The 142,763-nt window shown below is 44.3% G+C and overlaps 4 protein-coding genes across 17 annotated transcripts in view; 2 read left to right on the top strand and 2 right to left on the bottom strand.

Annotated features, from left to right (window-relative positions):
* STKLD1 (serine/threonine kinase like domain containing 1) overlaps window positions 1–27,025 on the top strand; it is a 38,148-nt gene extending 11,123 nt beyond the window's left edge. For 5 of the 8 annotated variants that reach the window (XM_080990618.1, XM_080990619.1, XM_080990612.1 and 2 more), the window contains 18 exons: window positions 951–995; window positions 4,269–4,343; window positions 5,200–5,304; window positions 6,386–6,456; window positions 6,604–6,719; window positions 9,897–10,009; window positions 12,966–13,117; window positions 13,614–13,744; window positions 14,763–14,846; window positions 15,807–15,926; window positions 16,787–16,927; window positions 19,912–20,040; window positions 21,372–21,500; window positions 22,040–22,168; window positions 22,915–23,055; window positions 23,891–23,970; window positions 26,709–26,757; window positions 26,857–27,025. In XM_080990618.1, coding sequence (XP_080846744.1) covers window positions 951–995; window positions 4,269–4,343; window positions 5,200–5,304; window positions 6,386–6,456; window positions 6,604–6,719; window positions 9,897–10,009; window positions 12,966–13,117; window positions 13,614–13,744; window positions 14,763–14,846; window positions 15,807–15,926; window positions 16,787–16,927; window positions 19,912–20,040; window positions 21,372–21,500; window positions 22,040–22,168; window positions 22,915–23,055; window positions 23,891–23,970; window positions 26,709–26,757; window positions 26,857–26,870 — 1,824 coding nt within the window. In that variant the 3' untranslated portion in view covers window positions 26,871–27,025. Of the gene's footprint in view, window positions 1–950; window positions 996–4,268; window positions 4,420–5,199; window positions 5,305–6,385; window positions 6,457–6,603; window positions 6,720–9,896; window positions 10,010–12,965; window positions 13,118–13,613; window positions 13,745–14,762; window positions 14,847–15,806; window positions 15,927–16,786; window positions 16,928–19,911; window positions 20,041–21,371; window positions 21,501–22,039; window positions 22,169–22,914; window positions 23,056–23,890; window positions 23,971–26,708; window positions 26,758–26,856 lie in introns of those variants that run through there. The other 3 variants (XM_080990615.1, XM_080990617.1, XM_080990616.1) reach the window with 3 other exon arrangements.
* REXO4 (REX4 homolog, 3'-5' exonuclease) lies at window positions 26,769–39,970 on the bottom strand. Its single transcript, XM_080990645.1, has 9 exons — window positions 39,844–39,970; window positions 37,615–37,878; window positions 35,833–36,194; window positions 34,579–34,728; window positions 33,325–33,518; window positions 32,293–32,381; window positions 31,531–31,605; window positions 29,828–29,902; window positions 26,769–28,593 (listed from the first exon to the last, which is right to left on the bottom strand). Exons 2-9 carry the CDS (start codon window positions 37,837–37,839, stop codon window positions 28,501–28,503), a joined length of 1,263 nt encoding a protein of 420 aa, XP_080846771.1. The 5' UTR covers window positions 37,840–37,878; window positions 39,844–39,970; the 3' UTR covers window positions 26,769–28,500.
* A 12,697-nt stretch (window positions 39,971–52,667) lies between these two features.
* On the bottom strand, window positions 52,668–106,745 carry LOC308468420 (putative helicase senataxin). Of its 4 annotated transcripts, XM_080990575.1 has the most exons (25): window positions 106,499–106,734; window positions 101,724–101,901; window positions 92,127–92,325; window positions 91,334–91,443; window positions 88,986–89,205; window positions 87,889–88,008; window positions 83,521–83,692; window positions 81,650–81,740; window positions 77,782–81,192; window positions 75,729–75,831; window positions 74,832–74,987; window positions 74,089–74,312; window positions 72,649–72,816; window positions 69,610–69,754; window positions 68,780–68,881; window positions 67,136–67,251; window positions 65,959–66,030; window positions 64,859–65,011; window positions 62,973–63,080; window positions 61,210–61,397; window positions 59,410–59,502; window positions 58,475–58,645; window positions 56,893–56,991; window positions 55,434–55,521; window positions 52,668–53,387 (listed from the first exon to the last, which is right to left on the bottom strand). In XM_080990575.1, exons 2-25 carry the CDS (start codon window positions 101,898–101,900, stop codon window positions 52,827–52,829), a joined length of 7,047 nt encoding a protein of 2,348 aa, XP_080846701.1. In that variant the 5' UTR covers window position 101,901; window positions 106,499–106,734; the 3' UTR covers window positions 52,668–52,826. The 4 variants fall into 4 exon arrangements, with proteins under 4 accessions (XP_080846701.1, XP_080846702.1, XP_080846703.1 ...); XM_080990576.1 differs by lacking the exons at window positions 56,893–56,991; window positions 58,475–58,645; window positions 59,410–59,502 and having other exon boundaries at window positions 106,499–106,745; XM_080990577.1 differs by lacking the exons at window positions 87,889–88,008; window positions 88,986–89,205; window positions 91,334–91,443; ... (1 more) ...; window positions 101,724–101,901; window positions 106,499–106,734 and adding an exon at window positions 86,667–86,965.
* Window positions 100,712–131,100, top strand: TTF1 (transcription termination factor 1). 4 transcript variants are annotated; one of them, XM_080990600.1, is made up of 12 exons: window positions 107,699–107,843; window positions 108,472–108,511; window positions 111,033–112,633; window positions 113,499–113,731; window positions 116,058–116,243; window positions 117,502–117,580; window positions 119,404–119,534; window positions 119,962–120,184; window positions 122,392–122,481; window positions 124,726–124,791; window positions 125,752–125,837; window positions 130,757–131,100. In XM_080990600.1, exons 3-12 carry the CDS (start codon window positions 111,039–111,041, stop codon window positions 130,954–130,956), a joined length of 2,889 nt encoding a protein of 962 aa, XP_080846726.1. In that variant the 5' UTR covers window positions 107,699–107,843; window positions 108,472–108,511; window positions 111,033–111,038; the 3' UTR covers window positions 130,957–131,100. The 4 variants fall into 4 exon arrangements, with proteins under 4 accessions (XP_080846728.1, XP_080846726.1, XP_080846725.1 ...); XM_080990599.1 differs by lacking the exon at window positions 108,472–108,511 and having other exon boundaries at window positions 107,706–107,843; XM_080990601.1 differs by lacking the exons at window positions 107,699–107,843; window positions 108,472–108,511 and adding an exon at window positions 109,429–109,748.
* The last annotated feature ends 11,663 nt before the right edge of the window (window positions 131,101–142,763 follow it).

Raw genomic sequence — 142,763 nt, 5'->3', positions numbered from 1 at the left:
GATTCTATTACAGTGGTACCTCAGGTTAAGTACTTAATTCGTTCCGGAGGTCCGTTCTTAACCTGAAACTGTTCTTAACCTGAAGCACCACTTTAGCTAATGGGACCTTCTGCTGCCCCCATGCCGCCGGAACATGATTTCTGTTCTCATCCTGAAGCAAAGTTCTTAACCTGAAGCCCTATTTCTGGGTTAGCGGAGTCTGTAACCTGAAGCGTATGTAACCCGAGGTACCACTGTATTTATATCCCACCTATTTCTCCCAGGACTTCATGGTGGCATATATGGTTCTATCCCCCTCTTTATTTAACACAACAACCCTGTGAGGTAGGTTAGGCTGAGAGGCAGGGCTGGCTCAAAGTCATACCCAGTGAGCTTCATGGTCAAGTAGGGGAATTCTGGTTTCCTAAGTCCGAGTCTGACACTCTAACCATTACACCATATTGGCCGCATATTCATCAAGAGCCACTTGGCTTCTGTTACAAAATGTATTATTTTATTAACAATCAGAACATTAGTAGAGTAAAAGGACTTACATATTCTCACCAGCCCATTTTATCTGTTGTGCAATCGCCAGGACTTAATACAAACAAGCATTCAGCAGGGTTTAGCCTGGGAACCTGCTTATATGTGGGTGTGTACTGTATAATATTTATTTTTTATATTTATTCAGAAATGTATGACCTGTTTACTTCTCAGTGGTTTGGACCCTAGCACCACCCACGTCCGAAGACAGGAATGCAAGATAGAAAACTGCTTTATATTGTAGTTTGTTAGGACTGCTGGGTATTACGGCTCTGTGAGAGTGAAACTACATTCCACAGGATTCCTTAGGGGAAACCATGTGCTTTAAATGTGTGTTAAAAGTGTATTGAATGTGTCTTAAGTGTTTGGAGTGGATAATAAGTTGTTCTACTTTTAACAACTTCTTTGTTGTTTGGTGTTTTGTGCAGGTTGAATGCATTGATGAAAAGCAAGCAAATGATGCTCTCCAAGAGGTAGCTTTCTCTTAATCATCCTTTTTTATTTCACACATGGGGTGAAGTAGACAGCAGAGTAGCTAGCCGCTCGGGTGCTCCGGGTGGCACGCGTGCCCTGCAACCGGGGGTGGAGTGAGCTGCCCGTGGGGACAGGGCAAGCTGCCCATGGGGGGCGGGGTGAGCCAAGACAGGGTGCACTGCATGAAGCCTCTCCGCAGCCTCCTCCTCAGCCGTAGGGCGGCTGAGGTGGTGGGCAGACGCAAGCCCCGCGCTGCTCGAAAAAGCGCAGAGCTTGCAGGCAGTTCACCCACCACCTCCCCCTCAGGAGAGACGCTTGGCTCAGGCACACTGCAGGCCCACAGTGTGATGCCCAGTGCCCCCCTCATTACCTAGCTACTCCTCCAGATTAGACAGATTCATGGAGGAGAGGGCTGTTGAAGGCTACTAGCCATAAATGCTGTGCTCTGCCTGCAAAGTTGGAGGCAGCAATGCTTCTGGTTTCTGGAAATCACTCAAGGGGAGAGTGTTTCTGCAGTGGCGTAGGAAGGGGCATGCGGTGGGTGTGGGAGTTGTTTTTTCAAAAACGTATATTTTTGCCATTTTGTCACCCCCCTCAATGATGACACCCAGGGTGACCTGCACCCACCGCACCCCCATTCCTACGCTACTGGAAGTAGGATCTTGCCTATCTGTGGTATAGTGTCAGACCAACCAACCATCTAGCTCAACATTGTCTATGCTGAATGGCAGTGATTCTCCAGGGTTTCAGGCAGGGTACGTTGCCAGCTTGACCTGGGGATTGAACCTGGGAATCTTCTGCATGCAAAACTGATGCTCTACCACTGATCTATGGCCCATTCCTAAACTATGAAAGCATATGGCACAATACATTTATTTGTCTTTAGAACAGCATATTACTATTGGTTCCACAACAACACACTAAGCTACCCTTCTGGACTTCATGTAGGAAACCACAAGGGATTTATCAATGGTTAGTCCTACTCAGAGTAGACCCATTGAAATTGATAGACATGACTTTTTTTAAAAAATAATTTTTATTAACCGACCAATCAAATCCAATCACATCACATAAATTCTGAATTACAAAGCCGAATTTTAAATTTTTTGTTGGGGGGACCCATATTTCAATTTCCGAAGGGGATTCCAATCATCTTCTTGCTGCTGCATTAATATCCACAAATCTGTCCAAATAATGTTCATAATTCTAACCAGTCCTCTCTTGCTGTTCTCACATCTCATCTTGTTCATATATTTTTCTTTTTTTCTTTATGATCTCTTCTGATAATCTCCTTAAGCAGGTAAACACCAGTTGTAATCCTGTGTGAATTTTCCATTCTTCCAATCATCATGTCGAGATGGTTTCCATATATCATCACTTTCGTAAATAAAAGCTCTCTTTCCATCATCAGTCTCGTAAAACTGTCGCCTTCTTTAGTCCCTCTGAGGAGGCCACTCACAATATGAAAACAAATCTACTCCTCCTCTCAGAAATAAGTCTTTCGACAAAGCTTGCCAAAATGGCGACGGTATTTTTTACTGCGTCATTCCAAAGCTCTTATACATTCCACAGTCTCCTTAAAACATGCTTTGGTTAGAAAATTATCTCCACACAGTCTTAAATCCTCAGGGTAAGTCGTTTAAACGGCATTTCTGACTTGTAACTTGTGGGGGGGGGGATTCTTGGTTAATCACATAGAGAAAAGAAAGGAAAGTTTTTTTCCCTCCCCCATCCAGTCCCGTTGCCGAACATACCAAGCCTTGGTGTGTCTTCTCATGATTTATTCCTGTTCCTCCGACCCGTCTTGTTTCTCAGAGATCTCTTCGGTTAGCAGTCTTTACTCCCCATTCATCATTGAAATATGTGCATTAGCTTCCTCCTAATTGTTTCTTTTGAAGTTGCTGCAGCTAGGGGCGCGAACCAGAGACAGCGTCCAGGAGCGCCGAAATCCACACAAGGGCTTTCTGCCTAGGGCCCCCACCCCCTCAAATTCAGGGGTGGTGTAGGGCACAGCAGGCAAGGGCAGTCCCCCCCACACGCTTGGGGGGGCCAGGAGGCTGTTTACTCCCATCACAGCCTCTTAATTACCTCGTGTGGGTCGGAGAGATGTTATTGTCAGCCATCTTCCGATGCGCCCCTAGTGGCCCCCCCGAAATTGATAGACATGACTAAATTGCTGCAGTTTGTGTGTTGTCTGTGGTCAAGAATGGAAACCAGTTATGCAAATTAATGACTGGTACTTGTACACATCATAGTGGTTGGGTTTTTTTAAAGTTTACTAACAATATACAATTAATAAAGGTTGTCTTACCATTCTTCTGATATGTCCTTTACATTGAAATGAATGTAAGTTATGCAAGTTGCATTAAGTAGGGGACAGTGTGATGAATAATGTCATATTTGGTGGAAGCGAAATGGAAGCAGTGCTGATTGTGAGAAATATAGGTTGGAATGGAAACAGCTTTTCTTCTTACACCTCTACTTTCAAAGAAGCTGGGCTATTACCTGTGAATCAGGAACAGGGGTTGATTTCAAAACAAGCCAACTTCAGACCATAGAGCTATGGAACTGGCTTTTTTAACACTCATGGCCTTCTCAAAGCTGCTTCTGATATTATTAGTTTTTATTATTAAGTGCCTAAAGCATCTAGCCACTTGACAAAAATTAGAAACACCAAGCCCCTGCACCAGCCCCATCTGCAGGCTTAAACTTATAATTACATCCCTGATTAGTCAGTGGCGACACACACACACAAAATTCTGGGGATGGCACAGAATAGACTAAGGATATTTCCAGGCTGGCAAGAAAGAAAAATTGCAGCATATGTTAACAATAGTTTAGAAATTGGGGGGGAAGTTGAGGAGCAAGTGCTTTCCTCCCCGCCCGGTGCTGCCTATATGATTAGTTACTCCCCTGTAATTTTAGAATTGCATTTTCCAGATGTGGAAAGGGTGGAATCCCATGGCAAAGTAACTGGAAATCTGTTGCAGAGCTAGGATCCCTCTCTAAATCTAGGTGAGGATTGTTACAAACCTTAGATCTATCTTAGCTTGGAAGGTGGTTGGACTCCTAATCCCTTCCTCCCCTAAAAAAGAAGTTAAGGTGTGATACTAAGCACAGTTTCATGGGAGCATGGTCTGCTGAAATCAGTTGTATAGCATCCAGCAGAATGACTGAATCAAGAGGAGAAATTTGGCAAACTAGGGACCGCACCAGTTTATCTTAAATTGTAATAGTTTACTATAGAACCTTTCTCATCATTTTTCTGGAAGGCCATGGAACTGCTGAAGCTGAATCATCAGAACATCTGCAGCTACAAAGAATTTTTCATCATCTGGGACAACCAGGTGACAATTTCCTAAGGCTACTATGGTATATAAGTTTACTGGAAAGTTTCCTGAATTCAATGAGACTTGCTCCCAGGTAAATTGCAGCAGCTCTAAACTGGTGATCCAGGGATGTGTTGCTTCTGAATCTCTTATCAGTGTAGTCCAGTGGATGACTTTAAATAACAATGATCCATACCATAGAGACCCAGGTTCATATTCCCCATAGTGGGTAGATCTGTGATTTCCCTGTTACTGGATTGTACCACCTTAGGTTGGGGAGGGGAGGATGGGGGGGAGAAAAATATTTGAATGCATCCCCATTTATTTATTTTGTCAAATTACTTGAACTTACAAAAAAAGTGTCACATTAGGGAGAAGCTCTGCGAAATTATCACATGAAGAGGCCGGACCGCACACACCTAGGTAGAGTGCAAGTCCTGGGATTTCTTGCCTGACCCTATATGCAAGATTGGGTTATTAGTTTCACATGGTAAAGCCTGTACAGTGGTACCTCGGGTTAAGTACTTAATTCATTCCAGAGGTCCGTTCTTAAGCTGAAACTGTTCTTAACCTGAAGCACCACTTTAGCTAATGGGGCCTCCTGCTTCTGCCACGCTGCCAGAGCCCGATTTCTGTTCTCATCCTGAAGCAAAGTTCTTAACCCGAGGTACTATTTCTGGGTTAGCGGAGTCTGTTACATGAAGCGTATGTAACCTGAAGCGTATGTAACCCGAGGCACCACTGGAATGTGTTGTTAGCATCCCCCTTCCCCACACTGGGCTGTAGCTGGTGTAGGAAGCCTTACTGTGATAAACTTTGAAACCCCTTGACTAAAGGGGCGCAGTGATTTTCATCCTCATCCTGTTGCATGCAGATTTCCTCCCTCTTTCTTTGTCTGGTGATGCGTTATTCAGATCAAGGGGATCTTTCATCTCTGATCAAGGCCAAGAGGCAAAAACCTGAGAAAATTAAAAAGAAGGTAGAAAAGAATGTTTTTATTTAATAAATATGTATAATACAAATAGTAATAATTGGGGGAGGTTATCAGCCAAACCTAACAAGTGCATATTCTTGCTGGTTAGCATTAGAAGGGGCTAAGTCCACAGAGCTTTGTAGCTAGTAGGCAGATACTCAGGCCATAGAAAAGCAATTGGTAGAGAAGGCTCCGTGTGGTGTCATTTTCTCCTCCTGAAGAGGAAGGAGCATATAGTACTTCTGTTCCTATCTCTCTTCCTTGGACCAGCCACGAGGGTAGGCATTTCCTTTGTTTGCTCCAGTCCCAGGCACATGCCTAAGACTGGTTATACTGAATATATAGTTTGCCTGCATAGTTTTTACAGCTACTGATTATTTCTGCCTGGGTAGTTAAGTACACAAACTCCTTGTGGGCATTAATCACAGGAACTGTTGAGAGAATGTCCACTTCTGGGACCTGGTTCTGGGTGTTGTCACTCGCAGGCTCAGCCTACTCTTGGCATGTCTCATGGCAAAAAATTATGTTGAGGTAAGGCATGATAGCGGGACGCAGGTGGCACTGTGGGTTAAACCACAGAGCCTAGGGCTTGCTGATCAGAAGGTCGGTCGTTTGAATCCCTGCGACGGGGTGAACTCCCATTGCTTGGTCCCTGCTCCTGCCAACCTAGCAGTTCGAAAGCACATCAAAGTGCAAGTAGATAAATAGGTACCGCTCCAGTGGGAAGGTAAACAGCGTTTCCGTGCGCTGCTCTGGTTCGCCAGAAGCGGCTTAGTCATGCTGGCCACATGACCCAGAAGCTGTACGCTGGCTCCCTCAGCCAATAAATGAGTGCCGCAACCCCAGAGTCGGCCATGACTGGACCTAATGGTCAGGGGTCCCTTTACCTAAGGCATGATAGCACAATCAGAAAACAGGAGGTGGGCAAATGTTGCTACGGAAGGAACAGCATTATTCCCATTGTCCACCCTTTCTTTGTCAAGGGCCAACAGGAGGGAGAGAATTTCTCAAGACTTTAACATGGCATAACAGCAAACTTTTCTCCTCTATATTATGTCCTCATCATTTCATATATTTCTTTCCATAGGTGATTAAAATGTTTCTGGGGCAGATGGTGGATGCTTTAGTTTACATCCACAAACAAACCATTTTTCACAGGTGAGGTGTCAGTTTTTCAAAATATTGCTTTGTTATTTATCTGCAGTAGTTTGTAGTGCAAAACCTAAGGTCTTTTAACAAACAAACTCTTAACATGGCTGCAACTTTGTTTCAACATGCTGTAAAAACAACTCTGATGTGTTTCAGAAACCTCAAACCATCCAACATCCTTTTAGATGACAAGTCATCTTTCGTGCTTGGTGATTTCAGCACGGAAACCCTCATGAATGATGAGATGAAATGGAAGATTAGAGTGGAAGAAGGTAGCAATGTGTTGTTATCTTTTCAGCAGCCTTGTTCTTCAGAAAGATTGTGGGGGTTTTGAAAATACAGGGTCAAGGAGAAAATATTTCCTTATGACATGGCATGGTTAGCATCTAGAAGAACGTTAAAGTATATGTAGTTTAGTAATGGTAGTTTGACATGTATGTGGAGTGGGCTGCACCATACATTTAAAGTGCAATACTTCCCCCAATGAACCTTGGGAATTCCAGTTCACAGAACTGCAATTCCCAGCACCTAAATTAGAATTTCCCCAAATTCTTTGGGGGAAGCCATATGCTTTAAATGTGCATTAAATGTATGGTGTAGATGGTTAGTGAGTATCAGTGCAATAGACATGTGCTCATATTGTCAGAACATATTCACATCCAGTACGTTACAATGGGTTGTATCCAGTTTTAATCCTGTTCAGAGGAGAGTCATTGAAATTAACTGAACTGACCAACTTATTACCGTATTTTCGCCCTATAGGATGCACTTTTTCCCCTCCAAAAATGAAGGGGAAATGTGTGTGCGTCCTATGGGGCGAATGCAGGCTTTCGCTGAAGCCTGGAGAGCGAGAGGGGTCAGTGCGCACTGACCCCTCTCCCTCTCCAGGCTTCAGGAAGCTATCTGCAAGCCTTGGGAGCCCGCGGGAGTTCCCCCCGGGCTCCCCCAGCTTGCGCAGAGCTGCCTGCACCCCGAAGCCCCGGCGCGCTGAGCAGTCGCGCCGGGGCTTTGGGTAGCTCTGCGCAAGCCGTGGTAGCCCTCCCCTGGCTTGCGCAAAGCTGCCTCTTATTCCGAAGCCCCGGCGCGCTGAGCAGTCGCACCGGGGCTTCGGGTAGCTCTGCGCAAGCCGCGGGAGGGCTCCCCCGGCTTGCACAGAGCTGCCTCTTATCCCAAAGCCCCGGCGCGCTGAGCAGTTGCGTTGGGGCTTCGGGTAGCTCTGCGCAAGCCGCGGGAGCCCTCCCCCGGCTTGCGCAGAGCTGCCTCTTATCCCGAAGCCCCGGCGTGCTGAGCAGTCACGCCGGGGCTTCGGGTAGCTTTACGCAAGGCGCGGGAGCCCGGCGCCGGGCTCCCGCGGCTTGCGGAGAGTTGCCTGCATGCTGAAGCCTGCGCGCACTGAGCTCAGCGCCCCCAGGCTTGGCGCAGCTCTCCGCAAGACATGGGAGCCCAGCGCTGGGCTCCCGCGGCTTGCGGAGAGTTGCCTGTTCTGGGGGCTGGGGGGGAAATAATTTTTTTCCCGTTTATTTCCCCCCCAAAAAACTAGGTGCGCCTTATGGGACGGTGCGTCCTATAGGGCGAAAAATACGGTAATTTAAATGGGTCTACTCCGAGACTTGATGGAAGTTCCAACAACATATATAGAGGGCCACACTCCCTATCCCTGTTTTAAGCTGTTCTGTCACCTTGTGTGAAGCAACACATTGGGTTGCCATATGTCCTCTTTTTCCAGGACACCTTCTCCTTATCATGGGTATGTAAAATGAGAGTTGTCATAGGGATCCATAGTTAAAGGTCAGCAGATATGTCCTCTTTTTTGCCCTTCAAAATATGGCAACCCTAAGTTACAGTGACGGGACGCGGGTGGCGCTGTGGGTTAAACCACTGAGCCTAGGGCTTGCCGATCAGAAGGTTGGCGGTTCGAATCCCCGCGACGGGGTGAGCTTCTGTTGCTCAGTCCCTGCTCCTGCCAACCTAGCAGTTCGAAAGCACGTCAAAGTGCAAGTAGATAAATAGGTACCGCTCCGGCGGGAAGGTAAACGGCGTTTCCGTGCGCTGCTCTGGTTCGCCAGAAGAGGCTTAGTCATGCTGGCCACATGACCCAGAAGCTGTACGCTGGCTCCCTCGGCCGAGAAAGCGAGATGAGCGCTGCAACCCCAGAGTCGGTCACGACTGGACCTAATGGTCAGGGGCCCCTTTACCTTTACCTTTAAGTTACAGTGACATTATTATTATTACCTGTCCCTTCACAAGCAAGGTTTTAACAATTTAAAGTTCAGCATTAAAGACCATTAAAACATATTGCAGTCACAGGAATAGGGTGGATCCTGAAAATACACATGTTAGCTGTCAAAAGGTCAGAGTACAGAGGATCGTGTTCACCATTCCCTGAAAGCTTTATAATGAGTATGGCAAATTAATCTGTGGGGAGGGAGTTACACAACCTGGGGGACTGCTCTCCTAGGCCAACACCACCCCACATTTATGAGGACTACCAAGAGGGCCCCCGCTTTACTGATCTTAGTACCCAGGAGCAGTGCTTTTTTTCTGGGGGGATGCAGGGGGACGCATACCCCAAAACATTTTGTGAATCTTAAGTTTGGCCTCATTGAGGGGCAGTATTTCAATATGAGTAGGAAAATGAGAGTACCCCTAAACATTTTTTTAGGGGGGGGGGAGCACTGCCCAGGAGGGACTATAGGGAAGGAGGTAGTCTTCCAAATATTTGGGGCCTAAGTCATTCAGGGCTTTAACCACTACCACGGGCACCTTAGATAAGGCCCAGAAACAAACTGACAGACCTCCGCAGTGCCCCTTGCAAACTGAACGGTATCCTTAGAATGTTTTGCGGGTTCTTTTACAGTTAAGGTGTAGAAATGGTTCTCTGAATGTGGAAAGCTTGAAAACCACTATCTTTATTTATTTCATTACATTTATAGGCCATCTTTTTGTCTAAGGAACTCAGCGAGGGGTACATGGTTCTCCCCCTCCTCATTTAATCCCCACAACAACCCTGGAAGGTAGATTAGGCTGAGAGGCAGTGACTGGCCCAGGGTCAGCTGGGAAGCTTTATGGCCGAGTGGGGATTTATCTATCAGCTTCTAGTCTGGCACTCTAACCACCATGCCACACTGGCTCTTCAGTTTATTAAATGTATGAATTGCCTTTTATAAACGTCTCAAGGCGATTTACAAACATATCACAAAAATGGTACAAAGCAGCGATTGAAGATAGGTTTAAAAATTGAACAAAATTAACATTAGCACATAAAGCACAGACCTCCCCCCCCCCATCTAGCTAGAAAACATTTACAAAACAAAAATATGTATTCAGTTGTTGCCTTCTGATGGAATATTGTTCCACCTCCAAAGAGATGTTACTCTTGGTTACAAAGGAAACGTTACAAGGGATAAAAATAAACAAATAAATCACACCCCTGGCTTTTCTTCCCACAGATCCTCCTTTCAAATCCTGGATGGCTCCAGAGGCACTCAAATTTTCTTTCAGTGACAAATCTGACATCTGGTCTCTTGGCTGTATTCTTCTCGACATGATCTCCTGTGTGAAAGTACGGTACATTTCCCCTTTAACAGTACTGTGACGGTGTTCAGAGTTGGCTCTTTTGAGAGATGGTTACATTAAATACACACAGCATGCGGTTTTCAGTGACTGATATTCAGAAACCTACCAACAGTATATATATAAAGGTATCTCCAACTGGTATCCAGAAGCATGCTGCCTCCAACATTGGAGATGCCTACGATAGATATAGATATCGGTTGTACCCCCCTCTGTTATGTATATGATAATAGATCTATTCTGCTAAATAATTAGATTTTGTAAATATTAGGATTTAATTATAACTTGTATGTTATAACTGGGATGTGTTATAAGACTATCTCAGTGTTTATTAGAAGGGGTTAATGTAACAGGTTTGAGGTGCTTAATTAGCATTTATGTATAAACACATAAATATAAGGCCTTGAGAATGCAATCAAGATCCATGTGTATTGGAATATGTGTGTGGACCTACATATGAGCATCATCAATTAGCATGTGAAAATTCAATTAACCTAGGTAAGCATTGTAAGTGTGTACTAGCCATTAATCCTAGTATAGGGACTCAGGTGGTGCTGTAGTCTAAACCACTGAGCCTCTTGGGCTTGCTGATCCAGAAGGTCAGCAGTTCAAATCCCTACGACGGGGTGAGCTCCCGTTGCTCTGTCCCAGCTCCTGACAACCTAGCGGTTCAAAAGCACACCAGTGCAAGTAGATAAATAGGTATCGGTGCAGAGGGAAGATAAATGGCGTTTCCATGTGCTCTGGTTTCCATCAAGATGTCACGTTGTGCCAGAAGCAATTTAGTCATGTTGGCCACATGACCTGGAAAGCTGTCTGTGGACAAATGCCTCAGCCTGAAAGTGAGATAAGCGTTGCAACCCCATAGTTGCCTTTGACCAAACTTAAACCATCCAGGAGTCCTTTACCTTTACCTTTTACCTTAATCCTAGTCAATCAACAAGTGTTGATGAGGTCAAAGCATCAAAAGAACTGAATATTAGAATACAAATGAATAAAGGGGGATTACTTTTGGAAACAGCAGAATTAGGGGAGATAGTATCAGGAAGCAGAGAAGAAAGTATGCTTGTACGTGCCCTGGAGACCAAGATAAGCTGCAGAGCAAAAAAGATGTTGATGATGCTGCCATAAGGATAAGCCAGCACTGCATCTTGGGATGCTCTTGCTGTGCACCCCTCCACTGAAAGCTAAAGGTTACATATATGTGTAAAACACTCACATATCTTAAAACTCTACTGCCTCTGCCATGTCTGAACTTCCAACAGACACATGATCCTGGATGAGTTTCTGGAACCCTTAGAATTTTGCTATCACTCAGCAGATATTGGGGTGATGTGTAACAGTATGTATGTATGTATGTATGTATGTATGTATGGCACTGTCAGGCAGTATGCTTCTGAATGGGGGAGTGGCACTTACTGCAGGGCCTGCGGCGCTCCTGAGCCACACGTCTCTCCTGGGAGTGACACAGTGACTCGGGTGCCTTGCAGGCTCTGCTCTGCCTGAAAATGGCAGTGTGGGGCTTGCATCTGCCCCCTACAGCTGAGGGGGAGGCAGTGGCAAGGCTCCGCGCAGTGCACCCTGCCCTGGCTCACCTTGCCGTCATCGGTGGCTCGCCTCACCCCCGGATGCAAGGCACACGTGCTGCCCTGGGCACCTAAGTGGCTAGCTATGCCGCTGCTTCTGAATACCAGTTGCTGGAAACCACAGGAAGGAAGAGTGTTACACTCATGTCTGGCTTGTAGGCCTCCCATGGGAGCATCTGGTTGGCCACTGAGAGAAGAGGATCCTGGGCTAGATAGGCCACTATCCTGACAGCGCCGATTCTTCTTATCACTCAAGCCTTCACAACATTGTATTGAGCACCTCAGCATGGTGGTTACTCATCTTGGGTGTGGGAAAGGGGAAACCATTGGACATTTTACTACGAACTTAAGTTCTGATAAGCGAAAGTTAACTACTTTTGATTATCGTGGGAGAAACTAAGGCCCTTGTTTCCTTCTCACCTTGAAGCAAATTTTACTTAAAAGTGCTTAGCATGGGCTGGATCATGTCTTTCTGGTGCCAGTGGCATAGCTTCCTGCTAAGTAGCTCTGGCAGCTGTAGTGCTGCAAGCAAATTAAGGTGCTCTTAGGGCAGGCCTGTCCAAAGTCCGTTTGGGGGGCCTAATCTGGCCCGCCATTCAGTTTAATCAGGCCCCTGTGGCAGTTTATTTCCTGGGGTAAAATCCTAAAGAAAGCTCAACAACTTAGGGGTAAAATCATAAAAAAAGCTCAACAAATCTGGCTCTCTTTGAAAAAAGTTTGGACACCACTTAGGGTATGTCTTTACAGGAAGTGTAACCCTCCTGTGGACCTATTTCTTTCTGTACTTTAGTGATAAACCAGAAGTGAAAGAAAGCAGAACCTTTAGAAACAATAAAATTGTTCAAAGGCTTTGCCAGTTGGCAAGGTCACTTCCATCATTTGAATTATGAACAACCCATGCTCACTTTAGATATCCCTCCTTTGGTGTATGAAGAGTTAGGGGGTCTGCGGATAAAGGCTGGTCTATTAAGGCAAGTGGAGCACTGCCCTACCTCCTCACTACCTTCAGCCAACCCCCTTCTACCTGCCTTCCTACTTACAACCAATCCAAAGGACAGCTCTGGCTGCCAGCAGCCTCCTCAAGTCTCAGTTCTGCCATTCTAGGACTCGTGTCATTGGCTCTGGCTCCACTAATAATATAAGTGTGAGTGCCTTCTGCCCTACCAGTCCCAATGGGCACCAACCAGTACTCACACTTATATTATTATTGGTTACATTTTTGTCCCACTGTTCCTCCCAAAGATGCTCAGAACAGCAGCTACACCATAAGCAGCTCTGCTACAATGAGTCTGTAAAGAGAAAACATATGCAGATTTTATTAGGTGCTCCTTTTGTGTATTTGCATGAGTTTCTTTTTAGGTGAAAGATCCAGTTTCATTGCTGTGTAACATTAAGGAGAATAGCAGTCACCTGGAAGAAGCCCTGATAACTATGAAGCAGATGGATACACCTTTGTCTTCTCTTTTGCTAAGGATGCTGACAATTGAGCCAACAATGAGGCCCACATCAGGGTCAGTCCTGGGTTTGTTTTCTCCCTTGCTCCACCCAATAACCCACACAATGCATTTAAAGGACATTTATGCCACTTTAGTAGTCACAGCTCCCCCCCCCCCCGAAGAATCCTTGGAATTGTAGTTTACCCCTCCCACTACAATGCCCTTTACTCTTAACAAACTACAGTTCTCAGGATTATTTGGGAAAGCCATGGGCTTTAAATGGACTTTAAATGTGTGGTGTGGATGTAACTATGGAAGTTACTGTCATTGTTCACTGAAAGAGAGGGTCGTTGGCTAAACTTAATGGTTTATGCCCCCAATCTCAAAGAGAAATCAGGATCCCTCAAAATGAATGCCCAGCTTTAACAATTAAATAATCCTTCCCCTTTATTTTGCTTATTTTACATTTCTGACTCACCTTTCAGCCCAAATTGGACCCTCAACACAATGTACATATTTTAAACTAAACTAATTTATTCCCCACTCCACTCTACTTCTCTTGCTACTTTAGGGAGCTGACTGACAATGCATTTATCAGAGAATGCCTGATTCTTGCTGGGTCACCCTTAGTAAAGGTGAAGAAGACTTTGCCTCCAGGATTACTGGACTTAATACTCAATGGTGGGATCCCAACTATTCTAGGTAATGCTGGAAAAGCAGCTCTGAAACAGAGGCTTGTAGCTTTCTTGGGAATATGAAAGAATGTAATATATGAGGGGTTGTTTGTGGGCTGCATTTGACTCTCAAAGTGATTCAGATGTATCCCCACTTCCAAACAAAGTCCCTGTTTTATTGATGCCTTGAACCCCTTCTCCTTTACACCCAATTACAGAAACATGCAGATAATCTGATCTGAAACCATTAAAACCCCATATAATCCTTTTGTTTTAGGCAGATGGGTTGGTGACAGAAAATGTTCTGCATTTGAGGTACTCACAAGCTGTCTCGTAAGGGCGTGGCTAAACTAAGGCTTAATCCAGGGATTTGCAGTTGATGTTTCATGCCCTTAAATGCAGTGGGTTTGTATCCAGTGTTAGTCATACTCAGAGAGTAGACACACCGAAACTAGGGGCACGTATTCCCAGTAAAGTGTGTGGGAAGGCTGTGGACATATAGTTGCTTCCAACTGTGTTCTACTCAGAGTTGGACCCATGAAATGAATAACCCTAAATTCACGACAAAGGACGAGATGGTTGGACAGTGTTCTCGAAGCTACCAGCATGAGTCTGACCAAACTGCGGGAGGCAGTGGAAGACAGGAGTGCCTGGCGTGCTCTGGTCCATGGGGTCACGAAGAGTCGGACACGACTAAACGACTAAACAACAACAACAAAATTCATTGTGGCATTAATTTTAATGGATCTACTTTGAGTAGGATTAATATTGGACAAGCCACGGGTATTATATGCTGCTATTATCAGAAAACATTAACCTATGCACATTTATAGGCATTTACTAGGGTATTTGAAGAACTATGAACTGTATCCAATGCTAGTGCTACCAGTCATACAGCTAACTTAGGTCCATTAATTTCAGTGATTCTCCTCTGAGTAGGATTAGCACAGAATACAATTCTGTGTATTCCCCCCCCATCTGTGTGTGTGTGTGTGTGTGTGTGTGAAGGATTTCACAGAAAGGTGCTACTATTTTGTCTCCTGCAGAATTCATGCTGTCTTACCAGGACATAGAGGAAGCTCAAGAAAAGTGCATTGAGCGTCTAGCTGTCCTCTTGAAAGAAGGAAAGGGTATGCTTTGACTGTGTTGCTGTCTCTCATTGGATACTTATAAACTGATGCATGGGGTTCCATAAGGAGCATGAGTGGGAAATCCCCCCAAAGAGAGTGCAAATGTGGAGGTTTCTCCTGCCTGCCCCTGCTATACTTGTAATATAGGCATAAACAATGCTATTTTTGTAGAAAAAGGTGCTGGAACTCACCACGAACACCTCCCTCATCTCGTTCCGGTGAGTTCCAGCTGAAAAAAAGGCCTGGGCATGTTACTTCTGTTTGGAGGGGGGTGTTGTTCAGAGCCAAACTGGATGGGAAAGGCTTATCTTGGTCATAAGAGTGGGGCATCGTGCTAGTTGCATGTTCCATAGCTCCTACCAGTGGGGTTGAGATTTACTGCATTTCCAGCAACATTTCAAGGATTGGCAGAAACCATGAGTGATTAAGGAGATCAGCTATATTAGAGGTGGGGAACTTTTGACTTTTGGCCACTTCCCTCCCAAACCACACCCACTTGCCCCATACCTGATGCCATATGTTACATGGGGGGCAGGAAAAGATGCGGCTGGATTGGCTGTGTGATCAAGAACTTCATTGTACAGCCAATCTATGCAGAAAACAGATTTGAAGTCACCATTCTGGTTATACTTGGCTGGATTGGCTGTGCATCTATGTTTCCCACGGGGTAACTCAATCGTACGGTCAGTTCCTGCAGAAAGCAGCTTTGCCAGCCTTATGCAGCTGCTATGCGATACCTTGTAAGTTCTGCAGCCACGCTGATAGTCACTGCTCCCAGATCACACGGCAAAGTGGCAACCCCTAAAGAAGAAGTGCTGTAGGCCATCATCCTCTGTCCACATCCATATATCTGCATTTCCCAGCATCCATGCAAAGAAAATTAAAAAATTTAAAACTATAAGGGAAGAGCAGTAACAGATTAAAATAATAATAATGATAGCTTCTGTTTCTTCCCCACAGCCAGTCTAAAAGTCTTCTTTGGATTAACGGAGCTTGTTACCTCTGCAATGAAGAATCACATTGATTCTCCTGAGGTACAGTTAGCTGGATATTCTCTGCTGATTGAAATCACTAGCAAAGGTAAGGGTGATGAGCAATGTTTGAGTTCCATACCAATTTTATGAAATTTATTTATTTATTGAATTTATATACTACCCTATACTCGGAGGTCTCAAATTATTGGCAGAGTGTCTTGCTGTTCTTATCGTCTTCTTTCACCTAAGTTGAACTTGCTTTAATCAACTTCTTACCATGCTCTTTGACCTCTTTTTTTAACTGTTAGATGTTGACTTGCCCCAAAGCTACAAAGTGGCTCTTCTGATTTGTGTCTCTTTAAAAGCGGGAGGGGCACAGGCAATGTAATAAACCAAGTTTAAGTGCTCATCTGCCAGACACCTCAGCTTTCACTATGGTTAACATTGGCTATTGTTTAGTATTATGTGTGAACCAGGCCAGAGACTGTTCCTGAATCCAGTCTTGTGTCTATGTAACAAGAGATGTTCTCTTTGCAGTGGAGGCTGGCCCACTGTGACAAATGGAGCACTGCATCACCAACTTCAATCTGCCTTCAGCTAGACCCCACCTGCCTTTCTTCTTTCTTCTGATATGTCCCAGGGGGTGGCCCTGTCTGCCAGCAAGTTCCTTCAAAGTCTGAGTGTTGCCCTTTTCTTTATTTAACAAAACATATAGACTGCTTGATTATAGTAAAACCTCTAAGTGGTTTATAAGAAATTACCAAATTCAGCATGGAGGCAGATGGGATGTGTTGACTCTGCTTGTCATTGGCCGTGGCTCCCCCTATTGTTGGCCTCCCTGGCTTACACCCTGTCCTAATAGGCACCAGTCACCATCACTTTTTTATTGGCACCTTTGTGATAAGATGCTGGAATGAGCATCTAAAGCATCTAATGCCTCCTTGCTTTATGTTCTGCTTTTGGCAGCCATGAGGCAGAACCTGAATATTGAATTTCTAGCCTCCGAAAACATACTTGATTGCCTGCTAGCCTCCATGAGAATTCATTTCAACAACAAAGAGTTGATCTGGATGATTTGCACATTGTTCATGATGATGTCGACTAATGGTGGGTACAATAGACCAGATGCTGCCCTAGTTCAAAGCGGTATCCTGTTTAGCACTGTAACTCTGCCTTTACTCCAGAAAGCAGTGGTGAGCTTGGACCTGGAGCCTGGTAAGTAATGGAATAATGGTTTCACTCACACTATATATTTAAAGCACATTTACAGGACTTTAACAGTCATGGCTTCCCCCCAAGGAATCCTGGGAATTTTAGTTTGCCCCTCATGGAGCTATAATTTCTAGCACCCATGTTGGGCAAAATATTCCTGCAACGCAGGGGTTTGAACTAAATGATCCTTGTGGTCCCTTCCAACTCTACAATTCTGTGATTTTGTAAAGAGTTATACTTCCCAGGATCCTTTTTGGGAAGTCCTGTGCTTTAAATATATGGTGTGTACATGATCAGTGTTTGCTGACAAACCCCGGGATAGTAATGTGTTATTTCACTCATTACAAAATGTAGACACAGCCAGCCCTGCTATGTTTGGGGACCCTCTTTCTCAGGGGACCTGAGCTGCTCCCTCAAAGTCTGCTTTGATGGTAAGTGAGAAGGCAGCTTTTTTTGTTTTAGGGATGAACAGCTAGTGGCTTGAGGGTTCTCTAACTAGACTCTCACTTGAGCCAAGAAAGATGCAAAGGGCATTTGAAAGTACTCCACACCCCTGTGTAAACAGCAACAGATGCTTAGGGCTTGCACATGCTTCTGCTTTTCTCACCACTTTCTACTGGTAAAATCCACTCTTTACTGCTGAATTGGAGCAAACATCAATCAACTGGCTTTTCTGTAGATTGATGTTTGCTCTGATTCAGCAGTAAAGAGTGGGTTTTCCTGGTGAAAGTGGTGGGGCAAATGGAAAACCACTTGGACCCATGCCTAGAAAGCATGGGACAAGCGGAACACTGCTCTGACCTGTGCTTTCTAGGCACATGACAAATGGAAGTATGAACAGGCCCTTAGCTGGAAATCTCAGCTGCACACACGATATGTCTAGAGTGAGGAACCTTTTTTTAGCCTGAGGGCTGCTTTCCCTTCTGGGGGCCATATACTGGTGGCAGATGCTGTGAACAGGGGGAGCATTTCTACACACACACACACACGTTTCTCCAGCTTTCATCCAAGCATGCTAGAAGCATTATCAGAGTTCCAAGGGCACATTCCAGCCAGACAAAAACACTCAGGGAGGGAGGGTGCAAAGCAGGGCTGATAAGGGGTGTGGCCTGGGGAGAACCCCAGGGGCCAAATAAATATGTTTGGAGGGCTGCATCTGGACCACAGGCCAAATAACTCTTAACTTGCCTGGGTAATGGACTGGCTGAGAGCCAACAAGCTGACTCTCAATCCAGATAAGACCGAGGCATAGTTAGTGGATGGTTTGCTAGATCAGATGGATGAGAGGTTGCCTGCTCTTGATCAGGTTACATTGCCTCTGAATGAACTGGTACACAGCTTGGGAGTACTTCTGAATCTGTTGGATGAGGCTCAGGTGGTCTCGATGGTGCAGAATTCCCTCCATTAGCTTTGGCAGGTGACCCAGCTGTGCCCCAGTCTAGACAAGGATAGCTTAACTTCTGTTGCCTGTGTCTGGTAACCTTTAGGTTAGATTACGGCAATGTGTTGTATGTAGGGCTGCCTCTGAAGACGGTTCAGAAAGTTTAGCTGGTGCAGAATTCAGCAGCCAGCTTGCTCACCAGGGCAAGACAGTTTGAGCCAATCCTGACCTACCTGCCCTGTCTGCTATTCAGTTTCCAGATCCAATTTACAGCATTGGCTTCACCTATAAAGCCTCAAATGACTTAGAATTGCAATTATCTCAAGGACCACCTCTCCCCATATGAACTGACCCAGAACCTGTGATTATCATCTATGGTGCTTCTTCATGTGCCCCTTTGTGTGCCCCTACAAGAGGTATTGTTATGTACTGGGTTGAATAGGATCCAAAATGCAGCAGTCTGATTGGTCCTATGGAGGGAGGCAACATGAAAACAGGCTTTTTCTGTGATAGCTCATCATTTGTGGAATGCTCTCCACTGGGAGGCTCATCTGGTGCCTTTGTTATATAACTTTAGATGCCAGGCAAAAACATTCCTCCCCCCCCCCCCCCAGGTTTTTTAAAATGTGGCCATCTAAACCAGGGAAGGTTATTGGTTTTGTTTGTTAATATATTATGTATTTTTGTGTTTTATATTGTAAACTGCCCTATGATCCTCAGATGAACAGCGGTATAGAAATTTAAATTTTTAAAAAAAATATACATTAACTGGCATTTTCGCTTCCATGGAACTGAGTCAATGGATAGAGATATTACTTGGCCTTGAACCTTCCTCTATTCAAATTCCAGTCTCAGAAAAAAAGGTGTGTGTGTAAAGTTTTTGGGTGTTAGCAATTAAAAAATATAACTAGGTCAGGCACTCTGAAGCTATGGCCAACGATCTGCTGTTCATTCAGATAGTCCTCCATATGCGTGTGGATTTGTGGTTGAAGGCAGAAGAGGGCACATCCATCACATTCAGTATTCGTGTTGATTTTTAATTGCATTTTAATTGCCTTTTTTATTTCTTAGCACTGTGTTTTATTGTATTGCAATTTGAATTTTATGGTACACAATTAAAGGCAATAGATAATAAATTAAAGGAAGTAATAAACACCATACAGCATCTAGCATGTACAGCGGCATTATAGTGGCCACTATAGACAGAAATTCATTAAGTAATCCACTAAGCCGCTGCACAATTTTCAAGTGTTCTATGGGGATAAAGAAAGGTTTGGGAACTGCTGAAGTACCAGTAGATAGAACAGGAAAAGGCGGAAAGCCTTATGTTATTGTCAAATAACATTGGGATCCCTATCTTTCGTTATGTTTTTAAAACTCTTACATTTCATGCTGTCATCAATTTGCTGAGTGCAAAAAAGAACTAGTGCAGTTATCCAAGTGCCTTCGTGCAATTACAGCCACTGTCCATTAAAATGCTTTCCCCTTTGCTTCTCAGAAGTTGCAGCTCAGACCCTGAGGAAAGTTGGTGTCTTCACAGACATCCTGACCATTCTGGGTAACTTTGCCCAGGACAAAGAGATCTGCCTTGCTTGCTGTGGGGTTATTTGGAGTCTGGTAGTACATGGTAGGTATGTGTATGTGCAACACGTGTTGGCTTCTGCAGTTGGGAAAAATGCTTCCTAAATTTGTTGACTTGCTCAGATCTCTCTGGCAGAAAATGTTGGTGGTCATAACTTGTGTGCCCTGAGTAAAAGCAGAAGCAAGGGAGCAGATCTGCTTAAAGGGCTTTTCTTGGGCCTTTGTTACACCTGACTCTTTCATTTTCAAGGCTCCCCCCCCCCCTTGTAATAAAAAAAACCTGCTCTGTTTTTCATCTGCTCATTGTAATCCATTGGCTAAATTGCATTGGGTTTTCAAGTCAATATGGAAAGATAGTGTGCAAGTGTTTAAACATATTTTACTTATTATTTATTTATTGGGTTTATATATTTTTATTTATACAAATATTTGTATGCCACCGTGTCATAAAAAAGTGCATTACAGCAATAAAATTATAAAACTATACAATAAGAACCATAAAAAGTTAAGAACAGACATCAGTTAACCATTGTAGAAGGATATATTCTTAATTGCCTGCCTTGGCCTGGTGTACTACAAACATTGTCAGCGGGTATTTAAGAATTGAAACAGAAGGTGCCTGCTGAATCTTTATTGTCAGAGACTATTCTACAGGATACTTTGGCCACCTCATGAGAAGAGAAGACTCCCTGGAAAAGACCCTGATGTTGGGAAAGATGGAGGGCACAAGGAGAAGGGGACGACAGAGGACGAGATGGTTGGACAGTGTTCTCGAAGCTACAAACATGAGCCTGACCAAACTGCGGGAGGCGGTGGAAGACAGGAGTGCCTGGCGTACTCTGGTCCATGGGGTCACGAAGAGTCGGACACGACTAAACGACTAAACAACAACATTCTACAGGATTGGCCCAATGACACTATAGGCTTGGTTTCTTGTTGTCCCCCTAGTTGTTGAGGCTCATTTGGCAATCATTGATGCCCCTGCAGATCATTTCATTGATCAAGCTGAGATAGAAGGGTTCAGGTGACCCCTGAGGTACCGTAGGCCTAATTTGTTCAGGTCTTTGTAAATTAATACAAGAACATTGAACCTGGCTCAGTATTAAGTGGCCGAGTTTAAACACTAAACATTATAGATAAAGAAGACCGATGGTATCCATTCACGCCAGCTGAGAGCTGATGGCATGTGTGCTCCCTTGGCCTGGGTTCCCTTGGTTCTGCCTTCCCTCGGTGCACACAGATCTTTAGCAGCCCCAAGCTTACGTATTCGCTTCATTTTACCGTTGCCCACCCAAGAGCTTTAGGGAAGGAGCAGGCTGTAAAAGCCAGTCATCTATTTGCTACCTCATACGGTATTGCCTTCTTCTGTTGATGCAGCAACCAATGTGGCTGAAAGCCCCCTGAAGTATGCTATTGAGGTTGTCTCTATAATCCTTCACATGCACCTTGAGGATGTGGAAGTGGCTGAGGCGGCATGCTGCGCTTTCTGGGCTCTTTCTCTCCATGGTGAGCTTTCAAGATCTGCTTCATCCATAGTAGTGGGACAGAGGAGCTTAACTTCCCCCATCTGGGGACGGTGGGTATTATTTCAAAGTACAGCTTACAAGCACGCTTCTCAACCAAGATTGGCAATGGTGGGCAACTTGCTCCGCATGATTGATCTTCCCCCAGTGCCCATCTCCAAGGTAGTGCTAATTAGCTAGACCCAAAAAAGGCCTCCCTAGACACACACACACCCATACAAAACTGAGCTGTGCGTTCTAAAGCACACTCCAGAAGAGTCTCCAATGTGGAGTAATTCCACAATGATTGCTTAAATATTCGTCAGCAGATGATCAGTCGAGAAAGAATTGTCTCCTGCTGCTAGAAGCTTTAAAATTTAAAGAGAAAAGCCATATTGCACATTCCCATTCTCTGATTATTTCATGTAGACCAGGAACAACAAACCCTAACAGTTCTTCACCCATCTTTGGAGCAAAGTTAGGGGTGGGAAGTCATCAAAATGGCATTTGCTTAACCGGATTCCTCCCCCCTTTCCTCGCCAGGTTGCATAGATGAAGTTAATTACGAACCCTATTCCTTGCTTATCCTGGAGGCTCTCCGGAAACATCCTGAAAGGCCAGTGCTGGCAAAGAACGCCTGTCTGGCATTGGCAAGCCTCTTGAGGACATCTGGTAATAGCCTATATAATGGGTTGGGCAACATTTGTGGCCAGCACTACTTGGCACATTAACTGTGGAATCCTACGAGCTGCTGTGCAAGTCGCTGCACCAGTGCAGTGATTCAGAATAATGCAATTGAACTATACAGGACTTTCTGAGTGAGATGTGGATAGGGCTGACAGACTAGTTGTTGTTGCCAGTAGATGTTTTGGAAAGATTTGGAGATGGCTTAAAGGGGTTTGGCATTCTGTCCTGAGATGTTGACAAAGAACATACAACTATGTAAAAGACAGAGGTGCAAAGGCTCATTTACAGATGACTGGTTAGTTTTATTGATTACATGAAGATAAACAATCCCAAACTTTTGCAGGCATCCAAACTTTTTGGGTTGGTCTAGGTTAAATTATATTTTACACATCAGATTGCTGGCTGTGTTTATGCTATATTTTTAATATATACCTAGATATTTATTTATTGCTATGGAGGGGTGTAATTTTAAAACAACCAATTAATGAAAATAATGTGGTCCCACACAATCATTGCCAAGCCATGAGATGCTACCAGTAACTATTTCTTAAGGCACCCAGAGGAACACAAGCCAGTTCTAATAGAAACAGAGCATGGCAAGGTTGTGCCTGAGCACTCACAAGTCAGAGTGGTTCAGCTTTCACCACATTGCAGGTGGGCAACAGATTGTTTGCAGAGGAAGACTGGTGGTCAGGAACCTTCTGATTAACAAACTGTCTCCCTTTTTCCAGAGTTGTGTGGTTTCCGGTTCATAGTAACCGATGAGAAGGGCAACGGGATTGTCCTGCTCAAAGACTGCTATGAGCTCCACCGTGAGGATCCTGAAGTTGTGGAAAACATTTGCATCTTGATTAATGAGATGTTTAAATATGGCAAGTCTGTCTTCTTTGGAATCCCAGCCTGTGTGCTCTGCAAACCAATAGGGGGTGGGGAGAAGGATCTGGGCCTTGGGTTCCAATCCATGTTTAAACAAGGACTTTCAAGGTAGCCTTGAGCAAGTGGAAATGGTTAATGAATTACCAACCTCCCTCACAAGCAAACCCAATCAGAAGGAATTTTTACTCCAAGCCTTGAGGGATGGAGTGCACTAGAAATCTAAAACACTAAGGGTTGTATCAAATGTAGCAACCAGTTAAAAGTCTCTGGGTTGTATTCAACTAAGTTTTACTTAGTGAGTAGACTCTCTGAAATCAATGGACCCAAGTCATTCATGTTTATTACTTTCCATGGGCCTACTCTGAGCAGGACTAGCATTGGATACAACCCAGTTAGTGGTATATGTGTTCCACAGGCAAAATGTTTTGTGCCAGTGGAACATTGTTGGGCAAGATTGCACAAGGCTACAGCAACCTGCTTACACAATTTGCTGCATAACAAGCTTCCGCTAGCGCAATTGTTGCAGCTTCCAGTCAGGCTACTGGGGTCTATATAAGTTCTGTATTGTCCACACTGACTGTCAGAGGCACTCTATGACTTCAGACAGCAGTTTCTCCCAGTCCTACCGGGAGATGCCAGTAAGGACTGAATTTGGGATGTTCTGCATGCAAAGCAGATTCTCTATCACTTAGCTATGGCCCTTTACCCACTACACATCTGATATCATAGGATGCCACCATTGTTGAGGAAGGTCAGACAGAAGGCAGGGAAATGAATTAGTAATGCTCACTCCATAACAAGGGTTGATTCTTCCCTTTCTTTGAAATGCAGAGGAAATAGTTTTGGAGATGGTTTCCCAGCACATTACTGAGATGCTGACTGAAATGAAGAACCGGTTTACATCTAGTCTGGTAAGCAAGGATGCTAGAGATTAGTGGACAACCTTGACACTTCAGTAAGAAGCCCTGTCTTTTCTATAGCTACCTAGAAGGGATAATACAAATGATAGCATCTGGCCTACAATAAAGCCACTGGGCTAAAAATAATAAACTAAAAAGATTGGAAGTTGCCTTCTGTTCCTCAGCTGTTTAAAGTCAGCATCTTATAGGACTGGCTCCAGGGCTTGGTCTTGTTGTGCACCTAAGGCTCACATCCCTTCAGGAGGGCCTACCTTTTTAGCTGCAAAGCCTACTGAATGGTGTATTTTGCTTATTTTTGAAAACTGCCCTGGGGGACTTAGGAAACACAGGAAGCTACAGTTAATACCATTGGTATTCATCTAAACTCTGTATTGTCCACACTGATTTGGCAGTGGCTCTTCAGGTTTCAGGCAGGAAGCTCTCTCTCAGTCCCACCTGGAAATGCCGGGACTGAACCTGGGGCCCTCTGCATTCAAAGCAAGGTGGTCTACTTACCGTATTTTTCGTTCTATAGGGCGCACCGGCCCATAGGACGCACCTCGTTTTTTTGGGGGGGGGGAATGAATAAAAAAAATTATTCCCCCCCCGCCGCGGCTGCCGCCCCAAGCCTCGCTTGCTTCGGGCTGCAGGCTACCGCCCCAAGCCTCGCGCGCTCGGCGGGACCTCCCACCGGGCGCGCGAGGCTTGCAGACACTCGCCTAAAGCACGGGGAGCCCTCCGGAGGGCTCCCCGTGCTTCGGGCGACAGGCTGCCGCCCCAAGCCTCGCGCCCTCGGCGGGACCTTCTGCCGGGCGCGCAAGGCTTGCGGACACTCGCCCGAAGCACGGGGAGCCCTCCGGAGGGCTCCCCGTGCTTCGGGCGACAGGCTGCTGCCCCAAGCCTCGCGCGCTCGGCGGGACCTCCTGCCGGGCGCGCAAGGCTTGCGGACACTCGCCGGGGCTGCAGGCTGCTGCCTGCAAGCCTTGTGAGCCCGCGGGAACTCCCACCGGGCTTGCAAGGCTTGCGGATAGCTTCCTGAAGCCTGGAGAGCGAGAGGGGTCGGTGCGCACCGATGCCTCTCGCTCTCCAGGCTTCAGCGAAAGCCTGCATTCGCTCCATAGGACGCACACACATTTCCCCTTCATTTTTGGAGGGGAAAAAGTGCGTCCTATGGAGCGAAAAATACGGTATATGGCTTTGGCCCAGTACCTGACAGATATTAACCCCCCTTATGAACCTGCCTAGGTGCTAAGATCCTCAGGTGAGCACCTTCTCTTTGTCTCATCAACATCAGGAGGATGGCTAGTGGTGACATGAGATTCACACATTGTGGAATTCCCTCCCAAGAGGTTAGAGTGGCTCCCTTTTTTTATCCCTCCACTAGCAAGATAAAGAATTTCTATTCAAACAGACCTTTGGAAACACAGGCGCAGACGATGCTGATTGCTGGGCTGCTGTCTGGGCAAACCTAATTTAATTGCTGCTTCTACACGTTTTGATGTATTTTACCTATGGTTTTTAAGTAGTTTGTTTTTATTAACTTTGCATTTTATAATGGTGATTTAAATGTTGGAAGCTACCTTAAATCCCAACTTGGGAGAAAGTTGGGAGATAAAAACATTAAATCAATAAACACCACTGAAGCATGGCTCCATCCCTAAATGGTCAAAGAGCTGTGTAGAAATGTAACAAAACAGTAGTAAGCCCAGGGAGTTCTTCACTTGCCCTCTCTAGGTATGTCAAGTAGCAAGAGAAAAGAAAGGAGACACAGCAGCATCTTGCCTTATGCTACATCACTTAATGGCTGCATGGATTGGGTCCAGGAGAAAACAAGTGAAGGAATTAGAGTGTGTCAGGAACAAACAAACAGGGTACCACCGAGGGCATTTTGCAGGGCTGTCTTAAGCCTATCTGGCACCGTGGTGCAAAACTCCCTCCGGCGCCTCCCTCCCCGTTTTTTAGGGAGGACGGCGCTGCCGGCGGGGCTGGAGGAGGCAGGCAGTGGCTGGAGGACGGCTCCCCCAATGGGGAAGAGGCGGAGGCTGGACGCGGCACCTCCCAGCTCAGCTGGACGCTTTGTGCCACGGTGGCCACAGCAGATGGAGGTTCCGGGCACAGCTTTGGCGCAGCATGGCGGAGTCGGGTGAGGGCAGCGAGCTGATACCAGGAGGCGCCGCGTCCAGCCTCCACCTCTTCCCTGGTGCCCTCCAGAACTTGGCACCCTGCACCACTAGCCTCTATGGGTAGGACACCCCTGGCATCTTGTTTAAAAAACAATATGTATTTAAAAACACCCTGTATTTAAAGCATTACAATGCCACTTTAAACAGCCATGGCTTCTCCCAAAGAATCCTGGCGACTGTAGCTGGTTAAGTTTGCTGAGAGTTGTTAGGATATTCCTATTGCCCTTTCAGAGGGACTGACTGTTGAACCACTGTGAGAGAGGAAAAGGGGACTCCTAACAACTTGCAGCACCCTTAACTAACTGCATTTGCCAGGATTCTTTGGGGGAAGCCATGACTATTTAAAGTGGCACCGTTGTGCTTTAAATGCAGGGTACGAATGTGGCCTTTGACTCAGTACTTCAATCTTGCATTCATTAGTTTTAATTGTCAAGCTTTAAAGGGACATAGCATACATCTGAAAGAGTCATAGGAGGATTGGCATAAAAAAGGAGCTACCTTAATGAAAAGAAGTTTTAAAAACAAAACAAAAACTGGCATCTGACACTTGCTTATTTCCCCAACCAGGAAATAGTTGCTCTAGCAGAAAAGGCACTCTCTAAACTGCAGAAAAAAGGTAAATGATAACAAAACACAAACATCAGCTCTTTATTTTGAAAGCTCTGAATCTTCAGAAGTATTCTTTAAAGCATGTATCTTTTACCCCTACCTGCAGGGCTCCTTGCCTGAAATGAGACAAGTCTCGCTCTAGAAGATTGCTTCTTTGCACTATTTGTAAGTCAGCAACAGCATTCAAGGAACCTGCCATATTTCAGGGAAATCTTAAACCTTCTATACACTTTTGTTTTACAAAACAGTCAATAAATATGAATACCAGATGAGAATATGTGGTCCTTCAGTTTGGTAGTCAATGCTATTTTAAAAATTGGGAAATCCAATCAAGGCATCTACTTTGTCATTTGTCTGTGGTGTTGCCGAGGTATTCAGCTTCAGATGCAGATATTTAACTAATCCAATGAATTTTGGGGATTTTTGCTGCTCCATATACTTTATTTTTACTTGCTCTTGAAACTTCCCCCTTTCAAAAGCAGCTTGCCATACACAGTGCTATTTGAAGAGTGAGAAATCATGCCTAAAGCTCCCCTTTCTGCCTGCAGAACTAGTTCTCTGGATGCTAGTGAGAGAAAGCAGCTGGTGACCTGAAAGGAATTGTAAGCCAACTGATTATCAGTGTTTACAAGCAGTTGTCACCAGAATCATGAAGTGCCTCTATTTTCATGGCTTATTATGCTTCCAGCTTACAAATATACAAGTTTGCATAGATTTTGAAGTTTATGTGGATTTCCTCTGGCACTCAGGCCAATGGCTCCGAGCTCCTCTCTTAACTTCTGACAGCTTTGTATGTTCACCAAACTGATGCCAGAGGTGTACTTGCTACAGCTGTTCACCTTTCAAACGATTCATTCATTGTCCAGCAACAAAGCCCTGGGCCCTGCTGGTTCCCATCTGCTGGTACATAAGCCATATCAACATTTTGGCTGGCTCATGTTTCACTTTAGGGGGGGAACAAGTTGTCTAATTTCAACAGCCTATTTGAAAGCAGGAACCTGATTTATCTCAACAGGAGCTCAATGGTATGCAGAGTTGGCGAAATGTTCATATATTTTCAATATGATAGTAGAGTCAGCTCAATGTGCAAAAGTGGGGTTATGGGTAAAGGCAGCTGTTTCTTTCTTTTCAGAGCATTTATGGAGAGAAATCATAGACTTCCTTGGAGTGGCAGGTGAAGCACTAGTTTGGTTATTGGGCTTGTGCTATCCTTGAATGGTATATCAAATAGCAAATCTGAAGGCAACCAGAGTCACTGTGGTGTAATGGTTAAGAGAGGTGGACTTGTCATCTGGCGAACCGGGTTCAATTCCCCGCTCCTCCACATGCAGCTGCTGGGTGACCTTGGGCTAGTCACACTTCTTCGAAGTCTCTCAGCCCCACTCACCTCACAGAGTGTTTGTTGTGGGGGAGGAAGGGAAAGGAGATTGTTAGCCGCTTTGAGACTCCTTAAAGGGAGTGAAAGGTGGGATATCAAGTCTAAACTCTTCTTCTTCTTCTAGAGTTAAGGAAATAATTGTATTTCACTGTGTCTCAAGCTTATGAGAGAGAGGCTCCAGGAAGCTGTCAGTTGCAGAAGCAAATAGAAGAGTTTCATAACTGAATAACTTGGGAGTATTTTTTGTATGGTAGCTGACCAAGGGCAAACAAAAGGGTCCAAGGGGAAAGGCCAGTAGGACAACTGATATTTTTACTCAGTCAGTGCTGGGCAGTACAGCAAGCAGGACATATCCAGAGATACTCAGATTTTTTATTTCTTGGTCTTTGATTTTTCTTTGAGCGAGGCTTCCCACTGCTTCCTCGCCATCATGTACAGCCTCATGGCTGCTTGGGCATCCTGAATCTGAGAGAGGGAGAAAGGGAGAGAGGGAGAGAGAGAGAGAGAGAGAGAGAGAGAGAGAGAGAAATGAGCAACAAGTTTAGGATACAATGAATTAGTTGACTTTGTGTCAAGTGATGGAATCAACAGGATGAAATCTTGCCAAGTGACCTGACTGCAGGAATGATGTAACTCCTGGTTGTTCCCCAATTACTCTCACATTTCTACAAACAACAATGGGCAGCTTAAATGACAAAATTATAACCCTTCCCCTGATTTGGAAAGCTGGTACATTGCACATTCTACCAGCAAACAGCCACATCACATGAGGAGGACAAAAAGCATTTCATAAGGCTTGCATTAACTACTTTGGTTTTCATTTGAAAAAGGAAGGTGGGACAGAGATATAAAAACTTAATAGGAACATAAGAAGCCGCCTTATACTGAGTCAGGCCATTGGCCCATCTAGCTCAGTATTGTCTCAGCTAACAGGCAGTGGCTCTCCAGGGTTTCAGACAAAGAACATTTTCTTAGTCCTGCATGGGATTATACCTGGGCCCTTCTACATTCAAATGAGATGCTCTACCACTGAGCTATGGTCCTCCCCATTAAAAAGCATAGTCTTTGAGATCATATAAAAGCTCTCTCTGAGACATTTGTTTTTTGATGGCTGTGTTATATATGCAAATTATCAGTCGATACGTGACAAGGACATGTGTGAACTCATCTTTATTTTAAGATTCAAGCACATCATTTATGGAAATGGCATAGAAAACTGTTGGGACACTTAAGTTGCAATCCTATATGCAATTTCCTGGGTGTAAGATATATTGAACCCAATCAGCCTTACATCTGAGTGGACATGGGCGTTTACTGCTGAGTATACATGCCTGGTACTGTACCGTAATGTCTCTTTGACATTATTAAGGAAGAAAAAAAGGAACATGATCAGTTTTCGCATTTTAGCAAAAAAATAAGCTAGAAACATAAGATGTTCATTTCGGTAAAGCTTATGTAAAGTGGGTTAGATATAGGGCGGGGGGAGTTAGCAGTGTTAAGAAGTGATGGCCAGTGTACCAGTAAGAATTTATTAAAAGTTGTAATTTCTTAGAAAAGGAAATATAACCAATTAGGAGATAGCCCAGGGTTAAACAAGAGCCAGCTCCCCAGTAAAATAGAATACATTTCCCTATTATTTCCTTTCTGAGCCCGGAATAATATGTCACTTGCAACCAGAACCTAATTAAATAATACCTACTGAACTGTGTTCCAAAGCTTGCACCTTCACATTCAGCAGTTTCTCACAGAGCAGCTTCAAAGATGGCCTCCCACTCTATATGAAAGGAGAAATCATGGTTTGAAGAGAAGGTACTGTGCTTGATTTCTTGTGTTGCTGTGAGGCCACCAACAATTTGGCCGACAATAACAAATCCTGACAGGTTTAACTGTTGAGAAAGCTCAAGGGATCCAAGATTGCCAAAAAGTCAATCTGCTTTGGTCTTGACAATTTGCATTAATGGATGATGCACAAATCTCCCTTATGTCTGTTAAATAAAACCTAAAAAGCACACAGCTGGACAATGCCTTTTTACTTGCTACCCTGAAATGCAGGAATCCACTTCTGGCCTTTGTAAATGAAACAAAGCTCCACCCTTCTCCTACAAAGTATATTTGTGCTTTTTTCCTCTTGCCTATCTTTAATTCTGTCCATTTGTCAATTACCATACTTTTCCATGTATAAGACAAGGTTTTTTTACTCTAAATTTTGTTTAAAAACGTGCCTCGTCTTATACATGGATAGTGAATGGGGTGGATGGGTGATTGGCTGCAGCTGTGAGCAGGAGCTTGTCAGTGACAATTGTTGGCTGCTAGAAGGGTTGCTTTGGATTGGCTGCTGCTTCTCTAATTGGGTTGGTGATTGGTTTCTGCAGCAAACACTGCTGTGGATTGGCAGTCGCTGCCGCGATTGGCGGCTGCTGTTCTGGGACGCGTACAATTGCCAGCGGACAGCTTTTCTCAGTCGGGTAAGAGATTTTTTGCTGAGGAAGAGTCTGTTTGCGATTGGCTGTCGCTGTGGCAAGTGGGCGATTGACAGCTGCCGGCAATGGTCAGCATGGATGCTGCATATGAGCGATTTTTGGCAATCCCTCCCCCCAGCTGTAAAACCTTGGGCAATCCTCCACAAAAAAAGCAGAGCCATCTTTTCCCCTTTTTCTGAAATTTGAGTCCCCCAAAATAGGGGGCGTCTTATCCATGGGGGCATCTTATAGACAGAAAGGTACAGTAATAAGTCAATTTTTCCCATAAGTCCAATATGCTATAATCTTTTGTACCAAGCGTTCTAATTTGCACCTTTCAAGTCCTTCCTGAATGTGGCTATAACCACATGCTGCCCCTAAGAAAAATCCAATTAGTGGTTTATCTTCCAAGTCCTGATTCTCTCTCTCTCTCTCTCTCTCTTTTGTAAATAATTTTTATTCATTTTCAATAGAATCCTCCAATTAATGACAAATCCAATCAAATCATTCAAAATTGCAATAATAATAAAAATACCACCAATTATATATTCCAATATAAAAGTGACGTAACAGCCGACACTTGGACCAGAAGATTTGCATAAGTAGAGCTGCCAGACCAATGAAACTTGTCCAGAAGGAAAATGGCAGTGGAATGATCAACGGCCCCAAGTTCTAGTAGCCTCCATACTTTTCAATTTAAAGGAGAGGGGAACCTTTTTTGGCCCAGTGGGCCAGATCTTTATCTCACCCCCCACACTGAAAGCCTGCTTTTGACAGGAAGCAGCACTCAGCAAGATTGAGCCCTCCCTCCTCCCCCACTCATCAGGATTTACAGTTGAAACCCCCTATTGGGCCAAGACCAGCCCATAGGGCAGAGGTTCCCAACCCCAATGTAGAGTCTGTTGATTTGAGATGGGAGAGGGGGATGTCTCTCAGTTCCTACCTGGACCTCTTGTTTGAAAGGCTTGTATCTTTGTGTATCCCGGATTCTCTTCTTGGGGTGGTCAAGGAACAAGATCTGAAAACAGTCAAAAGGTTTCCACTGTGAACATTGCTCACGGTGTAATCGAGACATCAGAGTAGCACGCACAGTTGAAACGTGAACAGGTAACCTGAGTGAGAAGCAACTGGGCTTGCAAATTGCTATTCAAATTTCAGCTAACAAGAGAACAATCACAGCCCAGCATAGGACACCTCAGAGTGGGAGACCTCAAGAGGAGAGGAAGCGTGGCCTCTCTGGTTGAGTTCGGGGTGGGAGAGGCAGATGAAAAACCAGACTGGTTGCAAGTCTCTGAATACCAACAATGAAAGGCAAGGGTTGAAAGACAATGAGCCACTGTGGTGCAGTGGTAGCATGTCAGACTATGACCTGGGATAATACCAGGGTTCAAATCCCCAGGCGGCCATGAAGCTCATGGCTGTGATCTTGGGCTAGTTGCTGCCTCTCTCAGCCTAACCTACTTCACAGGGTTGTTGTAGGGATTAAATGAGGAAAACCACGTAACACCACCTTGAGCTTTTGGGAGAAAAAGGTGGGATATAAAATATTGTGGAGGAGGGATTATTTTTGTTTTTTACTATGCTATATATTTTTTGTAATTTTTTTTATTGTAAACTGCCCTGTGACCTTCTGATGAAGGGCAGCATAGAAATAGATATATAAAAAATTCAATACAGAAAAATAATAAAGTTAAGGGCTCTGTACCTTTAAGTCATTGTGAAGAGCATGACCAACAAGGATCCTTCCTTTTAGGATGCTGGCCACTTCCTCCTGAACGATTTTAAAATCCTCACCTGAACAACCAAAGAAACACAGAGAAAAATGTTCTCAGCAAAAGCACAACAGGAGTCCACAGAAACACACCACACAAGGGCCTTTTTTTCTTTTAATATATGTGTATTGATTTTTGAGAACATAGCTGTAAAGTCAGCATGATGTACAAATCAGTCAGAAGAAAAACCCATAACTAACCATAACTATGACTGAGTGAAGTATAAAGATTGTTTACATCATGGGTAGACAAACTAAGGCCCAGGGGCCGGATCCGGCCTAATCACCTTCTAAATCTGGCCCATGGACGGTCCGGTAATCAGCGTGTTTTTACATGAGTAGAACGTGTCCTTTTACTTAAAATGCATCTCTGGGTTATTTGTGGGGCATAGGAATTCGTTCATTTTTTCCTCCAAAATATAGCCCAAAATATAGTCCGGCCCCCCACAAGGTCTGAGGGACAGTGGACCAGCCCCCTCCTGAAAAAGTTTGCTGACCCCTGGTTTACATCATCATCATCTTCAATATTAATAAATATGGAGCAATGGGTCAGAGTTTACACCAGAATGAAATCTGATCAGAACCCATCATCAACAGCAACAACAATTGCTAGCGAGGGGGACAATCTGGGCCTTTTTGAAAATAACAGGCATTTCATGGTCCCTTCCAACTCTACAATTCTCTTATTCTGATTCCCTCGCAGAACTACAATTCCCAAAGTGGTTTAAACAATCCCTCTTCCCAGGGAACTCTGGGAATTGCAATTCTGGGAGGGGAACAGGGACTCTCCTAACAATTGTCAGTGGCTTGCACAAACTGCACTTCCCAAGATATTTTTTTTTGGGGGGGGAGCCATGACTGTCATAGAATGGTTCTTTAAATGTATAGTACAGATATGGCTTGACTCAACAAAATACAGCTCCTTACAGTCATAATATGAAATCAGTACACCCACAGAGCACCAACCTGTCTTTAGGTTTTCAGGCCGAATCCCACTGACGGCCGTCCTGTAGTCTGTCACTTTTTCCATTGCCTTGACATACTTGTCGTAAACACACTTGCCAAAGAGGTTCACAATGGACACACGGGCCACAATGCTGTCTTTGCCTGTGGGTCCCACGCCCACCATTTCACAGTCCATGGCCACAGCTTTGGTTAGGCTGCCGAAAAGGAGAGAGCCTTATTATTATATTAACCAGCTGCTCACCAGCTGCCTCCACAGGACGTCAATGTTTCTGGGGAAAGGATTTAAAGAGCTCTTTGCCCAGAACTTGGCCCTAACTGGAGAGAGCTTATTCCCAACATAAAACAGGCTGCAGAGTTAAGCAGCTGCAGTGTTAAATCTGTCTGACTGGAAAATTGATTAACGAAAGCTTTAATTGGGGGGAGTCAATTAATTTAGTGGGTGCATCTTCAAAAAATTAGGTTACAACATATAACAACATCGTACACACATTAAATATCCCACGCTACACAGAAGACATTACATCTAAAATAATATCCAGATAATGTAGTAAATTCCTGTACCAGACAACCATTTGTATAGAAGGCAATACACGGTTTATGTTTTACCAAAATGTTTTATGGGGGTGGGTGTTCCCTCTGTTTTCATTTTAAGCCGTATGCATGATAAAGCTGAAGAGAGAGTTGCAAGAGTCTTTATGCTTCAAACCTTGTGGAAATCTTATTTTGTTAGTGAATTTTCCTATGTGTTATTTGCCATATTTGCTTTGCCAATCTTTTCATGGGAATCAATACTAACTTAAACTTCTTAATAAATCCTCTTTTACTAGTGGCCAGGCTTGTAATAATGGGATACTGAAAGAATTTGTGAGGTGCTTCTTCAACAAACTGACACGGACAAATTTTCAAATGGTGGTGCTGTGTGTTAAGAGCATGCTGGTGTTTCTGTGCGCGTGCATTTTCACTCCCAGGCTATTTTAGTTCCAGCATATTAACTGTTAACAGGCACAAAGCAGAAAATATTGAAGATGTTGGTTTTTTTCTTTTAACAGTGAGAATCAGAATTTCCCCCATTAAACTATAAGCTCTTAATGTCTCATACTGCTCCTCTGTTGAATTTTCTTTTAATAAAATGAAGATGTAGTTAATGAATCTATTTATCCATCAATTCAAAGGCAGTTTAATGTTCAATTAATATTGCTGCAACAGTTCAAAGCCATGTGCTATTAAGTATTAGCTTTACTGAGAAACATTTACCCTTCAAAAGCCTTTTCTTTAACCAGTGTTACTTCTGCTAACTGCTGGGGTCTGACTTCTGGGATGCCCAGATTTTTCCGGGCAATTTTTGCTGCTTCTGGACCCATGGCTGCCTCGATATCATCAGGATCAACATCATCAAACCAGATACTAGAAGGGAAAGCAAAAGACAGGTGACCAAAAAATGCACAAAGTATTAACCAGGCAGAAGAGTCAAACAGCTGCAATGGAGATGGGTGATTTCATGTCTCCATGTAGCCAAGGAGCTCATTTGGGCCACTCTTTATCACTTAGCCTTGCCCACCTTATAAGGTTGTTGTGAGAATAAGAATGGCATAATCCTTTGTATACCTCCCTAAGTGTAAGCTATAAACGTGATGCATCTTCTTCAAGTAACTCAGATTTAATAAGACAACTTCCTTATAGGGATAGGTTACAACATTTGGGGCTTTTTAAATTTAGAGATGAGGCAAGTAAGAAGCAACATGATAGAAGTGTATAAAATTATTTGTGGTATGGAAAACGAGGGCAGGGAATGCATCATATCTGAATGGGGTGTCCATAGTGCCTGTAAAAAGTGTGACTGGTAATAGAATCGGTCCGTGCAGCACAGTTTCTATGTAAACATGTTTGATGAACATGCCCATAAAATTTTCAACGCTGCAAATCAGATGTTGATCTCAGTGGGACTGCTCTGTCTTAAAGAGTTGCTACCCAACTGATCTGCAAATTTAAACACACACCCAACCTCCACCTGAAATACGCAGCAGGTAGTTTCACAAGTGGCTACAAGTGAAATTATTTTGGTTCTGCCTGTTGCTAAGCTCCTACACAGGAAGATAAGAAGACCAATGGCTCATCTAGCTCAGGATCCTGTTCCCACAGTGGCTAACCAGAAGCCTGTGGGACTTCCTGCAAACAGGAACTGAGCACAAGGGCATCTCTCCCCTTCTGTGATTTCCAGCAACCTGTATTTGGAAGCATTACTGCCTCCAAATGTGGAGACAAGAGCATAGCCATCCTGACTAGCAGCCATTGATAGACAAATTCATGGAGAAGGAGAAGGCTAATCCTCTCTTAATGTCATTAAGTTGGTGGCCATCACTGCCTCCTGTGGAATGGAGTTCCACAGTTTAACTGTGTGCTGCATGAAGGAACTAGGGGCCTAAACATCTGCAGCTGGTGCTGAGAAACCTGAGCTCTTTTGCCAGCTCTGCCTAAAAATCATTAAGCACAAGGCTGAAAAAGACTTACTCTGCTGGCTTTGGTTCCACTTCTTCTTCTGCTTTCCTTCTTTTCTCTTTAATGTCCCCATAGTTCCTCTCAACATTGCCCCTTCTAGGGCCTCCCTTGGGCCCTTTTCCATCCTCCTGGGCCTGGTGCGAGTTCTTTCCATGTACAGGCTTTTCAGAGCTTGCACAAACTGGATGAGCAAAATGTTCAGCCTGATTCTTCTTGGCCTTTTCTGGAGGCTTGGATGCCAGCATCCTCTCACTTCCGTTTACCTTTGGCATTTTGAGGGCAGCTCCTCCCTCTATGGCCTTGTTTTTGCCCTTGGAATGTGTGCTGGGGGCAGTAAGAGCGGAATCCAGAATGGCAGCCTTTGGTTTCAGAAGCTGAAAAACAAACCAAGAAACGCAAATCAGTGCAATTCCAATTTGGTGTCGGCAAACAGAGACTCCAGCCCAAGCAGATTCCTATCTGGTCCCCATAACACTCTCACCCCTCAACAACCACATTGTCATCTCCACCAGGAAGGCTAACAATAACTACAGAAGACCAAGTGAGGGTTTAACATAGGACTTTCACAACCAAGACACGCAACTCTTGTCATATCCTCTGGAACAGGGTGGTGCAACGTCTAACACCAAATGGGCCGCAAGCATACTTCAACACAGAATCTGGGGGCTGCACAATGAATTAAATTTCCATAATGTAAATTAATGTGTTTGCAATATAGTCAATATTATTTAATATATTTAATTAAATATGCAATTAGCGGATTTAAGATATTTATTTATTAAACTAATCTAATGCACAAAGGGGATGCGGGTGGCGCTGTGGTCTAAACCACAGAGCCTAGGGATTGCCAATTGGAAGGTCGGCAGTTCGAATCCCTGCAATGGGGTGAGCTCCCGTTGTTCGATCCCAGCTCCTGCCCATCTAGCAGTTCGAAAGCACGTCAACATGCAAGTAGATAAATAGGTACTACTCCGGTGGGAAGGTAAAAGGAATTTCCGTGCGCTGCTCTGGTTCGCCAGAAGTGGCTTAGTCATGCTGGCCACATAACCCAGAAGCTGTACACTGGCTCCCTTGGACTATAGAGCGAGATGAGCACGCAACCCCTGAGTCGTCCGTGACTAGACCTAACGGTCAGGGGTACCTTTACCTAATGCACAAACATATGCATGCACGTTTGTTAACAATGCAAACATCAAATGGATGTCTGGGGTATAGAATTCATCACAATTCGGATTGATGTCTGCCTTGAGGTTGGTTGTTGGCATCCGCAGGCAATTCTGCTAAGTTGTTTCAAGTTTTGGACTTTATGACGTTCATGTCCAAAAATGCTTGTTCACAGACACCCACCCAGCCCACACTTCTCTGCACCAAAATTCTTTTCCTTCCCCCACCAACTGGTGCATTCGAAAGCTTGAACTTCTCTGTATTGCAAAAAAAGAAAGCAAAGTATTCCATACTGAAACACAGTATTCCACACACTGAAATACAGAGACAAGATACACAAACACACACCCCACCCCCCACTTCTCTGGGGACGCAGCCACGCTCCAAGCAGGTCCAGGTGGTGGCCTGTGTTCACCACACAGAGCACCTGCAGCAGCAGCAGGAGGAGGAAGAGAAACAGCACACACATTCGCCACCATGTCTGCGCTGCTCCAGCTGAGGTAGAGGATGGGGAGCTGAAAGACCACCAAAAATAGCCTCTGGGGCCGCATGTGGCTGCATATTGGACCATCCTGCTCTAGAAGATAAAGGCTCACAGATAGAAAACAGAGAACCATTGTCCAGTCATACCTCCTGCAAGGCCTTCCAGTTGCACGAAACTTCCTGAGGATTTTTCGGAGGCATATCTGCCATGGCTTTGGAATCCTTTTGTGCTTTCTTCCTTGCCCCTTTGATTTTCTTTTTCCAAAACAATGTTTTCTTCTTCTCCTTCCTGTGTTGTTTTTTTAAATTTTCTGATATACTTGTGGAGTTGCCTGCTGGGGCTTTTGATTCTTTGGTTCTAATTTTTGCCATCCTGACATGACAGTCACTGACCTCTCGCCACAACCATTTCTGAAACAAAAAGGCGAACTTTATAACCCATGTAGTACAAATTTAGGCACTCCACAATAATAACAACATAATCTTATGTATTTAGTTAATTCATTTCCCCCCCATGGTCCAAAAGGCACTCTACGTGGTCATATAATCACTAAAAAACCAAAAAACCTGATACCCCTTTGCTCATCAATTACACGTTTCAAAACAATGTAAGATCTGTCTTTAAAAAGGACTGCCAGAGCAATAAGACAGTGATGTACAGTGGTACCTCATGTTGCGTAACCTCCAGGTTACGGAATCTCCAGTTTACAGCCACGGCAAACCTGGAAGTACCAGAACGTCTCAGCGGCATGCGCAGAAGCAGTCTACCGCCGCGCATGCCCCTAGTTGCATAAATTTCGGGTTGAGAATGGACCCCCAAAACGTATTACTTCCATAACCCGAGGTACCACTGTATGTCAACTGGGAGTGAAACATTGCTAAAATATTTCTTAGGCTATACGTACCTAAGAAGCCTAAGAATTTTTAAAAGGATTTTTAAATTACATTTTTCTCTGAAAAGCCTGTGGGGAAAGGCTAAGATTTGTCTTCATAGGCTACAAATTCCAGTACTCTGAGGCCATAACCCTAACCGTCCTGCTTGGATTCCCTCAAACCAATTTTTGGAACCAAAAGGAGACAAAGCAGACCCAACCCTCTACAAATGTCAAATGATATGCTCATATGACACATCGCACATTTGGGTTCTGAAAAACATTTGAAAACAGAAGCATTTACTTGCAGGTTTTTGGCATTTGAGAACAGCAGAGGCGTTCGGGAACCAAGGTTCCACTGTATATGAAACTTGGCATCTGGAATATGAATATAAGAGTCCTGCTAGATCAAGCCGAATGCCCACCTATATTGTTTGTTTGTTTGTTTGTTTGTTTGTTTATACCCTGTCCTTTTCTCTGATGGGACTCAAGGTGGCTTACAGATAAAAACATGAACCACTAAAAACATAGGGAAGGGGATCTAGTCTCACAGTGACCAGCCATACGCCCTAATGGAAAGCCCACAAGCAGGAGCACCCTCTCATCCTGCGGTTCCAGCAATTGCTATTCAGAAGCGTTACTGCCTCCAAGCTGTACTCCCTGTAATCTGCAAAACTGTACACCTAGTTCACTTGGCGGCAGGGGCAGGGGGGAGAGAGCATTTCTCAATAGTTCTGCTAGATCCTGGTTGGTTGTAAGTTTCTTTTGGCTGCCCTGGGCCAGATAAAGGTAAAGGTCGGATCCCTGACCATTAGGTCCAGTCATGGACGACTCTGGGGTTGCGGAGCTCATCTCTCTTTATTGGCCGAGGGAGCAGGCGTACAGCTTCTGGGTCATGTGGCCAGCATGACTAAGCCGCTTCTGGCGAATGAGAGCAGCGCACGGAAACGCCATTTACCTTTCCGCTGGAACGGTACCTATCTATCTACTTGCACTTTGACGGGCTTTCGAACTGCTAGGTGGGCAGGAGCTGGGACCGAGCAACAGGAGCTCACCCCGTCCCAAATAAAGTGACTAACAAATTCAATTAATAATAGATTCTGTGGCACAGCACTAAAAAGATTGCACATGGGAGCTGCTTTTGCACATGAAATGCATGCATTAGAAGAGGTATCCCACCTTGGATCAGGCTGAAAGCCACCTAGTGGGTCCCGACCCAACAGCTGAAGACCAGAGCATTTAGGATATTGAGAAGCCAACCAGCATCACTTAGGGGGCGTCCTACATATATATATACTGTATACACTATAAATACAGTAGTGCGTATATATAGTACGTACTAGTTTTTAAAGGAACAGCCCCTCCCTGCCCAAATCGTCCTGCCTCTTACAACTTCAGTTCTCCCAGATGACTCATAATAATGATAATTATGATGATGATCTTTCAGGTAAGGCAGCGTGCACAAAGATCGCTTAACTCCACGGTGCTTCCACCCTTCACTTACCCAGCGCTCGGGCTCCGGCTCTGAAGCTCGCGGGGCTCAGCACGTGGTAACGACGCGCTCCGGCTCCTGCAACACGCCTCCTGCCGAGGAAGCAACGAGTTTCCAAACCTGACGCCAACCGGAAGTGGGTCCGCTCCCAGGAAGGTGCCGGTGGGAAACGCAAGCTCTGTCGAGTTGGTTCCTGCGGAAAGGGACGGGACAGAAAGGAAGGGATGCGGGACAGCACCCTCTAGTGGGAGCGGCGTGGAATAACAGGGGTTGCTGAGCGGGATATTAATGCGGGATGCTTGGGTAACGGTAAACAGAGGCTGTAATCGAGGAAGGGAGGGGGAACCTTCAGCCTTCTGGCAGCTGATTGAACTACAGCGGCCAGCAAGCAGGGACAGGTGATCATGGGAGTTGTAGTTCATCAGCATCTGGAGGACCAAAGGGTCCCCACGCTTGCAATAGCTGGCCCATAAAGAAGGCTGATCGCCGAAGAATTGATGCTTTTGAATTATGGTGCTGGAGGAGACTCTTGAGAGTCCCATGGACTGCAAGAAGATCAAACCTATCCATTCTGAAGGAAATCAGCCCTGAGTGCTCACTGGAAGGACAGATCGTGAAGCTGAGGCTCCAATACTTTGGCCACCTCATGAGAAGAGAAGACTCCCTGGAAAAGACCCTGATGTTGGGAAAGATTGAGGGCACAAGGAGAAGGGGACAACAGAGGATGAGATGGTTGGACATTGTTCTTGAAGCTACCAGCATGAGTTTGACTAAACTGCGGGAGGCAGTGGAAGACAGGAGTGCCTGGCGTGCTCTGGTCCATGGGGTCACTAAACAACTAAACAACAACAACAACAAAAAGGGACCCCTGACCATTAGGTCCAGTCGTGGCCGACTCTGGGGTTGCGGCGCTCATCTTGCTTTATTGGCCGAGGGAGCCGGCGTACAGCTTCCAGGTCATGTCACCAGCATGACTAAGCCGCTTCTGGTGAACCAGAGCAGCGCACAGAAACGCCGTTTACCTTCCCGCTGGAGTGGTTCCTATTTATCTACTTGCACTTTGACGCGCTTTCAAACTGGTAGGTTGGCAGGAGCAGGGACCGAACAACGGGAGCTCACCCCGTCGCGGGGATTCGAACAGCCGACCTTCTGATCAGCAAGTCCTAGGCTCTGTGGTTTAACCCACAGCGCCACTCGCGTCCCTCTCCTGCAATATATTTACCACCAAACTCAGACGGGGTCTACTTCAGAATTTGTTTGCTTTATTTATTAATTGGTCGCTTTTTCCTTTTTATCAAGAAAACGGACAGTAAGAGCTGTTTCTGTTGTTATAGAAAAATAGGTGGGTTGGCTTTTGCTGCCCAACTCCCCAAGGTCCATGATTGGTCAGAGATGAGTGGATGGAGGCAGGACGCACTGAAAGCAAGGGAGATCCTTATTTATTTGTTGCAGCAGAGTTCCCTCTCCTTGCAAGGAGGCAAGAGAGACCTACAACAAAGGTGTGCAAACTCCTATAAAGACTTTGAAAATTGCCCACCCTGTAGTCCACGACCACCCCAAAAAGCATACATACATCACAGGAGGAGGCAGTCTTCCACAGAAGTTTGAGAGTGTTGCTTCTCTCCTGTCTGCCAGGATACCTGATAATGCCTTACTGATTGCATTTTTTGGGTAGCCTGGCCATTCCTTTGAGATGGCGTTACCAGGAAATTGGAAGGGGGCTGAAAGACGCCCCCCCCCCACACACCATGAGAAGAGCCTCTGCTGCACATTACCAAACTATTCACTCACGGACATTTCCCAGCCTTTCTTTTTTTCTTTTTTCTTTTTTTTATATAAGATATTTATTGAAGTTTTCAAGATATTACAAAACACACACAAAAAAAGAAAGTACAAAGTAAAAATATTTAAAAACAATTCATTCCTTCCATTACTTAACCTTCATTTGCTTAGTTCCAGGACCTCCTCACACCTCCCTTTTTTGTATTCCAGTTCAATTATTTCGTTCAGCAAATCCCTCCCCTCTTTATGTATCCTAGTCATTAATCATAAAGTATTGTAATTTTGGATTTTTACATATTAATAATCCATTTTTTCATATTCCTTGTAACCTTTCAGCTAAAGTTCACTTAGTTTCTATCCAACATCATTCTAGCATTCATTAACTTTCACCTGTCAAACGAAATCCTCTGGTGTCAAGAGAAAATAACAGCAACATATCTGCGAAGACATTGCAATGGCAAGGGAAGCTCAGCTCAGGAGTCTCTGACTCCCCGCTGAGTCCCAGGTCTCCAACAAAGGAGTACAAGGCAAAGTGTCAATACCAAATGTAGCGATTCACAGATAAATGTATTTATGCGCTGGCTCAATGGGAAAACTTTAGAAAATCATAATAAATCACTCATTGTATCAATCTTCTCAGTTCCAGTGGCATTTAGGACCCAGGGAAGTGAGGTATAAGGGGAGGGGTGAGTGAGCCCACCATAATCCCCGAGGTATACAGTCACATCTGCAGGGCCTTCCCAAGGAGTCATGGCCAGTGATATCCTGCCCCAAGAGTGTCAGATAGATAACCATCTCAATCACAATGCCTACCTGCCCCATAGTGGGATGAAGCTGTTATAAGAATTTTAAGGTCATATAGATATGAAAAAATGTTCAGAACTGTATATATAAACCACATGTCTGAAAACCCGCAGATTAGGTCCTGAACAAATTGACCTCAAATAGTTCTCTGCAAGGTCAAAGTGGGAAACCTCCCCATTTTCTCTTTCCTTACAAATCCTGTCCTCACCAATCCCATCTTAAGGGCACATTCAAGATATGAACAGGGTGTGAGCCTGTGACTTAGATTCAGGAATTAAGTAGTTATAATAACAAAAGAGTGGCCAAAATTCAGATAATGCAATTAGGTAACTTGCCAGACAGGAGATAAACAACACACTCAGATTTCTGTTGTAGTTCACCTGCCCCTTCTCTGATGTACGTATGATGTTTTGGGGGTGGTCTTGGGATACACCCCTTCTGTGGTGTATGTATGATGTTTCTGGGGGTGGTCTTGGACTCCAGGGCAGGCAACTTAAAATGTCTATATAAGGACTTGCACGCATGGCTCGGGGTTCTCCTCCTCTCTCCTGCGTGTGGGTGAGCACCCTGTTGCAACAGTTAATAAAGATCAGGCTTACTAGCTGCTTTGCTTCTCAATATTCTCTGGTTGGTCTCTGTTATTTTATCCTACCGATAGAGAACCTACAAAAGGACTTTATATGGGCTGTTGGGTACCCCATAAGGGAAAAGGAGCAGGTTTTTTTTCTTATATCAAAGCCCAGTCAAGACAAAGGGGTGTATTTGACTTGACTCAGGGACTTGGAAACTATAAATACTTTCCTTTGTACTGTGAGTACAAAGTATGTATGTAAGTATGAAATACTATATTTGAGTGACGGGCATGCCTGGATCTCAGGTTCTACCTGAGACCACACCTTTTCTGTGACATCTATGATGTCTTGATGATGCATCCTGAGATGTATTGTGGGAAACTTTGAAATATGGATGTAACCCATTGATTCTCTCGGCTTCTCCTGTGTTGTCGTTTGGAGTCTTGTTGCAACAAAAAAGATTGGGCCTCCTGGCCACTGGTTTGCTTCAGTTTCTTGACTGTAGTCTTGTTTGACCTTCCAACCTAAGCCTGCGGGACTCACTACTGCAATAGTAAATACTTTAGTTCCTGAATCTCCTTTTTACAAATTTACACCTTATTGCTAGTCTGCTCAGCTTAGCAGAAACTTGCCAGGCTGAATCTGCAGGGAGGATTTGCAAGTGAAAAGACAATTGGAAAGTTTCTCCCATCCTCCTGCTGCAGAGAAATATTTGAGGGCCTTTGGGGAGAGTCAAAATGGTTTCAGGATTGCTCTCCTGTACTATTTTAGACATGTAGTTTATGTATGTGTGTTTGCTCAGAATTCCTATAACATTCTGCTTATGAATCAGTTACTTAACCAACTCTTCAGCCTGGCTTACATACAATGGATTGAAACCAGTCCCTACGCACAGGGTTGCAATGTAAAATACACAGCACACAAGGCAAGATGGATGGGGAGGAAAGAGGAAACATTCCTCCCAAAGGAACCAATTCTCAGAGAGCCGTTCTTATAAGTTAGGGAAACATTTTGGCCATAGGAGGTGCTTGAGGGAAGGGCCCTGCTTCCCATCATTCCTGCTGAGGTAGCCTGATAGAATGGCTGTTTCTGGGTGGCATTTGAAGACCTGGTTGTTATAAGAATCTTAAGGTCTTATATATAATAGATGTCCATAAATGTACCAAGCAAACACATATATAAATATATGAACCACATGTCTGAAATCCACACAAAAAACTCCTAAAGCCATTTTGACTCTTTCAGTCACCTCAAATATTTCTCTACAAGGTGGAAGGAAATTCAGAAGCCTCCCTATTGTCTCATTTGTTCACAAATAATGTCTTAAGGGTGTGTTTGTGTATGAATAGGAGCCTGTGACCTGGATTCAGGATTAAGTAGTTTTCTTTTTGTAATGATAACTACTTAATCCTGAATCCAGGTCACAGGCTCTCCAGGTAAACCCATCAACAGGTTTCCTGCCCGCCCCTTCTCTGATGTATGGATGATGTATTGGAGGGTGGTCTTAGGCTACACCCCTTCTGTAATGTATGTATGATGTACTGGGGGGTGGGAATTTCAAAGGTCTATACAGTGGTACCTTGGGTTACAGATGCTTCAGGTTACAGACACTTCAGGTTACAGACTCTGCTAACCCAGAAATATTACCTCGGGTTAAGAACTTTGGTTCAGGGTGAGAACCAAAATCGCGCGGCAGCAGTAGCAGGCCCCATTAGCTAAAGTGGTACCTCAGGTTAAGAACGGTTTCAGGTTAAGAATGGACCTCCAGAATGAATTACCATATTTTTCGCTCTATAAGACGCACTTTTTCCCTCCTAAAAAGTAAGGGGAAATGTGTATGCTTCTTATGGAGTGAATGCAGGCTGCGCAGCTATCCCAGAAGCCAGAACAGCGAGAGGGATCGCTGCGCAGCGCTCCCTCCCGCTGTTCTAGCTTCTGGCTTAGCCGCGCTCTGTCCCTTCCCCCACCTCTCGCAAAAGCCAGCAAGAGCCGTGCTCCCTTTAAAGAGCCGCGTGGAGCGTGTGTGTGGCTCTTAGGGGCTTTTCCCTGAGGAGGGAGAAGGGCAACACATCAGTGATGGGCTGCCCTTCTCCCTCCTCGGGGAAAAGCCTGCAAGCGCTGCACACACGCTCCACACGACTCGTGAAAGGGAGCGCTGAGCAGAGCCTGGAATACAGGCTCTGCTCAGCGCTCCCTTTAAATAATTTTTTTTCTTGCATTCCCCCTCTAAAAACTAGGTGCGTCTTATGGTCAGGTGCGTCTTATGGAGCGAAAACTACGGTACGTTCTTAACCCAAGGTACAACTGTATAGGAGTTTGCACACTATTGATCTTGGTCCTCTTCCTCTCTCCTGCGTGTGGGGGGAGCACCCTGTTGCAACAGTTTAATAAAGATCAGGCTTACTAGCTGCTTTGCTTCTCAATATTCTCGGGTTTGCCTCTGTTATTTTCTCTGTCGGAGCCCGCCGTTACAAATGGTGCTTTTTAGCATAAAATAAAGACCCAGAGGCTAGCAATATTTCCATAGACGGAGGGCAGCTCAAATCATGCTTCTTCCCCTTCCTCCAGTCCGTTTATTACTCTTTGTTCCTCTCCAGCCGCATGGCTGCATTCCAATGTCTCACGTTACCTACATCCGGTCAAGGCTTTAACCCACCCACAAACGATATAGGGTTACACTGCCCAGAGGGGGGGGGAACATAACTCCATATGAGGTCATGCATTCCATTGTAAAGCTCAGAGTGCTGGTCAGCCGAGGTCAGGGAGCACCCTGCAATATTACAAGCCTTTACCATGGCTATCTCTCCCACATGCCCTCTTTCTTTATTTAATTAATCAGTACCAATACGGTTATATCGAGAGCGATAAGCGGCTCATGTGAGACCGGAAGCGGGCCGCGGACTGGAGAACCATGCAGTACATATAGAGATTATAGAAAGAATACATTGTATACAGCAACACAAAATAACGCAAATAACTACTATAATGATCACTAAAATCAATAAATGTCGAAGCCAACTTCCATCCGGAAGCCAAGAATATAAGAATTCTGATTCCAAGCTGCATGGTAGCTTCCTTTCTAGTTTATTAGCCATGCACTGGTGTCACTTCTATAGCACTGAAATTGGTCACTTTATGTTCCTGTAAGAGAACAAGAGCTATTAAAAGTGAAATTCAATGTATATTGACAGTTTGGATATATGCCCCATGATTCTTTCCCCTCCTTAATTTGAAAATAAATGGGTGCAGGCTCATGGAGGGTCAAGTGCACTGGGGGCCAAAAAGATTGCTTAGGGGATATAATATTTGTAAATTGAAAAGATCCATTGACAGGCACATCATGAAGCATTATGCCTGAATGACTGGCAAAGGGCGGCATGTGCATACATAACCAACATTTAGAAGCATGCAATAAACTGGTAAACATAATCATATCTTGTACAAAAATATTATTCCTCCATATCTTATGATAATTTTCTACCCTAAAAGTCTTATTCAACAATGCTGTTCTTATAGTTCGAGAGTGGCTGAGCCGTAGATGCTGCCAGCCAGAGTAGGAAGCTGACAACTGCTTGCCAGCCGATGAGGTGAAATATGGTGGCTGCAACTGGACTGGGTCGTCTGCTTCTCTTCCTTGTATAATGGTGCAGCAAAGGATGGCAAGGCAAATGGTTAGGAAGGCGCATCCGCGGTTAAAGACTCGCCATGGCCGCACGCATCGAGCTGGAACCCACAAAGGCTTGTCCTCGACGTCCACTGCCACGTCCCCACATGATCAGCGGGACAGGTCCATGCCACGCAGGATCAGGCAAGCGTCGGCACACCACCAAGAGGCGGGGGAGTGCCTCCTCCTTCCTAAAATGCAAGTCAGCGGGGTTATGGGTCCTAAGATATGGATATAAAGGGATGGTTAAGTACAAAAAGAACTTGGTGAACAGCCGAAGGGATATCCGCTGTTGGTATGCTTCGGCCGCCAAGCTGTTTAAGCAATAGTGTTTTGAACGTCAGGTGTGCTCTTTCCACCTGTGGAGTTAAAGGGTATGCCATGAGTTAATTTCACATTCCACAACATACAAAATCCTGAAAATGTTTTAGAGATATATGCTGGACCATTATCAGTTTTGATACGCGCAGGTTTACCCATGACTGAGAAACAGCGGATAGTGTGCTGAATGACATGCCAAGCTGTTTCCCTCCTCATGGGCGTAGCCCATATGAATCCAGAGTGGGTGTCCACCATGAGGTGAACCTTGGAGAGTGGAGCCAACACAGGTGTGTGTGTGACATCCATCTGCCAACACGCCAATGCAGATGTGCCCCTAGGATTGACAGCATCAAAAGGAATGGCCAGCTGAGATTTAGAACAAGAAGCACATTGGGAAACTATATCCCTTGCTTGGGCCAAGGGAATAGAAAAATGATTTGCCAATGCTTTCGCAGGAAGGTGAAAGGTGTTATGACCTAGTATAGGATCAGAAAAGAGAGAAAAGGCAGAAATGTCCCTCAAAGCCGCATCTGCTCTTGCATTGCCTCTGCTAAATACCCTGGGTGCGATGTGTGGGAGCGAAGATGTGCAACATAATAAAGGAACTCTCTGTGCTGAAGTAAGCTTGCAGGGAAAGAAACAAGGAAAACAAGTCAGAATCCAAGGAAGGAGTTATATAAGATATTGGTAAAATAGCAAAAAGGCGATATACATACTGAGTATCCACAATAAGATTGAAAGGTTGAGTAGAAAAGGATTGAAAGGCAAGAATCACAGCCGCTAGCTCTGCTCGCTGGGCAGAAGACTGTGAAGGGGTAAATAACCATTTCCATTTTCCTCCCTCCTCCCACGTCACTACTCCCCTACTTCTTGTTCCATCCGTGAAAAGGGGTCAATGCAGAGGGGAGAGGTGTGAGAGATAAGGGGGTAGCCAAACATAGGTGACCTGTGTCAGAAATGTCAAACGGTCATCCTTTGGAGGGTTAAAAATGATGACACCTATAAAATCATCTAAAGCAATTTGCACGGCAGCATTTGTTATCAATAAATGCTGCTGTTCAGTCTGTGAGAAAAGTAAATAAATTGAGGTAACATCATAACCGCTTAAAGCTTTGCTCATGAACGTCCTTTGATAACAATGTCTGATGTGGATTCAATTACGGAATAAATGTTTTTTGGTGGGGTGTGCGGTAGATGTAACCATTCTATAATGCAGATAGTCTTCTTCTTGTTCCGCCTGAGCATATAAAATTCCTGTTGGCACAATGGTGTAGCAAATACTGCCAGATGCAGCTTGTGTGCAGCACCTCTAGGTGGCACATGCAGAAAGGTTTCAATGCTTCACTCACAAAATGTTGACAAAGTGTAGGGGAGTTCCGCATGCCTTGAGCATCCACTGACATCGCTGGGTGGGCTGCGAATTGTGATATACTGGCAATATAAAGGCAAACTGTTCCTTGTCTGCTGGAGCCAGTGGGATGAAGATGGTTCAATGTGGCCGAAAGTCAATTGTTCAGAAATAAGCTGTTCAGAAACAAGATGGTGCCATTGCTGCGGATTTTCCTTTTGGTGGAGGCCACCGTTCTACCCACACTGAGGTATCGGTGATCCTGGTTTGCCACGCTGGAAACGTTGTATCGGTGGCTACAGGCTGGTTTTTATTTTGCGCTGCCACCAGCAGATGAGCTGCTGTACCTACAGACTGACAAATGCGAAGCATGGCTGCTGTGTCTGTGGCAGGATTGTGTATTATCGGTTGTAACGCAACCTTACAATCCTCATTGGCATTTCCAAAGGCCAATTGTTTGATAATTATTTGTTTGGCTTCAGGATTTTCAATTTGGCTACTCACTGCTGTAATCAGCCTGTCCATAAAGGAAGAATATGATTCTCTTGCCTCTTGCCTGATTGAACTCCACCTTGACTGAATACTGGTGGGTTCTGGGATTTTTCTCATTGCTTGTTTAGCAGCAAGAGCAGTATCCCTCAATAAGATCTGCAGCAGTGTGGCTTGTGCTGAAGCCTGAGCGAAAGGCTCACACCCCATCATGGCATCCATGACGTCTGCAAGGGTAATATTTGGATTATTTCCCCTGATTTGTTGTAACAAAGCTGGAGCACGGCAGGCAGTTTCCCATTCGTGGTCAAACAAAACACCAGCTGATGGGGGTAAAACTGTACGTGCCAAAAGCTTGATGTCATCTGGCACCAACAGCTGGGCTAATGTGGCTTCCAAAAGCGCCTGTGTGAATGGTGCTTGAAGTCCATTTGTCCTGACTGACAATTGGAGCTCTTTCAAGATTTTAAAGTCAAAAGGTTGGTGCTGGGCTTGAGTTCCTGCTGGAGCACCAGCAGGGGGCACAATGACAGGGAATGCCACAGTATCCTGAATTAAGGAACAGGCAAGGACTGCACGTTGAAAAGTGGTAGCTGGTCCTGCCTCTGAAAGATTTGGATTATTGCCAGCCAGACCACGGTATTTTTCTGGAGGTGCTGGCAGGGCAAGTATTGGAACAAACTCTAACAGAGCAGACTCTAACACAGCAGGCTGGATTAAAGAAGCTGGAGGTTGTGTTGGCAATGCAGCCAGGGAGATATTTTTTGGTGATAAGGAGCCCATGGCGTAATGAACCTTGCACCATGCACTTAAAATCCGAACACTTATGTTGGGGAGCTCATGAAAATGTTCACCAATCTTGTCCCAATGTTTTAATTCGCATGTTCCATTCAAAGGGAACCAGGGATAATGTTCATCAATGCACAGAATGAGCTGTATCAAATCACCCTCAGGAACTTCCAATTTGTTGGAGGAGAGGAGAAATTTTAAGTCTTTTAAAAAGTTCTGTTGGGGAGTAGTCAAAGAGCTGCCCATTTTTCAAAAATCAATATAATAGAAGAGAAGGGATCGGACTCACCAGGGATCCTAAGATGCGTCAGCGCTGTGCAACCCTTGCCGGGCGTGGTGATCCGATGATATCCACTGCTTGGATAGAAAAACCTCTCACGGTTTCTTTAAAAATCCTCTTAGTCTGCCTCAGACTGTTTGCTTTAATTTTTGCCTCTTTTCTTTAAGTTGCCTCTTCTTTTAAGTTGGCCTCACACGGGGCACCACTTGTCGGAGCCCGCCGTTACAAATGGTGCTTTTTAGCATAAAATAAAGACCCAGAGGCTAGCAATATTTCCATAGACGGAGGGCAGCTCAAATCATGCTTCTTCCCCTTCCTCCAGTCCGTTTATTACTCTTTGTTCCTCTCCAGCCGCATGGCTGCATTCCAATGTCTCACGTTACCTACATCCGGTCAAGGCTTTAACCCACCCACAAACGATATAGGGTTACACTGCCCAGAGGGGGGGGGGAACATAACTCCATATGAGGTCATGCATTCCATTGTAAAGCTCAGAGTGCTGGTCAGCCGAGGTCAGGGAGCACCCTGCAATATTACAAGCCTTTACCATGGCTATCTCTCCCACATTTCTCCTACCGATAGAGAACCTAAAAGAGGACTCTATATGGGCTCTTGGGTACCCCATAAGGAAAAAGGAGCAGTATATCATGGTCCAATAGGGGTTTGCGCTAAACGGGCAGATGAAGGCACTGGCTTATTTATTCCTTAGGTATGTACTTGCAAAACATACACACCCACCAGTGTTCAAGATTCAGGTAGGTAGCCATGTTGGTGTGATGCAGTTGAAAAAAAATGAAAATAATCGTCCAGTAGCACGCACTTTAGAGACCAGCTAAGTTTGTTCTAGGTGTAAGCTTTCATGTGCATGGACACTTCAGATATCTGAAGAACTGCATTTACACGAAAGCTTATACCCAGGACAAACTTACTTGGTCTCTAAGGTGCTACTCCACCAATGTTCAAATTATGTTTTATTGTGTTGTGCTTCATTTTATGGTGGATTGTATGTGAAATTTTGAAAAACAAAACACCATTATGCATGTCCAGCCAAACATCCCCACTCTCAACAAATAACCCTTGCAGCTGCAACAAAGATTAAACTGCCAAGTGGGCAGATGGGGGAATGATGAGTGCAGATTTGAGGCTGTTTGGGCTAATGGGACTAGTTTCTTCTGGCTACTGGCTGTGTAGCCAGGCACACCAAAAAACCTCTCATCTCTTCTATTTCTCTACTCCTCTTGAGACTGGAAACATGAGAGAGGTTGGTGGTTACTGCCTCTTGCCATTTTTAAAACCCAGGTAGGTGAGAGAGCATCTAGGTGCATTCTCCCTTTCTTGGCCTAGCAAAGTGGGGTTTTTTATATTCCAGGGCCATCTCAGGCTCTAGGCCAGGGGTGTCCAACTCCCAAAAGACAGCGATCTACTCACAGTGTTATAAACTGGCAGTGATCTATCCCCCTTTTTTGGGGTTCAGGTCAAAGTTGAGCTTTTTTTTTCAGGAAGGAGGAAAGCCCTGTTTTGGGGGGGTGCAGGGCAAAAATGTTGAGCTTTTTTTTAGGGAAGCCAGAGTTGTTGAGCTTCTTTGGGGGGAGCCAGTGATCTACCAGTGATCTACCACAGACGTCCACTGATCAGGATGTATCGGTTGGACGTGCCTGCTCTAGGTGATTGAGGAAAATATCCTGATTACTGAAATGAGGCAGCAAGGGCATCACTGCACTTTCCTCATGTTTCTTATGTCAGAGCCATAGCAAGTTCTGTGGATCAGCTGCATAGCATCTGCCTTGCATGCTAAAAGCCCCAGCATCTCCAGGTAGGGCTGAGAGAGACCCATTGCCTGAAACCCTGGTGAGCTGCTGCCTGCCAGGGTAGACAGTACTGAGCTTGATGGACCAAGGCCTGACTCAGTATAAGGCAGACACCTATGTTCCAGAATCATTAATACAAATGTAGGTTATTGCTGGATATTAACGAATCTGATTGTAGTGATGAGCCCGGTACTGCACAGAGCTTCTGCAGAATCTTCAACAGATGACACAAACATTCCCCGCCCCCGTCGTTTTCCTCAGAGATTCCCCAGAGGCCTGCCTTGTCCAGGATTTCCACAGCTGCTTCTGCCAAATCTGGAGAGGATGCTGTGCTCAGGTGGGGCCTCCTCCTAATCCCCATAGCGACATTTTGCCTTGGAACGTGGCAGGTAAATGCAAACGCTGAATCTGAGGGTTGCTCAGTGAAGCCTCTACCCCCACCTCATTGCTTAAAGTTTTATCTTAGATGTAAATTATATAACATTTAAAATAACTTGTCACTTCCTATACTTCCAGTCAGTCATTTCCTACAATATTAAGAATAAGTCCTCTTCAAGACATTGTGTGAATTGCAGGGGGGAACAAACTTTGCTGACTATTAATGAATTCTATAAATGAATGACATAACAAAAGAAATATTTTTTTTGCAGTGCATCTCATGAGTTTGGTATGGTGATTTAGTTTTTCAGATAGGACTACCTGCTGTACTCTTATCTAGCCATTTATTATGTGACAGTCCATTTATGTTCTTCCAGTGGGTCGCTAGTACTGATCTGGCTGCTCTACAATTCTACGTAGAAGGACATAAACTCCACAATTTTATGATTCTCAAAAAAAAAGTTCTCCCCCTTTCCTCCTCCTCTCTTCTCACTTCCTCTTTTCCCTCAATCTCAAATTGCCAATAACAGTAATGTCTCACTCCGGATACAACTGATTTGTTTGAATGGTTTTATGACTTGAAAACAAGAGACTCAATATATTGTATTGGTATCAAAGAAAATAGTTTATTAAAAATATATTAAACAAAAAAAAATACATTATCTTACAGGGAACAGGGAACCAACCAGAAAGCTGATCATACAGGAAAAGGCTGTACATGGTGAAGCCACAATAAGAGTTCTTGCTTATACAGGTAGGGCTACTCTGTTGTCTTCTGTCGCTTGGGATCTGTGGGGCTATGGCTCTCAGTGGGGCTCCTTCTGACTCCTTCCTCTGCCCTCTTGGCCAGCCGCGGATCTCTTGGCCTATTCTGAGATGTAGCCTGTGGGTTTGAGGAACTGGAGTGCCCAGATGCTGTCATCAGAGGTGCCCCACTTGGAGCAGGAGCACCAGAAGATGATGGCTGGGGATGTTGTACAGGGACTTCATTCATCAGGGCCGCCATGGTCACCTGCCCAAATCTGGGTACCACCGGACTCGGCTGGGCTTGTGCAGGAGATTCTATATTGCTTCCTGGAGCAGGAGCACCAGAAGATGATGGCTGGGGATGTTGTGCAGGAGCTTCACCCGATGTGGCCACCGTGGTCACCTGCCCAATTGTGGCTCTCGCCAGTCTCTGCTGGACTGACATGGGCTTCAGGATCATCTTGGCACCAGTTGCATAGCAAGGAATACTGTTGTACATGGTTTTGGAGGTGGTCTTGATGATGCAGCCTCTTTTCTGAGCATCCTGAATCAATGCGTTCCAATCTTTATTTTCCTAGAAAAGGAAATTTTCTTTTTTACAAAACAAATTCTTGTGATTTGGGGGTAGTGGTGGTCTATAAGCTGGGGGAAATTAATCTGATGCCTCAAACTAGAAACTGTTGTAACTTGATCCCAGTTCTCTTTCCTTCTCAGGCAGGGAGGGGAACCTGGCAGTGGTGGAATTAATCTGCCCCCTAGTGTTCCCAACTGGCCTGCCAACCTTCAACTTCTTCTCAACCCCACTGCCTGCTGCTAAGGAGACCATTCTAGCTTCTTGGCTGCGCTGCAGGAAAGTGGGAGTCTGACTGTGTCGGTCTTGAGCTTTTGGAGTGCACCTCTCAACAGCTTTCAGCTTGGGGGAAATGGGGGCCTTGGCCTGAAAAGTGTTCTTCACCCTTTCTCTAAGGCTGGCTGAATTAATCTAAAACACTAGAGACCACTAATAATGGGTGTCAGGAGAAAGGAGGACAAACTTCCTCTGGATTGCACCCACTGGTAAACAGTGGTTTGTGAACACACAACAGAGGATCCCTCCAATATGCCCGTACTCGGGCTATAAGGATCCTTCCCTCCTCACTGTAGTTACAAAACAAGCAGCAGCAGGGAAACGAGTGTTTAACAGGAATCCGTTCACAACTCTGAACTTTACAGGAGCAAACCATCATTGCCAGGCCTTCCAATGGACAAACCTGGATTGGAGGCCCTCTAGTGGCAAAGTCGTTATGGTACAAGGCTGGGGAAAAGGACCATATGAAGACTTTGCGCCCAATATGGGAGTCATTGTGACCTCATGCAGGAAAGTGCCAGGATGGAAAGAGGGGAGTCCCCCATGCCAGCTGCTTTATCCCCCAACTGGGCTCACTCCCAGCCCAAGCGCCTCTCTGGGAGACAACTGGCAGAACAGGAGTCTGATGGGACAGAGGCAACCAGCATGGCAGAGGACGGCATCCCTTTCTATGCTTAGAACCAATGCTCCCCTGCACACAGCTGGCATACTAGCACAGAGGAAGGAGTGGGGAACCTTTGTGGCCCTGCAGAAGTTGCTGAACTCCATCTCTCACCACCCCTGGGTGGGCTGCTGGGCATCGCACATCTGCAGGGCTGCAGGATCCCCGGCCCCTACAGCATCTCACAAACACCTCCCAGAATGCCATGCTTGGCCTTGCATGAAAAACCACAGTGTTCAATGGTCAGGAGTGATGGGAGTTGTAGTCCAGCAGCCCACAGCTTCCTTAGCTCTGGAATACCATACTGCCAGTCTAAGATCAACTGGTGAAAGAGCTAGAGTAACGTGAGTTTTACAATCTATGAAACCCGAGTTTCAGGTTCCTCTGGGCGCCCACAAGCAGGGACAAAACTGAGATGGCACTGACCCCCCCAACAGGACTTTCTCAGTGGTAGCTCCCTCTTTGTGGTGGCCCCCTCCCTGGGGAGCTGCGCCTGTCTCCCTCATTGTTGCCTTTCAGGAGGAGTTTGAAAACCTGTTTGTTTACACAGGTGCCTTCGGTGGCTGAAGGACACTGGATACGGGATGAGAGAATGCCTTTTCCAAAGAGGTTTAGAGCTGTAGCTCTTCTTAGAAGGCTCTTTAAACCATTGTTTTGTGTCTAATACGTTTACCGCCCTGGGCTCTTGAGGGCTGGACCTAAATTCAATAAAGGAATGAATAAATGTGGCCCAACATTTTCCCCAACCCCGCAGATTCAAAAGATTGAATTGTCTACAACACCTCTGGCCAGCCTGGATCCCTCCCGAAGTTTTGAACTGCAATCCTCACCTGCCACAGCCAGAGCAGCAAATCTGTGCCCCCTTTTCAGGGGCAGGCGGAGGGCATCACCTATAGACACAGCGTACTGGGCCTGTTGGCACCCTGCTCCTCCAAACAACCCTATGAAGTAGGCTTGATTTATGGCTTTGGGAGGCGATGGGATGGGGGGCCTTGGGCCAAGCCCCCCCGCACTGCCAGGGCACCACCACTGGCCTTCCAAGTCCCGCTTTTCTCTACAAGGAGAGCTGACGTATATATCCAGAGAGAGACTTTACGCCTTCTTCCACGTACCATGAGCGTCTTCAGGTGTCCCAGGATGAAGAGGCTGTACTTGGCTCGGGTGAGGGTGACATTCAGCCGCTGCAGACTCTTCAGGAACCTGGAGGGGGCAAAACAAGCCACAGGTGAAGCTGGCTCAGGATGGGCAGTGCCCCCCGTGTCCTCCTAGCTGACCACCCACTAAATCCCAGTTGAAGTTTCAAGGGCATTAGAAATCCATTTGTAAGTGCACTACTAAAAGGTTGCAGGCATTCCTACCAAGGTTTCCATGTCTATGTATAATTTCAGTGGGCCTCATCTGAGTAGAGACAACCCCCTGCTGCCATGTTTCTGCTTTACATTTTTTATTGGAGGCCCTGATTTTGATCAATTTCGTTAGTGGTGAATATTTATTAGTGATACTCATTTATACATGGTTTTTTCCCTTGCTTTGCAATATTTTAGCTTCTCTCTGCCTCCCTCATAGGTTCTTTATGAAATACCTTTTAAGATTATAATTTAAAACACTCAAAATGGTTGTTTATCGATAGCTTTAATTATCATTTAATTTAATTGTTCCTTGGGTGCCTCCTTTATTGGACATCATTTGAGAGCAAAGTGAGAAGCTTGGGGCATAAATCGTAGAAGTCAGTCCATGATCTGCTTTTGCAATTTCAGCTACACCCCCCCCCCACCATGTGGCTTCCAAGCACAGAGTGCCCTTCCACCCCCCCAGGTGGAAAGGAAGTGGGCTGGTGGTGGGAACCAGCTTTAGACCTTGGCCACACACACACACACCCCTGCAGCACAAACCATTGGCGGATTAATATTATTTGTTGTGATTCATGTGAAAACTCTCGTTAATATTTCAAAACTGTGCCTGAATATTTTATTCATTCCAAAGATGACTTGCAAAACAGAAAGGCACCATTAGCGCAGCTGTGACCTTTTTCTCCTTCTCAAAAAACCAGGAAAAACCCAAACCTACAAAGGAAAACCAAAAGAAGTGTAGCCCTGTTTGCCTGATTTCACCCCATCAGCCGTCCGTGGGGCCAACAATTCTGCCGGGTCACATCTAGAGCACCAAACCCCTTGCCTGCCAGGGACGACAGGGGTTTGGGACTCCATTTCTCCTCTCCCCCAGTGAGACACAGCGGAAGCTCCCTCAGAGAAGCCATTTTGCCAGCGTCAGGAATGGGAAGTTCATTGCAGTAAGAGAGCTGCAGTGATGAAACTCACATGGCCTAGGCCTGCCCTCACCCCCTGCAAAGACTATTGTGGGACCACAAACCTCTCCTCTCCTGAATTCCCTTATGGGCATCGCAGGTGGCTGCAAGAATGCGGCCAGAGACCAACGGGGGCTCTAACAGACAACTGTGACTTGTGGACAATGGCCCACACACTTGACCACCCCAAGGATTGCACCCGAGCCCTAGAATTTCCAGCAGAGGCACCCCAGTTGACACATCACAAAACAACAGCAAAGCCTTACCCTATTGACCCTTGCGTGCTTTGCGCTCTGACACAGCTGACAATGATGCAGTCCTTCTCACGGCCCTGGAACCCATCCACAGTGTCGACTTCTGCAACGCTGAAAAAGGAAGGAATGTACAGAGCCATTCAACACATTTCTTTTTACTAGTACTGCCTCTCAAAAGCAGAGGTGAAACTAAGAAGGAAACAAGCCACACTGTTATGACATTAGAAGAAAACTCTGCACTTATTGTCTGTGTGTGTGGAAAAAGAGGGAGGGGCGGAGGGAAGATTACCAGAGTCACTGAATGGGCTGCGGCACATCACTTGTTCCACTTCTAAAATGAGAACATATCCTATATTTCACACACAGCTGCTGCATAAAGAAATGAGTTTTTTTAGGAGGGGAAAATATTTTTGTTTACATACGCTTTCTAGGGTTGCCGTATTTCAAAAAGACCCGGGACAAAAGGCCACCTTCCAGAAATCCCCCCAGATGTCAATTCCGCCTTTGAAATCCTGGTAACATCTGGTAAAATCCAGATGTATGGCAGCCCTAGCTTTACTATCATCTAAGTTGAGAGATCCCTGCCCCAGGGAGCCTACAATGTACATTTTAACAACAGGGAAACAGAGGGAGAGAGGTTTTTATTTTATGAAATAAGTAAGTGCAGGTCCAGCATGGGATGGCTGCCCAAGTGTTCTTCAGCAGCAGGGAAGGCCTCAAATGAAAGGCCTCACCAGAGACATCACTTTTGAAGGAAGATAGGGAGGGTCATGGCGCACTGCAAGTGTTCTTGGAGAGGGAGTTCCAGACACAAAGGGTCAGCAAGGAAGTATCAGGGGAGTTGTTCAAAGGAACAGGAGGCCTTCCGGCCACCGAGGGTGGTAGAGATGAAGGAGTGAAGGTCACTGGTCAGGTGTTCCAGAGAGCAGGGGAGATGGTGAGTGGAGGAGAGGCTTGTCTGCGGCTGCAAGGAGTGCGCAATCTCCACATGCAGAGGCAGTCCACCTCTGAAGACAAGGTGCCCAGCTTGTGGGTTTCCTAGAAGCATCTGGAGGCAGTGAGGTGTAGTGGCTGGAGTGTTGGACTAGGAGCTGGGAGACCAGGCTTCAGATCCCTGCTCAGCCACGAAAGTGGGTGGCCGTGGGCCAGTCACTGCCTCTCAGCCCAGCCTACCTCACAGGGCGGTTGTGGGACTTAAAAGAGGAGAGGGACAACATGTACAGCACCTTGAGCTCCTTGGAGGAAAAGGTGGGATATAAACACAATGAATAAATAAACTGGACCCTTGGCTTCATCCAGCAGGGAGATTATGGACAGACTACTGCACTTTTGTACACCACAGGGATGGGGAAACCCTGGCCCTCCAGGTGGTGCTGGACAGTATCCCCCCCCCAACAGGCCATCCTGACTGGGGCTGTTGGGAGTCCAGCAGCATTGAGAGGGACACAGCAGGTTTCCCAGCTCTGATTTGAGAAGCATCCTCCCTTTCCCCTGAGGGAATGCCTTTTCTCCATAGAGGAATTCTTCCATCTCCTGCTTGAGGGACTCAGATTCCCATAATTCCCTGACCACTCAAGGCTTGCAAAGCTTTTACCCCTTTTCTTCTCTTCCAAATTCTTTCTCCAACTCGAGCAGGATCCTTCTTTTCTGAGCACTGTATGGGGTGATGATCCCAATGTTACGATAGTTGATGCTTTTCTTCGTTTCTGTAATTAATGTCATTAATTCTACGACCAGTTTCACTTCCTGGAGATTGACGAAGGAACTGAACAAGAAAGTAGTAAAAAGAAGGGGGGGAAGAAGAAAAGGATGAGCGGAAGGGCCTTGTAGATGGATGAGTGCCTCAGGTTAAATGTCAGCACAGGCTGTTCGTTTCTCTTGAAGGGGGGTTTGGGGGACATACCCTGCCCCCTCATGGTTCTGGCTAGGTGACCTAAAAGTTGACTTCAAACTTATTGGTTCTCCCCAACTCTGAAAAAAAGGTAGCTCTCAAAACTCTTTGTCAGCAGTGAAGGAGGAGTTGGCTGCCCAAACTGCCACCTGCTCTTGCTGTAGCGGACAGTGGGAAAGATCAGATTAAGACTGCTGCAGGCTTTTCAGTGGGGCATCTGTTTGGCCCCTTTGAGGACAGGATGCTGAACTAAGGGGTCCTTGAGCCAGGCTCAGCAAAGGGCAACCTAAACGATGAAGGGGATGCAACAACTCTCCCTATGAGGAAAGGTTGCAGCCTTTGGGGCTTCTTACTTTAGAGAAATGGCAATGCAGTAGAAGTTTATAAAATTATGCATTTTGTTTTTTTGAAGGTTTTTAGTCTTCTTTGTTTTTTAATCTGTTAAGTTGGTTTGAGACTTGTTTGTGTAAAAAGCAGCTAACAAATATAATAAATTAAAACAAATCAATAATGTTTAATTTGTATTGGTTTTTACTTGAATTTGTTTGTTTTGTATTTTGCTTTTTTATTTCACTGCTGCTAGCTACTGTGAAAAAAGCAGACTACACATTTAACAAGCAAATAAATGAGTATCTTACTCGCTCTCCCGTATCTCATGGGCATCCAAAACATCAAAGAGGAGGTACGGTAGGAAGGGCCAATCCTTAGAGAATCGGTTCTCTTCTGTCCTCCTGTAACGCCATGAAAATAGTCACCATGAAATAGCTTTTAAAAAACAGTGTTGAAAGTCAATTGGCTAAATTCTTTACTCCTGGAGGAGACACTGTCCATTCACACGGTATTCCCCACCTGGAGAAAACTAGCGTGTCAGCGAGCCGTAGCCAGGTGATCTTGTGCCCCTGGCAGAACTAGTCACAGACAAATTAGCTCTTCTTTCTGCCTCTCCTCCAACCGCCCCCCCCATTCAATTCACCTTCTATTTAAAACCATTTCTTATGAGGCAATAATCAATATTTATATTTATTTATAGGCATATTTTTAAGCCAATTTTGCGTCCCTCCCCCATCGCCTATGCCCCTGGCGGGGGCCCACCTTGACACCCCCTAGCTACGGCCCTGCATGTCAGGGAGGCCAGGAAACATTCCAAAAGTATGACAAGCACAGGCAGAGATTAGCCATGGAAGGGTGAAAAAATACAGAGGCTTATACAGATTTTCCCTGGTGAAGGTTCAGAAAGTCTATGGGACTCTGAGAAGTTCTTTCAGCAGTTAGGGTTTGAGAATTTAGCATCCTGGTTCTTCCCCAAGACTCTCATTCCCTGTTTCTACAGTATCCTGTCTTCCTGCCCTTTGAAAAGCATCACCCCCTTTGCCACATAGTCTGGATTGCTTGAAAACAAAAGTTTAAGCAACTGTGCCTCATATGATTGTCTTTGGGGTACACTTAATCCAAAATGTGGTGTCACAGATTCCAACGAATCACCCAGTTCTGCAGAGACAACAGGGCATGAAAGCTGTTTTCAGTGCTGTTGGCATGCTGAGATTCTGCAGAACATGATACTGGGTGTGAAATCCAACTTTTTGATAATTTTAACTTCCATTCAGTAAAAATAAGTTGTTTCGAGCCTTAATGCCTGAAAGCACAAAGGCAATGCCTGCCAAAGCCCCCAGGAGCAAGAATGAAGTCAGAACAAGTTTTCTGGAGTGCTTTTGACTTTCCCAGGAGCAACAGAAAACCCAGCTAAGAAATTGTGCAAAGTAAGATAAATTACAAAAACAATGAGCGAGTCATATGCACAATTCATGCATGTCACTTAAACCAGCATTTCCTGACAGAATTTGAAGTGTAAGGGCACAGAATTTTATTTTATTTTATTTTATTTATTTATTTTTAAAAAGCTCAGCAGCAGCAGCAGCAGCAGCTTGGAATAAATATAGCTACTTGCCACTATACAAAACCAGTCAAGTATCAAAGAGCACATAATTCAAGAGTAACATTTCAGAAATGGTTAGAAAGAAAGATTATTATTTTTTAAGTATCAAATCAGGTTGCCAGAAGGAGTCAGGATGGATGCCTATGATCATGTGCAGAATTTTCACTCACCTGAGTACTCACCTATAGTGCCTGAGCAAGTGTATTCCCCCCCCCCCTAAAACACACACACGCACACAGCCCGGATATGATGTCCAGGTGTTGCCAGACTACAAGTCCCCCCATCCCTGACCACCGGACCTCCTGGCTGGGGCTGCTGGACTCTAGCAACATCTGGAGAGCATAGCCGACCCACCACTGGACTTGGGGGTTCTGAAAAATCCAGGATAAAGTAGAACCTTTGTCCACATTCAGGTTCATTCATCCACATTCATTCGTCTACTTCTTCTCCTTCAATGTCTGTTGACTTGAGGTGAGATAATCAATAACAAAAGATGACTACGCACATGTCAGTTTTCAAGGCACGGTTGTAGACATAGTTAGAAGGGAAGAGGCAGATATCGGGGTGCATCCTGTACTGAGTGGTCAAGCGCAGGACTGGAAGCCTGTCAATGACTTTATTCTGGAGCTGCGCATCCAGCTGTCTGCACAGCCGCTCCATCAGAGACTGCCCGTAGCCGTATTCCTCAGCTTTCTGTCAATGTGGGAAAGAAGCAAGAGAGAGGAGGAGGAATGAGACTTTCAGTGGGTGGGTCAGGTGCAGACAGCAACTAAAGAACAAGAGGCTGCCATGTAAAATTGCTCAGGGTATACAGCTAACTCCACACCCTCTGGGTTTTTTGTCTTTTCCCTCTCCAAGAGTAAGCCAATATTTCATGGGCACACTCAGTTCTCACTGGGATGTTTTTGGAAGAAACAACATTAGGTCCCCCCAACCATATTTTTGTACTTCTGCAAACTGAGAGGCCAAACCAAGTCCACTGATAGCTCCGTCTTGTGCATGGCTGTTGCATTTTCTGCATGGCTGCTGCAAGCTGCATTTTTTTGTGCATAGCTACCACATTTTGGCTACATAAACATGAGGGCTTGGAGATCAGTATTAGTTTACAGTTTAACATTTACAGTGATTTAGAGGGCTCAAGGGACGCGGGTGGCACTGTGGGTAAAACCTCAGTGCCTAGGACTTGCCGAGCATATGGTCGGTGGTTCGAATCCCCGCGGCGGGGTGAGCTCCCATCTTTTGGTCCCAGCTCCTGCCCACCTAGCAGTTCGAAAGCACCCCTAAGTGCAAGTAGATAAATAGGTACCGCTTTATAGCGGGAAGGTAAACGGCGTTTCCGTGTGCTGCGCTGGTGCTGGCTCACCAGAGCAGCTTCGTCACGCTGGCCACGTGACCCGGAAGTGTCTCTGGACAGCACTGGCCCCCGGCCTCTTAAGTGAGATGGGCGCACAACCCTAGAGTCGGACACGACTGGCCCGTACCGACAGGGGTACCTTTACCTTTACCTTAGAGGGCTCAAAGTGTCCCATGTACATTACCTTGTGATAACCCTTACCACCATCCTATAAAGGGAAATCAGTAATATTATGCCCATTTCACAAATTGGGAGGGGAGGGAATGAGGCAGGGGTAGGTTCATGGCAGGGAAGAGATGTTTGAAGTAGAAATTACGAATGAATGAGCCCTCTTGAGCTACATAAAAGGCTTGGGAAATTAACAGTCCCATGAAATAACCCTACTTTTTATATACTGGAATGTGGGGAAGATGGCAGGAGAAAAAGAGTGCAGGAACATCTCCCCTCTTCTGACGTTCTCCCCAGTGCATCAGAACTAAGAGAATTAGTGGTGCTTGAGCAGCAAAAGTCTCTCAAAGGCTCCTGCTATGGGAATATTTCTTAATATACGTTTTTAAAATGCATTTTAAAACACTGGCCCTACCCACTTTTGCCTCTGCCTCACCTGCCACTGGAATGTATCCCAGCGTGCTTGGGTAGATAAATCTTTCACCAAAAGCTCTGTTGTCTACCAAAATGGGAGCCACATGGGCTGATTTCAGAAAAGCCTGCAAAACTGTGTGATTCATTTGATCAGGCAAAGTAATTCAGTCATCGTCACTGGAAACAGCTCATATGCCATTAAGGAGCTGATAGGTGGTCTACTTTATTCATGCCAGTAACAGGGTCATGAGATAAACAGAATGCCAGCTCTTGGCTGCACAACTTCATCTTTCCTGGGATAGAGAAAACACCTTAATTTGTGCCGTACTCACCATAGATCTAACTGTGGGAGGAAGCTGCTTTGGGTCTCCAACCAGGACCAGTTTTTTGCAGCCATGAGTGAGCGGGATGAGACTTTCCATCTCACAAGACTGTGCAGCCTTTTAAGAAGAAAAACACACCAGTGTGAATGGTGTGACAGGAAGAGAGGTATATTCCAGGCAATGACAGAAAAGCCACAGGAATGGATCCTAGGATCTTGCTGCAGGAGCCATCTTGCATCAAATCCTGCTCCCCCTTCCCACCCCCAGCCCCACACCTGCAGCTCATCCACTGCGACCCCCAGGAGCTAGTTTTCAGGAGGAGAGGGAAAGCCAGGGTCTTCAGATAGAGGGGAGGTTCCTGGGGATCTTGCATTAAAAATAATAATCATCCCAAATTCCTAGCCCTCCAACATTTATTTGTCTGCCTCCCATTTCAATGTATTTCTGCTTTCCCTGTATGGTTATTTTGATCTAGTTCAGCTTTCCCTCCCAACCCAGCAAGTGCCCATCAAAGGTCTCAGAACTGCAACTCTAACCAGCCCCAAATGGGAGCCCTTTCACATAATGCTCAACTGCACAGCTAAATGTTAACATACAAACAAGACTATTTTGTTCTTGGATTACAGCAACTGAATTTTAAAGTGTTGAGGTGTTTTTTTTTAAAAAAATGGCTTCTTCAACTTGAGATTGGTGGATAGCCAGTGGGGGCGGGATTTATCTTGGCATCAAATCAAAATGCCCACCCTCAAAAATGTGCAAAGCACTCAAGCCAAGAGGAAAACTCATTTTCAAATCTCAGCACACACAGAAAATTAAGACTCTGCATGTTGTTCTTGCCAGGAGCTGGGGACAGTGTCAGATTTTGCTAAATGGAGTGACAGAGGAGAGCCTGCTCATGGCCCAAGATTGACTGCCTTCAGCCAAGCTGTAAGATGGGGCAGGGTGGCTTGCTTGACAGCTTACGTCTATTAATATAATTCTTTCCCCTTACAAATATATTAATCGGGGTTCTGGGACCAAGAACAAGCTTTGCAACTCTCAGGTCCCCTGCTCTAGGCATCTTTGAGAAAAACTTCGCTGGCAGAAGGTTCAAAGGGGGGGGGGTGCTGCTGCTCTCTGGGATGGAGGAACCACTGGTCTGAGCTGCAAAAGGAAAAACTCCTTACTGCCAGAAGGAAGGCTGTGAAATGTGGTGATCAGGCCTGGGGTCAGAGAAAGAGGAATCAAGTGGCAGTCCTTATAGGCAAAGTATATTTACTGCTGCTGTTACGCTGCAGAGAAAAGTGTAAGGTGGTAAGAGAGGCCTGTCTAAGGGTAGACAACAAGATGCCCTCCAAAAGGCACATGATTTGCAGAAGGTCCCAGGTTCAATCCCCAGTGGCATCTCCAGGTAGGGCTGGGAGAGACTCTTGCCTGAAACCCTGGAGAGTTGCAGCCAGTCAGGATAGGCAAGATGGGTCAATGGTCTCATTCAATATAAGGAAGCATCCTTCGTTTGCTAACAGGAATACCCAACCTTTTGGAGCTCAGGGGCCTATCTGGAAATCTAAGAAACTGTTATGGGCTCCACAAAATACCCATTTCATGGAAGAAAAACTGGCAAGGCTCTGACTCACCAGTACCTCCAACAAAAAACCCCCAGGCAAGCCACTCATACACATCTCAAAATAGGAGGAAGAAAAAACAGGCTATATCTCCAGAAACAATCAATCACATTGAACAAAAAAGCTGCCTTGAGGGCTTTTAGTGTCAGAAGGTGGTGTCAATGGTAGAAATAAACAATCAAATAAATACAAAGCCAGCTAAAATGAAAAGGGTTGTTTCTGCAATGCCTAAAAGGTACCAATGACATCCTCCCCTCTGAATACCCCCTTGCTGCCATAATGCCCACTAACCTCATCCACAATGACACAGCTCAGAGGGTCACAGCCCTGCCGCCGGAATGCTGATGCCAGCATGCTACTCCCACTGGTGCTCAGTGTGCAGCAGATGATGTGCGACTTCAGGATGATGTTCGCTTTCAAATCGCCTTGCGATCGTCCGCAGTCCTGGAAAATAAGAGCCAGGAATTTCATTTTGAAGAAGACCTAGTTTTCAGACAGAGCCCAGTTTTCTTTCAGCTGCCTGATTTGTTTTTACAATAAGTCCATGCTTGGTTTGTGGTTAAAGATGAATTCAGCTCCTTTTAGAGGAAGAAGTGGCTTAGATGCTAAAATGAAGGGCCATAGCTCTGTGGAGAGGTACCCATTTTGAATGCAGAAGGTGGCAGCTTCATTGGCCAGTATCTTCAGTTAGGGTTTTGGATGTCCCCTGCCTGAAATCCTGAACAGCCACTGCCAGTCAGTGCAGACAGTATTGACCTAGACAGACCAATGGTCTCAGTATAACACAGCTTCCCTGTGCTCCTATGACTCATGATGAACACAGCCAATACCTGCTTAGAGTCAAATGAAGGCATATGTGTTCACCAGTGTGGCACTCAAGAGTACAACAGTGCCACTTCTCCCGATGCCCACCAAGCCCCTGAGCCCCACCTTCTGTGCTGCAAGGTGGTAAGGAGAGCTACCCCCTGCCTTGGAAAGTGCAAAAGGTTGTATCCAACACAATTAATAACATAGTAAGCCCATTAAAATTTAGTTGCATACAACTTGTAGAGCTGAAAGAGTGGGAGGGAGCGCTACACTTCTAACTTCTTCTTTTAATTTGATGTGCTTTTCAAGGCTCAGACTGGCACCTTAATAGCTGAACAGAAAGGAAGACACTGGACTCGATGATTTCTGAGCCCCCACAAATGCTTATAAGTCTATGGCTGGACTGAGTTTATGGCACATGACTGATGTGCAACAGAGCAGCAGCACCATCAGTGATCTGCGGTAATGAGAGATATATCCTAGCTGGAGCTAACTTGAGATACAAACACTTTTTTGCATGACGAAACAAAGCAGTTCATTGAGTGAGGCTGTTTTTAAGAGCACCTTAAAGAACAAATGGTTACCTTCTTCAGTTGAACAGTGAGCCTCTTTCTTTCCTCTCCAAGTCTGCAAATCTCCTTGTCTAATAATTGCAGCTGAAAGAAAGGGGAAAAGTTGCACTCTTATTTTTAGCAAGATAAACTTTATTCACATTAGCCAACGGCCATAGCAACATATATTTTTGAAAAGCATAAACAACCAAGCATGGGGAAGAGCATAGTTCAGCAGCAGAGCATCTGCTTTGGATGCAGAGGGTCCCAGATTCAATCTCCAATGGCATCTCCAGGTAAGGCTAGGCAGGTAACTCTGTCTGAAACCCCAGAGAGCTGTTGCCTGTCAGTATTGAGAAAATGAGCTGGATGGATGAAAGATAAGGCAGCTTCCTGAGCTCAGCAGCAGTATCTGCTAAGCATGCAGAAGCTCTCCAGTTCAGTCCTCAATAGCATTTCCAGGGAGGCATATCCATTGTCTGAAACCCTGGAAAGCTGCTGCCTATCAGTGTAGATCAGGGGTGATGAACCTTTTTCAACCTCAGGCTGCATCCCTTTCTGAGCAAGTTTGCAGGGGTCACGTGTCAGTAATGGGTGTTCCCTTTGTACAGCTGACTCAATTCTACACCCCTCTCCCAATTTGCTATCCAGGAAAGCAAAACTCCAAGGACACATTCTAGCGAAGCAAAAAACCTCAAACCACCCTGATGTAAACAATGCTAGAGAGATCAATGGTCTGATTCAGTGAAGAGCAGCTATTAGGTCAGCTTTAATTCAGAACCACGAGGACTGGAACCTTCTTTCATTTTAGGGGACAGGCTGCTGTGCAGAGATAGAGCATCTGCTTTGCACACAGAGGGACCCAGTTCAATCCCCAGTGGCATCTCAAGGTAAATTTGGGAGAGACCCTTGCCGGAAACCCTGGACAGTGACTGCCAGTTAGAGCAGACAATGCTGAGCTAGATGGACCAACGCTCTAACTCAACAAATCTTACTAAAAACATTTTGTTCTGCACAGCCCCCTTGTTACTTGAGCCCCCCATTCTTGAACAAGTGAAACACGACACCACCATGTTTTGGCCCCTCCCTCATGCCTTGACACGTTTAACTGCAAAGCAGGTCTAAACAAGTTTCGGAATGCCAGCCTACTCAACAGCCTGATTTGGACAGGCTAATCTTAGTCCAATTACCCATGCTAACAAACAAGTACCTGGCCAGCGCTTTGGGTTTTTGCTATAGCACGCTGGCGACAAATCATGTCCAGCTGTCGATCCAGATCTTCTTTTCGTTTGCAGATATCTTGATGTCTGCCAAGGGCTGCTTTGCCTAAGGAATTCAACCAAGTGCTTTTAGTTTAGTCATTTATATTCCACTTTTGAAACAGAATGTTGGTCACTTACCAAGATGCTTTCTCTCACACACTGAAATTCAATGCTTACTTTACTGGCCAAGGGAGCCGGCGGGTCATGTGGCCAGCATGACTAAGCCGCTTCTGGCGAACCAGAGCAGCGCATGGAAATGCCGTTTACCTTCCTGCCGGAGCGGTACCTATTTATCTACTTGCACTTTGATGTGCTTTCGAAAACAAGTAGTTCCTAACAAACCATTTCCAAGAAACACATTGTGTTTGCTAAGCAGAACCTGCACGTATAAATTTATTTAATTAAACAATCTCCAGCTACAGACCTGGATAGGATGAGAGGGATAGGATGATGTTACAGGATTTCATCCCCTCAGCTAATCCCTGCTCTGGGCTTATGATCTGGGAAGACAATTTCAGATAGAACAGAGGCCAACTTTTGGACCTCACTATTAAAACAACTAATCAAGAGACAATTGACCATGGGGAAAAACCAACTGATAGATGAGGAAGACAAATTTTACATGTATGATGCTCTAAGAGAAAAATACTATCTGTCAGAGGTGGCCCAATGGCAATACTTGCAGCAACAACATCTTTGGTCCAGCAGCCTTCACAACATATGACACACCAGAGATTTTGGAGCAATTGGATAATTCATTTGAAACTAAAAAGGCAGGATTACTTTTTATAGTTATTTACTATCAACAAATAAGTTTGATAAAGTTTAATTTCTTAAACTCTAAGAAATTATTGGAATAAAGATTTGGAATGCTCTCTATTTCCCAGACAGAAGGAAAATGTCATAGCTTCAGTATCAGATGCATCAATAGATCTTATACAAACATAAGGGAGTCCAGTAGATTCTAAGTATTATTTTCTACTGGACTCCCTTATGTTTGTATAGGAAAGGACTATCTAATGTAGCTCTTTGTTGGAGCTGTAATATAGACAGTGCTTCCTTGAAACATATGTTTTTACTGTGTCCCAACTTACTAAGTTTTGGGGAGGTAGTGCTGAACTATATAAACAAAGACCCTATGGAAAAAATTAAGATTTTCAGAGGTGAATGTGCTCTTGAGCTATATACCCATTGTATGGAAATTGACAAAAGGACAGCAAAAATGGAATCTACATGCCCTAATGGTGGCCAAGAGACTGATACTGATGAATTGGAAGAACAGAGACACGATTCCCCTTAATCAATGGCTTAACATATGATTGGACAGCTTATGGATGCAGACTTTCTTCGGATATATACAATAATATTTGGAATAAGTTTACACAGAATAAACTACTGACAATTATATGTGTATTAGAATAAGAAGAATATACACATCTGGATATTTATGTAGGGTAATGTAACAGAATTTTCTATTTTTCATTCTCACTCATTTTCTTTCTCTTTCCTCACTCTCTTCTTATAAATGAAATGCTTCTAATAAAATATTTGGGGGGGGGGACCGTGAAAAAACCCCTTTATAAGATACTCACTTATTTCATGGTCGACCTGGGCATCTAGACTAAACTTCCAGACGTCCCTGCTGATGGAGCTTTCTTGTCCCAGTCTCACCAAGTTGATGTCACCACAGTTTCCTGGATGTAAAACAGATACTCAGTGCCTTGCTACATTACAGTTAGTTTTTTGAAAAAGAAAGAAAAGCATTTCACAAACAATTTTGATCTGCTTAGCAAATCCTCAATTCTGCATCTTGCACATTAAGAGTTAAGAGTTGGAAAATGTTCAGGAAAGGGCAACTAAATGATCAAGGGGATAGAGCAACTCTCCTACAAGGAAAGGTTGCAGCATTTAGGTTTTTGGGTGGTCACTATGAGAACTGGAAGAGGGCTATGTGGACCATTGGCCTGATCCTGCAGGCTCTTCTTAGGTACTTAACGTTCTTTTGCTGAAAACACCCATAGGATGGTTTACCACAAAAAAAATATACAAATAACAATTTTTTAAAACCACTAAAACTAGCAAAAAGAAATGAAGCAAACCTTTCAGTAGACAAGTGCAGCATTAAAAATATCTCAAAGGACCCTAAATATCCTTTTTAAAAAGCGTAAGGATATACAGGAAAGACCATGCTTGGAGTCTAAAAGATAAACAGAGATGGCACCAGGCCCCATTTGGAATGACTTTTCTGCAAGAACATATGCTGCAGTAAGCGTAATTACTGCTAACTACACTGAAAGGGTGGGAGCACAGTCCTAAGTGACTTAAACCCTGAATAAGTCTTAGCATTTAGCTATAACCAAGCCAATTGCTCCCACCAAACCATGACTTCCACAGATGAGAACTGGGCAAGAACTCAATGTACCCAAAGGACTGCTACTGTCCTGGCATTTTCCCTTGAACATAAGAATTATTTTTTTCATCAGGTCGTCGACAGCAGCGTTGGATGGGGCACACAGCAGCACACGGTTCTTGATTTTGCTTTGCACAGAATTTTCTTTTCCTGGTCTCTGGAGATTAAAAAAGGGGGAGGAGAGAAGTTGTAAGTTATACCCAGAGTAACACAATTGAAACAACTGAATCATATACAGTGGTACCTCGGGTTAAGTACTTAATTCGTTCCGGAGGTCCGTACTTAACCTGAAACTGTTGTTAACCTGAGGTACCACTTTAGCTAATGGGGCCTCCTGCTGCCGCCATGCCACCGGAGCACGATAGCCCAAGGTACTATTTCTGGGTTAGCGGAGTCTGTAACCTGAAGCGTATGTAACCCAAGGTACCACTGTAAGTAGTCATATCCAGTCTAGGACTGCATAACAATCCACACAGGAAAAACAAGGATATAGTTTGAATGCTTCACCTGTAGATTTACAAATAATTTAATGTGTCAATATGAATGGAAGTAGTTAAAAGTGCAGTTGTTGTTTAAGGGATTGTTATTTTGACTGGAGTGTAACTGAAATTAATAAGATTCTGGAACGCAGAAATAAAGTAAATCATCAAACCATCAATTCTAGCACATGGGGGGGGGACCAAAATTATATAATTTGGCATCTAAATGATTAGTATTAATTGTATTATAATTTGGCATTGTTATAATGAGGCTATTATTGGATTATTGTAAAGGAAAACTAATAAAAATGATAAAAAAGAGGAATGCATAACAATCCTTGAAGGGTCTTTCAAACAGCATCTAGTCCAGCTCCCTGCTGGACAAAGGGTCTACCCTGCAACCTCAACATCCTTGAAAAAAATGCTGTGGGTAAAGGACCTCCTGCAACAGAAAGGCCACCCCCATCCCCAAGATAGTCTCATTTGAAAAGCTCCTACCTCTATGAAGTGCCCTCTAATATTTAGCCAAATAAGTGACTCCCTTGCAGTTCTCTCAGGGCACAAAGGGGATGGAGAAAAATGTAAATGCAATAATGTAGGGCAGTCTTGCACCCTTTCAGATCAAGGTGCCTTTTTAAAGCGCAATGGTTGTATTCAACATAATTTTACTCATAGAGTAGACCCTTAAATTTATGAGGCCTGTGTTAATCGTGCACAGTAACTGCAAAGAGTCTATTCCAAGTACAACTAAGAGCAGGCTGCTGGATCAGGCCAATGATCCATCTAGTCCAGCATCCTGTTCTCACAGAGGCCAGCCAGATGCTTGTGGGAAACTAGCAAGCAGGATCTGAGCACAAGTGCACTCATCCCTCTGGGGGCGTAGCCAGCTGCTCCGACATTTGGAGTGGTGGGGGCGGGGCGATCCACCCACAGGGGCGCCACAGTGAGCTGCCCACAGAGTCCACCCAGTGGATGCAGGCCTCACGCTGCTGTTTCAGGCAGTGCCATTTTGTCACCCCCCTCCAGAATGACACTCAGGGCGGACCGCATCCCCCGCACCTCCCTTCCTACGCCCCTGCTTCCCTCCTGAGGTTTCCAGCAACTGATATTCAGAAGCATTGATGCCTCTGATTGTGGCTTAGAAGCCATTGATAGTCTTATTCTCCATAAATTTATCCAGTCCTCTTTTACGTACTGCCTATCAACTAGCAGTGGATTCAACAAATTGTGTACTCTGGATTTTATTTTTAAAGAAAAATCATATGAAGAATATGAGTTTTTAACCATTCAGAGTTATCTATATACATTTTTTTCTTTACCAGTCCCTCCTCTTACATCTGTGTCTTTAAGAGCAACCCAATACATAGAAATTTTTAAGACCTTCATCTTTTCTGAATTTTTTTTAATTAAACAAGATTTATATGCTGCTTAATTAAAAAAAATATAAGTGGTTTAATAAAGTTAAAGAAAAAACAGAAAAATAGCAAATAATCAGACATATAAAATGATGAAAATAAGAGATAAAAATAAACTTTTAAAATAATACAAAACCAGATGTACATAATAAAATTATACGTCTGTATAGGTAAAGGTAAAGGGACCCCTGACCGTTAGGTCCAGTCGCGGACGACTCTGGGGTTGCGGTGCTCATCTCGCTTTACTGGCTGAGGGAGCTGGCATACAGCTTCCGGGTCATGTGGCCAGCAAGACTAAGCTGCTTCTGGTGAACCAGAGCAGCACACAGAAATGCCGTTTATCTTTCCGCTGAAGCGGTACCTATTTATCTACTTGCACTCTGATGTGCTTTCGAACTGCTAGGTTGGCAGGAGCTGGGACCGAGCTACAGGAGCTCACCCTGTTGCAGGGATTTGAACCGCCGACCTTCTGATCGGCAAGCCCTAGGCTCTGTTGTTTAGACCACAGTCTGGATAGGCTTGCCTAAATGAAAAGGTTTTGAGCAGAAACAGTACAAGGAATATGCTTGCCTAATTTCAATGGGCAGGGAGTTCCAGAGAATAAGTGCTGCCTCACTGAAAGCTCAATTCCTTGCGCACACAGAATGGACGTTATGTAAAGGGACAAGAACAGGTCCAATTAAAAAAGAGAAGAAAGCAACCCTACCTTTTTTTAAAAGCACCAGGCTAAAACCAGTATATAATAAGAGGGACCACTATTTATTTATTTAACAAGATTTATATGGGAACATAGGAAGCTTCCTTATATTGGCCCATCTCCCTCAATAGGGTGCATGGACTGACATCAGTTGTCTCCAAGGTTTCAGGCAGGTACCCTTTCCTAGCTATACCTGGAAATGCCAGGGATCAATTATGGGAACTTTTCTGTATGCCGAGCAAATACACTACCATTATAGCTATGACGTTTCCCATTAATTAACAACAATAACTCAAAATAAAACCCTAAGTGTTTTACATAAAGCAATATAAAATATTGTGTCTTGTAATTTGCCACCAGAATAAGAGAGCTGGAGATGCCATTTGTTGTTAAGCCTATTAGCTACTCTCGTGCATTTCACAAGGACTGGCACATGCAGGGTGTTATCGACCTAACCCACCTTGATGAAAATGCAGTAAAGGAGTCCAAGGATAGTCTTAGATTTCCCAGATCCAGGTGGCCCATGGATCAAGCAAATTTTGGGCAGCGAAGGAGACTGTGTCACGAGGGCATAAGCTGTTTCAATAGCTGTCCTTTGATCTTCATTAAATTCTCTCATGTACGAAGACTGTGGAGTAGGAGAGAGGACAAAGGCATGTCATTCACAAGACCTTTCTATTCCCTGAGATTTCTGTGACTTGGTTTACACTGCTGCTATGCCAAACCATGGCTTAGTGTGAGCATGTGGGTTCCTGGGACAGGAACCTTGCTAATTCTCCTGCTTTGAGCTAGGCCATAGTTCATAAAGGTAAAGGTAAAGGGACTAAGCCGCTTCTGGCGAACCAGAGCAGCGCACGGAAACGCCGTTTACCTTCCCGCCGGAGCAGTAACTATTTATCTACTTGCAATGTGTGCTTTCGAACTGCTAGGTTGGAAGGAGCTGGGACCGAACAACAGCTCACCCCGATCTGCAAGTCCTAGGCTCTGTGGTTTAACCCACAGCGCCACCCGCATCCCTCCATAGTTCATGCATTGCTACTATTTTTATATGAGTGATTAAATTTGTCTACCGTCCTTCATCCGAAGCTCATAGGGAGGGTCACAACATAAAAATACAAAATGAGAGCACAAAATGCATAATAAAAAGGAGACATAAAGGAGTAGGAAGAATTATACACTTGGGTGGAGACAACATTCCTTCTTGAGCAACCTTCTAAGGCCACATGCCAGGGATGAATATGGGCAGAACAACATAGTACATTTTACCTTTGTACAGTTGCTTCTTGACACCACTTTATCTCATCCCAAATTCAGGTAAGCAAGAGGCTTGATCAGAGCTCAAGTACACATCACAGCCAGGCAAAAAACAAAACAAAACCATTCAAGGAAGGTGCAAAGCAAGGCTGGTGAGGGACATAGCCTGGGGAGAGTTGCAAGGGCCGGACAGAGGCTTGGAGGGTGGAATTTGGCCCCTGGACCTGAAGTTCCTCACCCCTTTAAGACATCTAAAAGACCATTCCCTGTTCCCAAGGTCTACTGATTTGTAGCCATGTTATGGGCACCATGCAGAAAGCGGCACTTTGTGAACCATAATTCCGAAGGTTTCCTTGGAGATGGCAGAAGGAAAGAGAGCTTCCATTTGTTGCTAATATTACCATTTAACTGTCACTTCAGTTCTTCCCTCTCCCCAACCCATTAAGGAAAGTTGGCTGCTGGAGTAGAAATAAACAGATATCATCTCCCCTCTCTCTGGCCTTCTCTACCCATCTCTGAGGAAATTTCAGCTTAAAACCTGGCTCATTGGCATACAATTTGGTAATGGGTAGCAAGGATATTATACTTCCCTAAATCAGGACTGGGACATATCTTTAGCCCATTTAAAACAAATTCAAACACTTACAGAATTATCAGAGTCCACATTTGAGCCCATGAGAGAGAAGTCAGAATATTCTGTGCTGATTATGGCTTTGGCTAGAGGGCTTCGGTTAAGCAGAAGAAGGGCCCTAAACATTCGCTGCATGGTGGCCAATGAACAAATGGTGAGGCACATTACTTTCTTCTCGATACGGGACAAATTCCCTTGTGTCTTGACAGACAGATTAACGACATCCTGCTCTTTGTATTCTGTTTATTTTTTAAAAAGAAAAGACACATACACAGGAATAAAATTCAGAAATAATACTACATGCATTCATCATCATTTAGAACCCAAACCATAGTTTGAGAGCATTTCCAGTATATATAAAGGTAAAGGTAAAGGGACCCCTGACAGTTAAGTCCAGTCGCGAACGACTCTGGGGTTGCGGTGCTCATCTTGCTTTACAAGCCAAGGGAACCGGCGTTTGTCCGCTTCCACCGGCAGTTTTTCCGTGTCATGTGACCAGCATGACTAAGCCGCTTCTGGCAAAGCCAGAGCAGTGCACAGAAACACTGTTGACCTTCCCACCAGAGCAGTACCTATTTATCTACTTGCAATGTGTGCTTTCGAACTGCTAGGTTGGAAGGAGCTGGGACCGAACAACAGGAGCTCACCCTGTCACAGGGCCTCGAACCACTGCATCCCAAATCAAAAGAATTAATGACACAAATGGTTAGCTAAGGTAATTCTTTTCCCCACTGACAAGTTAGTTTTTAAAAACTTACTAAAATAAAACCGAGTGACGCAACCGACGTGGCACACTGGGCGGCTTTCTGCCTCACGAGGGTTGCTATGAAAGGCTTGCTTTTCATACACTGTTAAGACCACAAAGTCATCTTGCTTTGGGTACTGTCTCCCCAAATTGCTCTCCGAGAGGTTAGCTGGAAAAATAATTTGAACACAGAATAAAATTATGCAAGCATCTAGCCACATATGGATATGGCTTTAATGTTACCAAACCCTCAGTAAAAATATACATGTCAACCACAAGTTGCTGAAGCTCAGCTTTGAATTTCAGGTGTTTTCAGTTACACCTGTGACCCAGCCTAATAAATCTTTCGTCAATTTAGTTGTATGAGGTTTTTTTCTCTCTTCATTTGTATGACCTGATAAGAACAGTTTTGGAGACATATAAAGCAATCTAGGTGTTGAGATAAAACAGGCATACCACTCCTCAATCCCTGTTATGTTTTGGGGTTTTTTTTATGAAATAGCGTTAGTTTTTTATTTATTTAATCCTTTACAGCACCTGGAGTTCAGTTTGCTTGGGTCATGGGCATGGGATATCGGTTTATTTTATTTCCCAAAATTTATACCCACCCACCTCAAGGTTTAATACTTCTTTTATACACGAGATATAAAACAATAAAATTATTGGTATAAACCTTTCTTTTTTTAAAATTCAGATCAGTGCAAAACTGAAAATGGTCTAAATCACCCAACAACATGTGTGGGCAAAAAAGCAAAAATTATGCAGGCAGAAAGAAGTATAATAGCACTTGTCTGCTTACCCCAGCAATCTCGCCTTAACACAAGCATTTGCTATCTACTTCAACCGCTACTGAAAACAGAACCGAATTTTTACTGCCTGTTTGTTTATATGCAATGAAATTCTCACTCACCTGTAAAATCTGCTTCATTTGTGTCCAGACTGAAGTTCAGCAAAGTTAAATGGAAATTCCTTTTGTCTTTCCATATCTGGTTCTCTATCCAATCTTGTGCCACCTACAAGAAAAAGCAAGCTTTGGCGTAACAGCAGCTATGAAGAGTGCTCTTCCATCACTAGACTTTACAAAGGGGTGATCCAGACATCAATGCTTTGTGTAAGTGAAAAATTAATTCTTGGGCTCTTCCACCCTGAGGAGTTGTGAACCCACTCAACACCACCACGAAGGCCTTTTGGTCTCAATGGAAGAGTCTAGAGCTCACGGATGACATACTATACAGATAATGGGTAGAAACCACTGGGGCTGGGCAAGGTGGCAGCTAGTTGTGTCACAGAATCATAGAGCTGGAAGGGATCCTGAGGATCATCTAGTCCAAACCCCTGCAAATGTAGGAATATGCAGGTGTCCCATATGGAGATCAAACCTGCAACCTTGGCATTATCAGCACCACACTCTAACAAAGCTAAAGAAGCTGGGGCACTCTGGTGTAGCAAAGACCCTTGGGTAGAATAAGGGAGAAATTCTAGTTGGTCAGGGGCAGGCAGGCTGTAGAGAATTGGTTCCAAAGGTGTGGTGCCTGCATCAACCACCAGTGGAGTCAGGCCCTGGGCAAAGTGGCTCTACCACTGTAGCAAACATAACCACCTGGAGTTCAGCAGAGCTAGAAGAGAGGGTTTATACTACATGGAAGAACCTGGAGGCACAGGAATGTACCCTGGAGAATAAACCTCTGAATTTGTTGTAAAATGAGATTTATGAGGGATTTATTAAATATGATCGAAAGTCATCACATCAGTGGCTGTTAAAATAAAGGATTAAGATTGGAATTGTGGAACTTGGACTAATTAAGAGAATTGGTGCAGGACCAAGGAATGACATCAACTCCTGATAGCCGGAACATGGGAAGTCATTCAAAAATGTTTAATTTGGAACTGATTAATTGGCTCTTTTGATTGTATTGTGATTTGGCGTGATTTGGTATTGTATTAATGTGGCCTACATTGGATTGTTACTAAAAATTAATTAAAAAAAATTTAATAAAAAAAAATTAGTATGATGCTGATTTAAATGTATGGTGAAGATGTAGCCTAAGTGGAATTGCAGTGGAGGTAGGAAGGGAAGAGGAGAGGAAAGAGAAAAATGGGGCATTCTGTTGCCAACTCTGGTCCTGTCCACTGCTGGCATGCAGCAGCTCCCAACCACCTCCAATGCACTTCCTGAAGGGTCCACCAACTAAGGTATGTATTCTCCTTACAAGTGTGTCTTCTTAAAAAGACTTAATTCTTTGTACAGAAAATGCTGAATATAAAGCTATGGAACTCTAGACTGTCCAACCTATATTTGCACATGCCCAAGAATGCACTTTAAAATAGCACACCAGTGGCACTGTGCACCAGCACAATTATCCCACATTACTTCTACTATAGCATGGAACAGTTGGCAGGACTGTGGGAACAAAGGGACATTTTCCACCTTTGGTGGGAACGCCCGCAAGTCATTCTGGTCTGGGATCAAGAAATACCTGTTTAAATTTTTGCCCAGCTTTCTTTGATAAATATGTGGGCAGAAATGATGAAGACTTTTCGCTCAAAGGAACGTTAAACATGGGTGCTGGCAGCAGCCTAGATTTCCGTAGTTCCAACAATGGAAAACATTACAGAGCTTAAATTATGAGTCTGCAAGGGGAAGGAGGACCCTGAACATTTTTACTCCGTTCAAAGATGGACATGGAATGATCTCTCCTTACACCAGAGAAATATGTCATGATTTAAAGTTGGGTGTCATTACTTCTTATGGTGGTTCTTCTATCTGCCTTGACTTGTTTTAGATATGTCAAGTTATTATTATATTATTGTTGTTATTGTTCACTTATTCGGCTTACATAACGGTCTGAAAATCAATTAAAAATGTGTTTCTTTAAGCCAGGTGGGCCTCCCTGAAACTAGCCAAAAGACTCCAGTTAAAAGTGGCCACCAGACTACAAAGAGCTGAGGGAGACTTTACTTACTGTTTCAAAGGTATTTAGCATCATTAAGGGGAAGAAAGTATTGAAGTAGTCATTGTAATTATTAAAAGTGGCTGGAACAGAAGTCATAACAGACTGGAGGAGGTAAGCTGGTGGCCCAAACTGACTGAACTGTGCAAACATGTCATAGTTCCACTTCAGGATTTCTCTACTAAATATGGCAGGACTTCTCTGCTGGGCATTCATGCTGTTTGCTTGTGTGAAGCGTGGATTCATTTCATGCCAGGAAACAGGTCTGGAGGCAGGCAGCACCCCACCAGTATACACATTAGAGTTATTTTGCACATTTAGCAACTGAGGGACGTTGTTCGAATTCTGTGGTTGGAGAATGCTGTTCGGCATGGGGATTTGGGACTGTAATCCATTCCCCTTTGAGGTGGGGGGCATGAAGGAATATGATTTGCTCTTTGAAACTGCTGGGGGCTTTGGGATGCTCTCAAGCTCCTTGGTGAGGTTTGCGTTCCGGGAAGAAACACTGAACATTTTCATCGTGGAGAGCCTAGGGGGTGCAAGAGTCTTGGCAGACGCATTGTCTTGTGGGCCACCAGCAGAACAGCTTGCACCGTGAGCCTCTGCTTCAGCTGCTCTTTTAGAACCTGCTTCCTTGCATATCTCATTAGCATCCTGTAGTGGGCTTGCAGATACACTGACTTCCATGTGTGTGGGGTTACTGCCACTTTCTATTTGTGAACACAGCTCCATGTCCACTGGATCGGACTGTGTAAGAAACAAGTTGTCATCTTCAATGTTCTCATTCAATTGTGGCTCTCCCTCTTTCAAAGCCACATCCTCATCACAAGAGCTAGAGGAGGAATCGGTAGAGGTCAAGGGATTGGTTTTACTAGCTGTAGCTTCAAGGATTGAGGAACTTGGGTTTCCTCTTTGAGTGTGCTGACCCTTCTCTCTCTCTTTAGGCCTTGTCTGCCTATAGAACTGAAGTTCTTGGCAAGAAAGCATTTTTCTATTTTTAGTAGTTAGGTGTGAAGCATTTATTAGTTGTGATGTTCTTTTCTGTGCAACATCTACCCTGCCAGCAATTTCCCCATGACGACGCAACTCAGCAAGACTGTCCTGTGTGCGCTGAGATAGTTCAGCTGCTCTACGGACTTTCTTTGACAGGCCAAGATTCTCTGTCAGTGAGGTTGGGGGTGGAAAATGGTGGACTTTGGCAGGTGGGACCACAGTAGGAGTAGATCTTGCTGGTTCTGCCTGTGGTGGTGCCTTCTTTGGCTGAATAGTAGATTCTTTGACAGCAGATGCTGACTCTGAAGGAGCAGTAAGTGCTGATGGATCTATGTGTCTGGAACACCCTGCATCCATCCCTGTGGAAGTCGAGCAACACATTGCATTTCTGCTGCTAATGTTGACCTTCTGAGCCGGTGTATGAGGCTTTGTTTTAGTTTCACTGTTTTGCACAGGGTCCTCTTTTGCTTCTTCAGTGGCATTAAACCAATTAGGGTTCGACTCATAACCCCAGTAATTTATTTCCAAGTCAGTGGCTCTGTGGCCATTGTCTGTCTCCACTAAAAGGTTCTCCTCCTCTGTCGTTTCCTCATTAGTTTGGCTGTCCTGCCATTCTGAGTAAATTTCAGCTTCTGATTCGAACTCAAACAACTGTGATTCATGTTCCGCATTTGTTGGTGAGGAATTCATTGGCTCTTGCCCCTGTGCACTGGATTGCTTCTCATGGCGCACACATGTTGTATCTTTTCTGCTCTCTCTACTAGTGTTCCCTTGGTTTTCATCTTCTTCTGAAGAATCAGAAATAATAATTGTATGGATTGGTCCCTTTGCTGCCTTAGAAGGGTAGTCTTCACTGGAAGACTGAGATTGAACAGAGCCCATAACTTTCTTGCTGCTTTCCTGCCTAGAGTCAACGGGTGTTTCTTTGGTGGAAGCAATGAAGGTGCCTTTATTGAAGACTATGTTAATTTGGGAATCTGTTGCTGTGCTAGTTGAAGTGACAGCGACAGCTGCTTCAAATTCATTCGGCTGATTCCTCACCACAATGTCAAGTGGCATCTTCTCCTTCATGTCATCACTGCTGCCTTCTTCAGAATCCGACTGTCCTGTTTCAAAATGCACCAAATCGTCCTTGCATTTATTTTTCATACAGGCTGACGGACTAGGGAAAGACTTGCTTGAGCCTGCCCCCGATTTGCAGAGCAATGGATCTGATGTGTTGCCAGCGCTACCTGCAACAATATCACTCTTCGGCCCTTCCTGGCTTTTCCTTTGGTCTCTAACTGACTGCTCCTTCTTTGTTTTGGACTTCAGCATGGTGCTGCTGCTACACTTATTAAGCAGTTGTCTCAACTTTGCCTTGAACCTGGGGCTCAGAGGTCTCAGAGGTCTCAGAGGTTTCCTTTGGCTTGTAAGGTCATTCTGATCAACACTTTTCTCCAAAGCATCACTGCTGTCATCATTCTTTGTCATCAGAGGACTGGAAGCTCTGGGTCTCTCCACCCCTGACCAGATGTTCTCAACCTTTATGTCTATCCCTAGTATCTGGTGACAGCTCATGTTTTTTTGAACATACATGTATCTGTTTGCTAACATGGAGCCCTCTTGTACTTGGCCTTCTTGGCAGACTTCATCTTTCCTTGCTGCTGACAAGTGAGGTGGGTGCTCATTGCACATATTCACTGGATGCATGTCTTCCTGCCTTTCATTTACACCAATGGGAAAGCTCTCCACGATGGGGGAAGAAGGTCCTGATTTCATCCACATGGTCCTTATGATATGCTTCAGAGTACTCTGCAATTCTTGAGTCTGCTTGGGACTCAGCTCCAAGTTCATGCGGTTACGGAGAAGCAAGTTGAGTTCAAGAAAGAACTGCTTACAAACGGGAGTCTTCACATCATGTAAGCCTTCCTTCAGGATATTACGAATCAGTTTCATGCAGAAAGACTGCACAGACTCTGTTTCCAGAGATGGTGATGTAGCTGTGCTTATTAAGCAGCTCCTGGCCGCCCTTCTCTCGATGCCAGCCATGAACACTGCACGTGGAAGCTTGGCCCATGCTACCACTGTCCGCACCCATTTTTCCGCGCTGACCCACAGAGAACTGAGGCACTTTTTCTTAAGGTGGAGTTGAATCACGATCACCAGGACCCAAATAAAGAACTGAGATACTTTGTCATAAGATTCAGCAGAGTTCTCAGAGACATCCGTTTTTAAACACAGGTGGCTCATAACCTGTACGCTGTAGCCAATCCCCAGCTCCCTGAGGCCCATAAGGGAGTGGATGAAAGGGATAAGCCATAGAAATGTGCTGCTGTGCAACTGTATGTCTTGGCCAAAGTCAGCCTGGAATGCATCAATGAATGTTTTCATATCTTCATACAAGTCAGGGAAGTAATTAGGACAAGCAGCAGATTTCTGCCTGGTAACCTGAAACAAGAAGTCACTGTTTTAACAGCATGTTCTCCATTCCGCTGCCGCCCCCCGCCCCCTCCGCATATACAGATGCCATCCTCACGTGATTTTACTATGACAGGAAAGGGGGTTTGTTGCGCTTCAGATGTTGCTGGACTCAAAATTCCATCAGCCTCAGCCAGCATGGTCAATGATCAGAGACGATGGGAGTTGTAGCCTAGCATCATCCAGAGTGCAACAGGTCTACATTGTTTTAATGAAAAAAACAAAGTTTTCAGGAGGCTGAATTCTGTTGCCAGTAAGAAACCACCCTTCAAACGAACACCAGGATCCAGCCTTTGAAAATGAAAAATGTTTGTTCTAGAGGACAGATGTGGTTTGATTCTTCTCTCCAGCTATACTCTGGAGCTGCCCCCATAACCATATTTCAACCATGGAAGGAGACAATAAATTAGATCAACATGCAAGGTACCTTCTGTGGCTTTTCTAGGCGGTAGTCATACACCAGTTGGCTGCAGGTGACCATTTCATCTTCACAATCTGATAGCGGCACAGATCTAGTCCTTTGAAAACATTAAGAAAGCAAAGCATTTAAACCAAAAGCTATTTATTTAAATGTGTAGTTTACATCATTCTTAAAGCTCATGACTGCCGGGGGGGGGGGGGGGAGAGAGAACAGAAGAATATGTAATCAAGGTCAATGTTATTTCCTCCTCTGACCCTGAGTCCCAAAGACTATGCAAATAATTATAGTGTTACATTTGTCATAAAGAGTACTTAAATTGCTCTCAGACTTAAACTAACTGCCTTAGTGAAAGCTAATTCACTTAAGCCAGAGCGATCAGGATTTCACTCAAATTTAACTCTAAACCACAGATGGTTGAAAAGAAGAAATCTCCATTTTTCTTCATCTTGTTTGAATCCACTTTGAGCCTTTAGGACTCCATATTATGTATCCAGCATATGTGTATGAATATTAACTAAGCTCTTCTAGTAAGGAAAAAAACATTGTATTTAACTAAGAGGTTATGTGCACCTGGTACAATGAGGGAACGAACTCTGAAGGAAAGTAAGCAGATAATCAGTATGGCAATAGTGAAAGGACTGCTAAGCATAGCAGCACTTATATTTAACCTGATAAATGAATCACAGATAATGGAAAACAGATGTTGATAAACAGCTAATAAGAGAAATTAATCAAAAACACTCTTAAAAAAGGTTACCCTTAAAAAAATGTATAATAAGATGAGGAGGTTGAGATGGGCTAGACAGAAGAGCAAAAGGATCTCTGGTTGGTCTAGAATGGTGTCAATGAGTTGTAACTGTGATGGGAAAGTCTGCTGTAATCCTATGACTGGTGAAGTAGAAATAACGTTTGAAAGCCCCAAAACGCAGTCTTCTCCAGTATTTTTGAAGAGACTGACCCTATGTACATTTGTACTAATAAAGGCCTACTTTTCAACTGAAGCCTGTGTCTTTGGGGAGTTCAGTGGAGGGCGACCTCTGGTCAAACTCCTCTACTAATTTCTTTCCAGAGTTGGAACCCAGCTCAGCTGACTAACTACAGCTTGCTTTGGTTGATTCCAATCTGGCACTAAAATTTCTTGTAGGTTTATGAAACATGGCTTGTTTTAAGCTCTGTAGAAAGAAACTGGTTTGCTTGCTCATCTGTGAGACAACCTAAGGCACGTTGGAACAAACCATAGTTCACATACACACCATGGATGCACCATGATTTGTAAATGCAGGAAAGACAACCTCACTAAGTCATAGGCTCCTTAGGTGGCTTTGGAAGAAATACCACAACATCCACAAAATGGGCATGAGCAACATAGCTCATCCAATGATGTTAGATGGAAACTGTTCCACTGACATATTTTCTGCAGGAACCACATTTCATAAAATTAGAAAGTGTCACAATACATGAACACAACACAAATCCAATCAAGAAACTCATGATTAAAATCAATGTAGTAGTTAACTTTTTACAGATAACCATCCCTACAAAACACAATATATTTATAAAAACTAGTATTAGAACTAAAACAAAAAACAAAAACAAATTACAATTTAAACAGTGAGTGAGTTTTATTGGTAGGTATTTTAACTGGAACACTTGAAAATATTTTAAGCAAAGCCTTTAACTGATTTGCAGGTAACATTCAAACTATATCAAATATGTTTAATCTTAATCCAGTGGTAACTAATATAGTTACATGTTGATGCAAAATTCCCATCAGCCCCAGCCAGAACGGCCAATTGCTCAGCAAGAATTGAAGGATATCACACTGGCTTCCAAAATGCTGTATTATAAAAACTGTAATAAAAGGATAAAGGACTGACCTCTTGCACCTTTGGCGAATATTCTCTATTTCTTTATTATAACTCACGCTGTTGTTAATAGTTTGAAATGCCTCACTTGGATCAATGTGCTGCCCCCATACTTTGGACCCAAGCTTATCCAGGATCACCATGAAGCAGTGGAGTGCAGGCCAGAAGGGACTGTTACTTTCATCTGAAACAGACAAGTCAAAACACGCTGAGATGGGAAATAATATTTAGTCAATGAAAACACGTAAATTAAAAAATGAAAATGTTGAGTACATGGGGGGGGGGGGATAAAAACCCAGTATCAAGCAATACTGGAACTGCCATAAAATCAGTGAGCAAGTTTGTATTCAAATTATGTTTTACTCAGAGTAAACTTCAAATGAAATGAATGAACCTGGCTAAATTAAGGAACTGGCTTGATGCTGAATCCATGGGCAACCTGTAGTCCCTGCAAGTATTTCATGCTGCCTGCTGCAGCTGATCAACTGTCCTCTGGCAGCAAAATTTTGCTGCCTAGGGAGGTGGAATGCCCACATGTTTGGAGCAGGAGAGTACTACTGTATTAAACTGAACTGAGGAGAGAGTGTTTCAACACCAAACTAGAACGTATTCAATTAGAGAAAATACTAAAAAGCAGTGTATGCGTGCAACCACACAGCCAATTATGCAAACTACCCGAGGGTGCATAGGATCCCCTCCACCCCCTGCAGAAACTGGACCTTCACTGGTGCTCCAATGTCACATTTCCATGCCCGGGGGGTGGGGATCCTCGGATAGGATGTACCAAAGCTGCTCGAACATCCCTCAGGTTCATTCCCAGGTAAGGAACTCAATCAATCAATACCCCGCCCATCTGGCTGGGCTTCCCCAGCCACTCTGGGCAGCTCCCAACAGAATATTAAAAATAAAACAAAACACCAAACATTTAGAACTTCCCTAAACAGGGCTGCCTTCAGATGTCTTCTAAAGGTTGGAAAGTTGTTTATTCCCTTGACATCTGATGGGAGAGCATTCCACAGGGTGGGTTCCACTACTGAGAAGGCCCTCTGCCTGGTTCCCTGTAACCTCAATTCTCACAGTGAGGGAAGCACCAGAAGGCCCTCAGAGCTGGACCTCAGTGAACGAATTCCAGGAAGACAATACTTTTTATTAAATTTGCTGCAGTAAAGGACAATCCCATAGAATAGTGGGTACTGTGCTAATCACAGGTTTCAAGACAGCTTTTATACTTCTCCATACACCGCTTACATGGCGCTAAGTATATAACCAGTTCCACATGGTCCATTCTACATCAGCCATGACATGACACGCTGGTCAAGATTTTCCTACAAGTCATTTTACATAATAACCTTTTTTTTTTTTTTTTTTTTACATATCTAACCTTCCATCAGGACAGTAACATCAGGTTAATCTCTAAGCTAATCAAAGAGACATTCTTTCAATATTCCAAATTTTGATCTATATAGTTTTCTAATCTAAGCATGTTCAAGCTAACTAATAGTTTCCAAATAAGGATATGCACTGACTTATTCTACTAACATCCTTAATATCTTTTATTGCCAGTCCTCCCTGGTGGATGCACCTAATACATGTTCTTCAGTGATAGATGCGAGGTAGTTCTCCACCCAGTTGAACAATGTGTCACTTGCTGCATCAGTGTCTGAGAGATGTGCCTGTTCTAATCCAGCTTCTACCTAGGGTTTTAATAGGTCATAAGATTTTATGGTAACTATATTTGTAATGTATTTTTGTCGGTGTTTGTCCTTTGATGCTATGGCCTGTCGGCTACGCAAATAAAGTCTATTGATTGATTGATGTGCCTGTTCACCCTCTTCAAATTCAATATGGCCCTGAAATCTTCCTCCTCCTCCTTTGGGACTATGAAGATTATCGAGTAGCAGGGCATGGGCTCTATGGCATTGATGGATTATCAGCTGAATGGCTGCTAGGACCACATAGCGTTTTCTCCTTTTTGGACATGGGAGAAATGACAAAGTGGTTGTGAGGTAAGTGGGCAAAGTCCTGAATATCCCCTTCCCTCGTGGTTTGTAGAACCCACTGATCTGTTGTCATCTCCTTGCAGCAGGAGAAGAACTGTTACAGATGAACTAAACTGGAAGCTTAGGGAGTCAGGAGTAGAGATGGGAAGGCCTGGGGGGGGGGAAATTGGGGAGGAAACCCCAGTGTCCGTCCCCCCCTTTTTTCTGAAGCTGTTTTTTTCTAGGAAAATTGAAAAAAAAAAGTTTGATATAGTTTGAATATTCCACACACCTTTTTTGTTTTTTAAAAAAGCACTACTCAAAGAGTAGATCTTCTATGGAGCTAAAATATTGAAGTGGATCTTAACTTTATTTGCTGTTGGTGCTAAGGGGAAAATCTGATTATTTTTTATATTGATGGTTTCTTGCTTTTTTGTTGCTTTTGGGGGAAAGGGGGTGGTTACATGTTTTATTGCAAGCACAATACTTTTACCTACACTGTGTTTCACGCAATTTGTAAAACTACTCCACACTGAACTTTAATTTCCCCCCAAAAAAACTTCAATTTTTTTCTGGGGAAAAAGAGGAAAACTTCGAAATTTCTGGAAATTTTACATCTCTAGTCAGGACTAAGTTAACTTCTTGCCTCCCTGCTGATTCTGTCCAGTCTCTCTAGAACTGGGTGAGAACTGCTTCTGCTATTTGCCAGGGCTGGAATCTCTGCCCATTTCACTGGTACCGCTAGCTTCTACTGTCTCCGCGGCCATAGGCACCACCGGAAGGTCAAATGGAGTCTTATTATCATCCAAATTCTAGGAAATTAATCTGTGTCCTTGGCTGTCATTGTACCCACTGTATCGAACATACAGAGGTACGGTGGGGAACTCAGCATTTAGTCATAGTCTCAAGTTGAAAGGTATAAAACCTTTTAGGACCTGGGCCTACCTGGGCCTGAGGAGTGACTATCCCCAGGTACTGAGAACAGATGGAAAAGGTGCCAAAAGGGTTGAAGGACTGGAACAGTCCTTACTTTGGACACTCCCTTTGCCGCTGCCGCCACCACCACCAGCTCCTGTGTTCTTGGGCACAGTTATCTATCTTTAGGATCTTCAACAGGTGGGCAAAACTCTCAGCAGAAAACAAGCGTGAGGCCCTATTTCCCGCCAAAACCTGACGTACCTTGGGCACTGGAGGGCCAAGAAATGCCATCTGAGGGACTGGGACTAAACCAGCTCCTGCATCCTGGGCCAATGCCTGCCGGATTCACTGACAGAACTCAGTGTGGAGTGTTGTGCTGTCAATCACTAAATGACGGGGTGATGCAAGGCCCAGCAGCTGCTACAAAGCCTCAGCTTTCTCTGCTGGCTGTTCCTCTGCAGCCTCTGCTGGCTCCTGGGATGCAGTTCTTGGCAAGCTTGAGGGTACACTAAGGGAAACCACCCCACTGCTGTGGGTAGCCTCTGCTCCTCCGGCCTCCTCATCTGAGAAATTGGGCAAAAATGGAGGCTGCGAGCTCTCAGAGACGACTCATACCTTTTTGTTGTTGAATTCTGTAATTAAATGCGCCTCAAGGAAAGGAAAGCTTCTCCTCAAGCAGCAAACGGCAGCAGCGTAGAGCTGCGACCTGGGCCTGCACAGTAGCAAGGCAGGAAGGAAAGGAAGCAATGCTGTCCCACTGAGGTAAGATCTGTCTAATCTACATATTCCTGCCTGTGGAGCAAGTGTGGAATGGGGGGGGGGGCAATCCATGTGAGGATTCCCTCTCTGCTGCAGGAAAATGCCATTCAACACAACAGTGCTTATCAGCAAACAACAGTAAGAATAAAGGTCTGCAAACCTAATGGCTTTATCAACTGTGCTGAAAGAAGATATTACATTGCAGGTAAATGTGAGCCAAAGCACATTGGGGGGGTGTAATGTTTTTAAACTGAATTTCTCATGTAGCAACCAAAACAGAAGTATTATGGATAAAGGAAGGCAAGTTACAGATATCAATTTATGCAATTTCAGTTGGATATGAGGTGCATCCAAACAGATTTCTGTTCCTCCTCAGAAGAAATGACACCTAATTCTCCAAAAAGAAACCCCCTAAAACCCATTTGGTGATATCAAACTTCAGTTAATAATCTAGACACCAATGAAATCAATGAACTTTCATTAACCAATGTGTCTAAACTATGACTTAGTTAGATCTCACCTAATAACTGCAAAACACATAAGAAAAACAAAACTTCAATGACATTTGAGGTCTTTTTTTTATAAGCATAGAAACTAGTGATCAGCCATCATGCACTATAGCATTTGAACATTAAATAATTTATTTGACATACAAGTTTTATGGCTATTCAGACTATTTTTAATTTACTTTTATCACTGCCCTAAAAGATTATTAATTAATTACCATCTGAGTCTTTCTTAAGGGTGTTTATTATGCATTGCATAAAGTCATTCTGTTTGTTTGGGCCAAGCAACAATGAATCCATGGCTTGCTCATCCAGCACCAGCAGCACCATACATATACCTACAACAATGAAAATTAGAAAGTTCAGAAACTGTCACTGGGCATTGCCTTAACTCCCAATCTTAATCCATAAACAAACTAAAACCTACTTAATGTAATTGCACCTGCTTGCAGTCCTCTCAAACTTTAGACTGTTTGTGTCCTCCAGAGTTTGGGAACACACCATCCCTGGCAATAGGCCATATTGACTGGGGCTTAAGGAGGTGGGGTCCAGCAACATATGAGGAGCACCATGTTAGCTACCCCTGCTTTACATTACGCATCCCTTGGGATAGGAACCTACATTTTAGAATTTAGCAAGGTTGCACATACATGGATGGGATGGTTTAATTAAAAATAATGATATATACAACTGTTAAGCGCCACAAAGTCAATGATAAGGAAGCAAAGTTTTAATTCTAAATGGAACAGGAGGAAAAGGAGCCTGGCAACACCTTAAAGGAGGGTGGGCAAACCTGTGGCCCTTCACGTGTTATTGGTATACAACTCCCATCAGCCCCAGCTGGCATGTCAAAAAATAAGAGGATGAGAAACATACTCCAGAAACATCTGGAAGGCCAGAGATGAACTGGGTGTGGGGAGAGAAGGCTAATAGGTTTATTGTGGCACCTGATTTCATGGATGAGGGCTGGAATACACCCCCTGGAGACAGATGCTGCCCCCGTCAATGTGAACTATTAGCTGGATAGAAGGTAGCTTCGTGTGTGTGTGTGTGTGTGTGTGTGTGTGTGTGTTAGGGAGGGACAGAGGCAGAGGCTGTGTGTATGGTGGTCGCACCCACTTTCACCCCGTACCCGTTTTGGGAGCACTGCTAGCATGAGGCCCTCCGAGCATTCGTTATGAGCCAATGTGGCTCTTACCCAAAAGGAGAGAAAAAATTTAGCTATTCCTGCTGTACCACAATGCTACCATGCCCAGTGGAATGGGGCATGCCAAATCCCTTTACCCTTCAGACCATCTCAGCTGCTTCTACTCACCTAGCCAGTAGTTTTTGTAACTGGTAATATCGTACAGGTGGTCAGGCAACAAGATGAGATTACCCTTCTCAACAGTTGTGGGGTTATAAACATAAGCGTTTTCAAAGAGGTTCAGCTCTATAACTCTGAGCAAGCAATTTAGCACTTCCTGTATGTCATAGTAATCGTCCCTGTCCACCTTTCCCAGACTCTTGGCTGTCATAATGGCCCATCGACGAATCTGTGGGTTTGAAGGGACATTATTAATTACTATGGTAAGGAATCAGAGCAGTCATTGTTATGGAAAGTGGAGCAGAAGCCAAGTTGGTGTGAAAGACAACTGTTACCAAGTCTAACCTAAAGGTTCACATTCCAAACCAGACAGTGTAGATATGTTTCAGGGAAAACTTACTTGAAGGCCGTGGACTTCTCCACAGCCTCCTCACTTACCAATCATCCCAGAAAATGAGGGACAGGGATATTTTAACAACCACCTATCAAAAACAAATAAAAAACCTGGGTGGAATCACTAAAAATAGAACTGTGTTAATAACAGTGTAGAACAACTAGGATGTTACTTTAGGTTGAATCCAGTGTCAGTCCTATGCAGAGCAGGCCCATTGAAATTGATGGGCATGACTAACTTAGACTGTTAACATCAATGAATCTCTTCTAAGTAGAAGTTAGATAGAAGTCTTTTTTTATACCTCACCCTTTAGCCAAAAGAGAATTCAGAGATACTTACAAAAGTTAAGTTTGTATATTTCTTCTCACACAGGGTAGCCCCCCAAGGGTCTTAACCAGGCAAAGATTTCTGTTGCCAGGCCCTCAGCCTGATGAAAAGAACAAGCTTCCTATAAAGGTTTGGCTGCCTCAATATTGCATTAATGCAATGTGCTCTGTGTCGGGCTTTCCTTGTGCTGCTGTTAGTGCAGAATGGTGCATCATGGCTGCTGACAGGTGTGAGACCTTGTCAGCATATAACACACATGCTCACAGACCAACCTGTTGGTTTGTTACCAGGCCAAGTTCAAGGTGTTTCTATTAATATATAAAACACAAAACAGCTTGTTTGTTATTTCCTAGAACTATGAAGGAAAGCATTGTTGGAACTGTTGTTTTCTCAAACTTGTTAATGTAATTTGAAAAATACAGATTTGTGTCAGGCTTTTGACAAAGTCTCCCATTATATACTTGTGAAGAAGCTGATAAAATGTGGGCTGGACAAGGTAACAGTTAGGTGGATTTGCAGCAGGCCGAATAACTGAACTCAAAGAGTGCTCAATAATGGTTCCTCATCATTCTGGAAAGAAGTGACAAATAGGGTGTCACAGAGTTCTGTCCTGGGCTTGTTGTTCAATGTCTTTATAAATGAATTGGAAGAAAGAATTGAGGGGCTGCTCATCCAATTTGCAGATGACACCAAACTGGGAAGGGTAGTTAATGCCACTTAAAAAGAATCAAAATTCAAGAGGACCTTAACAGATTGGAGAACTGGGTCCAAACTTCCAAAATGAATTTCAGTAGGGACAAGTGTAAGGTTCTTCCTGCACTTTAGGCAGGAAGAACCAGCTGCACAAATATATGATGGAAGGACACCTGGCTTGCCAGTGGTACATATCTAGGGGTCTTAGTAGACCACGAGTTTAACATGACTCAGTACTGTGATTCAGCAGAACAAAGAGGGAATACTGTTCTAGACTACATCAACAGAAGTGTAGTGTTCAATTCAAGGGAAGTACAGGCACAACTCTATTCTCCCTTAGTTAGACTACAACTGGAATATTGCGTCCAGTTCTGGGCACCACAATTTAAAAAGGATATTGACAAGCTGAAATGTATACAGAGGGCAACCAAGATGATCAAGGGTCTGGAAATCAAGCCTTATAAGGAGTGGTTGAAGTAGCTGGGTATGTTTAGCTTGGACAAGAGGAGACAGGAGAGATGATAGTCATCTTCAAATATCTTAGGGGCTGTCATGTGGGAGCTGGAGCAAGCTTGTTTTCTCCTGCTTGGAGAACTTGTACCAATGACTTCAATTCACAAGAAATGAGATTCTGACTAAACATAAGGAAGAACTTTCTAGCAGTGAGAGCTGTTTGACAGTGGAAGAGACTCCCTTGGGAGTTGGTGGACTCTCCTTCCTTGGAGGTTTTTAAACAGATTGGATGTCCACCTGTCATGGATGCTTTAGCTGAAATTGCTGCATTGCAGGGGGTTGGACTAGGTGACGCTTGGAGTCCCTTCCAACTCTACAATTCTATGCATAAGGACTTTCTTTCATTTGACCAATGGTTAAGGCAGTTTAATCCTACATTTAAGCCTGGGAAGCAAAACTGAAAACGTAGAAGAAAATTAAAGCAGCTCACCGTTTCATTAGAGTGTACCATGAGCAAATAGACCCCTGGGTGTTTCCCAAGCACCTGGCAGGGGTAGTTGATTGCCTCCATTTTGCAAATCGCATCTACAAACAGCATGCCTACAATTCAAAAAAAGAGAACACAAAGTGTTAGGGCCTCTGGAATAACCATAATTTGAAGGGAAATGATCCTTGCATAAGATGAAAGCCATTTTCAAAGATCCATAGAACAGGAATGGACTCTGTGGAACCCTCTGCATAGTGTTCAGATCAACACTATGCAGAGGGTTTTATCCTATAAAGCTTCTTAAGGGAGATACCTGTCTGGCATTTTCATGAAACACGCCCCCCCCACACACACATACAAAGGAGAGATTTGGTAAACCTTCCCTAGGCACCTTGTTACTATATGGCTGGGCCAAAACAAACCCACAGCTTGTCCTTCCAGCAAAGTTAATACACAGGTTCCTGCAACAAAAAGAATTCTACCCTCCTGTTCTTAGTAAACAGCAGGGATGCATGTCTTGAAGAAGTCAAGTGAGCAACACCACCCAGGCCACAATTTCTGATCACTTGTGATGGCAGCAGAATATACATAATATAGTAATAAGAATTTTGTGTACAAGATTTTCTGAGGAGCGAAATAGTACAAAAAAGCCCAATCAACATACCACCTCCTGGTGTATCCTGAGAATGCAACCACTAAGTGATTTGTCACAACCTGTTTCAGTAGCTGCTTTCAAAAACTGTAGCTACTATGCAAGGGAGAACCAGATCAAGTTCAGGTGCCTCAAGATACTCACTGAGGTGTTTATGAAGCAACAGGTAGGGGTATTTCAGTATTTCCAACAATGGCACTCTAAGTTTTTTCTCGATGTCAGAATCCAGGCATTGCACCTTTCCCCCCTCATCACAGTCCAGCGAATTGCTGTCATCATCTTCCTTCGGCATTGATTTCTCAAAATGGGCAATAAGACGAGTGGTTTCAATATTCCACAGGCTCTGTAATTAGAAAATAAATTAACTACAGAATTCTAGAACAGAGATTGCAGTAACTACCTCTGCTGCCCTAAAAAGATGTTAGCTGAAAATAGAATCTACAGAATATTATTTATTTTAAAACATTCCCACTCTTCATCCCAAAAGGGTCCCAGATCACCAGACATGGCTGCAGTGAAACACTTAAAAGATCTAAAAACAATTCCAAAGGAGAAACAGACTGGGAAAGATCTCTATTTAAAAGGCTTAAATGGGCAAGTAGTAGCAACCGGAAAGGATTTTTTTTTTTTAATGTATCACAAACAATGACTGCATTCCAGGATATGGAAGTATAACTCACAATGATATAGCATAAATGAAATCAAAACTACATTATGTAAAATTACATATTCTTGAGACAATTCTGCCCCTTGTCTTTCCAAGTAATGGAGAAAAAGAAAAATATTACAGTTACCTATTCATAACAGGAGTTCAAGAAATAGATTTGTACAATCTCAGGTGTAAATTAGCATAAATCAGTCCAGTGTAGGAAACCCAGGAAAAATTAATCGGGTGAAAAACAGTAACTAAAAGTTAAAATATTTTTGTTTGAGCTTCACCAGAGAACAAAGGAAATAAAATGGAGAAGATGGCAATGGGCAAAGCTACTTGTCCTTGAGCTCTGTGGTCTGTTTTAATTAGTTTTTATTTTGAGCAGTATTGAAGCCAGTTAGCCCAGGTGTTAATGCTAATAGCAACATACAGGCAAGGAACGTATCTGCACAGGCTGCAAAAAAGAAGATGATAAAATTGCTATAAATTGTTGTGATTTGGACGTTTAATTTGAAATTAAGCTGGAATTTAGTTTGTTGGTGTCTCTGGCAACTTCTTTCTGACATGGATGTTAGCTCATATAAATTCAAAAGGTCAAAAGTTAAGTGAGTTTCAATGCAGGAGCACAACCTATTTTTTATTCCCCAGCAACCCAAAAACACATTTGTTCTCTATAACCTCAAATTCCTGACTGTCTAAAGACTGTCTCAAGATTTCCTATGTATTTTGAGGAGACTGGTGATGCTTAACAGGAATCACCTCAGCCATGTATCTTCTTGACATTGGACTATTATTCCATAGCTGGTTCCATAGGTAAAGGTAAAGGTACCCCTGCCCGTACGGGCCAGTCGTGTCCGACTCCAGGGTTGTGCGCCCATCTCACTTAAGAGGCCGGGGGCCAGCACTGTCCAGAGACACTTCCGGGTCACGTGGCCAGCATGACGAAGCTGCTCTGGCGAGCCGACACCAGCGCAGCACACGGAAACGCCGTTTACCTTCCCGCTATAAAGCGGTACCTATTTATCTACTTGCACTTAGGGGTGGTTTCAAACTGCTAGGTGGACAGGAGCTGGGACTGAAAGACGGGAGCTCACCCCGCCGCGGGGATTCGAACCGCCGACCATATGATCGGCAAGTCCTAGGCACTGAGGTTTTACCCACAGCGCCACCCGCGTCCCTAGCTGGTTCCATAGCTGGGCCAAAAGCCTAGCCCCCCATCCTGTATTTTCCCACATCTGAAAACTGAGGCTGAGAGAAATCAGGAGGGACAGCCCTGTATGTAAACCAAGTTTCTAAACTCAGCTTTTGCCCATTCCTACCATGTGTCTCCATGTTTCCCTATAAACCTTTGCTTCCCTCACCCCCAAATACATGTGGATTCCACCCCAAAGAGGTCCAGACTGAGGGCCTGCAGCCTAGGGCTAGAGCAGCTGCTTTGCATGCAGAAGGTTCCAGGTTCAGTCCCCAGTGGCATCTCCAGGCAGGGCTGGGAGAAACTCCCTGTCTAAAACCCTGGAGAGCAGCTGCTGGTTGGTGTACACAATACTGAGCTACAGAGACCAGTGATCCAACTGGTAGCTGCAGGGGAGATTTTTTAATTAAGAAAATAGACTTAAAAGTTATGGGAGCACAGAAATGTTGCAAATGGAGAGTCAAAGCAGGATGGAGCTCAGGATTAGCAAATAGTGTTGTACATTGATTGTATTCAGGAGCCAGCCAAAACATATCCTTGGCCATTTTTAGTTCTCAGCCACACTTGAATTATCAATGACTGTTTATATTTCTCCACTGTGCTGTGCCAGTTCTCAGAAAAGATTATATGGCCCTGTTTCTGGAAGGTCAGGGCAAAAGATAACAGGTCATTTTATAAGTCGGGGCCACTGACAAGGCTAAGTAATGCTGAAAGGATGTGTAAGTTTTAAGTCACGCAGAAAAGGAAGCAATACAACAGAAATGCTAAATGCTGGCAGATACAAGAAATACAAAAACTGCATCAATAACCCTCAATGCCTTATGGCACCTAAAGACCAATAAATTTGTTTTAAAAAGGTAAAGGTACCCCTGCCCGTACGGGCCAGTCGTGTCCGACTCTAGGGTTGCTCGCTTATCTCGCTTAAGAGGCCAGGAGCCGGCGCCGTCCAAAGACACTTCCGGGTCACGTGGCCAGCGTGACGAAGCTGCAGCTGGCAAGCCAGCACCAGCGCAGCACACAGAAATGCCGTTTACCTTCCCGCTATAAAGCGGTACCTATTTATCTACTTGCACTTAGGGGTGCTTTCGAACTGCTAGGTGGGCAGGAGCTGGGACCGAACGATGGGAGCTCACCCCGCCGCGGGGATTTGAACCGCCGACCTTACGATCAGCAAGTCCTAGGCACTGAGGTTTTACCCACAGCGCCACCCGCGTCCCTTGAATTTGTTGTTTAGGCTGCAATAAATTAACATGGCAACCTCTCTGGAAATCGTCCATTACATGAGAAAGAAAAATCCAAGCACATAAAAACAAATCTACAGTGCAACCACATTTGGGATACTGTGCACAGTTCGGGTTGTCTCAGCTCAAATTCTCATACTGCGGAGTTGGAAAATGCTCAGACAATGACAACTAAAGTGATCAAGGTGATGGAGCAATTCCCTTATGAAGAAAGGATGCAAAATTTGGGACTTTTTAGTTTAGAGAAAAGATGGCAGAAGTATATAAAATTATGCATGGCATAAAAAAGAGGGGGAGAAATGCAAGAAGAGAGCTGAAGCCCCAGATAGGAAAAGAGGTGGTAAAAGAACACCTAGCTACTTTAAATGAATTCAGATCTCCAGGGCCCAATGAGCTGCACCCACGGTGGAGGGCAAATATTGTCACCATCTTCAAAAAGGGAAAAAAATACTGACCAGTCAGTAACTACCAACCAGACAGCTTGACATTGATTCCAAGAAAGGCCTTTGAACAGATAATTAAACAGCCAGTCTGTGAACAGTTAAAAAAGAATGCTGTGATTACCAAGACCAGCGTTAGTTTCTTAAGAACAAGTCATGCCAGACGAATCTCTCTCTTATTTTAATAGAGGTACAAGCTTGGAGGATCAATAGAATGCTCTCGATGTAGTGTATCTTGCTTTCTGTAAGGCTTTTGACAAAGTGTCACATAATATTCTTGTGGAGAAGCTAGTAAAATATGGGGTAGATGGGGTAACTGGTAGGTGGATTTGTAGCTGATTAATTGACCAAATCCAAAGAGTGCTTACTCAAGATTCCTTCTCTTCCTGGAAAAAAGTGACAAGTGGGGTGCCGAGGGGTTCTGTCCTGGGACAGTTGCTCAATATATTTATAAATGGCTTGAATTGAGGGCATGCTTATTCAATTTGCAGGTGACACCAAACTGGGAGGGGTAGCTAATGCCTCAAAAGACAGAATCATGCTGCCACCCTCTGGAATCATAGTCAAAACACTACCTCAGAGTAATTTAACAAGAGAGATGAGAAATAAGCTCACTGGAAATAGTAGTACACTGGTCAACCTCTTATACATGAAACAATACTTTTATGAATATGGAGGGAAGACTAGACTTTCAGCGAACAGACTTAAAAAGAAATAAATTCTGTCAGGAGTACACAGTATTAAAAAAGGCACTAAAACAATCTCTTTTAAAGGCATCTACCCCCTCCTCTTATACTAAATTATATACCTCATAATCCCCCCTCAAAAGATATCCACAATTATTAGAAAACTTACCTATACCCTCACTAACTCATGAGAAAACCTTTTTTAGATAGCCCCATCTCCCTAGAAGAAATTGACAATGTTCTTAAAAAACTGAAACCACATAAAGCCCCAGGACCTGGTGGCTTCACTTCTAAGCTTTTGAGCTTTATAAACAATTCAAAGAAACATTATCATCATATATGGTCCTCTTATTTAGTGACCTAATGAGAGGAGCACCTATCACCAAAATATGGTACCACACCAAGATTATAGCTATCCCAAAACCATTTAAAGACCACCAAAAAGTAGAATCTTTTTAGCCAATTTGTCTGATTATGAAATTTTTACATGAGTGGAAGTCAACAGGATTAAGACATTGTTACACAAACTAATAGCCCCAGACTAAGCCCGAGACCAAGCTGGTTTTGTCCTTCATTGAAACATCACCGGACCTATCAAAAAGCTGTCAACATAGTAGACAGACAACCTTCCCACTGGTAGTCATGGCGTTAGACATCCTCAAGGCCTTTGAATGTCTGAAATGCGACTACTTGCAGGCAGTCCTTTCTAAAATGCAATTTGGCCCCAAATTCATACAAATTTTGAAACAAATATACTCTGAAGCTTCCACTACAGTAGAAATAAATAATATAAATTCATCCTTCTTGGGGATTCAAAGAACAATGCAAGGCTGTCCAATCTCTCCCTTTTTTGTTCATCCTAGCTTTAGAACCATTAGCTATATACTTCAGAACAACCCCAGATGTCAAGGAAGTCCTAATTGGAAAACAAAACTATACGACTGGACTATTTGCTGATGATTTAATGATAATGACACCTGACCTTGAAGACAGGAGCAGCAATATTTTGAAAGCTTCACAGCTTTGCAACACAATCAGGTCTGCATGTTAAATTCTCAAAATCTGAAGATTTATGCTTCAGTGTACCACCCAACCAAAAAGCTTTCACAAAACTCACAGGCATTAGATAGACTCTCTCACAGAAAGCTTAGCTATTTAGGAATAATTATAACAAGAAACCTTAACAGACTATCGACAAAATATTCTCCTGTGGATATCTGTGGACAATTCAGAATTTGACAAAAACACACACAATAGAATAAACCCCATTTTATCCTAGACAAATTAGCAATGGTAAAAATGGTGATTCTACCAAAACTGCCATTTTTATTCCAATCACTAACCCACTTGGATCTCACTCAACAAAAGTGCAAAAAAAAACACCAAACCAGAATAAATGCCAAACTCCCAGTAGGAGGAGGCAGGGGCACCCCAAACTTGATACTATATTTTATTGCTAACCATGTAAAACATGCCATCCCTTTTATTTTAGATGATACCTCAAAACAATGGCATCAATTGTAGGGTTGCCATATGTCCAGGAAATCCTATATATGTCCTCTTTTGGGGGGCCTACATCCCCATCAAGGGAAATTTTTACAAGTTACAGCAATTGTCCAGGTTTTGCGGGGGGTTGGTTTTATTTTATTGTATTTACTTTTTTGTGCACGGAGGCTTGGGTTTATGTTTGGGCTCTGGCGTGGTTGGTCTGGACTCTGGTTTGTGCTCAGGCTCTGGTGCAGATGGTCTGAGCTCAGTTTCAGGCTCTGGCTGTGGCAGCCTGGGCTCTGGCTTGTGCTCTGGGGTCTGGCACAGACAACCTGGGCTGTTTCTGGTTCAGGCTCTGGAGCGGGCAGCTTAGGCTCTGGTTTGGGCTCTGGCGTGGGCAGTTGGGGCTCTGGCGGCGGCTGATGGCCGGGACGGGACAGATGGTCGCCAAAAAAACAACTTATTTTGTCTCGATTCTTACCTCTTGATATATGGCAACCCTATTCAATTGAAAACAGAAGTAACTGAGGAAATTCTAACCTCAGCGTACCCTTTAAAGCAAACATTTAGAACCATTCCAAAAGTTCATATTTGATCCACACAAACCATTCTTAATGCATGGAAAGAGAAGGCAGGACTCCTAACTCCTGCACTGTCCCCTCTGGCAGCCCTCGCCTCCCACCCACAATTTCACAACACTTCTTGACAATTTTATGTGGCCAGATAGAGAGCAGAAGGTCTATACCAGTTATGTGACTTTTGTAACAGAAATACAGTGGTACCTCTAGATGGGAACGGGATCCGTTCTGGAGGCCCGTTCACAACATGAATAGAATGCAACCCGCACGTGCATGTCTGCGCACGTGAGGGTTGCGATTCGCCGCTTCTGCACATGTGCGTGACGTCATTTTGCACATCTGCGCATGCGCGAGTGGCGAAACCTGGAAGTAACCCTCTCCAGTACTTCTGGTTCACTGCGGGACGCAACCTGAAAAAACGTATCATGAAGCAAACATAATATGAGGTATGACTGTATACCACTGTCAGACCAAGAAATACAGACTAAATAAGTACACTTACAATTTAAATTTAAATGTACCGTATTTTTTGCCCCATAGGACGCACCTAGTTTTTTTTTTGGGGGGGGGGAATAAAGAAAAAAAAATTATTTCCCCCCCAGGCGCGGGGCTGGCGCGAGGGAAGCCCGAGCTTCCCCTGACCCCAGCCCCCAGAACAGGCTGCTGCCTGCAAGCCTTGCGAGCCCGGCATACAAGGCTTGCCGACATCTGCCCGAAGCACGGGGCGGGCTCCGCAGCTCGCCCCGTGCTTCGGGATGCAGGCTGCTACCCGCAAGCCTTGCGCGCCCGGCGGGACCTCCCGCCAGGCGCGCGAGGCTTGCCGGCATCTGCCCGAAGCACGGGGCGGGCTCCGCAGCTCGCCCCATGCTTCGGGATGCAGGCTGCTGCCTGCAAGCCTTGAGCGCCCAGCGGGACCTCCCGCCGGGCGCGCGAGGCTTGCGGATAGCTTCCTGAAGCCTGGAGAGCGAGAGGGGTCGGTGCGCACCGAAGCCTCTCGCTCTCCAGGCTTCAGCGAAAGCCTGCATTCGCCCCATAGGACGCACACACATTTCCCCTTCATTTTTGGAGGGGAAAAAGTGCATCCTATAGGGCGAAAAATACGGTAATCATCTTCACTTTGAACTGCCCCTCCCAAATTCGTCAATACAGTCATACCTTGGATTGAATGTGCTTCAGGTTGAGCGCTTTCTGGTTGCGCTCCGCAGCGACCCGGAAGTAACAGAGCGCGTTACTTCTGGGTTTCGCCACTCATGCATGCGCAGACGCTCAAAATGACATCACACGTATGCGCAAAAGCGGCAAAACGTGACCCACGCAGACGCGCTGTCACGTCTTATGCTCTGTTCAGGATGCGAACGGGGCTCCAGAACGGATCCCGTTCGCATCCCGAGGTACCACTGTACACCAAAACTTTTTATTGTTTCATTGATAATGTAAAAGTAGCATGATACTTACTGTATTTTTCGCTCCATAAGACACACTTTTCCCTCCTAAAAAGTAAGGGGAAATGTGTGTGCGTCTTATGGAGTGAATGCAGGCAGGAGGCTCTGCTCAGCGCTCCCTTTAAAGAGCCGCACGGAGCGTGTGTACAGCTTTTGGGGGCTTTTCCCCGAGGAGGGAGAAGGGACTGACGGGCTGCCCTCTGTCCCTTCCCACACCTCCTAGAAAAGCTAGCAAGAGCCGCTGCCAGGCTCTGCTCAACGCTCCTTTGTAAGGGCTCCCTTTCGTCCCTCCTCCCGCTTTGCTGGGAAGCTAGCAGAACAAGAGGGCCTGCGCAGCTATCGCTCTTGCTCTGCTGGCTTCAGCGAGAGCTGCGCAGCTTGCTCTCTGGCTTATCAGCGAAGAGGGAGGAGGGACGGAAGGGTTTAAAGCAAGAAAAGCGAGAGCCGCTTATATGCTCTGCGCAGAATATTTTTTCCTTGCTTTTCCCCTCTGAAAACTAGGTGCGTCTTATGGTCAGGAGCGTCTTATGGAGCGAAAAATACGGTGATCTAAGCACAACTGCAAGGGCTCCTGATTGGATGTTTGGCAATACAATGTTAATTATTTTTTAACTCTACTCTGTACTGTTTCCCCTTTGCTTTTGTTTTAACCAATTCACGAACCAAGAAACTATACACTGACCACTAATGATGAATCATATGTTGTAGATATTACTGCACATTATGGTATTTTTGTGATAAACAAGTGACATGTGATGACTTTGTCTATTTATATGCATCATTATTCCAAAGCCTAGTAAAAAGTTATTCAAAAAAGAAGAGCAAAAAAGAGTGACATGTCAGAATGTAATGAACAAAAACTCTTCCTAAGGGTTCAATATGTGGGATGTTAGCATCCAAAATGCATATGTAAAGGGTTAATTGCAAGAGCTGTAGAACTCTATGACAGTTAGTAGAACAGTCTTAACTGTTACAGCATCAGGTATGTTATGTTGTGCTACTGTCTGCCTTGATTAGTTAGTCTGTGGCAGTGTAACCTATGTAAGCCGTATCAGCAATTTAAGAAACATCCACCTGCATTGTATATTTTAATCTGCAACGGCAAGTACACTAAAGTAAAAATTATTTGTTATTTAAACTTTAAAAGAAAGCCTCTTGCATAGTTTTTATAGGAGAGAAAAGAGAACTAATTAAAGGGTCAAAAGACCCAGGGCTGTCTCCCGTATATACCATAAATGGGAACTAGAGTTTAATTACAACAGGATAAGCATTCAAAAGTATAAAACAGAAGGACACGACAGAGGTAAGAAAAAATCTGGGTGGGGGGTGTACCCTCCAAAGTCCGCAGCTGGTAAAAACACTTGTATAGACTTTGTTAGATCATTCTCTGTGCAATTCAGATTTTGATTTACACCAAAGGAAAGAGACAAAACAAGCAGTGAACACCACTTGAAAGTCTAAACAGCAACAGTTAATCTGAAATTTGTTTTCAGAACTAGAGGAACAAAGGACTTTATTTTTAAGGACATAGAGACAGAGCAACAAGGCAAAGAAAAGGATTTGCAGACCACTTTTTTATTTTACACAAAGAAAGACTCAGTTCCAAAGTAAATCAACTGCAGATAATTTACTTTCATAGTTGCTGCAGCCACCTTGTGAATTCAACTTCAAAACCCCTACAGTGGATTCGATCTGAGCTGGTCCCCGTTAAATTAATGGGCATGAGTGACTAACTTAGAGCTGAAAGCAGTGTTCAGCATTTGGAAGATAGATAGAGATTTGTTTGGCAGCCCCAACATTTTGTTGTTGGGGCTTTAAAGTGCTGCTCATCACATAGGGCAGGGGAAAATGAGTCACCTGACAACATCACCCCCCATCTCTCCCACCAGGTGAATTGTGCTCCCCATCTCTAAACCAATAACTACTGGTCTTCTGCCTACCTAAATCTGCTTTGACTGTCTCTGTCATCTGTTAACCCCAACACAGCCAGGATATGGTGGCCTATAAATGAAAGCAAATTACCTCATGTAAGTATGACAACTCATCCTTCACTTTATGATACTCATCCACACACTCCAAACAGTAACAAAGGTCTTCGTTGGCTGCAGCAAATCTTTCTGGAGGCAGTAAAGAAGAGGCATAGTTCTTTAAGGTGGTGATAACCGAATCAGTAGGGGTGCACCAACAGCATGTCTCCATTCTGCAGATAAACACAAAAATAAGAGAAATTATTGTTTTAATTATTTAAAAACATGAACACAGAAATGACCTGAGCCAAGTTCAGTAACACAGAAAGTTGCCTTATACCAAGCCTGGCATAAGAACTTAAATGAGCTTGCCAAATCAGCCCAACAGGGGGCAATTCCAAGCCCTACTTGTAGATGCTGGGGACTGAACCTTGTACTGTCTGCATGCAAAGTGGGTGCAGCTCCATCACTGAGCTACAGCCCCTCCTCAGTTACCTCAGGGGGAAGCTCCACTATACAGGTTCACATCTGTACATACAATAACTATCAATATTTTGTGACCGAATGACTTATTGTGTCAATGTAACTTTTACCAACACACACTCCCCACATACATCTATCTCCCAGCTTCCTGTCTGACAAGGCAGCACAACATAGGTTGTGTTAAAGCATAAATATTTGCCAAAAATAGATGGCTCCTTGCGCCAGAGTTGTTGCTGGTTTTCAGAAACAGGGAAGAGATAAGCACTCTGGTGACCATCACGGTAGCCCTGAACTAAAGATGCTTAAGACTGGTACATCAGCTGTTTATTTTGCCAAACATTAAGATGTAAATTGATTTGATGGTATTCATTCAGTCATGACCATTATGCGCACCCCCCCCCCAAAAAAAAACCCCATCCAGGGCCAAAATGAGCAAGGAATCTGCCAACACTTGAAAAGAAATGCACAACTCTGTGCTGGCAACCTATTGTGCTCCCAGGACAAACCAGGCAGTCTCACACCCTAGTTTGCGCTCAGGAGGAATATTAACATATTAATATTTGCCAAGGCCTTCGCAATGCAATTTAAGGAAGTTTTACAATGAATATTAACTGCTATTATGCCCAGTAGTTTGGTTAATGTTTTAGCTCCAAAGCTTCCTTTTGGGGAGGAGAAGCAGTTTATAAATTTGGAGTGATAAATCAACTGCACAAGATCACAAGTGAAGGGGTGCCCAAACTTCAGCTTTAGTTATGGAACCTTAATACACAAACTGTTCACTGATTCTTGGATAATCTTAAAGGTAAAGGTACCCCTGCCCGTACGGGCCAGTCGTGTCCGACTCTAGGGTGGCGCGCTCATCTCGCTTAAGAGGCCGGGAGCCGGAGCCGTCCAAAGACACTTCCGGGTCACGTGGCCAGCGTGACAAAGCTGCAGCTAGCGAGCCAGCACCAGCGCAGCACACGGAAATGCCGTTTACCTTTCCGCTAGAAAGCGGTACCTATTTATCTACTTGCACTTAGGGGTGCTTTCGAACTGCTGGGTGGGCAGGAGCTGGGACCGAACGACGGGAGCTCACCCCGCCGCGGGGATTCGAACCGCCGACCTTATGATCAGCAAGTCCTAAGCACTGAAGTTTTACCCACAGCGCCACCCGCGTCCCTTTGGATAATCTTGCTTTAAGGCAATTAAAATTTCCCCACAATAAAATATAAATGTCTACCCCAAATACACATTAAAGCAGATGAGCCAAATTTGTTACTTTGGTTTCTTCCCATTTGCTTTCACTCTGCCAAATTCATTTTTTTCTTTGCTTACTCACAGATTACTTCCTAATACTACTGTCCCTGACTCACTTCTTTCCTGTTCTTTGTAACCTGCTACCTCCCAATACATTTATTTTACAGGCATACTGCACAAATCAACAAGGTGGCAGTCACATCTGTAAAACAGCATAAAAGCAAGCACCTGAACAGTGATATGCCATAACAAAGGAACTGAGTGATAAAATTATGAATTTGGCTATGTTCAATGCAGGCATTTGAAACAAAGTGCTGATGGTGCATCCTGAATATTATCAGGGAATTCCACAGCCTAGGTGCAGGGACACTACAACTACACCTTTCATGCATTGCCATTATTTAAACAACAGAATTCTTATCCCAAGCCATAACTCTGTATCTGCATCTCCTTTTGACTTCCTTAATCTTCCTTATGGGTAGGTATTTTTTAAGACTAAGTGTATGGGCATGGTTTGTTCTTTTTAATCTATGGTTACCAGATTTTTTTCAGTGAATCCGGGGACATTTTTTTGAAGCTGAGTAGCAACAGGGAGTCAGTACTGGGGATGGTGAGGCAAAAGACCCTGGGCCCAAGCACACATGCATATTGTATAAAGGAGCAAAGCCTTTCTTTTGCATCCTGTGAAACATAAATGCGCAGTTTTTTTAAAAAAACTGGGCAACAGCGCGCCACCCACCCATGACTCCCGAGCCTTCCTTGATCTCCTGCTCCTTTCCCCCTTTGTTTGGGGGAGGCTCAGGAGTCATGGGCGGGCAGCTGTTGCCCAGGAGGGGCACAAGGCACATGGTTTCCCTGCCAGGCAAGGTGCAAAGCCCTTCTTTCGCACCCTGTGAAACATAAATTTGCAGTTTTTTAAAAAAAACTGGGCAATGGCCAGCTGCCCGTGACTCCCCCGATCTGTCAAAACAAAGGGGGCAGGGGATCTGTACCACCGGACGTCCCTGGTTCCCCTTCGGCAGTGGCGGCGGCAGCCTCAGCAGCCCAGAGCCAGTCTGGTAGTGCGGTTGGCTCTGGTTGGCTTCAGGAGCTGCTTGCTGCCCACTGCCATGGCGCCCACCATTTTGCTCTCCGGAAGTCCCCATATGATGTGTTGTGCACAATACACATCATATGGGAACTTCCAGCGGGGAAAAATGGCGGGCACCATGGTAGCGGGCAGTGGGCAGCTCCTGAAGCCAGCCAGAGCCAACTGCGCTACCAGGCTGGCTTCAGGCTGCTGAGGCTGCTGCTGCCACGTTTTCCGGGGACAGATTTGCAAATCTGGGGACATTCCGGGGACAGAATTTGTCTGGGGACAGATTTGAAAATCCGGGGACTGTCCCCAGAAACAGGGGACATCTGGTAACCCTATTTTAATCATCATCCAATGTTTAGATTTTAGGCACTTTATAAATCATTATGAAGTTATAATTGATAGATAAACTCAACTTTTGCTGAACACATCAGCATAGGAGCATAGAAACCTGCCACATACCATGACAAGACTATTGGTCCATCAGCAGCAACACACCAGGGTTTCAGACAGGGCACTTCCCCAGCTTTACCTGGGGATGCTGAGGATTGAACCCGGGACCTTCTGAATGCAAAGCAGTTGCTCTGCCACAGTGCTACTGTACTGGCAAACTGGCCAAGGTTTTCTTGATTCAAGTAAGCAAAAAAGGACACCAAGCTTGTTTCTTAAATGGATTTTATTCAGAGAATGAGGAAGGTAAAGAGCAAAGGAAAGCAGATAAACTCTTTCAATAGCCTGAGAATCCCCTCTGGATGGCAAAATGGTCAGATCCTGTCAGCAAAGGTGCAGCACTTGGACACACTACAGCTGTATTTTTCTGTGGATTTTCTGCAAGGACAGAACTCTTGTCTCACCCCATCCCCATTCTTGGAACACATTAATTGCCTGTTCCTTGTGTTAATCCTCCCATGGCCTTGACAATATTTCTGCTGTCTTACAAAGCAGGCAGTGATAATATCTGTGTGACTAGATACCCCACTACCCATGTATATGGGGAGGCACCCACTGCCAGATGGTTCTGTTGAGAGATTCAGCATAGGCTTACCTAAGAAGTCAACAGCTCAACATTCTCAGGCAGTACCCAACAAAACAACAAGAACCCACCAACAACATATGAATCAATATGGCTAACAACCCAACAATTCCCCTCCATGCCCGCAGGCAAACAAATCTCACTGCAGCCCGCTAAAGACAACCAGCCATGCCTGCCCTCCACCTCTCTCAGTACCACGGAAATTAAATGGATAGAAAGGGAAACGACCCAAGCGACGCTGACATAAAAACCACACACAAAGACCAAGCATTACCACCCCAACCCACCCCCTCTCCCCCCTCTTCTTCCCCAACTTTATTCTGCATACAACATTAATATCTCACTTCAAATGTAAAAAAGCCTACAACCTGAAAAAGAGACAATGCATGTACTTTTGCAAACCAAAACAATATTTAACTTTTAAAGAATGTTATTTAAAGACCATTAGACTGTACTAAACTGTACCGTTGACATAGAATTGCTACAAATTGCTACAAAGAACAACGCTACAAATATATAATGCGCATCTCTTCAGGGGCTAAAGTTACTTCACGTATAAGGAAAGAGGGGCTACATACAGCTACACAAGTAACTCCGGGAACCCACCGCGTCTTCTTCCAAAGCCCGGTAGGCAGCCCTCGACTTTGCCGTCTGCGCAGCGGCAGCGACTCCAAGAATTCCCGTCTTTTAGAGACTTCGCGGAAACGCGAGGAAGCCCCCGGAACCGACCCTAAGTGTAACATGCGAATTACACGCACATTTCACGGGGACTCTCCCTTGACAGTGGGGGGGAAAGGGGTGCAGCAAAGGCACTTTCTAACATGCAGAACTGGAGGGACAGAGATGCTGCGGGGGGTACCTGAAGCGGGGAATAGCCGTGCCAGCCCCGCAACCATAAGCAACTGTTGAGTTGCTGTATTACTCCTTGCCCTCCTCCCCACACCTTCGCCGCAGCCCCTCATAAGCCTCCCACACACCGCCAGCCCCTCGCCTCACTCACCTCCTGCTCCGGACAGGTGCCCGTGAGGCAAGGTGGCTGCCACAGCCGGCCCGTAGGCGCGGACAACCTTGCTGCCTCCAGCTCTCGCTCTCTCGTTCTCTCCGCTCGCTCAAGCTGTTCCGCCAGGCACTGACCCCGCCCACCACGCGACGGAAGCCTCTCACTCCAGCGAAGAGACCGAGCCGGCATCCGAGCCTCCTTTTTCTAGACTCTTGGCCCCGCCTCCCTGGCTCCGCCCACAGTGGTAGATAAGTAAATGAGAGGCAAGCGCACAAACGCGCGTGCTCAAAAAGCCTTCTCCCCGCTCTCCCGCCACCCTAGAGTTAGGAAAATAGAGAGTCGCCTCAGGCTCTGTTTGCCGCTCTTCTCCCCTCCCGCCACCCTAGAGTTAGGAAAAACAGTAGAGTCGCCTCAGACTCTGCTTACTGCTCTTCTGCCTCATTACTCATTTTGCATAGACTGATAAAACAGTAGGCGGGTCATTCTCACTGCCGGAGACGATGCGTCCGATATAGATATACACATATATAGTTAGCACACACATACAAAAACTCTTCGCTCGCCTCCGCCCGCACGGCGCCTGCGCGCCCTGCGAAGGTTGCGCCAAATGAAAGGGAGGCGGGAACGCAGGCGCTGATTGGACGGCAGAGTTTCTCGCGTCACCAGTAGAAAAGGAAAACAAAACTCCACGTGCTGCCTTGAACTCACAGCGAAATTCTAGTTGCGCCTGTATTTTTTAAATTGTTTCTGATCGCTCATTGATTTGGCTGCACTCTTCGTTTTAAAAGGGCGCAGTTCGTTTGCATGTGCTTTATTGTGCTTATTTCTCTCTGCTGTGTAACGCTATTACAGAGACAGACGCAACAACAACCCTGTGAAGTGGGCTTAGGCTTCGAGAAAGAGAAGCTAACCGGCTCAAAAACCACACGCAGTGATCACCGTAGCTTAGCAGATGCTTGAGCCTTGGCCTCTTACCTGGGTCCGCTTTCTAACATCACCCTTTATCTAAAGAGCTCTGGGTATGTCAAACACACCGCTCTGCTTAAAATAGCCGCTCAGAACCCAATCCAACCCACCCATGTTTAGCACAAGCTCCTGGCCTCCCGAAAAGACGCGTCCCGCCTCTCCTCTCGGGAGATGTTTATTCCTCTTTCCAACCAACTCGCAGGAGCGGGGATGGAACGTATTTCGAAAGTTCGGCCGAGGCGCTCTAGCCTTTCCAAGTCAACACGCTCCTTCCGCTGAGGGGAGGAAACGGTGAAAAACAACCGGAAGTGGAGCCCGTGGCGCGTGTGCTGGACCGCTTTGCCTCGGTCTGTTACCGAAGAAGAAGCAGATGCATCAGGTATATTTTAGTGTGTTTATCTCGCATTACAGTAGCCTGGCCAGTTCGTAAAGAGGAATTAGGGTTCTTAGGATGCTGTTTTCGAAGCAGGAAGGGATGCTTAATTGCTTTGGAGAGCCAGTGTGGTGTAGTGATTAAGAGCGGTAGACTCCCTAATCTGGTGATCCGGGTTCTCGTCTCCGCTCCTCCACATGCAGCTGCTGGGTGACCTTGGGCTAATCACACTTCCCTGAAGTCTCTCAGCCCCACTCACCTCACAGAGTGTTTGTTGTGGGGGAGGAGGGGAAAGGAGAATGTTAGCCGCTTTGAGACTCCTTCGGGTAATGATGAAGCGGGGTATCAAATCCAAACTCTTCTTCTTCTTTACAGTATTTAGTATTATAGGTGCCTAAAGCGCTTCCACGTGGGTTACTCCTTTGTTTACTGCATCTATTCATATCGCACGCTTGCTCTAACCAGTTTATCGCTGATGGTTGGTCACACTGGCCGGGCCAATTTATTTGTTTTTATTTATTAAATTTTCATCTCATCCATCCCAAAGGAGCCCAAGGTGGGAAACCCATCCACAGTTTTAAAAAAGCAAACTCTTAAAACAGTTCTAAAATGGCATTTCATCCACCGTTTTCAGGACTGCCAGGATCAGTGTTTTTCAGCCACCAAATATCTGGGTAAGCTTGACAATTTCAAATTCCTCCTGAAAGTTAATAACGTTGGAGACAGACTAGCCTCACTAGAGAAGCCATATGACAAACCTGAAACCACCACTGATAAGGCCCTGTCATGAGTCAGGACCAACCAGGCAACCCTCAATGGTGGCACCACCAGCAAGGCCTCATCTGTGTGTGAGATGTTTGATATTAGTATTGTAGGGGGGGAAATGGGATTGGCTTTTGCTGCCCAATTCCCCAACAGACTCTGAGTCCCCTAAGTCCATGATCAGTGAGAGAAGAATGGATGGAGGCAAGATCCAGTGAAAGCAAGGCAGATCTTTAATTTTCTGTTGTGTGACAGAGTTCCCCCCTCCTTGCAAGGAGATGAGAGGCTCAGAGCAAAGGTTTGTAAGCCGCTTTAAAAACTTTCAACAATGCTCAACCCCTTAGCCAAAGACCACCCAGAAAAATATCACAGAAAGAGGAAGTCTGCCACAGACATTTGAGAGTGTGGCTTCTCTCCTATCTACCAGGATACCTGATAATGTTTTACTGCAGGGGTCAGCAAACTTTTTCAGCAGGGGGCCAGTCCACTGTCCCTCAGACCTTGTGGGGGGGCGCGGACTATATTTTGAAGGAGAAGAAAAAATGAACCAATTCCTATGACCCACAAATAACCCAGAGGTGCATTTTAAATAAAAGCACACATTCTACTCATGTAAAAACACGCTGATTCCCGGACCATCTGCAGGCCAGATTTAGAAGGTGATTGGGCTGGATCTGCCCCCCCCCCCCCGGCCTTAGTTTACCTTCCCATGTTTTACTGGTTGCATTACCTGGGCAGTCTGGCTATTCTTTTGAAGTAAATACTTTAGTTCTTGAATCCAGGTCACAGGTCCACCCTATTCATACACAAAGTATGCCCTTAAGACAGGATTTGGAAGTGAAAGAACTAATGTATCAAGAAAGGCTTCTCTTTAGGTCATTAGGAGAGCCAAGATGGTTTTTTAGGATTGTTCTGTTTTCTCAGGGAATACTTCCTAAATTTTGATGATGGAAGTATTGGTTTTCTGTTGAGTGTATGTCTGCTGTGTGTGTGCGTCCTAACATTTTATAACCATAGGTAGGATATACTACTTGCTGACTACCAGAGAAGGAGGGAGTGCTGGTGACCTCAATTTCTGCTTGGTGGTTACATGGACCATTAGCCTGATCCAGAAGAACTCTTCTTATGTTCTTATGATTAGAGCTGCAGGTCAGTGGTAGAGCATCTGCCTTGGATGCAGAAGGTCCCAGCTTTTTCTGATAGGGCTGGGAATGATTCATACTTGAAACCCTGAAGAGCCAACCAGTGTAGACAGTACTGAACTAGATGGACCAATGGTCTAACTTGGTATAAGGCAGCTTGTTATGAAAGTTTGGAGGGCACTATGTTGACTTCATCTCCTGTAGTACAGAAGCTTTTGTGCACTGGTCCCATTTTGTCAGATGCCTAAAGTGTTTCCCTTAGGTGCATGATGTAACTGCTGTTTTGGATGATCTCATCTTAGTATAGCAAACCAATATATGAACAAACCTTTTACTGTGGTACCTCAGGTTACATATGCTTCAGGTTACATACGCTTCATGTTACAGACTCCGCTAACCCAGAAATAGTGCTTCAGGTTAAGAACTTTGCTTCAGGATGAGAACAGAAATCGTGCTCCAGCGGCGCAGCGGCAGCAGGAGGCCCCATTAGCTAAAGTGGTGCTTCAGGTTAAGAACAGTTTCAGGTTAAGAATGGACCTCCGGAACGAATTAAGTACTTAACCCGAGGTACCACTGTATATATTTACACTTCTATCCCTGACAGGTTATCAAAAGCACGAAAGTTTCTAACAAACATTATTCACAGAACTGCAGCCCAAGAAAATGTGTCATGCAACTGATGAAGTTAGTCTTTAAATTGCAAAACAAAAAACAACCAAAAAACTCAAAATCCAGACAGCAGCCCTGAAACCAATGCAGAGGTGCTGGGGGAAAATACAGGTTTTACTTTCAAATCTACCCAGTGAGTTTAAAGGCCTTCTTCGGGAACTAAACTGAAAAACAGCCTGCAGAGAGATCTGTGGGCTATATCTTCCAATACCAATATATTGCAGAGTAGTGTAACAGTTAAGAATGCTGGACGTGGGTTAAATTCATATTGAATCATGAAGCTTACTGGGTGACCTTGGTTCAGTCAACCCATCTCTCAAGTTTGCTATGAGGATAGAATGGGGAGATGAGAACTACGTACACCACATTGAGCTCCTTGCATGAAAAGGCAGGATGCGAATATAATAAGTAAATAACTGGAAACTAGCACTGAAGTGCCGCAGCACTGGGCAGCACTAAATACTCTTAAGACTGAGTTTTAAATGCTGTATCATGTTTTTAATATTAGGTTGGGAGCTGCCCGGAGTGGCTGGGGAAACCCAGCCAGATGGGTGGGGTATAAATAATAATTATTATTATTATTATTATTATTTATTTGCCACTTCTCCTTTGCTTTTTAAAGGAAATTATGCACAGAGCTGATGCATCATCAGCCTCAAATGGCTTTCATTTCCCAGAGTTGGTGAAGAAGAAGAAGAAAAAGAAGAGGAAGGAGGGCCTTAATGGACAGGGGGATGACCAACCTGTGGAGGCTGCCCCTTGCTCGCCTCCATCTTCCGGACATTCCTCAATTTTTCCTTGGCTCGTTGAGGATACAGAAGCTACTGGGGCCTGTAGAAAAAAAACAAAGAACATAAAAGCTGGGAAAGAGATTCCAGACTCTGAGTCAGATGCTACTTGGATCCCAACAGACAGTGAGCTGAATAGCAAGTCTGGAACAGATACTCGCGTATGTAATAAGAAAAAGAGGAAGTATCAACATAGTGAACAAGAGGGTGGCAGAGACTTTTGCATTCCTGAGACTCCAGAAAAGGCCAGCAGCCTGCATCCTGTGGTACCCTTAATGCAGCGCTTAGATCTTTCCCTGCAGGAGAAAAAGCAGACACCTCAGTCAGACAAAACTGCAGAATTTTGTAGTCCCATTGCACAGAAGAAGAAGAAAAAGCATAAAAAAGCTGAAACTCCAGAAGAGGCCAGCAGCCAGCTTGAAGCCAGTGACTTGGAAAATGCAGGTTATGTCTCTGAATCCACACCTGTTCAGAAGAAGAAGGCAAAAGTGCTCTTGTTAACAGAGCAGGCCAAGGCAAATGGAGCTTCTGACAGGCTCACAGATATTAGGGCTCACCCTCCGAGTTTGCACAAGCACAATAGAACAGACTGCAGTGACACAGGAGACACACAGAAGGACCTCTTTGCACCTTCACCTCCTGCAGTACTCTTAACACAGCACTCAGACCTTTCCCAGAAGGAGAGAAAAGAGGCAACTGAGTCTGACAAAACTGTGGAGTTCTGTAGTCCCATTGCACGGAAGAAGAAGAAAAAGCGTAAAAAAGCTGAAACTCCAGAAGAGGCCAGCAGCCAGCTTGAAGCCAGTGACTTGGAAAATGCAGGTTATGTCTCTGAATCCACACCTGTTCAGAAGAAGAAGAAGAAGGCAAAAGTGCTCTTGTTAACAGAGCAGGCCGAGGCAAATGGAGCTTCTGACAGGCTCACAGATATTAGGGCTCACCCTCCGAGTTTGCACAAGCACAATAGAACAGACTGCAGTGACACAGAGGACACACAAAAGGACCTCTTTGCACCTTCACCTCCTGCAGTACTCTTAACACAGCACTCAGACCTTTCCCAGGAGGAGAGAAAAGAGGCAACTGAGTCAGACAAAACTGTGGAGTTCTGTAGTCCCATTGCACGGAAGAAGAAGAAAAAGCGTAAAAAAGCTGAAACTCCAGAAGAGGCCAGCAGCCAGCTTGATGCCAGTGACTTGGAAAATGCAGGATTGCACAAGCACAATACAACCAACTGCAGTGACACAGAGGACGTGAAGGAGGACTTCTTTACACCTTTGCCTCCCCCTGTACCCTTAACACAGCCCTCAGACCTTTCCCAAGAGGAGAACAATGAGGTGAATAAGTTGGACAGAACTGTGAACTTCAGCAGCCCTGCCACACAAAAGAAATCACATAAGCGTAAAAATGCTCCCAGCACGAATGCTTCTGATGGTGGGTAAGTACCTTACCCATGGATGGGCTTTCTTGGCAGGTGTGAGGAAAACATGAACTGCTTTAGTATTTAAATTGATGGTTAGCAAAAGGGTGAAGGGCTTCATGCACAGGCTCAAGGCTAAAACAAGTTTGTTGGCAACAGATCTCTTGTGTGTCTCAACCCAGATCTGTCCCAGATGTGTAGAAGTGGGAGTCTGGGATTCAGAAGATGCACTAGAGAGAGGGTGGAGCTTAGGAGTGTTGAAGCCTGCCTTCCTTTTCCACTTCAGCTGAAAAAGGCACTCCAGGCAGCTTACAGGTATCAGAAATAGTTGCTTCCCACTGGCTTACAATCTAGAAACACAGCCAATCAGATTCAGGTAGGTAGCCGTGTTGGTCTGACACAGTGCACCTTAGAGACCAACTAAGTTTGTTCTGGGTATAAGCTTTTGTGTGCATGCACACTTCCTCATAATAATAATAATAATTGGCTGTATTAATTCCCCCCAAATTGTAAAACGTTTCCATGGTTGGAGTGCCGGAGTGTACTAAAAAGACTGTGTTTCAGCTGCCAGCCACCACTTGTATTCGTTATCCAAGCTTGTGTGCATAGTAAATTGTTTCAATATACACATCACATTCCAAGAGTCTTACACTCAAGCATTAGATATGCTATTCCAACACTGCATAAGCATCACTGGGCTGGTTGATCAGGTCACCTAGTAAGTAATCTTTCCAAGACAGGTGTCTTGGTGAGGTGTGGCTTTTGTCAATAGCATGTGTCTCACAAGCTAATGCCGGGGTTTTCCCTGGCATCCCAAAGCGATTTTCAGTGCCAACAAGTGCCAGTAATAGTATGCAGGCCTCACGTTTTGCTCTCCTAACAGGCCACAGAAATCTCCAACTCCTGTCCATTCAGACGCTGAGGAATCATCTTCCAGCAAGTTTTCCCTTGTGGACAATGAGTTTGTAGAATTTTCTCAGCTTTCAATGAAAGATCTGGACTCTGCCACCAAGGAGCTGGAAGAGTTCATTCCTCACATCAGGACCCTGAGTGATTCAGCGATCAGACAGCTGGCTGGTCGGGACCTGGTCAGGTTTAGAAATTTTAAGAAAAAAGGTGTGTACAGTCCTGAGTGAGAACCCCTTTCACTTGGGTAGGCTCTTCAGTAAATCAAAGGTCATGGCAATTTCTTTGCATAATCTCCAAAGTGTTATGTACAGGTGATTAATACTCAAATAATGAAAATGCAGAGGGGAAGGAAAGTGTACACTACCCTTTCATCCTGGGAGGAAAGGTGGAATACAAATGTTGTTATATGTATTCATTGAAAGAAAGGGTGTGTATTTGTGTATATATATGTATATTTATTCAGACCACATGTACCCCGTTCTTCAACCAAAAGAGGCTCTGAGTGGCTTACATACAATCCCTTAAAACAAAGCAGTCGCTTCTTATGGGCCCACAATTTAAAAAAGACAGCACATAAGGAAAGGAGGACATGGTAGGCAGAGGAAAACACAAACTCAGGCACCAAACAGGGCTTTAATAACCAGCTGACACAGAAACAGTTTAGGGGTAGGAGGTTTCTGTTGCAGCTGGTATTCTGGCAGAACTGGTAGATAACCTGATGGAATGGTAGGTTTTACACATACACACATGTGCTCTTTGCAAGGGGCATAGCAGTGGTGAGTAACCGGTAGTTCTCTAGATGTTGCTTATTTTGTGGGGAAAAGGTTGGGACACCACATTTCTTGACTCCCAATTCAGAAAATCAAAGAGCATGGTCTGCCCTCATATATGTCACTTGTGGTCACTTGTAGGTGTGTACATGCTCAGCAGGGGTGGGAAACTTGTGGCCCTCCAAATGTTGTTGGACTCTTAACTCCTGTCTGCCCCAGACCCATTGCTAATGGTCAAGGATGGTGGGAGATAAAAGTCTAGCAACCATGTGGAGGGTCACAATGTTTCCCACCTCTGGCTTTGAGATAATAATAATAATAATAATAATAATAATAATAATAATAAATTTTATTTATATCCCGCCCTCCCCAGCCGAAGCCGGGCTCAGGGCGGCTAACAACAATCAAATAATCAAAAAATCAAATAATCACACAATCTAAAAATATTTCATTATAAAAATTAATTAAATCAAATTGATGGCAACCAATTAAGCAAAGTTCTGTGCAGGTTGCCAGAGGAGGGAGTCAGGCTGCGCCCTGATCAAAGGCCTGGCGGAACAACTCTGTCTTGCAGGCCCTGCGGAAAGATGTCAAGTCCCGCAGGGCCCTAGTCTCTTGTGACAGAGCATTCCACCAGATTGGAGCCGCAGCCGAGAAGGCCCTGGCTCTAAGTTGAGGCCAGCCTAACCTCTCTGAGGCCTGGGACCTTAAGGATGTTATTATTTGCAGACCGTAGGTTTCTCTGTGGGGCATACCAGGAGAGGCGGTCCCGTAGGTACGAGGGTCCTAGGCCGTATAGGGCTTTAAAGGTTAAAACCAGCACCTTAAACCTGATCCTGTACTCCACCGGGAGCCAGTGCAGCTGGTATAGTACCGGATGAATGTGATCTCGCAGCGAAGACCCCATAAGGAGTCTCGCCGCGGCATTCTGCACCCGCTGGAGTTTCTGGGTCAGTCTCAAGGGCAGCCCCACGTAGAGCGAGTTACAATAATCCAGTCTGGAGGTGACCGTCGCATGGATCACAGTGGCTAGGTCAGGGCGAGAGAGATAAGGGGCCAACTGCTTAGCTTGGCGGAGATGAAAAAATGGCAAACATTTGGTGTTTGTCCTAATAACCAAGACCCAAACCCACATCTACAACTAGCTTATCATTTTATGGTAGGTGTAGAGAAGCTATGGCCATCTAGAGGTTGCTGAGCTTCCAACTCCCATCATACCTCGCCATTGGCTAAACGCGATGGGGCCGTTGGGAGCTGGAGTTCAGCAATACAGTGGTACCTCGGGTTACCTACGCTTCAGGTTAAAGACGCTTCAGGATACAGACTCCGCTAATCCAGAAATAGTACCTTGGGTTAAGAACTTTTCTTCAGAATGAGAACAGAAATTGTGTGGCAACGATGCAGTAGCAGTGGGATGCCCTATTAGCTAAAGTGGGGTTAAGAATAGTTTCAGGTTAAGAGCAGACCTCCAGAACAAATTAAGTTCTTAACCCAAGGTACCACTGTATCTAGAGACCCAAAGGTTACTGCACCTGTTTTATGGGAGCACCAAGCACAATTTAGGAGTCCTGGGTCCTGAAAAATGGCCAGTTTCACAAAAGCTGACAGTAGACAAGTTATCCATGAGGCTCATGTTGCAACACTGCAAGGTATACGTGGCCCTGTGGCCCTGAAAACTACTCAGCGTTATGAATGAGTGATTAACGCTGAAGGGCAAGGTCTGAAATCTGAAACTTTCCTATTCTCCCTTGGAAATGATGTAGGCGTTGCTGTGCGGTTTGGCAAATTTTCCAGGAAAGAAAACCATCAGCTGCGGCACAATGTTGAGGCCTTCTTGAAAGACACTGGGATAGAGTCTGCAGAAAAACTCCTCTTTGCTCACAGGTTCCCCCAAGAGAGAGAATCCATCAACAAACTGAAAACTAAAAACTTGTTTGGTGCAAAGATTGGTGAGTATTTGACTGGGTGGCTTTTGTGGGTGACTTGGTAGTGAGGGGGTAGTCTTGCTAAAAGATTTGCCTCTCTAGTACATTTGTGAAGCTGTCCAAATTCCCTCCTTTGTCCGAATCAAACCATAATCTATTACATATATGGGAAAGTTGTTTGTTTTACCATGTGTATGGACACTTGTTAAGATACCATAGCCAAATTTAGCATGATGGCTCCTGAGATCGTGGAGCAGGTATTTAGGTTTGTTTGGATACCATTGGATGCCATTTTGAATCAAGATGGCGAACTGAAATCTTACAAAACTGTCCTGGGTTTCTTCATTTCTTGGATTCCCAAGCAATTCTGGCCACAGGCTAGCTAGTTATATACAAGTTAGTCAGGGATGGAGAACCTTTGGTTCTGTAGATATTACTGCACAAAACCATCAGGAAGAACTTTCCGACAGTAAGAGTAGTTTGACAGTGGAACAGATGCCCTTGGGAGATTGTGAACTCTGCTTTGCTGGAGGTTTTTAAGCAGAGATTGGATGGCCATCTGTTAGGGATGCTTAGTTGAGATTCCTGCATTGCAGGGGGTTGGACTAGATGACCCCTGGGGTACTTTCCAATTCTATGAACTCCCATCACCATTGACCGTGATGATTGGGACTAATGGGTGTCCAGCAACATCAGGGAGGGAAGGGTGGGAATGAAATTGAGGTCCCTTTAAACAGCTGTTCTCACACTTACCAGCTTGCATACTTCAGGAGTCAAAGGCTCTGATGGAGCTGGTCTTTTGGCCAAGCTGATGGCCTTCGGCTTCCTCTCTCTCCCACGCTGAGGCAGCCTGATGGAATGGCTGCTCACAGATGACAGTTTAGGGAGATGATGCATGATGGAGCTCATGTGGTCAAAGCAGGGCTGATGGAGTGAATTTAATTTTTAACCTCTCAGAAAGAGGGAAAGCCCCTAAAGAAAAAGATCAACCACAGTCATTAAGAAATCAAAAGTTCCATGTTTTTTCTAGTGTGATGTACCGTTTTCCTTAGCTGGCCTCTGAGAACATTTCCCAGAGAGAACAAGGTTCATAACGAATAAATGCTGCTCTGGGCTTATTATATAAATTGAATAAAGGGTGGTAATATTTTGGTGTATAAAAACACAATCATAACATAACTGCTGCAAAATCAGCAACCCATAATCCAATTAGCTCCTTAATGTAGATTGTCTTTAATCACAAAATGTCGATTTTAATGCATCTTTATCGATTCTTCTGAAGCTCAGGGAATTCCAAGGCCTTGGAGGCTAGTATATTACCGAGCAAGAAAAATGTACGATCCCAAGAATTATAATGGAAGGTAAGAAAGGCAACTGGGCTTCTCTGGGTTTTTTTGCTGTTGTCATGGAGGCATCCCAGAATACTTGGCCACCGAGCCTAACAGGACAGGGTTCTGGAGTTCCTACTCGGAAAGTTTTTCTCTCTGCCTGAACTCCAAAAGACTCACGTTTTAGCTCCAGATTTCTGATTTCACTAAAGCTTTAAATTTTGTCCTTTGCCGCTTCCAGTTCAATGCATACTTGTGGGGCTTATTGGCTCCTGATCTCAAGGAAGCAAGTAATGGAAGCAATAGAGACAGCCACTGTCTGATGTGTAGCACGAGGGAGTTCCAAATCTAGCATGCCACTACACAAAAGGGACGATTCCTACATCATAGCAAATGGACCTCCCAATAATATGGTATCTCCAGAAGGCCAGCTCCTACAGAGTGAAGTCAGAGCATAAGAGCCTGCTGGATCAGGCCAATGGCCCACCTAGTCCAGCATCATCTTCTCACAGTGGCCATCCACATGTCTGTGGGAAAGCAGCAAGCAGGACCCTGAGCACAAGAGCCCTCTCCCCTCTTGTGGTTTCCAGCAACTGGTCTTTAGGATCATTGCTTCTGCTGGCCATGGAAGCAGAGCATAGTCATCATTGCTAGTAGACACTGATAGTCTTCTCCCCATGAATTTTATCTAATCTTCTTTTAAAACAATCTAGATTGGTGGCCATCACTTCCTTCTGTGGGAGAATCCTCCATATTTTAACTCTGGTGCATAAAGAAGTCCCTTTTTTATTTTTCCTTTATCTTCCAAAATTCAGCTTAATTGGATGTCCATGAGTTCAAATGTTATGAGAGAGGGAGAAAACTTTTTTCCCTCCACTTTCTCCAAGCCATGCATAAGCTTAGAAACTTCTATCATGTCACCAAGTAATTGCCTTCTCTCTATGTGGAAAAGTCCACAATGCTTCAACCTTTCTTCATAAAGCAGTCACTCCATCTCCTTGATTATTTTGGTTGCCCATTTCTAAAGCTTTTCCAAATCTGCAATAGCCTTTCTGAGGTGAGGCAACCAGAACTGTACAGTCTTCCAAATGCGGTCACACCATAGATCCATATGAGGGCATTATAATATTGATTCCATTGGTGCTTCGTTGGGTATGTACTGGGTGAGAATGTAAAATGTATTTTGCATTGAGCAATTTCTTTCCAAAATGTTCATTTACCAAAGGTTGCTCTTGGATCCAGTCATAAGCATTATTATTATTATTATGTTTATGTTTATTATGTTTATTACATTTATAACCTTCCTTCAAGGAGCTCCTCCTCCTCATCTTATCCTCACAGCAACCCTGTGAGGTAGGTTGGTTTGAGTGACTGCAGCTGGCTCATGAACTTCATGGCTGAATGGGAATTTGAACCCTAGTCTACTATGTCTTAGTCATAGGAATGGTGCATCCAGAATACTATGCAAAGAGTTAATGCTGTAGCATAGAATCTGTAGCAAGTATATTGTGTTGTGCTGCTGTCTGCCTCATAGTCAGTCTGTAAATATTAGTCAGTCTCAGACACAAGTTCATGTAAATATGTTTCAGTAGTATAAGTATTACCTGCCTTTCTTGTTCATTCAATCTGACAAGAGCAAGCACACCTAGTAAAAGCCATGTTATTTTTAAACTTTAAAAGCAAGTGTTGCATAGTTGTTGTTTTTTCTGGGAGAAAAAGAGAACTATTAAAAAGGGCCTAACAACTTGGGGCAACCTCCGCACAACTCTGTAAAGTATAATTACCACAAGTCTGACACACTAACCCACTACCAGTGCAACTAGCTCATTGAGAACAGCAACCCTTTTTCTCCCTAGGTATTCTGAGTTGGAGAAAAAGAAGCTCAAGAAGTATCAAGCCATGTATGGCAACAACTGGAAAAAGATCTCGGACCTGATGTCTCGCAGCAGCCATTCAGTTGAAACAAAATTTTCTGAGATCAAATGTGGTATATTAACACTCCTGCTCTTCCCCCCACCCCACCCCAACCCTGGCCTAATCCTTCCTCAAACCAGGGCTCAGGGCTTTTAAAATAATTATTTAAAAATTTCACCAAAAAAAGCAGAATTATGGAAATTGGGCATGCTGGTGTATCTTTTTTGGATCATTTATTTTATGGTACTTTCTTACCTCTGTCATTCAAATTCGGCAACTTGAGGGTGAGGGAGCCAAAGGGACGGAGGCCCAAAAACGTTTGGGAACTACTGAACTAGGTTGAATGGAGAACTGTTGCTATCTGTTTAAACCAGCAATCCAGTTTGTCATTCTTGTTACTGATGCTAGCCAGCCAAGACCTTCCCCTGCATAAGCCCTTGCAAGATGTCTAGAGCTGATAATGAATTAAATCAGTATTTCCCCCTTTTAAATGAATTCAGCGTATAACTCCGGTCCTTGGGGTTCTGAAGAGACAAGGAAGCTAGTTCAAGCCATCAAGGAGACACTGCTGTCCAAAATGAGAGACTCAGACCCTGCTTCAGAGAAAGAGGATGAGGATGGAGCACTCATGGTCACGTATGAGAATCTCTGGAAGGGCATCTCGTGGTCCAAAGTGGAAGCCAAAGTGGGCACCAGGCACTGGAGGCAGTGTAAACAGAAGTGGTAAGAGTGGTCAGGGAACCTTTGTCTCCCTCTAGACATTGAGCACAATTCTCATCAGCCACTGGCAACATGCATGTGAAAAGGTCCCATCCTTGACACCTCTAGTTAGGTCTGCAGAATGATCCTTTCAAGAAACCCCTGCCAGCTGTCCTCAGGCAAATTGTTCCTCCCTTTTCCTCCTGACCTGGCCACAGTGATCCAAGCGACATTCACCTCCAGGCTTGACTACTGTAATTCCCTCTACACGGGGCTGCCCTTGAAGCCGTCCCAGAAACTCCAGCGGGTGCAGAATGCTGCAGCGAGGCTCCTCACGGGGTCTCTGCCATGGGAGCATATTCACCCAGTGCACTGGCTCCCGGTGGAGTACAGGGTCAGATTTAAGGTGCTGCTTTTGACCTTTAAAGCCCTTCACAGCCTAGGACCCTTGTACCTATGGGACCGCCTCACCCGGTATGTCCCACATAGAGCCTCAAGGTCCATAAATAGCAACACCCTAGTGGTCCTGGGCCCTAAGGAAGTTAGATTAGCTTCAACCAGAGCCAGGGCCTTTTCAACACTGGCTCCGGCCTGGTGGAACGCTCTGCCTCATGAGACCAGGGCCCTGCAGGATCTGATTTCTTTCCGCAGGGCCTGTAAGACAGAGTTGTTCCACCTGGCCTTTGGCTTGGAGACAATTTGATTCCCTCCCCCTCTTTCTTTTTTCTTTTTTCTTTTCCCTTTCTCCTCCTGTGATGAGGCTGCATTTTAATATTTTAATGTTTCAATATTTTAATGTTGTATTTTAATCTTGTTTTTAAGTTGTATTCATTCAACTTGTTTTTATTATTGCTTGTTAGCCGCCCTGAGCCCGGCCTTGGCTGGGGAGGGCGGGGTATAAATAAAAATTATTATTATTATTATTATTATTATTATTACTAGGTGGGGCTATTCAAATTTGTTGCTCATTCCCCCTTTTAATTATTGCTTTTTTATTTTATTTTCTTTCATTATACAATTACAAATTCACACCCATATTTTCACTTATATTTAAGGTATAACAATCCATATTGTGATTACCTCTCCCCGCCCCCGCCCCCCCCCCCCCGTGATTTCCCACCACCACATTGCAGCTTCTTCTATTTACATTTCATTTTCTATTGTTTTGTATATCTTGTTATCATTTTTGCACAAAATAAATGACTTATCTATCTGGATTTTTACTTATCTCAAACTTCAATATCTAAAATGTCCGTATTTCCCAAAATCATCTCCTCTCTTAACCAGCATAAACATGTGGCTTTATAATAGAGTTTTAAATCTGGCAGAGTGAAGCCTCCTTTCTTTTTTATCCATTAGTAATTTGTACTTGGACTGATGCGGGTGGCGCTGTGGTCTAAACCACAGAACCTAGGGCTTGCCAATCAGAAGGTCGGCAGTTCGAATCCCTGTGATGGGTGAGCTCCCGTTGCTTGGTCCCTGCTTCTGCCAATCTAGCAGTTCGAAAGCACGTCAAGTGCAAGTAGATAAATAGTTACCGCTCCGGCAGGAAGGTAAATGGGTTTCCGTGCGCTACTCTGGTTTGCCAGAAGCGGCTTAGTCATGCTGGCCACATGACCCGGAAGCTGTCTGCGGACAAATGCCGGCTCCCTCGGCCTATAGAGCGAGATGAGTGTGCAACCCCAGAGTCATCCGTGACTGGACCTAATGGTCAGGGGTACCTTTGCCTGTAATTTATACTTGATACGTGGTTTCTTGTCCTGCCAAATAAACTTGGATATGTCCCTCTCCAGATTTTAAAACACTCCATTTCCCTATAATTGGGATCATTTGAAAAAGAAATAATATTTTGGGTAAAACATTCATTTTGATAGTCAAAATTCTTCCCCATAGTGTCAAATTTAATCTATTCCAGATTTCCATATCTTTTTTTATTTCTTTCCATACTTTATTATACATGGTTACCCCAATTCCTAAATATTTGACTTTCTTTGCTATTGACCAGATTTTTTTGTAACTCATTTTTCTCTTGTTCACCCATATTTTTAACCATTAATTTCATTTTAAATTTATTCAATTTAAATTCTGAAACTTTACCAAATATACTCATTTTTTTCCAGCGTTTTCAAGATACTTTCCTGTGCATTTTCCACCATTATTACTAAGTCACCTGCAAATGCCTTCAATTTACTGAATAAACAATTGTAATCAGCTTTCTTTTTCTTCTTAAGGATTAATATTGTAACCAAGAAGTTTATGGGTAAGCGGACAAAAAGGAGCAGACTTGAACAACTGCGGATAAACATTGCCCTCATTGAAAGGTATTAGCAAAATTTATTGTTTGTTTAATAAAAATTATATACAATGGACGACAGAAACAAACTCATGGTTTTCAAAAGGAATAAGACAATAAAACTCTGGTATTTATATGCATGAAATTTTCCCCAGGTTGTTTGACCCTTTTAAAAATATCGTTCTCTTTTTCTTTCCTATAAAAGACTGTACAATCTTCTCTGTTTAGAGTTTAAACTTAACACATTACTTTACTTGGTATACTAAAACATATTTACACATGTGTGTGTATGTGTGCTCTCTCACTCTCACTCTACAGTTGATAACAGATCTAACTGAAAAAACTGTCAGTTTGCATTTTTTGGTTCAGAGGATATTTGATGTGCAGAGATCTTTCCTTTTGATGTGCAGAGATCTTTCCTATTCTAATTGATTCAAGTAGGGTTCTGGAAGCTTTTTCTGTGTGATACAAGCTGGTGCCAGGCGAAAGTTTCTAGCTAAAAAACAAGCCTCTCTTCTTCTTAGAAATAAGTAGCAGGCTCTTGATGTTTAGGTTATAATTTCAAAGAAGCTGAATAGCTTGTTCAAACTCATTCTGTTATCTCTTTCTATCAAGGTCATGCTGACTGTAATAATAGGCCAGAAGGAGCCTTTTTCACTTTCTCTTTTGTTCTGGTGTGGTGTTCTGTACAGAGTACAGTCATACCTCGGGTTGAAGTAGCTTCAGGATGAGTATTTTCAGGTTGCGCTCCGCGGTGACCCGGAAGTAACGGAGCGCGTTACTTCCGGGTTTTGCCACTCACGCATGTGCAGACGCTCAAAATGACTTCACGTGCATGCACGGGAGCGGCGAATCGCCAGACTCACGGACGCGGGTTGCGTTCGCTTCAGGATGCGAACGGGGCTCCGGAATGGATCCTGTTCGCATCCAGAGGTACCACTGTATGCTTAGTCTTTAGGTTTCAGTATATTGTAAGTTTAAGTTAAGTCTACTGCAACTGGATTTCTTGGGGATTGTGCCGATCTTGAAGATATTGGATTCATAACTCTTAAGCTCATTTGTCTTCAGTAGTAAGAGCTCTGCTGGATGAAGCTAATTGCCTCTGGTCTATTTTGGGGGGATCCTGCAAAGTATTTAAGCTTTTACTCAGCTAACTATATGTTGGGATCTACTTTGGATCAATATTGAGGCAGAATTCATGACAAAAACTGCCTACTATGGTGATGTTATAGGATTCTATATTACATTAACTCTTTCCATAGCATTTTGGATGCAGCACTCCCACAAAAACTACCAATAAAAACAATTGAAAACTATTTTAAAGCATTCAGTAATAACTACAATCAACAATAAACTGAAAACCAGATCAAAACACATGTCTGGGTAGGCTTGCCTAAACAGAAATGATTTTAGCAGGTGCTGAGAAGCATATAGGCAGGGGGTTTCAAAGCATAGGTGTTGCTATGCTAAAAGATTGATTCCTTATAATGCAGAATGAAAATTATGTGGCATCTGTAACAGTGCCAGTTCCGCAGATCAAAGCGGTTGAGTGAGTGTATAAGCTCTGCCCAGGTTCCTTACAAGTACCTGGAATCAGTCTCAGATCCTGTGATGCTGTCATTATACAGCAGAACATAAGAAGATAAGCAACAACAACCAAAAGACAGGTCTCCTTTCAAAAGAGCACATTTAATTTTATCAGTAACATAGGGCTGTAGCTAACTAAATTACAGTCAGAAGAAACCAACTGAAATTTTAAGTTTTCTGCCCACTGTTTTTAGTTGATCTACAAACCTGCCCGAGCTCTGAGATCATCAGGGAAGGCCCTTCTTTTAGTCCTACCACCCTCACAGACATGTCTGGTGAGGATGCGAGAGAGGGCCTTCTTAGTGGCTGCTCCTAGACTTTGAAACTCCCTTATTAGGGAAGCTAGACTGGCTCCTTCCTTGTTGTCCTTCCGCAAGCTGGTGAAGACTGTTTTATTCCAACAAACCTTTGCAACTGGCTGCTTTTAAGGAAAGGGCTTTTAACGGTGTGCTGTTTTCACCTGCTGCATTTTAATAAATTGTATTATACATCAATCATTCTAAGTCTATTATACTTTTAAACTTTTATATGTTTTTAGCGTTCCATGTTTTACCCATGTTTAATTTTTGTGTGTGGGCTGCCTTTAGTTCAGTTTCTGGGGAAAAGGTGGGACAACACTAAAAAGATAATAATAAAGATAATAATAGATAATGAGCAAATCACCCAGATTTCTTCTGTATTTCAGGTTGTATGAAGTGGACGCTGATGACGTGGAAGAAGTTGATTGGGAAGAGATAGCCAGTGCTATAGGGTACATTAAAAAATATTTGTCAGTAACATGGGGGAAGTGTCTACAATTCTGTGTCCTTTTTGTCAAGTCCTTAATGTACTGCTGGTCTGTATAATGCAGGGATTCAGAACCTGTGGCCCTCCAGATGTTGCTGGACTCTCATCAGCTCCCAGACAGCATGGCAAATGCTCAGGGATGATAGGCGTTGGAGTCTCAACAACCTCTGGAAGGCCACAGATTTTCCCACCTCTGATCCAAAAAGAAGGATTCCCTACTGAATGTAAGAGAAGAAAGAATGCCTCTAGAAGAGGTGATCCTCTCATGAAAGAGAAGGATTCTGCTTCTTAGATCAGGGCTGGAGAAGCTGTGCCCCTCTACATAGTTGCAAGATCAATGGTCAGGAGATGATGGGAGTTGTAGTCCAACATCATGTGGAGGGTCATAAGCCTCCCATCCCAGGTGTATGGAAAGGAGCATGTAATGATTCTGAACACGTCTATTTGAAGTGTTTTGGCAAGTATCCATAGCAAAGGAAAAGACAGTTAAGAACTGTCTCCTGGATCAGGACAACAGCGAGCTCCATGGACCATAGATGTTGACTGGTTTGTTTACAGCAGAACCATTCATAGGAGCAATCTTTCAATTTTCATTAAACACATGCATACATAATTTTATATGTATGCCACCTTTCCACTTTTCAAACCATGCTCAAAGCAACTTACAAATAAAAAAATGCATAACTACAGCATAACAAAAGTAGTCAATAAATTCAATAAATAAAACAAAAAATAAACAACCAAACTGAACTATTTCCACATAAAACACAAGATTTAAAATAAAGATACAAAAAACCAACAGCAAGAAACCTCCCCCCCCCCCATGTGAGAAACTAAATGTGGGTTGCTCGCTTTTTCATTCTCTCATGCAAGCACTATTGCAGAATAATTTCTCTTTTTATATACCCCCTTCTCTGCCGCACAGGAATGTCCCTCCATATTATATTCGGAGCAGATTTTACAGAACCAAGGCTTACCGTGTCCCTCATTGGAATAACAGAAGCTTCATGGGTGAGTTTGCTGGTCTTTCCTCTTGCTTGGGGACAGGAGAAACGTAACAGGGAGAAATGTAAAGTATTGCACTTGGGCAAAAAAAATGAGAGGCACAAATACAAGATGGGTGACACCTGGCTTGAGAGCAGTACATGTGAAAAGGATCTAGGAGTCTTGGTTGACCACAAACTTGACATGAGCCAACAGTATGACGCGGCAGCTAAAAAAGCCAATGCAATTCTGGGCTGCATCAATAGGAGTATAGCATCTAGATCAAGGGAAGTAATAGTGCCACTGTATTCTGCTCTGGTCAGACCTCACCTGGAGTACTGTGTCCAGTTCTGGGCACCACAGTTCAAGAAGGACACTGACAAACTGGAACGTGTCCAGAGGAGGGCAACCAAAATGGTCAAAGGCCTGGAAACGATGCCTTATGAGGAACAGCTAAGGGAGCTGGGCATGTTTAGCCTGGAGAAGAGGAAGTTAAGGGGTGATATGATAGCCATGTTCAAATATATAAAAGGATGTCACATAGAGGAGGGAGAAAGGTTGTTTTCTGCTGCTCCAGAGAAGCGGACACGGAGCAATGGATCCAAACTACAAGAAAGAAGATTCCACCTAAACGTTAGGAAGAACTTCCTGACAGTAAGAGCTGTTCAACAGTGGAATTTGCTGCCAAGGAGTGTGGTGGAGTCTCCTTCTTTGGAGGTCTTTAAGCAGAGGCTTGACAACCATATGTCAGGAGTGCTCTGATGGTGTTTCCTGCTTGGCAGGGGGTTGGACTCGATGGCCCTTGTGGTCTCTTCCAACTCTATGATTCTAGGAAACCTGTGGCCCCACTCAGAAATTGTTGAGAATACAACTCCCATGATCCCCTGACCAATAGCCATGTTGGCTGAGGCTAATGGGAATTAGAAACCAACAACATCTGGAGGGCCATCGGATCCCAATTCCTCATCCAGCTTGTGTCTGTTTTTTTAATCCCATGTATTGAACATATGAATCTTTTTCTAATGTACTCGGGGCGGGGGGAACCTCAGCTCTGGGGGCTGAATGTGGCCCTTTAAGACTTTCTCTGGCACTCAGCACTCTCATGCCCCTTACTTGCCCTGCTCCAACCCCTTACTTGAATGCTTTTGCTTGGCTGGAATGTGTCATTGAACGCTGATGGTGCCTCTTTCTTGCTTGAATGGAGGATAGAGAAGGGTTTGTGTGACTGGAAACCAGACTTCTGTAGGAAAGCATCCATTTTTCTGCACGCTTTTGCCCTCACCCCACCACCACTGGCATGTGGCTCCTGTAAAGTTGCCTGGGAAGGAATGTGACTCTTGGGCTAAGAAAGGTTCCCTCTCCCTGAACTGTGCACTGTGTGAAGATGTGCTATCCTTTGTGTGGAGGGCACCACGTTGGCTAATGCAGCTTTAGCCTAAAGCCACCCCATGTTTCCAGTTGCCTTTTTGCACTTGTCACATGCCTCTGAGCTGCATTCATGCTCTTTCTATGTGTGTGAGTGTGGATGTTGTGGTAAGAATTTACTTCTACGTGCGTATCTGTATTGTGATAAGGTTAGAGTACACAGGGGGTTCTTAAAGCACATAATTTGAAGAAGTCTATATGGGGTTTGGAATAGGTATAAAGACCTCTTAGAAAGGAAAATGCCAAACTAGATAGCACCCATAGAAGCAGTGTCAGTGAAAAAGACAAACGTGAAAGAAAATTGGGGTACTTATAAAGATATAATTCAAAGAAGGCCAACCAATATTAAAAAAGAGAAAAGATATACAGTGGTACCTCGGGTTAAGAACTTAATTCGTTCTGGAGGTCCATTCTTAACCTGAAACTGTTCTTAACCTGAGGTACGACTTTAGCTAATGGGGCCTCCCACTGCCGCTGTGCGATTTCTGTTCTCATCCTGAAGCAAAGTTCTTAACCCGAGGTACTATTTCTGGGTTATCGGAGTCTGTAACCTGAAGCGTCTGTAACCTGAAGCGTCCGTAACCCGAGGTACCACTGTACAAGACCGTATCAATGACTGGTTTCAGTACCATCAAGTAAATGAGATATTTTAAAAAGTTAAAGGAAAAAGGATTTAGTAAGAAAAGCTTGGAGTGTGAAAAAGTTATAATGGTTAACAGAGAAAAACTAACTTCCACAATTTATAATTCTTTGTTAGAATAGGAGACTAAGGAAGAAACAACAAAGGCAGCAATGATCCCATGGGCAATTGATTTGGGACATAACATAGACATGATATCCTGGGAGAGGCTGTGGAAAAAGCAATAAGCTTTTCAGTATGTCACACCCTAAAGGAAAACCTACAAAAGATGGTACCTCACCCTGACTAAATCGGTCAAAATGTATAAAAGGGGATCTAAGATGTGTTGGAAATGAGAATAAATAGAGGGGACGTGTTGGGGATGTAAGAAAGTTAAGGAATATTAGATGATATAGACAGAAATAAAAAAAGATGTTAAGGCTGACATTTCCCCCCAAAATGGAGGTGTTCCTTTTGGGTATAGCAGAGGGTGAGATACCTAAGAATGTTTTAAATCTTTTTCTTTGCAACTGGTACGGCCAGAGTAGCATATGCACAAATGTTGAAGGACAAAAGCAGCCCAACAAAAGAGGGTTGGCAGAATAAGTTAAAAGAATACGTTAGCAGTCCTGACTATAAAGATAAGAAACCAGGATGTACATACCTTGAGAGAGGAGTGGGAGAATATTTAAAGAATAACGTAAATCTCCAAGTAGGACTAGATATGAACAGCAGCTGAATTAATTGGAAGGTATAGGAAGATTTGTAGCACAACTAAGATTAAAAAGGAACCCATGGAGGGAGGTGTGGGGAAGAAAGAACAAGGCAGACGGATAATGAAATGGATGTGCCAATTTACTGTAAAAGCATAAAGAATTTTTTTTTTAAATTACTTCTACACCACCTTGTTCATTACCCTGGTCGGGGAACGCATCTTTAAAAAAAACCCCACAAACCAAGGAAATAAAACAAATCCATCATCCAGGAGGGACCCAGCATTTATTAAAACTCTTGCAGTGGGATAGCCTTGCCAACCAGCTGCTCAGATGCTAGTTAGGAGGACTGCCAACTGATGAGAGGCAAATCAGAACAAAGTTTATACAGTAGTTCAGACACATCAAACAAAGAGTACTAAGCATCTAAACATTCTTAAACATACATCAGAAAAGCTTATAGGTCATGAGAAGTAAAACACGCATGGCTCCATATTGGTATCCCCACAATCACCTTAGAGCGCCCCAAATATACCCATGCCATTTGACCATTTTAGGTATTGGGTGTCATATGTTGCCCTGGTAGCCAAGCCTGTGAACAGAGCTTATTGACATTCCTCTCTCTTATCTCACTCCCTTACCTCTTCCATTCCATTCCATTCCCGCCCTGACCTGGCCACAGTGATCCATGTGACGGTCACCTCCAGGCTTCACTACTGTAATTCGCTCTACGCGGGGCTGCCCTTGAAGCTGACCCAGAAACTCCAGCGGGTGCAGAATGCTGCAGCGAGGCTCCTCACAGGGTCCCTGCCATGGGAGCATATTCACCCAGTGCTTTTCCAGCTGCACTGGCTCCCGGTGGAGTACAGGGTCAGATTTGAGGTGCTGCTTTTGACCTTTAAAGCCCTTCACGGCCTAGGACCCTCGTACCTACGGGACCGCCTCTCCCGGTATGCCCCGCAAAGGACCTTAAGGTCCATAAATAGCAACACCCTAGTGGTCCCAGGCCCTAAGGAAGTTAGATTGGCTTCAACCAGAGCCAGGGCCTTTTCAACTCTGGCTCCGGCCTGGTGGAACGCTCTGCCTCATGAGACCAGGGCCCTGCAGGATCTGATTTCTTTCCGCAGGGCCTGTAAGACAGAGTTGTTCCGCCTGGCCTTTGGCTCAGAACCAATTTGATTCCCTCCCCCCCTTTCTTTTTTCTTTTTCCTTTCTGCTCCTGTGATGAGGCTGCATTTTAATATTTCAATGTTTTAGTATTTTAATCTTGTTTTTAAGTTGTATTCATTCAACTTGTTTTTATTATTGCTTGTTAGCCGCCCTGAGCCCGGCCTTGGCTGGGGAGGGCAGGGTATAAATAAAAATTATTATTATTATTAGTCCCTGAGCCTCTCAGGAAGCCTCAAGGATTTCTGATTAGCTCTCTGATGCTGACTCATGATAGACATCCTGGAGGGCCATTTGTGCCATTTTCAGGGTTTTTTGTTTACAGCCTAGAGAGCATACAGTTGTAAAATGCAGGCCCTCAAGATCCTTGCACAGAAAGCAAGCCTTTCCCTTCATGCAATTAAAAGAAAAACATTGAAGAATTATTAAAATAAAAAATATACACCTTGGTTCTCTTAATTTTTATATCAGTATCACTCAGGACAAGGCAGATTCCAAAGTTGTGGAAGGTGAACAAGGAACTCTTTCATTCTATCTCTCTTTGATTCCTTGGATGTTCCACCTGAATTGAAAATGGCAAGGCAGTTGGAGCAGTGTGGGGCCCCTTTACAACTGCGCAACCTTGCCACCATCTGCAACCAACTGTGCTCCATAAGAGATGCTAGTTTTGGCTTCTTGATAAGGTTCTTGACCCTTACCAATCTATCAGTTAGTATTACCTTGTTCTGTGGGTTCAAGGAGGCAGGGCAAACCAACTATTGAAAATCCAGCAAGATCAGAGCATAATAAGAGCCCTGCAGAATCAGGCCAAAGGTCCATCTGCCCAGCTTCCTAATCTCACATTGGCCAACCAGATGCCCATTAATTATGGGAACCATGCAAGCAGCGCTCCCCGCCCGCCCCCGCCCCCCGCCTGTGATTCCCAGCAACTGGCATTCAGAGGCATGTTGCTTCCAGCAGTGGAAGGAGTACATAGCCACTGTGGCTCATTGAGATTTCGTATTTGTTTGTGTCTTTTTAAGAAATCATGACTCATCTGTATGAAGTGACACTTCCAATGTTAAAGAAACAACAGGCAGAGCTAATGGCAAGAAAGAATATAACTGTGGAGCCCCAGCAAGCTGAAGACCACAGCTGGAAAAGAGTTTTCAAGTTCAGCGACGTCTTTCATGACAGCGACTATATCTCTGATGATGATTCGGACGATGATCAGGAGAATTAGGACCTGGAGCTTCCAATGCTAAGAGCCAGCAGAACTCTCTGAGTTCATAACAGACAGACAGTAATTCCACTGATAAAAAGAAAGAATATAAAAAAATTTTCTTCACTGTTTATAAAAAGATAAATAAAGCTTTATTTAATTTTGGAGGATTGTACTTAATATTTTATTACTACTTTGTATTTGAAGGAGCAACAGACACATTGTCCATCAAAAGAATTATGGGAGAGGCTTTGAATCCACTGGGGTCCGGGAAGCTACCCCCAGAAATTCCAATCCAAGATACGTTCATGCTCGTATCTCTGCTAGGTTATTTTGGGGAAGGTGTATATTATTTTGGTGACCAGTGACATTTATTGTTTAGTCTGACATAAAGGTGCAACATTCAGTTCCCACTAAAGTACAGACTCCTCCTTGCTTATCTAAGAGGTAAAACAGGCAAAGTATTCTCTAAATTTTTTTCCTTGGTTATATGTATTTTCTTTTTCCTTTGTATTTTCTTTTGTTGTAAATATATATGTTTTCTAATTTGTACTTAATAAAAATTATTTTAAAAAAGAGGTAAAATAGAGCACTCCTCAAGAAACCCTCCCTGGATTCAGAAACATCTGTCCAGTTGCCACTGTCTCCTTCTTGGGCAAGATTTTTGAGTAGGTGGAGTTTAGGACAAGTTTTAAAACAGAAATTGCTTTGGTCACCTTGATGATGCAAAGTTCAAGAATGGCTAAAAGAAAACAACGCACACAATTGCAACAACTTTCTCACTAAAAGAGCTTCTGTAGCTGCAGCAGATTAGCAAGGGGAAACCCACGCAACCATATGGCTGCATTTAAACACCCGAAATAACATCAGATAAGCAAGACAAATACTTGAAAACAAAGGAGAGCCCCTTTAGCAGTTTAAAAAGTGGGTCCCTGTACCAGAAAATAAATATGGATTTTCTGACTGTCTCAGGTTCCTGCTTCTCAGCCAGCATCAAGCATCCTTTATTCTGCCTAAAAGTGTTTGAGACCCTGAGTTCATAATGGTGATGGTTCCTTTTACTTTGGTTCACACATCTGGGGGTATCATGTTGGCTAGGTCTATTAGCATCCATGTAAAAGTTAGTCAGACCCGCCAGATGTTGCTGAACTGCAACTCCCACCAGTCCTAGCAAACATCTGGCCATTGGCCAGGGATGATATGAGTTGTAGTTCAGGTGCACCAAAGATTCCTCATGCCTGCCTTATAGCTTAAGCCATGGTTAGGCAAACTAAGGCCCAGGAGCCGGATCCAGCCCAATCGCCTTCTAAATCTGGCCCACGGACGGGCCAGGAATCAGCGTGTTTTTACATGAGTAGAATGTGCCCTTTTATTTAAAATGCATCTCTGGGTTATTTGTGGGGCAAAAGAATTTGTTCTTTCCCCCCCCCCCAAAAAAATAGTCCAGCCTCCCACAAGGTCTGAGGGAAAGTGAACCGGCCCCCTGCTGAAAAAGTTTGCTGACCCCTGGCTTAAGCCAAGCAGGGTTAACAGCAATTGGTGTGGGCTTTGCTGCCTCCTGGGCACATCAGTTGCCTCTTGGGCAAGTTTTATGGCTTTCTTGTTCACACATGCAGCTTCACAGTAAGGCCATGAATCTCCTTTTGTTATCTCTGAAGCCCATCACCTCTGCTCTGAGCCGTTGACCAAAGGAGGGCTCGTGGGAGTGTATGGGTGCAGGGATACCACTAGATACAGCCTTTATAGACGTGCGATGGGCACCACAGGAAGAGATGGCTTGTCCGAGCCCAAGCAAACATTCATGCATTCTTTATACACAAAGCAGCTTAAGTCACTTAGGCCAGCACTTCCCTTCACTTCATCTGATTAGATGAGGGCACAGGTGGTAAATAGCCAAATCTTACAAATAGTTCCTATTCCTGGGCTCAGAGCCCAGCATTCTAAGCCCACAATTAAGGATAACACCAAGAAAACCAATTAGCTTATATCAAAGCAAGTTAATACAAACATTCGAGCTCAGTGCTATAACTACCAATTAATTGTGGGGTCCTCTTGACTACCAAGATTATATGTGCAGAGCTTCCAGAACAGTTCACTTGGGGTTCAACATACTCTCCTCATATTGTTAGACTTCTCCCTTTGGCCTCAGTGTGTAGAACCAAACAATTTAAAATGTCATGGAAGGCCTGTGAACACCATGTTGGACTAATTGTTATTCACTGCAAGAATAAGCTCACATACGTTTATCCACTTGCTTTGATTTATGCTTATTGGTTTGCTTTGATGCTATGCTTATCTCTTGGCTTGGGACACTTGGCTAGGGAGGGGAGTTATAAGTTCATCTTGGAGGCCTGCTACCTAGGTCTTCACAGACAGGTGGCCTTAATTGGCCGGCTGGAATGCAATGTTTTTTGTGTAAGCAATAAAAAAAAATGCTTGCCTGGGTGCAGACAGTCATGATGAACACTTGCTCTCTTGTTTTTTGCCCTGAGTCAAGGCAGCAAGACTCTGCAGGCATTTGTAAATTTGCCCTTTCTTATAATGAAGCACTGTGACTTGACCAGGCTGGTGTTTCAGCATCCTTGACCATCAAACCACTCGTACAGGGCCTCCTTTGGATCAGGACACTCACCCTACATAGCCAATGGTCAGGGGATGATAGGAATTGTAGTCAGAACATTTTGCAAGGCATCAAATTGCCTTAAGTTTCTGTTGCATTTGAATTGTAGTCCCCACACTAGTAAGTCAGCATAGTGCTCTTCAGTCTTGGGTTCCACAGATACTGCCTGGATTCTCATCAGCCCTGACTGTTGGCCATGTCTGCTGGGACTGATGGGGGTTGCAGTCCAGCGACATCAGGGGACACAAGAGTAACGTAAGAGTAATGGACCAGAGCACGCCAGGCCCTCCTGTCTTCCACTGCCTCCCGCATTTTGGTCAAACTCATGCTGGTAGCTTTGAGAACAGTATCCAACCATCTCGTCCTCTGTCGTCCCCTTTTCCTTGTGCCCTCCATCTTTCCCAACATCAGGGTCTTTTCCAGGGAGTCTTCTCTTCTCACGAGGTGGCCAAAGTATTGGAGCCTCAGCTTCACAATCTGTCCTTCCAGTGAGCACTCAGGGCTGATTTCCTTAAGAATGGAGAGGTTTGATCTTCTTGCAGTCCATGGGACTTTCAAGGGTCTCCTCCAGCACCATAATTCAAAAGCATCAATTCTTCGGCGATCAGCCTTCTTTATGATTCAGCTCTCACTTCCATACATCACTACTGGGAAAACCATAGCTTTTACTATACGGACCTTTGTTGGCAAGGTGATGTCTCTGCTTTTTAAGATGCTGTCTAGGTTTGTCATTGCTTTTCTCCCAAGAAGCAGGCGTCTTTTAATTTCGTGGCTGCTGTCACCATCTGCAGTGATCATGGAGCCCAAGAAAGTAAAATCTCTCACTGCCTCCATTTCTTCCCCTTCTATTTGCCAGGAGGTGATGGGACCAGTGGCCATGATCTTCATTTTTTTGATGTTGAGCTTCAAACCATATTTTGCGCTCTCCTCTTTCCCCTCATTAAAAGGTTCTTTAATTTCTCCTTACTTTCTGCCATCAATGTTGTGTCATCTGCATATCTGAGGTTGTTGAGATTTCTCCCGGCAATCTTAATTCCGGCTAGGGATTCATCCAGCCCAGCCTTTCGCATGATGAATTCTGCATATAAGTTAAATAAGCAGGGAGACAATATACAGCCTTGTCGTACTCCTTTCCCAATTTTGAACCAGTCAGTTGTTCCATATCCAGTTCTAACTGTAGCTTCTTGTTCCACATTGAGATTTCTCAGGAGACACACACACAGTGGTACCTCGGGTTAAGTACTTAATTCGTTCCGGAGGTCCGTTCTTAATCTGAAACTGTTCTTAACCTGAAGCACCACTTTAGCTAATGGGGCCTCCCACTGCCACCGCGCCGCCAGAGCACGATTTCTGTTCTCATCCTGAAGCAAAGTTCTTAACCCGAAGCACTATTTCTGGGTTAGCGGAGTCTGTAACCTGAAGTGTATGTAACCTGAAGCATATGTAATCCGAGGTACCACTGTATATTAAATGTTCATAAATGTACCAAGCAAGCACATACATAAAATGTATGTCTGAGACCCACAGAAAAAGTCCTGAAACCATTTGTCTCTTCCAAATTGATCTCAAATATTTCTCTGCAAGATCGAAGGAAATGGAGAGCCTCCCCACTGTCTCTTTGCTCACAAATCCTGTCTCAAGGGCACAGTTAAGATGTGAATAGGGTGAGCCTGTGACCTTGATTCAGGAAAACAAAAGAGTGGCCAGGATGCCCAGGTAATCCAATCAAGTAACCTAGCAGACAGGAGAAAAAACAACGCACTCAGATTTCTGTTGTAGTTTGCCTGCCCCTGTATGTATGATGTATTGGGGGTGGTCTTGGGCTACACCCCTTCTGTGGTGCATGTATGAAGTTTTTGGGGGTGGTCTTGGACTCCAGGACGGGCAATTTAAAATGTCTATATAAGGGCTTGCACACATGGCTCGGGGTCCTCTTCCTCTCTCCTGCATGTGAGGGGAGCACCCTGTTGCAACAGTTAATAAAAGATCAGGCTTACTAGCTGCTTTGCTTCTCAATATTCTCTGGTTGGTCTCTGTTATTTTATCCTATCAACAGAGAACCTACAAAAGGACTTTATATGGGCTCTTGGGTACCCCATAAGGGAAAAGGAGCAGTTTTTTTCTTATATCTTGATCATGGATGGGGGCTTGACCTGGCATGTGTAACAGAGACTTGGTTGGTTGGATGAAGCAGATGGGCCTGTCCTTGCCGCTGCTTGTCCACCAGGTTTGTCTTACGCACAGCCTTGTGGGCAGGGAGGGGGGGTTGCAGTGATTTTTAGGAAGTCATTAGTTTGCACCAGGCGTCCTATTGGGAAGACCCAGTTCTCTGAGTGCATGTTCTGGAAGTTGGGCAATAGGGGCAGAACAGGATTCCTTTTGGTGTATCGACCTCCCCGCTGCACCAAGGATTCCCTGCCCGAGCTGCTTCAGGTCGTGGCGGATGGTCTCCTGGAGACACCTAGTTTGGTTGTCCTAGGGGATTTTAACATCCACGCCAACACGACCTTACAAGGGGCCGCTCGGGACTTTGTGGAAAGCATGGCCTCCATGGGGCTGTCCCTGAATAAGTCTGACCCAACTCATAGCCACGGTCATGCCTTAGACCTGGTGTTCACCTCTATGGATGTTGGTGATCTGACACTAAGTAAAAGCGAAACTAAAGAAGTGCCATGGTCAGATCACTTCCTGGTGCAACTGGACTTCTCCGCGACCCTTCCCCTCTGCAGGGAGGTGGGACCGATTCAGATGGTCCGCCCCCCGCCACTTAATGGATCCAAATGGTTTCCAGAGAGTGGTAGAGGATGTTTTATCCCATGTTGATGGCCTTTCAGCTGATTCCCTGGTGGCCCGCTGGAATGTGGAGTTAACCAGGGCTATTGACTGTTTGGCTCCGAAGCGCCCTCTCCGATTGCATGGAGCCTGGACAGCCCTGTGGTTTTCCATGGATCTGAGGGCAATGAAACAATCGCTGAAACGGCTAGAGCACGGGTGGCGGATAACTCATTCTGAATCTGACTGGACACCGGTTAGAGCTCAATGTCGAGCCTACCAAGTGGCAATAGTGACGGCGAAAAAGACTTTCTTCACCGCCTCTATTGCATTTGCAGAAAACAGCATCAGGAGACTCTTTCAGGTAGTTCGCAATTTAGCGAAATCACCTGCTACATCGGGGCCCAGTACAGGCCACATGATCTCCTGCAATGATTTTGCAAAGTTTTTTGCAGATAAAGTCACTCAGATTCGAGAAGAGGTAGACTCCACCGTGGGAGCAGGGCCAGGGTGGGAGAGTGCTAGAGTTCCTGTCTAGTCAAGTTGCATGGGATCAATTCCAAACTGTTACCTCTGAGGATGTGAACAGGCTGCTTGGATGAGTGAAACCAACCACTTGTCTCCTTGATCCTTGCCCATCCTGGCTTATAAAAGCGAGCCGGGAAGGACTGGGTGATGGGTTTCGTGGGGTGGTGAATGCTTCCCTCCGTGAGGGAGCCTTCCCGGACTCGCTGAAAGAGGCGGTTATTAAACCGCTTCTTAAAAAAAATCTTTAGATGTGGCCACAATGGTCAACTATCGTCCAGTCTCAAATCTTCCATTCTTGGGCAAGGTGACTGAACGAGTGGTTGCTGAACAACTCCAGGCACGCCTGGAAGAAGCGGACCATTTGGATCCCTTCCAGTCAGAATTCAGGCCTCATCATGGGACTGAAACTGCCTTGGTCGCACTGGTCGATGATCTCTGCCGGGCTAGGGACAAAGGTGAAAGCTGTTTCCTAGTTCTGCTGGATCTCTCAGCGGCGTTTGATACCATTGACCATAACATCCTTCTGGACCGTCTTGAGGGGCTGGGAGCTGGGGGCACTGTCATACAGTGGTTCCGCTCATTTCTCCTGGGCCATGTTCAGAAAGTGGTGGTGGGGGATGAGTGTTCAGAACCCTGGGCTCTCTCTTGTGGGGTGCCTCAGGGTTCCGTCCTCTCCCCCATGCTTTTTAACATCTACATGCAGCCGCTGGGAGAGATCATCAAGGGGTTTGGGCTGGGTGTTCATTAGTATGCAGATGATACCCAGCTCTACCTCTCTTTCAAATCAGAACCAGTGAAGGCGGTGGAGGTCCTGTGTGAGTGCCTGGAGGCGGTTGGAGATGGTAGGTGGCTAACAGATTAAGGATGAATCCTAACAAGACAGAAGTACTGTTTTTGGGGGACAGGAGGCGGGCTGGTGTGGAGGACTCCCTGGTCATGAATTGGTAACTGTGCCCCTGAAGGACCAGGTGCGCAGCCTGGGAGTCATCTTGGACTCACAGCTGTCCATGGAGGCACAGGTCAAATCTGTATCCAGGGCAGCTGTTTACCAGCTCCATCTGGTACATAGGCTGAGACCCTATCTGCCTGCGGACTGCCTCACCAGAGTGGTGTATGCTCTGGTTATCTCCCGTTTGGACTACTGCAATGCGCTCTACGTAGGGCTACCTTTGAAGGTGACCCGGAAACTACAACTAATCCAGAACGCGGCAGCTAGCGGAACTAAACAGTACAAATTGAGAGCATTCGCAGATGACTTAGTATTGACGTTACAGGAGCCAGAATCTAGTACTAAAAGGGTTCTAGAACTGATTCAAGAATTTGGTCAAGTGGCAGGATTTAAATTGAATAAGTCAAAAACCAAGGTTTTAGAGAAAAATTTAACACCGATTAAAAGAGAGAGGTTTCAGAATGAGACAGGTTTAACAGTGGTTAAGAAAGTTAAATACCTGGGGATTAACATGACAGCAAAAAATGGGAACTTATTTAAAGATAACTATGAAAAATGTTGGTCTGAAGTGAAAAAAGATTTAGAAATTTGGTCAAATTTGAAGCTTTCACTGCTGGGCCGTATTGCTGCGATAAAAATGAATGTATTGCCTAGAATGTTGTTTTTGTTCCAAACTTTGCAGATTGTGGACAAAATGGATTGTTTCAAGAGGTGGCAGAAAGATATTTCTAAATTTGTCTGGCAGGGCAAGAAGCCCAGAATAAAATTTAAAATACTAACGGATGCAAAGGAAAGAGGTGGATTTGCCCTGCCAGACCTTAAACTTTACTATGAATCAGCAGCTTTTTGCTGGTTGAAAGAATGGCTACTTCTTGAAAACACTGACATTTTGGACTTGGAAGGTTTTAACAATGTATTTGGATGGCATGCATATCTATGGTATGATAAGGTCAAAGCACATAAAGCATTTAAAAACCACATTGTCAGGAAAGCGCTGTTTAATGTTTGGATAAGATATAAGGATTTGTTAGAAAATAAAACCCCAAGGTGGCTGTCACCAATGGAAGCGAAAGCCTTGAAAAAGGTTAATATGGAGGTCAAATGGCCGAAATATTGGGAAATTTTGGAACAAGACGGAGATTGACTGAAATTGCGGAGTTTTGAAAAATTAAAAAACAAAGTGCGAGACTGGCTCCATTATTTCCAGATAATGGAGGCATTTAAATTGGACAAGAAAATTGGCTTCCAGGTGGAAAGATCAAAATTAGAAACTGAACTGTTAGAACCCAAAACTAAGAATTTGTCAAGAATGTATAACTTGCTGCTGAAATGGAACACTCAGGATGAAACGGTAAAATCGGTTATGATTAAATGGGCACAGGACGTTGGACATAACATTATGTTTGCTGACTGGGAACAGTTGTGGACCACAGGTATGAAATTTACGGCATGTAATGCCTTAAGAGAGAATATTATGAAAATGATATACAGGTGGTACATAACCCCAGTCAAGCTTGCAAAAATCTATCACTTGCCCGATAATAAATGTTGGAAATGTAAAGAAACTGAAGGTACATTTTTTCACCTTTGGTGGACGTGCCCAAAGATTAAGGCTTTCTGGGAAATGATATATAATGAATTAAAAAAGGTATTTAAATATACCTTCCCTAAGAAACCAGAGGCCTTTCTCCTGGGCATAGTCGGCCAAATGGTGTTAAAAAAGGATAGAACTTTCTTTATGTATGCAACAACAGCAGCAAGAATACTTATCGCAAAGTATTGGAAGACACAAGAACTTCCCACGCTGGAGGAATGGCAGATGAAACTGATGGACTATAGGGAACTGGCGCAAATGACTGGCAGAATCCGTGACCAGGGAGAAGAGGCGATGGAAGAAGATTGGAAGAAATTCAAAGACTACTTACAGAAACATTGCAAAATTAAAGAATGTTAGAGTGATGTTGGACTGAAAATAAGCGGTTTCCAGCTGTACAGGTTAAGGTTAATGATAGATCAAGACTAAAGATTAGGATTAAAGATGTTTAATGAAATGGAAATTTGACAATTAAGAGGTAAAATTTTAATGTTATATTACATTAAGACTAAAAATTAGGTTTAAAGAAGTTGAAGTTATATATTTCAATATTATATTAAATTAAAGACTGGGATTAAAAAAGTGGAAAAGAAATTGCTGGACAAACAATTTGGATTGGAATACAAAAGAGGGAGGTATGAGGAAGTCCAGAAAATAAGCAAATTTAAAGACGGAAATGGAAAAGAGATATTGTTTTTTTTAATTGTTATGTTCTTTTTTTATTGTTGGTTTTTGTCTTTTGTGTTTTTTTATTTTCTCTTTGAGATTTGTATGGTGTATTTGTGTGTTTTTCTTTGATGTTTTTCTTTTCTTTTTTTTGGTTGTTTAATTTTTGATTGAAACTTTAATAAAAATTATTATTAAAAAAAAAAAAAAAAAACAGAACGCGGCAGCTAGACTGGTGACTGGGAGTGGCTGCCGAGACCACATAACACCAGTCTTGAAAGACCTACATTGGCTCCCAGTACATTTCCGAGCACAATTCAAAGTGTTGGTGTTGACCTTTAAAGCCCTAACGGCCTCGGTCCAGTATATCTGAAGGAGCGTCTCCACCCCCATCGTTCTGCCCGGACACTGAAGTCCAGCACCGAGGGCCTTCTGGCGGTTCCCTCACTGTGAGAAGCCAAGCTACAGGGCACCAGGCAGAGGGCCTTCTCGGTAGTGGCACCCTCCCTGTGGAATGCCCTCCCACCAGATGTGAACGAGAACAACAACTATCAGACTTTTAGAAGACATCTGAAGGCAGCCCTGTTTAGGGAAGCTTTTAATATTTGATGTATTACAGTATTTTAATATTTTTTTGGAAGCCCAGCCAGATGGGCGGGGTATAAATAAATTATTATTATTATTATTATTATTATTATTATTATTATATCAAAGCCCAGTCAAGACAAAGGGGGGGTATTTGACATGACTCAGGGACCTGGAAACTATAAATACTGTCCTTTGTATTGTGATGGAGTAAGTATGAAAGACTATATTTGAGTGACCAGCATACCTGGATCTCAGGTTCTACCTGAGACCACACCTTTTTTGCGACATATCTATGATGCCAATAATAATAATAATAATAATAATAATAATAATAATATATTATTTATACCCCGCCCATCTGGCTGAGTTCCCCAGCCACTCTGGGCGGCTTCCAATCAAGTGTTAAAAACAATACAGCGTTACATATTAAAAACTTCTGCCTTAAGGGCTGCCTTAAGATGTCTTCTGAATGTCAGGTAGTTGTTTATCTCTTTGACATCTGATGGGAGGGCGTTCCACAGGGTGGGCGCCACTACCGAGAAGGCCCTCTGTCTGGTTCCCTGTAGCCTTACTTCTCGCAATGAGGGAACCGCCAGAAGGCCCTCGGCGCTGGATCTCAGTGCAATGATGCATCCTGAGATGTATTATGGGAAACTTTGAAATATGGATGTAACCCATTGATCAGGCTAATAGCCGCTTTGCTTTCGTATATCCTGGTCTGGTCTCTGTTCATTTCCCGACTGGTTTGAGCCTTAAAAGGTACACTCTCTCCGAAGGTCCAGTCTTCCTTAAGAAGCTGAACCCCTTGAAGGGACCCCTCAATATTCTTGTTTCAATTGTATATTTAAAGCACTATGCTATCACTTTAAACAGTCACAGCTTCCCAAAAAAAGTTTGTTAGGGGTGCTGAGAGTTGTTAAGAGGTTCCTGTTCCACTCACAGAGCTGCAATTTACAGAGGTTTAACAATCCCACTTCATGAGGAATTGTGGTAACAGCTGTGAGTGAAATACTTCCTTGCCCTTTTAAATCTTTGTATTTTCAAACATTTTCAAAGATGAGCTGGCTTTGAAAATAAGACTAGCACCCTTACTGAAAGGAAATTGAACTGATAAGACTTCTTAGTAAATATTTATGATGCTGCAGTGATTAAGGTACACTTCACATGTGCAGGATGTTTTGATGGAAAACTTATTTTGGCTTGTATATAAGAGTTGTGGGATGATAACATGTATGGGAAAGGTCTGTAATCAACAGGGAAACTGTTCTCATGGGAAATAGCCATTGTTGTCACTTGTGCTGGTATTCTGATGTCGGAAATTAATCCAAGATGTCAAAATGACACAACAAGTGGGCCAGTGCTATGCACCAACAGTGTGAGAAAGCAATGATAATTAATCAGGTGGTGATTTATCTTTATCAAATAATGGTTTTTTGTGGTGCAAAGTGTTTGTAATGGGGGCAGTCCTGAGTGTGGCCTGCCTATGTATTATCCTAATGCAACCTTAATCGCTAAACAGAATCAATGCCTCTTCCATGTACATCAAGTTAAAGGAGACTTTTCTATGTAAATGATCTGCTCATTTTGCAGATATGAATATTTACGCTCTGTCTACGAAACATAGGCATTTCATTTTCACCTGATGAAAATAAACTGCTCTGATATGCTCAGCAGCTACTGGACCTTGCAATTTTTGCTTGCTACTTCATATTTGTGAGGGTGGGGCTATTCTGGCGCAAAGGGGAGTAGAAAAGTACATCACAGGAGAGAAATACAAGATGACCAATTTGTCTACTGCATTCATACCTTAATTCCTCACACACACACGCCCGCTCACACATCCAGTTTATTCTAAGATAAAAAAGGAAGGGAGTATCTCCTTTCTTCAGAATAACAGTTGATTGCCAAGACTGCTGCCAAGTGATTTTTCAGCCTAACTACTGCTTGGAGCAGGTGCTTGGATTCTCCCTTCCTCCCCAGCTTCCATTCTGTGACCCCAAGAAGCAATTTTGCTGAGAGATAAAAAGTTTTCTCAGAGGCCACACTAAGTTCAGTTTGGGAGGAGCGGAGAGCTCTAGTACTGTACTTTGTCTGGGAGGAAGTGTGGAGGG

This window comes from Podarcis pityusensis, assembly GCF_964106645.2.
Source record: "Podarcis pityusensis genome assembly, chromosome: Z".
NCBI classification, from domain to species: Eukaryota; Metazoa; Chordata; class Lepidosauria; order Squamata; family Lacertidae; genus Podarcis; species Podarcis pityusensis.
The sequence above is the reverse complement of the archived record's forward strand: the minus strand, read 5'-3'. Positions and strand labels throughout refer to the sequence as shown.

Bases quoted from the DNA above. Each gene is read 5' to 3' on its own strand.
- LOC308468420 (XM_080990575.1), bottom strand. From the start codon at position 101,900: ATGGAGACATGCTGTTGGTGCACCCCTACTGATTCGGTTATCACCACC. The intron at 74,313-74,831 runs GTAAGTTTTTAA...AAAAATAAACAG, and splicing joins CGTCACTCGGTTTTATTTTA to AATACAAAGAGCAGGATGTC. The intron at 63,081-64,858 runs GTTAGTGGGCAT...TCTTCTTAAAAG, and splicing joins GCTGTGTCATTGTGGATGAG to GCTGCACAGTCTTGTGAGAT.
- TTF1 (XM_080990599.1), top strand. The intron at 119,535-119,961 runs GTATATTAACAC...AAATGAATTCAG, and splicing joins ATTTTCTGAGATCAAATGTG to CGTATAACTCCGGTCCTTGG. The intron at 120,185-122,391 runs GTAAGAGTGGTC...TTTCTTCTTAAG, and splicing joins AGGCAGTGTAAACAGAAGTG to GATTAATATTGTAACCAAGA.
- REXO4 (XM_080990645.1), bottom strand. From the start codon at position 37,839: ATGGCAAAAATTAGAACCAAAGAATCAAAAGCCCCAGCAGGCAACTCC. The intron at 31,606-32,292 runs GTACAGAGCCCT...GACTGTTTTCAG, and splicing joins CTCTTCACAATGACTTAAAG to ATCTTGTTCCTTGACCACCC. The intron at 29,903-31,530 runs GTAGGAACTGAG...CCTTTCATATAG, and splicing joins CTTTCAAACAAGAGGTCCAG to AGTGGGAGGCCATCTTTGAA.